Genomic DNA, 144179 nt, shown 5'->3' on the forward strand with positions numbered 1-144179 from the left:
TAGCTGGGCTCTAGTGGATACATTATCCTCACTGTTATTAACTGTGTTCTTATGCTGGAGTCTAGGCATCTGAGTTTGTGGTGATTACAGATCTAGGTCAGCAGTTCTCAACTCTGAGTTCTGACCACTTTGGGGGTCACATAACAGAAAACATGCGTATTAGATATTTACATTGTGATCCATTTCATAGCAAAATTAGAGTTAAGAAATATGAATGAAATAATGTTATGGCTGGGGATCACCAAAGCAACAGCATAAGGAACTACTAAAGCATTGCATTATTAGGATGGTTTTGAGAACTACTGCTCTCTGGGAACAGATAGAGCAGAGAAGGTCTGCAGGCAGGCTGTTTGGTCTTCTGGCAGGCATTGCTTGTGGTTGAGCAAGGGATATATGCCTTATCTTGGGGCTTGGAAACTGTGGCTGAAGGGAGGCTGCAGTTGGTGTTCTGTTACAGTAGTAGGAATGAACTTGAGTAATGAGATCTGTTGGGGTAACAGAGGGGTCAAAATATTCTGTGGACAGGCTCACCTTTTAAAAATTCAGTTACTTTATGTCCAAATATACATACAGTTGTACTTCCAATTTAAAAAATTCAGTTACTTTTAGTTTCTTCAAGTTATTTATATATTTTTGTATACTAGTCCTCTATTGGATGTGGAATTGATAAAAATCTTTTGCCATTCTGTAGGTTGCTTTGTCTGAATGATAGTGTCCTTTGCTATGCAGAAACATCACAGTTTCATGAGAACCACTTGTTTATTTTTGATTATAGTGCCTGTGGAAATAGTGTTATGTTAAGAAATTTTTTTCCTGTGCCAATGAGTTAAAGACTATTACCCTCCATCTCTTCTAACAGCTTCAGTGTATCTGGCTTATATTGAGGTCTTTGATTGATTTAGATATGGGTTTTATGCAGGGTGATTATTATTGGTCTATTTGGATTTTTCTACATTCAGCCCTCAGGTTTGACCAGCAACGTTTATTGAAGATGCTTTCTTTTGTTCAGTGTGTGTTTCTGGCTTCTTTATGAAAAATTAGGTGTCCATAAGTGTGTGAATTTATGTCAAGGTCTTCAATTCAATTCAATAGATCAATATGTCTGCTGTGTCAATACTATCCAGTTTTTATTACTACAGCTCTGCAAAGCAGCTTGAAAACAGAAATGGTCATAGATCCAGAGATCAGCAAAGATCTTTCACTTGCTTGGTTAGAGATTCCCCAAGATATTATATATTGTTTTAGTTATTATGAAGAATGTGTTTCCCTGAGTTCTTTCTCAGTTTGTTTGTTCCACTGTATATAGGAGGGCTACTGATTTCTGTGATTTAATTTTGCATACTGCTACAATATTGAAAATGTTGATCAGTTGTAGGAGTATCCCAGTAGAATTTTTGGGTCACTTATGTTTGTTAACATATTATCTGTAAATAAAGATATTTGATTTCTTCCTTACTCATTTGTATAATTCTGATCTCCAGTTGTCTTATTGCTCTAGCTAAGACTTCATGTACACTCTTAAACAGGTACAGAAAGACTGAACATCCTTGTCTTGTTCCTTGTTTTAGTAATATTACTTTGAGTCTGTCTGTATTTATGGTGATATTGGGTATTGGCTTGCTTTAATCTGTCTTATTATATTGAGATGTGTTCCTTGTATCCCTAACCTCTCAGGATTTTATCATGAAGGGGTGTTGATTTTTGTTAAAAATCTTTTCTGCATCTAAATCATGTAAAGTGACATTTGTTTTTCAGTTTGTTTATATGATGGTTTTAAAACTCTGAAGTTATGTATACTAAGCTATCTCTCTACTTCTGGGATGAAGCCTGCTTGATCATGGTAGTTGATTTTTTTTTGATGTGTTCTTCAATTGTGTTTAAAAGTATTGTATTAAGAATTTTGCACCTATGTTCATAAGGGAAATTGGTCTGTAATTCTCTTTCTGTATGTAGTCTTTATCTGGTTTGGGTGTCAGGATAAGTGTGGCCTTATAAAATGAAATTGGGCAATATTTCTATACTTTGTTTTTGTGAATAATTTGAAGAGTATTAGAATTAATTCTTTTTTAAATGTCTTGTAGCTTTCTGTGTTAAAATTGTCTTGACCTGGAGTTTGGGATAAGCTAACAATGAGTGTGGGAAGAGAATTTTGTAGGTGAAAATCTGTGTGATCCACTCTAGGGCTGGTGGGAAGGAAGTGAGTGTGATTGGTGGTCTGTTACATATCTGGTAATAAGACTAGGGACTTTGCTTTGGAAGAGCTGAGGTAAAGGTGAAGATCTGAAGTTAGCCTACCTATTTCCATGTCTTAAGTGTCTTGTGGGGTCCCAGGGAGTGCTTGCTGAATTTGGGGGCTGCACAGAGCAATGAGTTTATAGAAGGAGTTGGGAGGGTAAGATCTGTGTAATCCACTTGAGATGGGTTCAGTATGAGACAGGAGGCCTCTCCAGTTGATCTGCTGCAGAAATTTGGATGAAACTGGGGGTTGACTTTGGAGGCAAGGAGGGATAGTTTAAGATCTACAGTCAGGTTAACTGTTTCAGTAGTCAGAGTGATTTGTGGGTTCCCATGGAGTGTCTGCTAGAGTTGGGGGATGGGATAAAGTACCTGAAAAAGGAGAGAGAAGTTAGGAACAGAAGATCTGTGTGACCAACTTGAAGTGGGGTGCAGGGAAAAATGGAAGCCTCAGTAGATGATCTGCTGTAGTTTGGGAATAAGATTGAGGAATTGGCCTTGGAGAAACTGAGGGAGAGTTGTCTTTTCCTCAATTTCTTTAAGAGAATTTTCTATTTCCTCCTTAAAGGACTCTGTCATCTTCATAAAGTTATTTTTAAAGTCTGTTTCTTTTGTTTCTTCTACATTGTGATGTTCAGGTCTTGCTGTTGTAGAACCACTAGGTTCTAGTAGTACCATAGTGCTCTTTATGTTGTTGTGTGTATTTTTTGCATTTATACCTACCCATCTCTTCATCTACTCAGTGCAAGAGGTGTCTGAGTCTGAAGGAGCTCCTCTTGGTCTTCTCTGTTCTGGCTATGTCTGTGTCTCAGGGGTCCACTCTTGGACCAGTTGGCACTCTTAGTCCAACCAGAGTTCTTGGTTCAATTGGAGCTGGTGCATTCTGTGTCTCAGAGGTCAAAAGATAATGGGTGAGTTTGGGGAGGGATTGGGTCTTGTAGATTGCAGGGTCTGATGGGGAATGCTGGTGGGGAGGCATGCCCACAGGATTCTTCCCTGCTGGCCTACAAATGGGATAGCAATGGGTGGTGGTGGTGGAGCACAGGTTGTTCCCCAGGGCCTATGTCCTACAGACAAGACTAATTGGCTGGGAGAAGAGTCACTCATCTATTGGTCCAGTCAAAGCTGGTGGATTCTGTGTCTCAGAGAGCTGCTGAGGTTCTGGGATGATGGGTGTGTTTTGGGGGAGTGAGTGGATTTTGTAGATTGTAGGGTCCAATGAGGAGTGTTGGTGGGAGTCCTGCAACAGGGGCAGTCCTTAATGTTCTTTATTAAACTTTTGAGGGTGATTGATGATTAAACCACTGTATATCACATAATAAAATATTGTTGACACACTTAAAATAAAATTGAGAAATTTTTATTTTTTTTATCCAGACCAAATTAAGCCTGGATACAATGGAGTAATGATTCATAATAACAAAGGGTCCAAAACAGGGAAAACACAGAGAAGTGAGGCGAGTGATGTTCACCAGCCACCAACTGTGATTATAGGAAAGAGCAATGCAGCCTCTTAAGATGGAAGAAAGAGTATAAAAAGCCAGAAAGTTAGACACCAGGATCAGGATGTTCCTGGTGGCTCTGGACTCAGGGCAGGTTCTGCTGGAACCATGAGTGCTGCGGATGTGTTGAATCCTCTGCTTGTGTCTGTACAGAATAACAATCATGCAGCTGCTGGACCAGGCTAAGAGCACAGAAAAGAAGATTTCAGGATACACCACCAATGCAGCATAGAGTGAGCCACTGATTTCACTACGCCCCACAATGGAGCAGTATCCAAAATCTCGATTTCTTGTCACATTTTTGCTATTATTTCCAATATATGTGTACACAAAGAAAATGAAATTTATCAACATGTACAAGACCCAGATGAGGGAAATGTAGCAGCCAATGAATTTTACAAGTTTGACTTTTTGATCCTTCCAACAGGATTCCTTGGGACTGATGGTGATGGCCTGAAAGACACTCAAGAGGCAGGTGGTTCCAATGGACACACTTCTGCTGAATCCATGCATATATATTAGGAGCCTGCATCCAAAATCATTCAAAAACTGCTTGAGCCCAAAAGCTGCCATTGTGTTGGGCACTCCTTCAGAGAGAACAAACAAGGTATTGGCTGCCATTAAGTTCATAAGAATAAAATCTGTGGCCTTTAATGTGCATTCTTTGTAGTAAAGGACTAGATAGTAGAACATGAAAGACATATTTCCCAGAATTCCAATTGTAGTTTGTAATAAGAAAATGATTCTGAAGGGCATAATCTAGAAGTCCAGTCTGTGATTCAGTACCATATACTTTAGATTATAACCATGTGATTTCTCTGATCAAAAAGAACAAAAAAACAAATGATTGTTTCTTAGAGTGGAGGAGCACACATTTAATCCTGAGAGGATGGAACAACTGAGAGGTTGAAACAGAGAGTCCTGGAAGCTCAGGAGTTCAAGACCAGTCTAGACCACATAAAAAGACCTCACCCCCCAAATTTTGGCAGGAGTAGTTATCTTCAATTTATCTTAGTGTGAGATTGCTGAATACCTCAGAATGTGCATATTGATGCAAGGACAGTCATCAAGTTTCATAGCACTCAGGATGATGTGATGTTGGCATATGATAAAGAATGAAAATTGAGAGCCTGAATATACAAATACAATTCCAGAAAAATAATGGTAATTTTTAGTAATGGAATAAATGAAGACAACTTCAAAAAAAGAGCACAAACCTTAAATATATCAATTCTTAAGGTATGTCTTATCTAAATTTTGCAGATAGGTAATGAGAAATTTATAACACCATTTAGAATATATTTATGATCTTTGATATAGCAAAGTTTCCTCCATTTTGTCATAGCTGGAGCTACCTCTGGTTTTACCTGAAACTCACTCTTTCCTTTTCTAACCCTTTCTGCAAAAGTCCTGTGGTAAAATATCAACCCCATTCTAGAAACTAGGGGTCAAAATGTCCCTGATAACAACATGTTTTTGGCTTCTATTAAACTGCTTCTTTGCTTTACTTTCCCCTGCCAATTACCAACAAGGATGGAGGTTTTCTGGGATCTTTGCCTTTAAAAGCTCCACAAAAAAAAATGTACTTCAGACTGCTAGGTGAGAAGTGATTCTCTTCAGGAAGTTGCTTAATACAGACTAAAAATTAGGACTTTGATAGTGCTCAATGGCCTTTTGGTCACTACCTCATGACTGTCTTAGGTAAGAAAAATTTATTAAGAACACAAAACATTTTTCAATGATGGCAAGTGACAACTTTCATCATATTAAGTTAAGACCTAGATCTTATGAAAAGTGACAGTACATAGACATACATGCTTGTGTGTAGACTTGGATCAGGGTTATTACAGAGGTGTGGGTATCCAATGTGATGAAATCTTACATACTACACAGCAAAAAAAGGCAAAATATGCCAGGAGAAATGTGAAGGGAAAAGACAATATCTGATGAATGGATACTGGGAAAATGTTCAGTGTCTCAATTGAAACTGTGTCTGGGATAATCATGAACCAGTCATTAGTCTAGTGTGGAAATGGTAGGAAAGAAGGCAGTGTGTTACACAGCCCATCAGTGTAGCAGCATGGCAGAAAACTCTCAGTACGTCATATCTGTGAATCAGCATCATGCTAACTCATGCAGCCCCAAGGAGGACAACATTGCCCCTCACATTTAGGAGTAAGGCAGGGACAGTCAGCTGTCAATCAAGAACTGAGGGACAGTCACATATCAGTCAAGAACTGGGGCAGAATTGGCAGTGAAGTCTAAGATTTGAAGAAGTTTAAACAGAGTAGGGAGATGAGCTGAGACCTTAGGAGCTACCAGACACTCAGACTCTCCTCTTTCCCATGCACTGGCACTGTAGATCAGCCTACTAAATGTTTAGAGAAGACAATAGAAACTACCCTATTAATTGATTTACTCCATGTTCATGGAGGCAGGTAGCACTGTTCCAAATACAATTTCATAGTTTCTAATATTTTAGAAATGTGTTTATGTGGGAGTGAGCATGTGTAGAGTCCAGTCCAGGAAACTTGAAAAGGGCATATATTTGCTAATATTTTCATGTCGTTGCTATTTTAAAGTCAGGATGTGACTATGTAGCTCTGACTGTCCTGTAACTCACTATGTATATCATGTTGGCATTGAACTCACAGAACCCTGCCCAACCCTGCTTCTCAATTGCGGAGAGCAAAGGAATATACTACCACCCCTAGCTTATTTCTTAATTTGTATATTGCTGAATCTATCACAATAAATTTTTTGATGCATTCAAATAGAGGTGATGCATGTGAGTAATAAAGAACAGTAAGATAATGTGAAACTTAAAACATTTTGCAATGGATATAGCACTAGTATGGATAAAAATGTAGTAGAGTGGTAGAGCCCTGGCCTGCCAACCACAAGGCCCTATGTTCTATTACCAACAACAATAAACAGTGAGTAAAGGCATGGCATTAGGTTCTGCTTAGTGGATATGTTTAATCCAGGAGATACAATCATTACATGTTGGGTCCTGGTTGTCATTGCCCAAGACTTATATTTTAACTTCCTTTCCATATTGCCCTCCCTAGTTCAAAAAGGAGATGCTTCAAACCAATTATTATGGCCATTTGATACAGACTCAGTTTATTGCCTCTATAATGAGATGACATATTCAGTGTTACATATGCATACTTTTTACTTCACACAGATATTCACATTTTATACTTTCACAGATTTGTGTGCTTCTTATATTTCCATTTTAGTGTCCACCATGGGCAGGAAACCACAATAAGTTCACCTATAATACAAATGCCTCAAAGATAGTCAACACATCATGGAGTGTAAAGGAAACCACAATAAGTTCACCTATAATAAAAATGCCTCAAAGATAGTCAACACATCATGGAGTGTAAAGGAAACCACAATAAGTTCACCTATAATAAAAATGCCTCAAAGATAGTCAACACATCATGGAGTGTAAAGTGAATTATCACACTGACTAATTACAATAGTCCTTCAGCACCATAACAGATGGCCTGCATTATCCTGATGTACCCACAGTCACCTTCAGTGCAGGACTTATAATAAGAACCAACAGGGACTGCCACAGGTTAGGAACACTTCTACTTTTCTCACTCACCTCTTGGGCATGGAATTATTCTTGTGATTTCATTCTCTGTTCCACAGATCTGTTTCTACCCCAGATTCCCATTATCAGACATGGGCACTTACCTAAGTCTCTTTCTCCTTTGCTGGCTCTTCCACCACAGCTGAAATACAAAGTACACACGACACTTCAAGTGTCTGTAGGGTGGTGGGTTCATTGGGCCGATTCTGACTCTTAATAAGCAGTTCTTTAATAAAGTCAGCTCAAACTTGAGGTAGACCTCTGTGACTCTGACCTCACCTCCCTACAGAACTGCAATTTTCATTTCACCTCCAGTGCCAATGACAGCACTTGCTGTGGGAGACAAGAACATTTATGAAACTTTTTCTGTTACTAATTAACAAAGACTCTTAAGTATTTCTTGTGAATATCTCCAAAGAGACAATGTGTTTTTAGGCAGCATTGAGGTGTCACGATCTCTGAAGGCTAAGCAGGTCTGCTGCAGAAGGTGCTAGAAACTTTGAGGTCAGATTTGTGAGAAAGTAAGTGGAGTATCTCTCTTCATTGAATCCACACTTCACTTACTTCTTGAACAGAAATCAATTTAGGACTTTTTAAAAAGCTTAATAACATTTATTACTTAAAATGTTTCTTTGAGCATTATACATGCTCATGAGTTTTAGTCAAGTGCACACCCCATTATCTCCTTTCCAATTTCTTTTTTATATCTTCCCACCACTATTCCCAAATAAATTTAATGTGTTGCAAAACAACAACAACAACAACAACAACAACAACAACAACAACAACACTGTGAGTATGTACTGATCCTACTATGTGTCTACTTCAGGGGTATCTATGGAAGGATGGGTAGCTTCTTAAAAGTTTATTACTTAAAGAAATTTGACACTTCCTCTCCTAGAAGCCATCTGTACCCAACAGTGTTTTATCTATAACTGGTGGGCCTTCCTGACACTCTCCACTCTGCTGGGATTTGTCTAGCTTGATCTGGTGCAAGTTTTGTGAATACTGTCCTAAAAAGTGAATTCACATGTTCAAGTGCTCGTTTTTTCTTGACAAAAACTGTTGCCTTGGAATCATCTACCACTTTTGGTTTTTACACTCTTTCTGGCTCTACTTCTCTGATGCTATCTGAGCCTTGGGAAGGAGATGTGTGATACAGATGCCCCATTTTAAGGTGAACCTTCCAGAGTCTCTGATTCTCAACACCTTGAACAATTGTATCCCTGTGTGTTAATCATGAGAGACCGCAAAAAGAAGCTTTTCTGATGAAAGTTGCAAGATATGCTAATCTCTTGGTATGAAGAAAGGAGTGTAGGAAACAATTTATATATATATATATATATATATATATATATATATATATATATATATATATCCAACATAATAATAGTATTATTCTCTTCCCCAGGGTCTAAGTACTCCATAGCCAGATATTCTTGTATCTGATAATGGTACCAGCCTTAGGTTCCATCTTGTGAACTGGATCTTCAATTCAATGTTTAAGTGGTTGGTTACTCCCATGATGTTCATGACACTACTGCACCAGGCTTCTTGTTGTTATAGCTCTCAGAGTTCACAAGGTGGTAAGATTTATGGTAACTTCCAACACTGTATAAATTATTCAGTAGTGATGAAGCTTCATGATGACTAAGATTCAAGTATAATGTATCTTCAGCAACAGTGCCTTACCATCTAAGGACCTTAGACACAAATATTATACAGTTTTGACATCATTTTTCATTGTCATCAATTTATTTCTTAACTTTCAAATATCAAATCTGCCCCATTTTAGAGTATTCAGCATAGTCAAATATGAGAAGAATATCTAAAAATTAGTAGTAAAAGGAAAAGTATAATGTTGTACTTAACAAGGAGGTCATTTAGGAGAATACTTAGTAGAATGTATGCAAACTAATTTTATAACAATGGTAAGAAAATATTCTGTGAAAAGTGAAAAAATGTAGACCTTCTGGTGAAACAAACATCTTAAATTTAAATTTTGTTCACTTTTGAAATTTAACCATTATTACATTATTTTCTCTTTCTATTGATTTTCTCCAACCCTCCCCATGTTTATACCATAATTTTTCTCAAATTAATAGTCTCATTGTTATCACACACACATATTCCTAAATATATAAGTACAACCTGTTTAGTCCAGACAGTGTTACTTGTATGTATAACATTTCAGTGCTGACCAGTTAGTATTGATGACCAACTGGGAGTCATCCCTGGGGAAGACTATTTCTCCCAATCTCATCATTTATTGGTTAACTCTACTTCTTTCTCCATGATTGAAGATTCATAAGATTCAACCCTTCCATGTTAGCACATCTATTAATATCATCCTTGCTCAAGTGTTGTTTATGAAGCTACATTGTTGAGACTTTAGGGGTATATCATCTCTGAGATTTCTAGTAGATACAATCTCACAGCAAAATTCCTGTTACCCTAGCTCTTGCAGTCTTTTCATCCACTCTTCTACTATGATCCCCAAGCATTAGCTATAGATTTTGTGTATAGATGTATCAGGTCATGCTGGCACCACACTGTGCCTTGTTCATGGTGTTATCTTGTTATTCTCTGTAATGGTCTCTACCTGTTGTAAGCCAAATTTCTTAGATGAGTTGTGGGAACTATACTTCTCTGTAGGTATAAGGATAAACATTATATTGTATTTAGGAATCTGCTAGGTTAGTAAAGTGTAGAAAGAAGATTCTCCTCTTAGAACCATGATGTCACCAGTTCTGGTTCCAGCACCAGGCATGATTTTCTTCCATAAAGCAGAAATATTTCTGAATTCTCTTTACACAACCATTGTTTAGCTTGAAACCAAAACCAGGCAAGCATCCACAAAAATGTGATATATATTTGCTCTATACCTATTTTGTTCTACCACTAGCTTGTACAAACTTATGCTGCTAATAGGAAAATGGAAGCAAACCAAGAATTATATTAAGTGAATAAAGCCAGTCATGGATAAACAACTTTTAGAACTGGTATAGTGGCATATGTCTTTAATCTAAGCATTCAGGAGGGAAAGCAGTCAGTTCTGTTAGTTCAAGGACACCCTGGTCTGTACAGCAATTGCTAGGACACTTAGAGCTATGCACTGATACCCTTTCTCAAAACTAACAAATTAAAGAAAAAGAAAAAAAGAAGAAAAGCAATGAAAAGAATAGTCAGGCACACAGATTCTTTTCCTCTTTGTGGTTTATAAAGGTTATATATAAAATCATGGGTTTATATACATAGCATAAAAACACAAACAAAATTGTCCAAGGGAACAATGCAGAAAAAACAGAAGAGGCAAGAAGAGGGCAGCGGAAGAGTATGAGGGAAATATGCTCAGTGAAGTATATTATTTTATGGAAAGCCCTGCTGTGGCACTGTTTCATGTACAATGAACACTTACAAGGATAATAACAAAATGAAATAAATGATGTTTGTTCTATATCCTAGTAATACTGCAGTTACCAAGAGTTTTCCTGGGCTTGACTCATTTTGCTGCTGTGACAAGTTTTGTCTTCTGCAGGGAGTCATGGAATTGGCCTGGTCTAGCTGCCTTGAGAGGTATGCATCATAGTTTTTTCCTAGTTAGAGTCCATGGTTCCTGGGGCACTGTGTGACTTTCACTTCCTGAGAAACCAAGGTAATCCCTCAGCCATTGATGCACTCATGACACCTGAGTGTCTCTGAGTTCCCTAGAAGTCAGTGAAGAAGGTAGAATTTTGGCTGAAATTAATCTTGTGTTCTCACACTATCATTTTAGTACACAATTGGATACCTTGCATATATCTTTGCATCCTGTTAACTATATTGTATTCTGTTTTATAAGTGTATAAAAAGTGGATGGCTTGGAATAAACTTGTCTGATCCTCAGGCTTGCTGAGACCACTCCAACCAAGCCTGGTTTTCATTTCAAATGACCATATCAGGAGACCTTGGTTCAGTAAATAAGCACTGGAGATTACATGTGTCTAACAAGGACATGAAATATGGGAATTTTTGAAAAAGAAAAAGTATAAGTTGAGGAACTTCTGGTTGTGGTGTGCACACAAGTATATAAGGAATGAGACAATGGTTGGAGACAAAATGGGACAGGCAGGGTTGAAGGAGAAATATTTCTTTGCAGAAGTTCTACAAACTTGGAGGCTGGCAGAAGGAGTTAGGTCAAGAAACCATCAGTTGATAAAATTTCTAGAGTTCATTAGTGTACTTCAGCCTTCTTTCCTGAAAGAGAAATCTCTGGATCCCAGAACTTGGTCCTGTTAGGAAAGGCAATTCAGGGTGAGTTAGGGAGCAGAAGAGATGAGAGGAGAAGGGGAGAGAAAATGGAAAAATAGAGGAGAGAAAACAGAAGATGAGAGGGAAAGGTGTGAAAGAACTGGAGAGAGAAGTAGATGAAAGGGAAGAGGGAAGTAAATCAATGATTTCAGTAAAATTAAGCTCCTCATGTAGGAAAAACTATGGCTTTTACTTTTAACCAGATTTTGTCAGTGTACTGCTATTTTTTAAGATTTAAGCAAAATTTTATTTTATTATTATTTTTTATTTTTTAATTCATTTTACATACCAACCACAGTTGCCCCTCCCTCCCTTTCCCCCACTTGTCCCCACCTTCCTCAACTCACCTCCATCAACTCTTCAGAACTATTCCTATCCACTCCTCAGAAAGGGTAAGGCCTCCCTTGGGGAGTCAACAATGCCTGGTACATTCAGTTGAGAGAGGGCCAAGCCCTTCTCCCCCTGCATCAAGGCTGAGCAAGGCACCCCAACATATGGAATGGGCTTCAAAAAGCCAATTCACACACTAGGAATAGATTATGGTCCCACTGCCAGGGGTCTGATAAATAAACCAATCAACCAAACTGTCACCCACATGCATAGGTTCTTGCTCAACTATGTTCATAGCAGTACTATTCATAATAGCTAGAACCTGAAAACAATTTAGATGACTCTCAAATAAAGAATGGATAAAGAAAATGTGGCACATATACACAATGGAGTACTACTCAGCACAGAAAAACAAAGACATCATGAAGTTTGCAGGCAAAGGGATTGGGCTAGAAAAAGTCATCCTGAGTGAGGTAACCCAGACCCAGAAAGACAAACATGGTATGTATTCACTAATAAGTGGATACTAGATGTAACACAAAAGATAATCAAACTACAACTCACAGCTCCAAAGAAGCTAAGTAACAAGTAAGACCCTAGGAGGGATGCATGGATCGCCCTGGGAAAGGGCAAGAGATGAGATCTTCTGGGCAAACAGAGAGTTTGGGTGGAGGAAAAGGAGATGGTGAATAAGAACATGAGGGAATGGGATGGTCAAGAAGGGGAAGGGATGGAGTAGGAGAGCAATGAAAGTGATATCTTGATAGAGGGAGCCATTACCAGGCTAGGAAGAAACCTGATGCTAGGAAAATTCCCAGGGTTCCACAATGATGAGCCCATCTAACACCCATAGCAATATTGGAGTAAGTGCTTGAACTGGCATTCCTTAGTAATCAGATTGGTGAACACCTTAACTATCATCATAGAACCTTCATCCAGTAACTGATGGAAGCAGAAACAGAAGCCCACATCCATGCACTAGACCAAGTTCTGGTAGTCCAGTCCAAGAGAGGGAAGAAGGATTATATGAGAAAGTGGGTTGATGATCATGATTGGGAAACCCACAGAGACATATGGCCTGAACTTGTGGGAGCACACAGACACTAGACAGATAGCTGGGGAGCCTGCATTGGACTGAACTTGGATTTCTTCACGTGGGAGTTTTGTTATCTTTATTATACTATTCTGCTGTTACGTTCAGTATCTCTTAGATTCTTCTAAGAAATAAAAATGTTAAATTAAGTCTTTTTGTATGGGCAGTTTCACACTCTCCTTCTGTACTTCTGGCATATATTTATTTATATGCTGGACCTGAATAGCTGTAGAAAGTATAAGCTCTCCATACTCTCTGAGTGATTTATGTATACACCCAAAAGAAGAAAACTCCTCCTTTCCCTTCTGATCCACCTACTTTGGTGAAAATTTATTTCAGGTTTGTATTCCACATGATTCCCATTCTTTTCCTTCATCTGTCTTGAGTTTATTTCACCAGTGTGGCTTGACACTTCATCCCACCAGATCTTAAAGTTGTATGATCCTATAGATCCACTAACTCCACAGTGTTGCACATAGCAACCATTCCCTTTAAGTATAGAGTAAGAGAAAGGGTATGTTTGTTCTCTGACCATTCCTATTCATCTAATATTAGCACTTTTTGGGTGATCAGATCCTTTCCATTTCTTGATTTTTTTTTCTTAAACGAATCAAATGCATTTGGATAATCTTGCATTTTTATTCAAGAATCTGTATTGGCAATATGTAGAATTATTACAAATGATTTTCCTGAATGTATTTGTATCATTATTATAAGCACTGATATTTAGATAGTACACTCTGGTTATTGATCAGTGCTGTGTTTTCAAAGTTTAGTGTATATCTAAAGAGAAACAGAAAATACAATTTAAATTTATTTACTACATGTAAATTGATTCATTCATAATTTAATTAGTTGACTTAATGAAGTCTATTTACATGCACTAATGTATATTATGCTGAAACGTTGGCTTGTCAATTTTATTGGAAGACTTCTTATACATTACATATTATTGATGAGTATGAAATATATGAGGATGAGGATGGACAATTTTGCAACTTTTTCTTAGGAGATAAGAACAAATACATATTCACCCCATATTAAGCACTGATGACAGATCAAAGAAATGTTTTCACTCATGTTTTTTTCTGGTGTCCAAATGAATTTATCTGGCAATAATTAGAATTGTATGGTTAAGAGGTTATGTTGCAACATTTTACTTGGTAATATTGACAAAATTATATTTATCTAGAAGAGGGGACATCATTGTTAGAGGAAAGCAATATTTCCACCAAAATCTAGTCTTAAACCAATGTATTTTTAGGGATATGAACAAAAGGTTACTTTTGGAATATGAATGATTGAAGGCAACTGCAAGATATAACATGCATCCCAGAATGGGTGCTGACTCCTGACATATGACTTCTTTATCTATCCTCCTACTTGGAGGGAGCTCCACTGAGTTAGTCATCTATCTCCTAGAAACTGCCTGTTGCTTTTGAAGCTTAGGAAGGGTCCTTGGGAATCCTGTATGTTCTTACTTTCCTAAGTCTTCCAAATTGTGTGAGTTTCCTGTGTCTTATGGGTTCCATTCATCCACAGAGAAAGAAATGTTTCAGTGCATAAGAAACAGCTACTCAAATGTCAGCAATAGAGTCTTGATAACTAAAGTTGTGTGCCCCTTCCCAAGAAATCATCAACTACTTACATATTCTAGCATATTGAGGATCCTTCTTTTCCACCTTATACACTCTTCCCATTTACAAGGAGGGAATGTTTCGCATCCAGTTTTTTAGGGATTGATTTGAATAATAACAGATGCTCTGATAACATAACAGTAGCTTCCATGTCATACTCAGGTCCTTAGATGATCATAGGAATACTGAGTCCAAGCTTAATGTCTTGGTCATGATTAAATAGACAGAGAATTAGAACAAAGAGAACACTAGAAATTAGAAAACAAGATTGAATCAGCTTCATCTCCATATGAATTCTGTTTCACTATGCCTGGATAGAGAATGTGTTAAGACAAAGAAAGCCAATCACTCACTATGCTGCCCTTCATGCCTGTGGTTCTCCACTAATGTGCATATGAGCAAAGGAATGGTGATGCTGTAAAGATTCTAGCATTAACATATGTGAGGAGTTAAGTGTACAATATAAGTTTTAAAAACTCATTTCAAAATAGACAGTAATGCAAATGATTTTCCATCACAGTGAGTACAGAGTAAGCTACAGAATGAGTCTTTGGCTAGCATCAACTATACAGCAAAACCTGGTTTCAAAATACACACACACACACACACACACACACACACACACACACACACACACACGAAAAATGTATCAGGAAGTACAAGGACAATGTCACTGAAATGAGAACTAGCTGAGGCTGCTTCCTCAGAGCTTGCAATTGACAGGAAGTCACTGCTATAAAACCATGTGTGCAGACCCTCACAGACAGAAGAGGGAGTTGTAGATCCTCAGTATGACAACAGGGGAGCTGTGGTCTCTGTGATTCATAGTTAACATATTTATGGAAATTGGTTTAGTTCCATTACATTTAATGTTTTAATTGCTATGTTTAAGATGTACATATAAAACAAAGATGACTGTATATTCTTAAATTATACATGCTGTACCCTACCAGACCACTTACATTTTTTCCCAAAAATTGAAAACTATTTGTAAAATGGCTGATCTTGTAAAATTTGCTGTTCTTGTAAGACAGTAAGTCATAAGACTAACTACTATTTCTGCTTTTGTAATCAAACTTTACTCTGCTCAGAAAGATAGGACAACTGCAATTTAGGCCCACAGACATGAATGTCAAACACCTGGCTGGGGCTAACTTCATGGTTTTTCTCTGTAAAGGAATCCCTCTGACAGTGATTGCTTTAGGTCAGACATCTTTTGTAGATAACATTGCATGTAAACTTGTTTTATATTTTTAATAGAATTCCCAGAGGATTACCTTTTTCTTCTAGGGTATCATGATCATGCCCAAAAAATAGAAAGTACATACAGTTAGAAACCAGAGCCACCATGATCATTGAAACTTCTGTCAGCCTGTGCTGGGCCCTGCAACTAAGTTAATATCTTCCTTCCTGTGCTCATGACAGACATGTGAGATGGAAGAAACTGCTTTGAGATTAGAGATTTTTCTATACTGTGCTGTAGCCAAACTCAAAATCTAATTCACACACATTATATTTAATCTTACTGGGCTTCTCTGATGTCATGCATTTGAGAATCATGACGTGGGGCAGTAGTTCCGTGGTGCTTATCCTGATGAAGCACAAGCAGAGAATCCAACACATTGCAGAGTTTTGTGTCCTAAGTCATCTCCTGAAACCAGAGCCACGTAAACTATCCTTGTTCTGGTGAGCAATTCTGTGCTCTTTTATGCAACATCTGGGGTCTTAAACATGTGTTTAACTTTTGTTAAAGAAACCACTAGATGCCTGGCTGGTCAATGTTAGTGACATCAAACAAATGTTATTATTCAGAGAGTTCTAATATTTGCAATGCCTACCCCTTTTATAGTCTTTTATTCTCTTACGTTATATCATTTCACCATACCTGTAAGCTATGACATACTGAAATCATCATTCATCAGGACAGTACCTAAAGATAGATGAAAATATTAAAACTTATCAATTCTTTTCAGTGAGACCATTACCCATAGAGATATGTCAACATTGGGAGTGTATGCATGATAATGATTAAGAGATTCTATGAGAGTGCATCTTAATCAATGATACATTGTGTGTGTGTTTGTGTGTGAAATTTATTCAGCTATAAAAAATAATTAAAATATGGAATATGTAGCAAAATATACGGAGCTGAAAAAATAACATGTTTCCCCTCATATGCACATCATGGCATCTGTCTATCATATATGGATATAAATGTGGGCAGAAGAAAAGGAGGAGATATGCAGGAAGGTAGAGAGGAGCCTTTTGTACTGCTTCCTTTTTATATGTGGAGGACCTAATCTCTCAGCAGATAGACACATCCTCTGGATTTTATAGCATTTCTACTCTTTCTTTGATATTGCTCTCTGAGTCTTGGTTGTAGGGCTTGTAGATGCATCAATTTGGGTTACGCAATCTATAGTCAGTTGTTCTCTGCATTTTAAGCAGAAGTGGACTTCTGTAGTGGTCTCTATCTGATGCAAAAAGAAGCTTCTTTGTTGATAAGGTCTGAGACCTACTCATACATGTGGGTATCAAAGTAAGTATATAGAAGGCAGTTTTAAGTTACATTGGTTTAAGAAAGTGGAAATAGTAAGTTCACTTCTGGTTAATGTCCTCATCAGTCATGGATAGTATGTAAGGTTTATAATACCATGCATGGATTCTCTCCTATTGAGCCATACTTAAGTTCATTAATGAAATTTCAAGAATATGATTTTTTAAAGCAAGACATAAACAGTGGCACCAACTCTGATATACCTCTCCATGCTTACTTTCAAATTATAGCCTATTTTTCATTAATTATTATTACATAATTTATGTGTGTTCTACTACCTGTGATCCTAACATTAATCATACTTGAAAGAGGAAATTAGTGATTACAATTACCATGATACATTGTAAGTGAACTTGTATAGACCCTCATGGGGAAATGCAAAAGAAATAATTAACATGTTATTGTCACCTATTGTGGTTCAAAATTAAACATCACCCACGGGTGCCTATTTTGAATGTTTGAACCAAAATAAATATCTCATCAAGTTGTTCTTTCAGGTATTTTTGTCACAAGCATAGACAATTAACTAAAATAGGAGCTGGGCAAGATGGCTCAGTACCTGGGAGCACTGGCTGCTCTCCCAGATGTTGTAGGTTTGATTCCAAACACCCTCATGGTAGCTAACAGCCATGTATAACTCCAGTTCCAGGGACTCTGATGCCTTCCCTGGCTTCTATGAGCACTGAGCATGCCTGTGGTGCACAGACTTACATGCAGGTAGAACATCCAAAGATATAAAAAGTAATTAATTAATAAAAAAATAACTAATACGAATTAGTTATTTTTATAATTAATATATAAACAACATTGAGATGTGTAGTGCAGCAAACTTAAAGTATATTAGGTAAATTTAAGAAAATTTTGTCTTATGCTATGCAGCGAATCTCCATCAATAAACTTCAATTGATAAGTGAATAGCAGAATGATAAGACTATGATAAAGAACTATGTATATCCATGCCCAACCCCTCACTGATGAGCAATAGGGAGTGGATAACTGCTGGAGGAGTGGTAAACATTCTCTTTGGAGTTTATAGCCACTGTAGGTGCTCAGGCACCAGTAAATGATCCTGCATTCATGACTGTATGTACAAAGGAGATGCAGGGGGTTAATAAAAAGAAAAGAAAGCCGGGCGGTGGTGGCGCACGCCTTTAATCCCAGCACTCGGGAGGCAGAGCCAGGCGGATCTCTGTGAGTTCGAGGCCAGCCTGGGCTACCAAGTGAGTTCCAGGAGAGGCGCAAAGCTACACAGAGAAACCCTGTCTTGAAAAACCAAAAAAAAAAAAAAAAAAAAAAAAAAGAAAAGAAAAACGTAGGCAGTTAGGGAGGAAGATGTTAAGGTAGATGCAAGAAGGAATTAGATTAAGCAAATGAGGGAGTATACCTATGATTCTATTTCATTGTATACATGAATGAAATTCCCAAGATTAAAAAAAAATTACAAGACAACTATGCATGATATAATTATTACACATAGTAATTTAAAAGACAATGGAAAGCATGCCTCCTCTTTCTTGTGTGTATTTGTTTTTGTGTATGTGTGCATTCTCCTGTGTTCCTCTGTGACCTGAAGAAGTAGGTCAATTTTCAGTGTAAGGATCTTGAGATAGAGGACTAGAAGATCAGAAGATAAGGAGGAAGGAGACAGATTAGAATTTGGGATCTGAAGGTTTTGCACCATCTATATCCTATGACAAGCAAGTTTATTAAGAAGTACAGCAGCTTATATACAGTTTTCCTTAAAGGCGAAATGGCCAAATATCAGGGGGAAATACAGTAAGTCAAAGTCAGTGGGATACCTAGAAAAACAATGTTGCACAAGGGAAACACAGAATATCCCAAGGACAACAGAGAAGCATACAGTGGCCTTGGGACTGATAACCATAGACTCTTACATTGGGAAGAGATGTGTTCTCAGGAAAGTGCTGTGGGATGGTCTGTATGTCAAGTGTGTTGCTGATTGATCAATAAATAAATCACTGATTGGCCAGTGGCCAGGCAGGAAGTATACGTGGGACAAGGAGGAGAATAAAGCTGGGAAGTAGAAGGCTAAGTCAGAGAGACACTGCCAGCTACCACCAGGACAAACAGCATGTGAAGATGCAGGTAAGCCACGAGCTATGAGGCAAGGTATAGATTAATGGAAATGGATTAATTTAAGCTGTAAGAACAGTTAGCAAGAAGCCTGCCACGGCCATACAGTTTGTAACCAATATAAGTCTCTGTGTTTACTTGGTCGGGTCTGAGCTGCTGTGGGACTGGCAGGTGAGAGAGATTTGTCCTGACTGTGGGCCAGGCAGGAAAACTCTAGCTACAAATGGTGCCCAATGTGTTGGCAAGAGTTTCCACCTAAAACCTGAGAAAAGATTCTAAAACGGAGCTAAAAACAGCTTCCTAATTGTCTCTCTCAAATGAGCAGCAGCTGCTGGTTTGAGCTACTTGTGGGTTCCTAGCGTGTGCGCTCGACCTGCCACCATATGGCGGGAATGAGGCCTCTGCAAGTGGCACATTAAGCTGCTTGGTGGATTTAGCCTTTGCTAGTACAAAACAAAAAAAGAGGTTTCTGGGCTACACACTGCTTGGATAAATGCATAGACCCACAATAGCTCCCAGAGCTGGAGGAAAACTACCACCGCCATGTTGGGAAGCTGAGGTAGGTGGAGCCAGCAGCCACAGCTGCTGCAGTTTAAAGCAATAGATTCACAATGAGACAGATTCAGATGTAATAGTTTACAATGTGTGTAAAATATACATAGGCTTGAAAGAGACAAAAAAGGTGATATATACAGTTATATAAACAAATACATAGTTTTAAAAAATAAAGTCTTTAAAGAGACAGTAAAACTAATATAAAAAATAAGCCATGTGAAAATGAATATTACACAGAGATACTGGATTGTGTTGTCTTTGGGATTTTTAACTGCAGAAAAAAATTTGATTGTAAAAGATGTTGAGTTAAACCAATATGTATATTTTAAAGATACCTTGACTTCAAAATTTGGATGTAAGGTTGTGTTGCTTTAGAAAGGAGACTCTGCTTTTGTTCTGACAGAAAGCCAAAGGCTATGGATTTGTTCCAGATTATGATACATCAGGTTTGACCAGCCAAGACCCCCTGAAAGGTCTCCAATGACACCATGGCCCAGATGATCCAACATCCAGAATGGTTTGAAGGCTACTGGCTCAGACGATACAGCCTCATGGACTATTTCACAGTCCTAAAATTTTCTTTGTGTCCCCATAAGATACAGCACCCCCCCTCCAGCAGGAAGTAGTAAGAGAAGCTACACTCAAATTCCCAAATTATATGTAATTTTACTTTGTTAAGGTTAAAATCTTCCTTTTTGAAAAAAAATAGAATGAAAAGGGGAAGTGCTATGGGATGGTCTGTATGTCAAGTGTGTTGCTGATTGGTCAATAAATAAATCACTAATTGGCCAGTGGCCAGGCAGGAAGTATAGGCAGGACAAGGAGGAGAATAAAGCTGGGAAGTGGAAGACTGAGTCAGAGAGACACTGCCAGCCACCACCAGGACAAACAGCATGTGAAGATGCGGGTAAGCCACGAGCTATGAGGCAAGGTATAGATTAATGGAAATGGATTAATTTAAGCTGTAAGAACAGTTAGCAAGAAGCCTGCCACGGCCATACAGTTTGTAACCAATATAAGTCTCTGTGTTTACTTGGTCGGGTCTGAGCTGCTGTGGGACTGGCAGGTGAGAGAGATTTGTCCTGACTGTGGGCCAGGCAGGAAAACTCTAGCTACAGGAAAGGAAGCTGCATCATCTTCAAGGACCTGTCTGAATCCACTATTGGCTCTGCCAAGCATATCCCTAGTTGTAGAGAAGAAGCTGTGTATCCTCTCTATATATTAGGCTCTCATGGTAAGCCTCTGTCAATAGGGCTTTCCACACTTGTGCTTTATGTCTAAATGGTATACATGCAAAATCATCACTGTGATTAAATCTCAAAGAGCTTTGATGATTAGTCTTGATCATCAATTTGATGGTCCCAAGAATATATATATATATATATATATATATATATATATATATATATATATATATATATATCAGCTATGATTTATTAGATTATTTTACACAATATGGGCCATACCCATCAAACTGGACAAAATAGGAAACAAGTCATTCTCTGAGGAAGGATACCCCGAAGTCCAAGAATGGAAATAAAACCCTAAAGGATTCTTGCTGAGGTGCTTGTCTCCAAATGATTTAAACTGAAAGTCCATTGGTTGATGAAGACCTTTTTGGTTTATGAAAATATCAGAATAACAACAGGGTGAAGAGTAAACAGAATATACACATCTTTTGTGGGGTTTTTTGCATTTGCACATATGAAATTATCAAAGAAAATTTTTAACCAATAAAATGAAAAATATTGTTGTCTTTAATTCTTCAGCAAATAGCATCCTATTCAAAAAGTAGTTTTCTATACATATATCATGTTGGGTCCTGCCCATGTTTCTTCTAGAAGTTTCAGAGTTTCAGGTTTCAAGTTTAGGTCTTTGTTCCATTTGAAGTTAGTTTTTGTGAAAAGCAATAAATACAGTTCTCATTTCATTCTTCTGCATGTGGAAATTCATTTTTCCCAGCACTATTTGTTGAAGATGTTTTTTCCCATGGTATGTTTTGGCATACTGTTAAATATTTAATGCCTAAAATTATGTGTCCTCATGATTTGAGTCTTGAATTTGGTCTAATTGGTCTACATTGGAGTATTTATGCCAACACCATATTATTTTTATTGAATGTAATATTTCTTAAGATCTGGAATGGTAATTTCTCCACCATTGTTCTTTTTGGTCAGAATTGTTTTTGCTATCTAAAGACTGTTGTGGTTATACATGAATTTCGAATTTTCTTTCTATTTCTGTGAAGGATGAGAAGGAAGTTTTCAATGGGATTGTATTGAATCTGTAAATAGCTTTTGGTAAAATGGACATATCACAGTAAAGAGCATACAGTTCCTCTCCATTGGAATACTCATCCACTGTGCCTGAAGGGTAGAATTGAGCACACCATGGCACACCTCTGATGCTATATATTCTTTCATATATTATTACACAAAATACTGAGTCTCATCATATACAGTCATTTCCAAGGACAGGCTCAGATATTATTATACAAATTCTAAATCTAAGATCTGGAAGCCCTCTAGGCAGGTTGCCAGCTTTTACTGTTTCTAAAACAGGCATTAAAAAATAAATCCATGGTAGTGTGTTTTACATATGTTGGATGTGTTCCATAGGTGACTACCTCTTCCTTAATATTTTTTAAATCTCATATGAGTAGGTTTCCAGAGATATTTTATATATTCTTCAGGATGTATATCATCTGCTGGATTCTCAGGATTGGAAACTGGACATACCATTTTATAAGAGCCATCTGGCAATGTTATTACTTGTATAGCTCTACCCTTCTGCTTATTAGTTCCTTTTTATCCTTACTGAGAGACTCTTCCAGAGCTTGAAATTGGTTAAGTACCACCTGTCTCAGTGTTTGAACCTCCTCTGTTGTAAAGGTTTCTAGAGATTTCATGGAATCATACCTTTTTTTATATTGATATAAAAATATATATGAATACAAACATATACCACATACTTTATTCTATCAATTAGTGATGATCTTTCTTCCTTAGAAATTATCTGAATGACATTACAATTGCTCTGAAGAGTTATTGTTTTATCCATTAAGTATTCATATTTATTATCATAGAAATCAATATAATTAAATCTGGCTGTCCAGTTATTATTAATGGACTGAAGTTCTTGTGGTAAATTAGTGGATTCCAAAGAAAGAATCCTTCTATTTAAGTCCTGTATCAGTCTCATCAAGGTCTCATTTTTCCTCATAATTTTACATTAGTTATTATTAAGCTAATTTAATGAGATGAATCAGTGTGCTAATTGCTATTATGGTGAACATTATATACATCCCAGGAAGGTTGTATATGTCCTGTAATATTTCATAGTACAAAAAATGGTTATTAAATTCCTGAGTGGTGAAACTGTCTGCCAATTTTTGAGAAATATTCAAAATTTGCAAAGAAAAATTTTATTAATTTGTTTATTTATTAATCAGTTTAAAGTATAAAATTATGAAGTAGTTTACCACAGATAAAATCCTTGAAAGAGTGTCTTATGTGTCCAGATGTTAGTCAAATGGCTGGTTCATTTGATGATTTTTGGAGGTGGTATTGTAGCTTGCCAGTAGGTGTAGGAAGTACAGCACCAAAACAGATCTGGTGCAAGCTGACTCAGCTTCCCTGAATGGGTGCTTGTGAATTAAGCTCTCACACAGGCAAACCCTACCTGTTACCCATGAGCACTAGGCAGAGCTGCCAGAATCACAAGAGATGAGGCAATACACCAAATGAACAATTAGAAGTGCTGCCTGGGACACCTGCAGGCACTCTGAGGCACTGGCTGTGTGTGTGCACTTCACAGTGGCTGTACACAAAATGGTGGCAGCAGTGGCAGCATGAGTTTAAAAAAACTGGAGTTGGCAGCAGCCACAATGAACAATTTTAAAAGTGAAGGGACAGTCTGCTGGTTGTCTCTAACCAGGCGGGGGTCTGTTACCCAATTCAGCTGCTACAAGCACTGAACTAGAAAGTTGCTTAGTGTGGCCACCTTTCTCTCTGACACACTGCTATCTGAGCAGAATGTGCATGCTTCTGGCTGTGGTTATGAGAATCGATCCCATGTTAACTACCTGGCCTACAATCTCCCAACACAGCTGCTGTATTCAGGTTGTCACCAAGCAAATCCACCTCGCAGTCAGAAACATGGAGAAGAGACATGTGTCCCTTCTCTCTTTCCTTTTAAGAGGTCATGTACAATGACAGGAAAGCACTGCTTCCTTCAAGCCCTATAGCCCAAGACCATGAGCAGAGCAAATGTCACTAAAGGACATGGGTGGGACCTGGATTCAGAGCAATTGGTATTTATGTCATGTTCTCTCTGAGGCATGGTGAGTACTTTGTACACTAGGCCAATATCAGAAAAAAGGGTTTCAGAGGCTTCACAGGGTCATCATGAAAGCACTGTCTATATGCACCATGTTTCCACCACTTTCGGATGTCCCCTATACCTCATCATAACTCACTTATGTATATTGAATCTCTTTTCCACCCTACAAACTCTTTGGGTGAAACAGTGTTTTCATTAGTTCAAGCTCCTTAGTGGTGACCTTCCTAGCCTTCTGACCAATGTCACTCATCTGTGTCCTACATGCTCTTGTTCTGTGCCTCCTTCTAACTCAAATATCTTCTATGATCCCCTATGTACTCTGTATTCTACTGCAAATGTTTTGCCCCTCAATTTTTAAGCAATTTCAACTCTGCTGTTATCCTAATACATACTCCCAACAGAAAGAGTATTTGTCACTTTTGGAGCATTTTTAATCCAACTCATACACACCATTATCCACCCTTCCCCAGTTCCCTTCAATTTTCTTGTTCATTTTCTTTCCTTCTGATGTGTTTATCCTTTCCCTTCCCCCAACCTCTTCCCTTTATTGATATGGCTCAAACAGAAAACACCTTCCAAAGACTTATGTTTTGCAGGCTATACCTCAACTATGGTACTATTAAAAAATGTGGACACTCTTGGAGGTTAAAAATAACTGGTGGTGGTCAGTAATTGTGGGATCCTGACATATAAGAATCTTAGATTCTGTCTTTTGACTGTATATTGTAGTATGTGTCCTTCATTATGCTGAGGTATGATCCCTGTAACCCTTGTCATCCTGCTGACAAAACTCTCAGACTCATCACCATTTTGGTTCATAGTCAAATGACAAGGTACTACCTTTTTATATTTCTGTATTGACTTTTTGGGTGTGATGCGTGAATAACAACTGGAAACCATGCAAAACCTATCATTTCCATACTTAAAATAAGATTAATCATTTTTTTCTAATACAGACCAAATTGAGTCTAGACACAATGGAATGAATTCATAAGAAAAAAGGCTCCAAAAAAGGGAGAGAACAAAGAAGTGAGGTGAGTGATATCCACCAGCCATCAATGGTGATTATACAAAAGAACAATAATTCAGCCTTGTAATATGGAGGAGAGAGTGAGTATAAAAAGCCAGAAAAGATAATGTGCACTTATGAGTGAGTTAGTGGATTGAGCCTGGGAAATCCTGTTGAAGAGAGGGAGGAAGGATTGTATAAACCAGGAGTATCAGAGTCAGCAATCTGAACCCACAGAAGCAACTAGCCTGCTCGTAGGAGCTCACAGAGTGATAGACTGATGGCTATAGAGCCTGTATAGGACCAGCCTAGACCCCTGCATATGTGAAACAGTTTTGTGGCTTGGTCTACTTGTAGAACTGCTGGAAATGGGAGTTGCTGTGGATATTGTTCTGTATAAATAAAACACTGATTGGCCAGGGGCCAGGCAGAAAGTATAGGCGGGACAAAGAGAGAGAATTCTGGGAAGTGGAAGGCTGAGTAAGAGAGACACTGCCAGCCGCTGCCATGACAAGAAGAATGTGAAGATGCCAGTTAGCCACGAACCACATAGCAGGGTATAGATTTATAGAAATGGGTTAATTTAAGATATAAGAACAGTTAGCAAGACGCCTTCCATGGCCATAAAGTTTGTAAATAATATAAGTGTCTGTGTGTTTATTTTATAAGTGGGCTGTTGGACTGCTGGGGCTTGGCAGGACCCAGAGAGAAAACTCCAGCTACAGTGAGTAGGACCTTTCCTTACCACTTTGGCTGGCTTTTGTGAGCCTGTTCCTAATGCTGTCTTGCCTTTCCCAGAATCAATACAAGAAGAGGAGCTCAGTCCTCTTACAATTTGATATGCCATGCTATGTTGGCACACATGGGAGGCCTGCCCTATTTTGAAGAGAGACGAAGGAGGGGTGGATTGAGGCAGGGACAGAGGGGAGGTGGTTGACAAAATGGGAGGAGTGGAGGAGAGAAAACTGCTGGCAGGATATAAAATTTAAAAACTACTTCAACCCAAAAGCTACAGAAACTTTTTGATTTCATCCATTAATATCTGGAGTCAGTTCATGTTTCTGTGTTACTGATGTTCTGTTCAGAAAGTTCTTGTCTACCACAAAATCTTAGAGAATATTCCCTATATTTTTGTTTAGTTGCTTCAGTTTTTTTTCTTTTAATGATTTATTTTATTTTACTTTATTTATTGAGACAGGGCCTCACCATGTAGCCCTGGCTCTCTTGTAACTCACTATCAGACAAAGTTGGCCTGGAACTTGCAGAAATTCCCCTGCTTCTGCCTCCAATGTTTTGGTATTAATAATATGTGCTACCATATCTAGCTGTGTTTCAGTTTTTAAATTAAGGTGTTTGATCCATTTTAAAGAGAAAGCATAGTATAGAATTAAAACGGGAAAGACACAAAATTGTTAAAAGAAGCAAAAAAAGTTTAACTATCCTTATGTGTGGATTGCATGATTCTATATGTAATAGACTTTATACAATCTACTATAAAATTCTTAGCTATAATTAACACAGTAAAATTGCCAGAAAATATGTATTTATATGTATATTATATTATATATCTACATATCTGATGGGAATGGCAAAAGTCATACAGCCAGCAGAGCTTCCTGACAAGGATCCAGCAAAGCTGAGCTGCATGATAGCCACTGTTCCACTTTTAGTTTTTATCTCAAACTTTTGCATACTTAAAGGGCTTTTAATATTTGTACAACTTGGGGATATTGGATTGATGGGGAATTTCATATGAATCAATTATGCCTTCACCCTGGAGTATTGCTTCTAAGCTTCCCCAGGAAAGTCCTGAACATACTATCCCTCCTGTTTTTAGAGAGATATCATTATCTACTTGAAGGTCTTCCTAATACCTTGGAGGTTGTGACATACATTATGAAGCCAGAAGTGTCTTTATGAGGCTATGAGACATTCTTGAAACATCTGTCCCTATTCATATGCAGGAACATGATATTCAAAACAAAGTAAAATCAGAAAGGTCAACAAGATTAGGTTGGCTAGAGGAGTTGGCCACAGATCAGATTCCAAGCCTCTTCCCACTATACACTCAGGCAATTATGTGGCATATCCAGCAACAAAGTTAGATTAGCTGAAGATACCTCTACTCTATACAGAGGCATATATTGATGAGCAAAGAATAGAATGGAAAGATAATAAAAGGATGAGATGTCAGGACCTCCCATTCTTAAAAAAGTTAACACATACAGAGCCAGTGTGGTACAATATCATCAAGCAACAATAGAATTCCAGGATTAGACATGTAAACAAATTCTATAAAAATACAAAAGGTAAACATTGTATTATACCATAATTTGAATAATAACTGCAGCAGCTTTGTCCTGAGGATTTTTCTTTGGCACTCTGACCATTAATAGATAATAACAAACTGCTTGAAACATGGCATTATGCTCAGACTGTCTTGAAGATTTTGTTTTGGTCTAATGTCCTTGTAGTCAAAAAATCTACCAGCCTGAGAACAGGCTGTCATTTGTCTTTAGATTCTTAAAAATTGGGTTATAGGGTTAATGAGTAAGAATGATAATGCTATTTACTAATAATATCAAAACTCAAGGGAAAACGGTGGGAATGATAACTCTGTTCTGTCATAGTTTATTAGTAATGACTAAAAGATCAGCAAAAAGAAGTGAAACACATGTCCTAAACCAAAAATGATATGATTTATGTTTTAGAACATCATAATGTATCCCTGCTTATTAAATTCTATACAAATAAAGAAGAACTATGGCTGCTAGTCAATCATGCTGCAGGATTTTCAGCACCACTTGGCCTGGCTCACCTCCTTCTCCTGCCAATTTTCTCTCAATTCATGCAACTTAGCAAAGTTAAATCAAGATGAGATAGCAATTTAAACAGACATCTAAATAATAATGAAATCATAGTTTTTATAATAAAACTGGAATGGCTGAGAAACACTTAAAGAAATATCCAACATCATTAGCATTCTAAAATCTGCAAATAACAAAAAAAATCTTTGAGATTCCATCAGCATGAAATGTTAAAACCTGTCAGAACTACTAAGACCAATAAAACAAGTAATAGCTCATGCGGATGAGAACTTGAATAAGGGGAACACTCCTCCATTGCTGGTAGAAGTGAAAATAGTACAGCCACTATTGAAATCAATACGGTAGTTCCTCAGAAAACTGGGAATTAATCTACTTAAAGACGCAGCTATACCACTCTTTGTCATATACCCTTCATCCTACCACTGAGGACTTGTTGAAACATGTTTATTGCTGTTCTATTCATAATAATGAGAGATTAAAAACAACCTAATTGTCCCTCAACATAACAATAGATGGGGAAAATATGGAGTAACACTCATCTCTTAAAACAATGAGATCATGAAATTTGCAAGCAAATGGGTGGAACTAAAAAAAAAATAACCTTTAGTGAGGTAACCCACACATAGTAAGATGAATATGGTATGCATTCACTTATACCTGGTAATGAGATTTTAAATAAATGATGACCAAGCTATAGTCCATAGACTCAGAGAGGTTAGGCATAGAGGAATGTTCTATGGGGATCTATGGTTCTCCCTGGCATGGGGTAATATAATAGATTGTATCCATACAATCTATTATATTACCCAGGGGAAAGGGAGGAGCAAGAGTAGGAGGATCTGGTGGGAAGAGGATAGGGAGATGGCATTGAGGGAGGAAATTAGGGGAGAGACAGTTAGAATTGAGGATGTTTGATGGGCAGAATGTAAACCTAGTTCAGTATAAACATCCTATAATATATGAATGAGATCCTAATGAAATCTTCAAATAATGAGGGAGAATGAACCCCAAATGGCCATCTCATATGCCCAAATAAAGCTTTCAGTTTATGGCACTGAGTTTCATCTAATTGAAGTGTTGGCCAAAAGAGTCCCATGATGTTTTATTTAGGTTTTCTATTGCTGTGACAAAACATCATGTACAAAGAGCAAGCTTAGGAGGAAAGGATTTATTTGGCTTACACATCCATATTGCTACTCATCACTGAAGGAAATCAGGACAGAAACTCTATAGTGATATTTTATTTGTGATGAAATGTGATTTTATTTGTATGTTAATAAATAAAGTTTGCCTGGAGATCAGAGGTCATAGTGAGACATAAGCAGAGTCAGGTGGTAGTGGCACACACCCTTAATCTGATTGCATGGCAGGCAGAGTCTCTGTGTGGTCAAGGGCACAGCCAAGAGTGGTGACACAAACCTTTAATCCCAGTACCAACCATAGAGACCTGGAGGCCTGAAGAGACAGGCAGTGATGAGGAAGTTATCTGGTTGGGTTTAGAGGCAATGAAAAGGCAAAACAGAAAGGCAATAAAAAGACAAGTCAGACAGGAAGAAACTCTCTCACTCTGGGGAAGCTATTTCTGGTGATAAGCTATTAGTCATGGTGATTGCTCTGATCTCTTTGGCTATTTCCTCTATATTTGGCTCTGTGTTTACTATTTACTAAGACTATTTAGAATTTCTTCTACAATTGGCACCCAATGTGGCAAGAATTCATAAAAAACAAACAAACAAACAAACAAACAAACAAAAGTTAGTGGCCTCACAGGCCAGGGGTTACAGGCCCCAGCTCAGCTAGAGTTTATAGGCCCCAGGCCCAGCTGGAGCTACCGGTCTGGCTGCTGCTGCCAGAGCTGCATTGGACTGTAGCTACAAGTGATTAAACATAGCTGGAGCTACTTTCAGCCAGATCATCAATTCAAGTGGCTCAGGTTTAAAGGGGACAGTACTACTGGCAGCTCAGGTCCAAATTGGCTCAAGCTGGAGCACATAGCTGGATTTTAGCTTTTAGCCAGAATGTGTGGCTGCGCTTTCTTTCTTTCTTCTTTCTTTCTTTCTTTCTTTCTTTCTTTCTTTCTTTCTTTCTTTCTTTCTTTCTTTCTTCTCTCTCTCTCTCTCTCTCTCTCTCTCTCTCTCTCTCTCTCTCTCTGGATTCCCATCTCAGATGCTAGGTAGCTGTTTTAAAATTCCCTCAGAATTCTAGTGTTCTATACAGACTTGGTAAATCAATTAAGATATCAGATATCTTAAAGGGAGAAACTACTTAAAAGAGAAAATTTTTTCCATGTTAAAAAAGGGAACTTTCTTTACAATAGAAGAAAATTGGTCTTTATTTGATAAAACATTAGGCAGTCTGAAAATGGAACAATTACATGAGAGGATTAATTTTGATGGGATGTATGTAACATCAATTATACATATTTGTTTACTTATACTTATTTTACAATTGAAAAAGATAGTCAATTTAAGTGCCAAGATGAAAGCTTTAGAAAAACCTGTTAAAATACATTATAGAGAAATTCAGACTCAGACAGAAGAATTTAAGGGTTATTTTTTTCAGGATTGGATTATGAGGTTACAAAAAGACAGCCTGTTTTCAAACAATTAAACTTAATTTATCTGGTAACCATAGAGCAACTACCTAACCAAGGGCATGTACAAACTAATTGGACTCCAGTTGAAATGTTAGATTTAAGAAGGTTTAAGGAGGCAATAGTATCCTATGGCATGTGTTCCTCATTTGTAAAGCAAATGTTAAACTCCTGGTCAACTTGTAATAGGATTATTCCTCAAAACTGGAAAGAATTAATAATCACTCTCCTGGAACCTGGAGCACAGCTGCAGTGGCATATATGGTACAGAGATGAGGATAAGACCATAGAAAGTCAATGGAGGGCTAGAGGTGTGGAAATCTCCCAGGATCAGCTTCTTGGAGAAGGCAAATATGCTAAAATACAAAGACAATGTTTATATGATAACCAAACCTTAATTTTATGCCACATGGCAGCCATGAATGCATGGGACAGAATTGAGGAAACAGGAAAGAAAATTGAGTCATTCACAAAAGTTATACAGGGCCCAAAAGAATCCTTCATGGATTTCTTACAAAGACTGTCTTCAGTCAATAGAATGGTTCCAAATTCAGAAGCTAGCCAGATAATAATCGAATCTTTGGCTTTTGAGAATGCAAATGAAGCATGCAAGGGAATAATCATGCCATTAAAGACAAGATCTGCATCCTTGGAGGACTGAATCAGGGACACAATTAATGTTGAGTCTCATGGTCATGATGATATGTGGTAGGAAAAGCAATTTCAAAAGTTTTGAGGAGTGTCAGATGTTTTGGAATTGGAAAGTAAGGTCATTTGAAAAGGGACTGTAACAGGGCATTCTTAGAAGCAATGGTTCTTCAAGGAGCAATGGCAACAGAATGTCCCTCCCTTCTGGAGTATACAGAAGGTGTGGTAAGTGTAATCACTGGACCAAAGAATATAGATTAACAAGGGACAGACAAGGTAATCCTTTGCCTCAGGCTTTGGGAAACTCCCAGAGAGGTCTCAAGCAGGCCCCCACAGCAAATCCAATTCAGACCTTTCCTGCAGTCGTAGTAGAAACCCCTACTCAGAGCAATTAAATAACCAAATGCCTATTGGAAAACACCAGGCTGCTTGGGGTGATAGAACAGCTGAGGCAGAGAGAATAGAAAATTCAGGAGAAACCATAAAGCAAATTTTTTGGCAAACTTCTATAAATGAAGAAAGACCAAAATTAACAATATGAATAAATGATGATTTGTTATCTGGCTTAGTAGACACAGACGCAGACATGACAATAATTGCACCAGAATTTTGGCATCCAACTTGGCCTCTTCAGAAGGTAAATGTTCAGCTGTTAGGGATTCAAACATAATCTGAAGTGAACCAGAGTACAAGATGTAGCTGGAGTTTTCCTGCCTGGCCCACAGTCAGGATAAATCTCTCTCACCTGCCAGTCCCACAGATGCTCAGACCTGACCAAGTAAACACAGAGACTTACACTGGTTACAAACTGTATGGCCATGGCAGGCTTCTTGCTAACTGTTCTTACATCTTAAATTAATCCATTTCCATTAATCTATACCTTGCCACAAGGCTCATGGCTTACCGGCATCTTCACATGCTGTTTCTCATCGTGGCGGTTGGCAGTGTCTCTCTGACTCAGCCTTCCACTTCCCAGCTTTATTCTCCTCCTTGTCCCGCCTACACTTCCTGCCTAGCCAATGGCCAATCAGTGTTTTATTTATTGACTAATTAGCAACACATTTGCCAAACAGACCATCCCACAGCAGCAAGATGTCTTGAATGTATAGGTCCAGAAGGACAGAGAGGGAAATTAAAACCATATGTGGCTAACATAACTATGAATTTATGGGACTAAGATGAAATACAACAATGGAATACTCAGATTAATATCCCTCCAACCTCAGAAACAAATCATAAACTAGCACATATTTCTGAGAGAAATATTAGAGGGTATTATTCTAATGAGTGGTCACCAGCTATCCAGATTGCACAAGAATAGTACACAATAACTGATGATCTTCCAAAGACACCAACAGCTCTACCTTTAAAATGGTTAACAGACAAGCCTGTATGGGTTCAGCAGTAGCCTATAACAACAAAGAAACTCCAGGCTTTAGAAGAACTTGTAAAAGAGCAGTTAAATGCTCAGCATATTGAAGAATCAACCAGCCTTTGGAATTCTCCTGTATTTGTTATTAAAAAGAAATCTGGTAAATGGAGAATGGTATCAGACCTTAGAGAAATTAACAAAGTAATTCAGCCAATGGACTCTCTACATTCCAGAATTTCTTTGCCTACTCTGTTGCCTAAAGGATGGGCTCTTATAGTTATTGATTTAAAAGACTATTTCCTTACAATACCCTTACAAGAAAAAGACACAGAAAGATGGGCCTTCACGATGCCTATTTACAATAATTCTCAACTGATTAAGAGATATTAATAGAGGGTTCATTCACAGGGAATGTTGAATAATCCAACTCTGTGCAAATATTGTGTAAAATAGCCATTGGAAGTGATACGTAAAAATTTCCTAAATCTATAATTTATCATTATAGACATAATATTTTACTAGCTGACTCAAATGCAGATATTTTAGAAAGAATGTTTGAAGAAATAAAGAAAATTTTGCCTTGTTTGTGATTACAAATTGCTCCTGAAAAGATACAAAGAGGAGATTCTATTAATTATTTAGGATATAAAATCGGTCTTCAAACAATTAGGCCCCAAAAGGTACAGATTAGTTGAGACTGATTACAGACTCTTAATGACTTTCAAAGATCCTTCTGAGACATTTCTCATCTACGAACTATTGTTGGGGTAAAAAATGATGAAGTGAGTAATTTGTTCAAAACCATAGAAGGTGACAAGGACTTAAATATTCCAAGAGAATTATCACCTAAAGCAGAGAAATAATTGGCCTTGGTAGAAAAGAAAGTACAGGAAGAATACGTGGATTGTGTCAATCCAAAGCTGGATTGCATTTTGGTTATTTTACCCTCTAGACATTTTCCTACAGGAATTTTAATGCAGAGGGAAGATATTATATTATCATGATTATTTCTAACAAATAAACAGAGTGAAATATTAAAAATTTATGTGGAAAAAATCTGACTTGATTTTGAAAGGAAAATTGTGACTTCATCAATTAGTAGGAATAGACCCAGCAGAAATTGTCATACCTTTAACTAAGGAGGACATTGAAAAAACATGAGGAGAAAGTGAACCTTGGCAAAGAGATTGCAGTAATTTTTGGGGAGAGATTAACAGCAAATATCCCAAAAGCAATAGAATTGATCTTATAAAGAGAGCTGATTGGATTTTGCTTCACATTGCACAGGAAACACCCATATCTGGAGCTCATACATTTTATACAGATGCAAACAAACAAGGAAAGGCAGGTTACAAATCAGAAAATTTAAGTAAAGTGGTTCAAAGTCCTTATAATTCAATTCAAAAATCAGAATTGTATGCTATTCTGTTGGTATTAATGGATTTTTCTGAACTTTTCAACACAGTTACTGACTCTCAATATGCTGAAAGAGTGGTATTAAATATTGAGACTGCAGAATTTATTCCTGATGAGTCAGAATTAACTTCACTATTTATTCAGTTGCAAGATATAATCAGGAATAGGAAGCATCTCTTATATATACCATATATACCTCACATCCTATCTCATATGTGTCTGCCAGGCCCTCAGAGGAATAAAATGGGGCAGATGGACATGTTTCACTTTGCAGAATTTGGAAAACTGAAATATGTACACCATACCATTGATACTTATTGAGGATTTCAATGGGCAACTGCTTTGAGTTCTGAAAAAGCTGATTCTGTAATCACTCATTTGCTAGAAGTTACAGCCATCATGGGTATACCTGCACAAACTAAAACTGACAATGCTCCAGCATTTGTCTCTGGTAAAACGAAACAGTTTTTTGCTTATTACAATATAAATTATATTACAGGTATACCACATAATCCTACAGGCCAAACAGTTATAGAAAGATCAAATAGAACTCTAAAGGATATGCTAAATAATCAGAAGAGGGTAACAAACTCCCAAGAAATAGACTTAATAATGCTCTATTAACTTTGAATTTTCTCAATGCTAATGAGAAAGGAACAACAGCTGCAGAGAGACATTGGATTTAATAGAAAAAAAACTACAAAATTAAATCAGCCAATATAGATGTACTGACCTCAAAATGGAAACCAAGATACATATTACATTGGGGATAAAGTTTTGCTTTTGTTTCTACAAGAGAAGATAAGCTGTGGATACCATGAAAACTGATAAAGGTTCAATTTGAACAAGAGAGACCTCTTAATTAGAAGAGGTGATAGTTCATCAACCAGCATGACCATTCAATTTTAACTAACTTATACCATTAACACATGTCTTTTCATTTAATCAGATATAACTTGCCAAAAGGGAACCTCCCCAAATTTAGTCTTGAGAAAATATTTTTGTTTTTGATTTTAGGGAGAATGAAAGCTAAGGAATCTGAAGAACACTAGACAAATGAGACAACTGAAGAAAAAGGACAAATCATCTAGGAAAAAATGTCCCAAGAAAAAGAGTAAATTGGCCTATTGGTATATCACATTTAAGTCTTCCTAAATGTTTTTTTCTGCTCTTCTCTAAAGACATTTAACACAAATGGTCTTCTTGTAGTCTCAATTCAATTAAAAATTAAAGCTGGCTTTGGAATTGGAGAATGTCTCTCTCCTTCTTAAACCCAAGCATGTTGTTAAGAGGAAAATGCAAACTCTCTATATCATGCCAGAACAAAGCCATCTTCTGGTATGGGACAGGAGAAAACAACAAAAAATTAAGGGACTGTTCCATTGCTACTAATCTCAATTCTTTGATTCTATTATGATTCTTTAAACCTTTATTAAGATATGAATTTTATATCAAAATTTATAAGATTTATATATATATTAAACTTTGTTGAGATATTCATGGTCATATAGAGTACTAATTCCAGAAAAAGGCTTCAATTAGCTGCTTATACACGTTTTTGTGCTCTAGTCTCTATCAGTTGTCTGCAGGGAATCACAACCAGGCCTAACATCAAATTTGAAGTCTCCAGAAAGATGATGTGGCCCCACAACAATAATTGCACATGGACAATAATAACACCATTAAGCTGACAAACATTATCAACAGATCAGCTTTGGACTACAAACTTCTCAGAGCAATTTTGAGATGGCTAACTGAGATGATCCAGTTTCACAAACAACTTGAACAAGGACTTGAGATAAGCCCTGAACTTTGCCATTATGCAGAGACTAAACAACAAATGATATAGCTACCTTTCCTAGAATTTGACAATTAATCTAAAATTTTTCTTTTCAGAATAAAGATGTCTTTGCCCACAACCAGCAGGAAGCAACTTTAAGAACAGGATGCCCACATTCCCAAAGAGGTGGTGTAGGGCTGGTGGTTTTTGGTCTTTCTATGGGTTTTGGGTCAGGGATAATTTTCATTGTTTAAGAAGGTTGGTTACAAGTTGCTGTTAATGGCTAGGAAAAGTGCTAAACAAAGGAGATTAGAGTTAAGTTTCTTGTTAAAAAAGATATATAGAAGTGATAGAATAAAGGGTAGATTACTGAATCTACTCTGAAAACAAAAAAGAGAGAATATAGATATGATATAGATAAAAGTTAGATTATTGAATCTACTTTTTAAAGACAATTACTAGTTTTAAATACTTTATATAGGATTGGGTGTTTGTATATTGTATACAAATTATATAGATTGAGATTGAGATTGTTAGAAAATGCTGTACATATATTTCTAATCTTGTCCAAGATACTTTTACAGTTCATTTAACAATGTAATGCAATTTGTTAATCCTTGAATGTTATTATTACCAAATATTAGGCTATAAAAAATGAAAGTTAGTAGTTAGACATTACAATCGATAAAACCTAAGATAAAACCAAACACTACTGATATACAAAAATTAAATATAATAAAATGACTCCTAATGATATTCTACTATATTCATAGATAAGTGCCTTATTCAACCAACATTACAAAGCCTTTTTTTTTACAGAAGATGGGAACAAATCCTGAGACCCACAACCAGATATTACACACACACACACACACACACACACACACACACACACAGAGAGAGAGAGAGAGAGAGAGAGAGAGAGAGAGAGAGAGAGAGAGAAAGAGAGAGAGAGAGAGAGAGAGAGAGAGAGAGAGAGAGAGAGAGAGAGAGAGAGAGAGAGAGACCTTGGAATACATACTTTTTAATGGGATGTCTCTACCTCTCCACTCACAGTTTAGGCAACCACACAGGAGAGGAGACGAAGAGTGGGAGAGGTAAAAGAAACAGAAGACATTGGGAGGACCAGGCCCTCTACTGAGCAATGCTCATAGGAACTTACAGAGACTTAAGTAGCAATCACAGGGCCTACATGTTCTGCTGCATATCCTCCCTGCATATGTACAATAACTTTTAGTTCAGGACTTTTGTGGGACTCTTGAAGGTGAAAACACGTGAATCTCTGATTTTTGACCTTCTCTTTAGGGCTCTTTGTTTTTCTGCTGGTTTATATTGTCTAACTTTGATATTATGTTTTTTGTTTTATCTTATTATATTTTATCTTGTTGTGTTTTGCAGTTATCTCCTAGAAGCCTGTTCTTTTCTAATGAGAAACAGGAAGGAAGTTGATCTATATGGAGAGGAGGTGGGTGGAACTGGGAGGTATAAAGCAACAGAAATCTGTATTTAAATTATATAGCATGAGAAAAATCTATCTTTAATAATAGTGAACAAAAGAAAAGAATATTATCTAACAAAATTAAATATTGCCTCAAAAACATCATTAATTTTGAATTGACTTTGGTATGAGGTGAAAAGTATCCATGACAATTTTTCTTATGTGACTAGGGGAGATGCACAACTCCACAGATTTTGTTGAGGACTGTTGCTACAAGGTCAAGAACAGCCAAGCAGTATTTTTTTCTAGAACAGCTGAAATAAAAGTATTTGGGAAATAATCAACAAAGATAATTTCTGGTCCTGGAGCATGCTAGAGCAGCTGTCATAGGACAAGCACCACCTGAGGCACACATTTATGGCCAGCGATGGTTTCAGTTTGCTTTGTAGTTAGAATAGCAGTATCCACAAGGTTTCTGTGCAGCAGTCAAGCAGCCAAGATTCCCTGACAGGAAGAAAGACACAAGAAAGGCACCCCTATTGGAAGTAAGTTCAATGGCTTCTTTGCAAATCTTTTGACTGAAGGAAAAATTTTGCTAGATGAAAGTTGAAGTGCAATGTGCATAGCACAGTATAATCAGCCCATGCAGACTGCAAATTCAAACAGCTGCCAAACTCCCATACTCATTTTAGATAATCTTAGAAAGATAAGGTGATAACTTAACATTCTTTATTGATTTCTTAGGATGAACATGTGTATATAATTGGATAATATGTAACACTTAGGTTTTACATAGTTGCAATAAAATTAGGAGGTCAACTTTTTTCTTACCTGAGCCAAAACTTAATCTGGACACAATGGAGTAATGATTCATAAAAACAAAAGGTCCAAAACAGGGAAAACACAGGGAAGTGAGGCGAGTGATATTCACCAACCACCAACTTTGATTATACAAAAGAGCAATGCAGCCTCGCAAGATGGTGGAGAGAGTGTAAAAAGCAAGAAATGTAGATACCAGGACCAGGATGTTCTGGGTTGCCCTGGACTCATGGGAGTTTCTACAAGAAATATGAAAGCTGCGGATGTGTTGAATCCTCTGCTTGTGTCTATACAGAAATACAATCATTGTATCACTTGACCAGGCAATGAGCCCAGAAAAGAAGACTTCTGGGCACATCACAAATGCTGCATAGAGTGAATCACTGATTTCATCCCACTCTTCCATGTAGCAGTATCCAAAATCTCGTTTTCTTGTCACATTTTCATTATTTATTTTGATGAATGGATAGACAAAGAAAATCAAATTTATCAACATATAAAAGACCCAGAGGAGTGAAATGAAGGAGCCAACGTACTTTGCATCTTTGACTTTATGATCTTTCCAACATGATTTTCTTAGACTGATGGTCATGGCCTGGAAGACACTCAAGAAGCAGATGGTGCAAATGGACACACTCCTGCTAAATCCATGAATGTACAACAAGAGCTTGCATCCAAAATCATCCAAGAAATGCTTCAGTCCCCAAACTGCCATTGTTTGGGGTACTCCTGCAGAGAGAATGACCAAGGCATTGGCAGCCATCAGGTGCATGAGAATTGACTCTGTGGGCTTTAATGCATGTTCTCTGTAGTAAAGGAATAGATAGTAGAAAATAAGAGAGAAATTTCCCAGAATTCCAATGTTAGTTTGTGAAAAGAAAATTATTCTGATTACCACTTTCCTGAAGTCCATTCTGTGATTCAGCACAATTTCCTTAATATATAGCTGTACTATTTCTCTAGTCAATGAATAATGGCAAATGATTACAGCCTCAGGTAGAGAAGATGCTATTTCAGAGGGGCTGAAATGGAGGGTCCTTTAAACTTAGGAGTACAAAATCAGCCTAGACTACAAAAAATTTTGACAGGAGTAGTTAGGAGTTGTTACTGTGGGATTTCTCAATGCCTCAGAATGCACATGTTTATGAAAGGAGAGCCGTCAAGTTTCTTAGAAAATGCAGCACTCAAGATGATGTCATGTTGGCCCCTGAGAAACAAGGAAAAGTAACAGCAAAATAAACAAACATAATATAAGACTTTCAGTATATACTGATATTTGCTACTCATGTTGTAAAAGAAATCAACTTCGACAAACACCACAAAATTTAAACTAAGCAATTCTATTTTTTCCAACATAATCTTTTAATGATTATTTTGGATTTTCACATAATGCACCCTGATCACATTCACTTCTCTGTTTTCCCATGTATGTCCCCTGTCCATTGTGACCTCCCTCAAAGAAAAGAAGAAGAAGAAAGATAAAAATTCCATTTTGTGTTGCTCATATACTTCCTGGAGTATGGTCAGTTTTCTTAAAGTAATTCTTAATGTATACATTATTTAAATTCAAAAGATAAGTAATGAAAATGTATACTACTGCTCAAATTATACCATTATCTTGTGACAGCATAAAAGTTCCTATATTTTTTCTCAACTGTAGCTGTCTTTGGTTTAACTTGAAACTGACTCTCCCTTTTGTAGCCCTGCCATGAAAACTCCCATGTGAAAATACTTAACTCTGTTCTAGACAATAAGGTTTGGAGTGCCCCAGCTAAGTGTGTGTTTGGGGATTCTGTAAAATTGCTTGCTTGCTTTGCCTCCCCTGGTCAACTGCCAACCAGGATTTACTTTTTCTAGATCATTTGTCTTTAAAAGATCTGTGTAAAATGCATTCCAGGATGCTCTATGAGAAGTGATTTCCTTTGAACTGTCACCAGTCTTGCTAAATACAGACTCAGAGCACAGACTCTGGTTGAGCTCTTTGGGTCTTTATCCCACAAGAGCTTCAGATAAGAAACTTTATTAAAAGCATAAAATGTATTAGAATGATAGTTCAAGTGACAACATTCATTACATTGAGATTTAGATCTTAAGAAAAAGTCACACCACACAGATACACTAGTTTGTGTGCACACTCAGGTCAGGATTATTAGAGAGGGGTATATCTGGTTTAATGAAATCTCTCAAAATACACAATAGAATAAAAAACAGGCAAAATATGCCAGCAGCAATGGCAAGTAGAAGGTCACTATCTGATGAATGATATGGGGAAATGTTCAGTGTCTCTATTGAAACTCTGTCTGGGATAATCATGCAGATCACATAGACTCAGAAGTCTAGAGTAGAAATGGTAGGAAAGAAGGCAGTGGGTTAGACAGCCCATCAGTGCAGTGCAACAGCAGGACAACATTCTTATTTCTGTGAGAGAAGATGTCTGCAAACCATGCTTAAACTGGACGAGATCCCCTTGCAGAAGCAGACAGTAGCAGCTGTGAATCAGAAACAGGTTGGACTATGCTGCCCCAAAGAAGACACTGTTGCTCCACTCACTCATCAGTCATAGAGATACTGTCAGCTGTCCATCAAGAACTGGGGTAGAATTAGCACTGAAGTAGGTTAGCCAGAGTAGGGAGATGAGAGGGGACCTTAGGAACTACCAACTATTCCAAAGTTTGTAGTGACATTCAAAGAGATTACCAGGGCATGAGATTCCTGGTTATCTATAAGCATGCCCAAATTTAGCATTTTCAATGTTTTCTTCCTTCCCTTTATATTGATTTTCATTTTGTTTGGTCTTATTTTTATTTTATATATTTTATTAGCTTACAAAGTTAGCAAACTTCCTTAATGCATTTTTATGCTTAGTGTTTTAATTGATCCAACTCTTCCACTTCTGTCAATTCTCTACCCTCACCTCAGGTTATACTGTCCCATGTCCATTATTCCTTCTTGAATTTCAAAACACATGTATTATTTTATTCTCTGTACCCCATTCTAAGTGGACCCCTTTCAAATCTCCTTGACTCTACCCATACTCACTCCCACATTAACATATACTTCTAAATGAGAAGCTATGAAATTGCATTGTCTTTCTGGCTCTGTATTATATCATTTAATGGAGTAGTTTCTATTTTTGGTTTCAGCCATTCCCTAGGTTGTGCTACAGTGTCTGTGTTTGGTGAATGGAAGACTGCAAATATCTGGTAGTTGGTAGTTCCATCTTAAGCAGAGCCAAAAAGGCTATGCACCAATAATCACACTACCTTCTGTTTTTCCAACATTCTATTCAGTATTAATCCAAGAAGAAGCAATTTATGTAATTATAGTTCAGATTGTTTTACAGAAGGCACATATTTTTTTATAAGCCTTAGTTCCATCTCTTCAATTTTTGAAATTAAAATATAATTGTATCATTTTGTCTTTCTTCCCTCCAACCCCTTCTAAGAACCCCCCACATACTCCTTCACAATTAATAACCTCTGTCCTCTTTCATTTTAATTGTTGTTTCATATATATATATATATTTGCTTACTCTGTCTAATGTCACTTGTATGCACACAATTTTGTTGTTCACAATTTAGTGCTGGATAACCAATGAGAGGACTCTTCCCTGTGGAAGTTTATTTTCTCCTACTCTCAGCAATCCTTCATTGTTTGTAACGCTAACTCCTAAAGAGAAACTTCCATTGCAGAAGAAGGAGACCATTACAAAAAATACCACAACTGATCAAATGGCAGAAAACAGAAAGGGTATAATAGATCAAAATGCAGAAAACTGATTGTGTTGTATGAAGCCCTAGTTGTGCCACCCACAATACAACTCTTTCACTCAAGGTTCAGTGAACATTGTGATAGAGGAGGCAGAAACCTTGTAGGAGCCAGAGGAACATATATCTGACGTGAGACTGCATCTCCTACAAATGTTGGGGGACTTCACCCATGAAGTCTTAACATGGCTGCCTAAACAAATCTTAATAATGACACCAATAGACATGCTAATGTGGAAGAGGAAAATCCCACTGGGCCCTAGTAATCCCAGTTTTAAGTATAATTACACAAATAAATTTAATTTTTACATCAGCCAGTGACAATCATGGGAGCTTTCACCTGCAGACCACCCACACATGCTAAGTGGCAGCCTGTAATCAATTAACTGATATGCACAAAATAGAATTGGACATGTCATTTCTGGTCTCAGGAGATTTTATGTCACCTCAGCTATGGGGTGAATAAGTGTCTGCTGATGGTCAGAAGGATAGGCATATACCAATGTGAACACTGATGTTTCTGCTGCATGAAGGAAGTATTTGGAGATTTTGCTGTTCTTGAGGTTCAAACAGTGACTCATAGCATGAGCCAGATTGTAAGAAACATCTTCCTTCTTGTTATGACGACTCCCCAATTTAGGCAGTTCAGATACAGAGTGAATATATACTAATTTTAATAGTATCCTCTACTGAGCCATGATAAAGAACTCATGTCCATACTCTGTCTTAGATCTTTCCAATTCCATGGATTACAGCTTAGACATTAACATTGTTTCTACTGCTTCAGCTGTACTTTCTTCCTTTTGCATGCCGAATATTATAAGAAATGACAGGTACAGTTTTTTTTTTTTTTAGTAATTAAGTGTATAAATAGCCAACAGTGGTAACAATTTAAAAGTAACTGACATCTTGTCATTTTGACACCTTCTTCAATTTTCATACCTGTCTGATGTGGATGGTATCTTTATTTCCATTCTTGAGACTAGAACTTACAAACACAAGGGGTAAGTGACTCTTTAAATCAAAAAGCTATTTGTGTCAGACTGGAAACTGGAAGGACTTTAACATTGCTAGTGTGGTACAAACACAGCCGTTGCAATCTGTGCTCATGAAGACATAAGAGATGTTTTTAAACATATTTCAATCTTATGTGCAATTTGGGTTCCCTACACGATATTTTAATCACTTTGAGGGTATTTTATTGTATGCTTTTGGCTATAGGAAGTTTTAATTTGAGATGAACAGAGACATGACTCATCAGTAAAGAACACTTGCTGCAAATGACCTGGGTTTGGTTCCCAGGCCCCACTTGCTGGCTCACAACTGCCTATAAATCCAGTTCTGAGGCATTTACACATCCCATCTGTCCTCTGCATGCACCACATTCTCATAGCACACATATGTGCATGCAGGCAAAACCATTCATGCACTCAAAATCAAAATATATAATAAATAAATCTTTAAAAAGTAGGTTTTCATTTTGACATAAAGGCTTACTTCACAGGCAAATTACAAGTGCAAATAAGGCTTTCAATATATTACCAAAATATAGTGTTCTAATTGTTCTCTGATGTGACAGAAAGCTGTCCCATATCCCAATTTCTTTTCACAATTACAAGATGGACCTGATGTTTTTGATGCCGAAGAAATGTACATTGTTATCATTGAATGGTAAAGGCTCTAAAGTTAACTACAGATGAATTACTAACACTGTTAATTTGTAACAATGTACAACATGAAATACTAACATGTGATGAAATAACATGAGAGAAAATTAAGTTACTAATATATATCATTTAATATTCTATATATACCAGTACTTCTTATATTGATGAACCTATTAAAATTTATAATGCACTCAAATACAGGAAATGCATGTGAGATACATAAAGTGGAATCTGAAAAAAGTGAAAACTTAAATATTGTCCAAATTGAAACAAAGAACCAAATGTTAATACAAATGAGGTGAGGGGTATGTCCCTGAACCTCTATGCCAGGCCCTGTGTTCCATTAGCATCAAGGATAAACCGTGAGGGGAAGACAGGACATCAAGTTATGCTTAGCATCTAAGTATGACCAAACCAGAGGAGATAGCTCAAGATGCTTTTGGATCTGGCTGTCATTGCCTGATACTCATACTATAACTTCGCTTCAATGTTACCTTCCCAAGTTCAAAATGGAACTTTTTTTCAAAGTTTCAAACCACCATTGTACCAGGGATGACTCAATGCAGATGCAGTTAGTGCTTCTGTAGCTCATAAATGTACTGTCACAGGAGAACACATTTTACTCCAGAATCAGATTCACTTCCTGAACCTTCCCATGGTTGTGTGCTTCTTATACTTCCATTCTAGTGTTTAGTGTGGGTGTGAACCAGGTACGTTCACACAGAGTAGTATCTACAAAGTTAGTCTCCATACCGTGTAAGGTAAGATTCATTAGCATATTGACTTATTACCACAATCCATCAGCACCTGCACAGATAGGCTGTCTTATCCTGGTGTTACCCACATTCACCCTCAGTGGTGGACTTATATTACAGTAATAACCAACAGGGACTGGCACAATGCAAGGAACACTTTGGTCTTTCTAGCTCACCTCTTAGTTGTGGGACATCTTGTTCCTTCTCTCTCTGTTCCATGGATCTCTTTCCACATAGATTCCCATTACCCAAACATGAGTACTCACACAGGGCTCTTTTCTTTACTGGCTCTGCAGTGCACTCTAAAATATAAAGTGCTCACCTGGCTTTTTGCCTCTGTAGTGTGGTGGTGGGCTCAATGTAAAGATCTTGACTTCATTAAACTAGCACTGTGGAGAGGGAGGCAGCTCACATCTGAGATAAAGGTCTGTGTCTTTGTGACCTCACCTCCCTCCAGAATAAAAATTTTCCTGTCACCTGCTGTAGCAATGACAGTACTGCCATTGGGATGCAAAATAATTTATGAAACTTTTTTCCAGTTGCTAATTAAAAAAATCACTTAGGAGTTTCTCATGAATATCTCCCAAGAAAAGAGAAGTTTTGAAGAGGTGTTAAGTTTTCATGTTCCCGAAAGCTGACTGTGTCTCCAGTGGAAGGTGATGGAAACTTTGAGATCAGACTGATGACAAATTTACAGAAGTGTCTATGTCTCATTGGATCTGGGCTTCTCTCACTTCTTTCATTTACTACTTCATATTTCTTTGGGTGTATCATTGATGCACATGCCTTTCATTTAAATCTACCCTGCATTATCTCCTGGCCCACTTCTTTCTTTTTTTTTTAAATTTTTTTAATTTTTATTTTGCAATACAATTCAGTTCTACATATCAGCCACGGATTCCCTTGTTCTTCCCCCTCCCGCCCCCCTCACCTTCTGGACCTACCAACTTCTTTTTTTTGCTCCCCCCACTACTCCCACATAATTTCATATGTTTCTAAAACAAAACAAAACACAATAAAAAATGCCATTGAGTCTAGTTACTGATGCTTTCCTGTGCCTAGTGTGGGGGCATCTGTGGAAGCATGGATAGCCTTTCAAAGTTTGATTTCTTAAATAAATCTGACACAGCCTCTCCTAGCAGTCTGTGGCCAATAGCTCTTTAGATAGGAGTAGAACATCCTGACTTCCTCCAATGTGTTGGGATTATGTGTATCTTGATCATTTTCAGGTTTAGAGAATTCTCCCAGAACGAGTGAATTTAAATGTGCAAGTGTCCTGTTCTGTCTGTATAAAACATGTTTCCTTGGGATCCTCTATCATTTCTGGTTCTTACATTCTTTCTGCCTCCTCATCCATTATGATTCCTGAGTCTTGGGAGGAAGAAGTGTGATATACTAGTCCCATTTTTAGCTGGTCCCTTCAGAGTCTCTTATTCTCAGCACCTTGAATGATTGTTGACCTCTGCATTAATTTTCATAGACTCCAAAAAAGAAGCTTCTCTGATGATGCTTGAGGGATAGACTAATCCCCCAGAATAAACATAAGAGAGTAGGGAACATTTTATTGCTATGCTCATTTAGCAGAATAACAGTATTAAGTTCCTCACCATGGTCTGTATTTTCTCCAGCCACATATTCTTGTACCTAACATTGGTTCCTGGTTTGGGTTCCATCTTGGGAAGTGGGCCTTCATTTTAACCTTAAAGTGGTTGGTTACTCCCATGATGTTTGTAATGCAATTTCACCTTGCTTGATATTGTTATAATTTTCAGAGTTCACACCTGGATATAGTTTATAGTTCCTTCTTGCACTGTGAAAACAATCCAGTAGGGATGAAGCTTCACAAAGACCACCAGCCAATTTCTCTATGCTCTATGACTCAAGTATATGGAATTTTCAACAATAGGGTCTTACTTTCTAGAGAGCCTTGACTCTAAATATTGAAGGCTATTGACATTGCTCTTGATTGTCTTCAATTTGTTTCTTAACTTTAAAATATCTAACTTGTTCCATTATAGAGTATCAGCGGAAGAAATAGTCAGTCAAATCCGAAAAGAATATCTAGTGAACAAGGAGTAAAATAAGAAAAATGCTATCACAGTTTGTATAGAAGATCATTGGAACATTTTATATAATGTAATGCAAATTAGTTTTGTGATTATTGCATTAAAAATTCTGGGGAAAATGAAAAACATAAGGACCTTGCCATGAATCAGTAAGCTCCTCAGCAGGCATTCATGTATTCACTAAAACAAATCTCCTGTCAAACTATTCTTTTGTGTATTTTGTTCATGGATATTGCAAAGTGACTAGTACAGATTTAATATACCAATATTATTTAGATGCATAATTTAGAAAAAAGATAATATGTTAGATATTTAAGAAAATTAGCCTTGTACCATACATTGAATATCTATTAATAAACTTATATTGATTGATACATAGTATAGTAATAAGTTTCATTTTAAAACTGTGCATAGAAGCAGGGATAAGGGGAGTATGGAACAGATATCGCATTCAGGGCTGAGCACTCATGGTGTGTTACTCCCAGCACTCTCAGTGGTTATGCATTTCTTCATTGCCTGTTGTCCCAGGCAAAAAGAGAGTTTTCTTTGACCAAAGCTGAATGCAACACAGGTCTATGGGTACAAACATAGTAGCTAGAAGGCAATTTGACAGCATGACAATTTAGCAAAATAACAACAGCAGATGCAAATATGAAGCTATGACTCCCCAAGACATGGACATTTACCCAAGACTGTGGTGCCAGGCATGAAATTCACTCCAGTGGAATAGGTGTAAAATCTGTTTTAAAAAAAGCATTTATCTACCTCATAGCAGTCAAGCCACCATTGCACCAGTGGGCATATCTTGCTTGGCAAGTTAGGATTGAAGGATGCAGGATCCAGCAATGGGTAGGACCACTGACAACTTTTCTCCTCACAAAGCCTACTTAGCTTTCTCTAGTACTATGAAAGTTAGCCAGTGCAGATGCTTCCAGGTCAGAGTTCAGGAGGTCCTGAGAATCTTTGCTTTAGAATATTTGATGAGAGAATAAGGTCATAATAAGCATCTTGAGATATCTGTACTGACAGAGTCCCTAAAACTAACTAATGCAAAGTATTTGAGTACCTGTTGCATCAGCCTGAGCATGGCTAGCTCTGGATGATGTGATCCATAAGAGACTGAGATGACAATGATAGATCTACAGTTTCTGCCCATCTGTATAGTCCTACATTGTTGCACAAAAGGAGAGATTTGATCATAGCATAGCACATCTTTCCTGTTACATCCTCTATATTACAATACATTAATTATACAAAATAATTGGTCTTGTGACATGGTATCTTCCAAGGAAGGCTGTGACATATCACAAGGTTCTAAATCTAACATCCATATGCCTCAAAAGACCCCTGGCCTAGTGACAACTTATCGCCTTGTCTACAACTTAGCATGGACTGGACTTGGGTTCAAAGCAGTCAGAATTTATGAAATACACTTTCTAAATCTTGGTGAGTGCTTTGTAATATAGACCAGTATCTAGGGTCACAAAAACTTTCAGATGTCTTATGTGGTCATTGTCAAACCAATATCTATATCCTCTACTTTTCTCCATTTATAACATACAGAAATTCACCATACATTCTTCTTCTCTTAACATCTATAATCCTTATCAGCTCTGTTTCTCCATCCTCTGAGATCGTTGGGTAAATCTGTATTTAATACAACCATATCAGCAATGATCTTCCTAAACTTCAGCCCATTCATTATTCATCATTTCTGTCTTCCATTCGCTTGTTCTGAGCCTCTTCCAAAATCAAATACTTTACCCTACTCTCTACACCCTCTGTATCCCACACCTCAAATGTTATGGTACTCAACCTTTAGGCAACTTCAACTCTCCCATGACCCTAATGTAGACTCTTGACCCTTGATCCATGACCCTAGAGCCCTTATAATTTTATTTATATTAGTTTTAATCAAATCATGTCCACTGCACCTCAAAGAATTTTCTTGTGTTGACATTTCCTCTATCATCATATCTACCATACACTCTCAGAACCATTTTTTTACTTGCATTGCTCAAATATAACATGTCTGTTTAAAAATAAACTTGTGGTTTGAGGTGATAACCCAGGTATGGCAATATTGAGATAGACTATGCAAACATTAGGGAGTTAAACACAATTGGAGGCAGTCAGTGAATAAGGTCACTCTTGTTTGCTAGAGTTTTAGTTCCTTACCACAGGATACCCTTTGGAACTATTTCTGTAACTGTAATTGCAGACTTCGTCCTTGTAATCTCTGATGTCCAATGATATCTGCTCTATCTGATCACAACTGTTCTCTGAAACTTTTCAGCTGACTCCTCGTTTTGGCTTGTGTTGTCATTGCTGGTTTTGTCTGAGGCAAGAATATCCCTGCCTGCTCCTGATCTACCATTGACGAAGATCATGATCTGCAATTCAGAGTCAGTCTTGCTACATAGCTAGGTGGAAAAAAGCATAGAACACATTAGGTGATGTCTCTCACTCTTTCTCTCTCTGATCTCTATCTCCTCCCTCTCTTTCCTCTCTTCCTCTCTCTCTCTCTCTCTCTCTCTCTCTCTCTCTCTCTCTCTCTCTCTCCCCACTCATACACACACACACACTATATATATATATATATATATATATATATATATATATATATATATATATATGCTACTGATATGCTTGTTTCTATTTTGTAAATATTTTACTGTAAGTTTATCATCACTGTGAAGTTTTCGGTGGAGTCTTTTTGGTCTCTAAAGTATAGAAACACATTAATCATATTATAAACAAATAGAGACACTAGGACTTTTTTTCCATTTATATTCGCTTTATTTCATTCTCTTGTCTTGTTTCCTTTCATTAGGTTCAGTTTAAGCATTGTATTGGTTTGTTTTGGTTTTATTTATATGTCTTTCTATCTTTTTATTTATTTGTTTATTTGTCTTTCTATCTTTTTATTCATTTGTTTGTTTTTTGTTTTTGTTTTTGTCTGCATTTGAGTGACTATAATTTGAGTACTATAATTTTTAAGTATACCACGTGAGTGACTTTACTTAGTACTATACATTCTAAGTGTACCACATTCCTGCAGATTTTGTGATTTCATTTTAATTAAAGCTGAATAACTTTCCATTTCATGTATGGGCCCAATTTTAGTTATTGATTCATCTGTTTATGGATTTCTATGTAGGTTCCATTCCTTGGGATTGTCAACACAGCAGCAGTAAACACAGATATACAAATGTGCAAATATCACTATTGTAGGATAAGGGGTTCTCTAAGTATACCCAGTAATAGAATAGATGAATGATATGATAGTTCCATTTTTAATTTTGTGAGGAACCTCAACAGCATTTTTGACGATGGGTGCTCTAATTTGGATCCTCACCAACAGTGAATTAGAGTTCCTCTTTCCTCATATCTTCCCCAACATTTTTTTGCCAAATATCTCAATAATAACATTCTGATAGGTGTAAAGGAGTATCCTTAAATAATTTAATTTTCATGTTCTTGAAAAAGAAGGTGTTGAACACTTTTTAAAAGTCACTGCCTGGTGACAGATAAGGAACTATTTGCATTCTTCTACATGTTGACATACAGTTATGCCAGCACCATTCGTTGAAGATGCTTTCTCTTTTCCATTGTGCACTTTTGGCTTCTTTGTCAAAAATTAGGTGTTCATACATGTGTAGGTTAATGTCAGGGTCTTCATTTTGATTCCATTGGTCCACATGTCAGTTTTTATGACAGTACCAAGCAGTTTTTTATTACCGTAGCTCTATAGTAGAGCTTGAGGTCAGGGATCCTGATGCCTTCAGAGGTTGCTTTATTGTACAAGATTCTTTTTGCTATCCTGGGCTTTTTGTTTTACCATAGGAAGGGGAGTATTGTTCTTTCCAGGTCTGTGAAGAATTGTGTTGGGATTTTAATGGGGATTGCTTTGAATCTATAGATTGCTTTTGGTAAGATTGTCATTTTTACTATGTTAATCCTACTTATCCATGAGCATAGGAGATCTTTCCATTTCCTATTATCTTCTTCAATTTCTTTATTCAGAGACTTAAAGATTTTGTCATACAGGTTCTTCACTTGCTTAGTTAGAGTTACCCCAAGGTATTTTATATTATTTGTGGCTATTGTAAGGGTGAGGTTTCCCTGATTTCCTTCTCAGCCCTTTTATCATTTGTATGTATGAGGGCTACTGTAAATGTAGTTACTCTGAACCTGATAGAAGAGATAGTAGGAAGTAGCCTTGATAGCATTGGCACTGGAGATCACTTTCTAAATATAACACCAGTAGCACAGACACTGAGAACAACAATTAATGAAAGAGACCTCTTGAAACTGAGAAGCTAGTGTAGGGCAAAGGACACGGTCAATAAGACAAAAGGACAGCCTACAGAATGGGAAAAGATCGTCACCAACCTTACATCTGACAGAGGTCTGATCTCCAGAATATATAAAGAACTCAATAAACTAGACATCAAAGTACCTAACAGTCCAATTAAAAATGGGCTACAGAGTTAAACAGAGAATTCTCAAATGGCTGAAAGGCATTTAAGGAATTGCTCAACATCTTTAGTTATCAGGGAAATGCAAATCAAAACGACTCTGAGATATCTGTCAGAATGGCTAAGATCAAAAACACTGAAGGCAACTTATGTTGCAAGAGAATGTGGAGCAAGGAGAACACTCCTCCACTGTTGGTGGGAATGCAAACTTGTACAGCCACTTTGGAAATCAGTATGGTGGTTTCTCAGAAAATTGGAAATCAATCTTCCTCAAGACCTAGCTATACCACTCTTGGGCATATACCCAAGGAATGTTCAATCATACCACAAGGACTCATGCTCAACTATGTTCATAGCAGTATTATTGTAATAGTCAGAACCTGGAAACAACCTAGATGCCCCTCAACTGAAGAATGAATGTATAAATTGTGGTACATATACACAATGGAGTACTACTCAGCAGAGAAAAACAATTACATCATGAGGTTTCCAAATGGATGGAACTAAAAAATATCCTAAGTGAGGTAACCCAGACTCAGAAGAACAAACATGGTATGTACTCACTCATAAGTGGATACTATATATAAAGCAAAGGATAATCAGACTGCAATTCACATCTCCAGGGAGGCTAGCAAGTAAGGAGGACCCTAGGAAAGATGCATAGATTTCCCAGTGATGGAGAAATGGATGAGAACTACATGAGCAAACTGGAGGTGAAGGGAGAGTATTGGAGAGCAAGGGATGGGTGATGAGAACTTAGGGGAGCAGGAGGTTCAGGCTGGAATGGGAACAGAGTGGGAGAGCAAGGAAAGAGATACCATGATAAATGAAGACACCATAGGAATAGTGAGAAACAGAGTTTTGCAGGGGGGTTCCCATGAATCCGCAGGGATGATACCACTATAGACTACTGGCAATGGTCAAGAGAATGCCTGAGCTGTCCTACTTTGGTGATTGGATGGCTGAATACCTTGTCATCATAGAACCCCCATCCAGTTACTGATGGAGAAAGATGCAGAGATCCACGGCTGGGTCCCAGACAGAGCTCCAGGAGTCTGGTTGATGGGGGAGAGGAGGGATTCTGTGAGCAAAGGTTTTCAAGACCATGACTGGAAAAAGCACAGAGACAACTATCTAAACTGTGGCATGAAAGGCATGAACTCTGGAACAATAACTGAGGAGCTCCCATGGTACAGGACTGGGCCCTCTGGATAGTCGAGACAGTTGTTTAGCTTGAACTGTATAGGGGGCCCCCAGGCAGTGGGATCAGAATCTGTACCTAGTGCATGAGCTGGCTTTTTGGAACTTAGTGCCTATGGTGGGACACTTTGCACAGCCTTGGTTCAGGAACGAGGGGCTTGGACCTGACTCAACTAAATATACCAGGCTTTCCTGACTCCCCATGGGAGACCTTATCTTGAAGGAGGTGAGAATGGGGAGTGGTTTGAGGAGGAAGGCTGGCAGGTGGGAAAAGGGAGGACAGGGGAATCTGTGGTTGGTATGTAAAATGAATAAAAAATCTCTTAATAAAAATTCTTTTAAAAAAGAAATGTTTTCACATTAACTGAAACAATATTCTAAGTTATCTAAGCTAGTAATGAAAAATAAAAATGATGAAGTAAGCGAAAACTTCTTTAAAGACTATTTTGTTTGAATTTGGGTTGTAATTATGGAATTAAATGTTCTTAAGAATTTTGCTTATGCTAAAAAAATTAAAGTCACTGCCATTTGTATTTCTTCTTTGAAAAGCTATTCAATTCATTGACTTTTTGGGTAGTAACCTTGAATTCACTGGCATAGGAAAAGACTTTCGGAACAGAACACCATTACCACAGGCATTAAAATAAGAAATTAATAATTGGGCCTAATGAAACTGAGAAGTTTCTTCACAGTAAAGGACACTGTTATTCAGACAAAGCAGCAACCTACAGAATGGAAAAAGACTTTTACCAATTCCACATCCAATAGAGGACTAATATTCAAAATTTATAAAGAACTAAAGAAACCATATTTAAAAAAAGACTGAATTTTTAAAGGTGAGCCTGTCTGCAGACTTTCCCTGCTCTCTCTCTTACCCCAGCAGAACCAGTCCCTCAGGTTCATGCCTAGAACTGTAATAGAATACCAGCCACAGCCTCTGTTCTCCACTCTTGAAGACTCCTGTGGATCCCACCGGCCATCCCCTCTTGGTTGCCTTTCCCCACTACTCCATTTCCCAACCCCCATCCCAGGCATACATCCCCTTGCTCAACCACAAGCTACACCTGCTAGAAGAACAGGTAGCTTGCCTGCAGACCTTCTCTGATCTTTCTGTTCCATCCACACAGTGATTCTTAATCTAATGCTGCAACACTTTAATACAGTTCTTCATGTTGTGGTAACCCCCAACCATAAAATTATTCCATTGCTATTTCATAACTGCAATTTTGCTACTATAATGAATTGTAATCTAAATATCTAATATGCAGGTTATCTATTATTTGACCATAAAAGTCAGGACCCACAGGTTGAAAACCACTCACCTAAATCTATAATTACCCCAAAGCCAGATGCCTAGAGGCCAGCATAGTAATAGGGAGAACAGTATGTCTCCACTGGAGCCAGGATATCCTACCGCAGCAGACACTGAATATTCCAACACAAATGAAGCAAAAGAAAAGGACCTTTATACCAACTATATGAAGATGATAGAGTTCCTTAAAAGAAAATGAATAAATTTCTTAAAGAAATCCAGTAAAACACCAAAATATAATTGAATGAAGTGAACAAATTCCTAAAAGAAAGCCAGGGAAAACACAAACAACTGGAGGAAATTAATAAATCATTTAAAGAAAGCTAAGACACCAACCAACCAACAAACAAATGTAGAAAACAAATAAAATTGTTCAAGACCTGAAATTAGAAATAGAGGCAATAAAAAATACAAACAGGGAATTCTAGAAGTTATAATTTTAAAAAATCCAACACAAGCCAGCCAGTCATCCTAGCCTCTAGGCCCTAGGCTCAGGGGCACAACCCATATCTCCATACCCCTACCCATTGCAGCCCCATTGCAGGCCATCTTACAGACCATCTTACAGGCAGGCCTGACGACCACCCCCATTAGACCCTGTAATCTACAAGCCCCCTCCACCCCCCCAAACCCATCCATCCTCCAAGACCATTGCTCCTCCCTGAAACACAGACTCTGACAGCTCTGATTGGACCAATAGCTGAGTCAATGTTCTCCTAGCCAGTGGCCCCAGCCTCTAAGCCATAGACTCAGGGGCACAAGCAGTCCCCCATACCCCCACCCATTACAGTCCCATTTGCAGGTCACCAGGCAAGACTCCTGAAGGCAGGCCTGATTACTACCCCTCATGCTATCCTATAATCTACAAGCCCCACTTTGTCACCCAAACTCACCCATTCCCCCAAATCAAAGCTGCTCACTGAGACACAGACTCTGCTAGCTCTGATTGGATGAAAAGGTGAGTCAATGTTCACCCATCCCATCTTCCAAGAATCTAGGGATGTGCTCCTATACCCCCACCCAATGCAGCCTCATTTAAAAGCTAGCAGCCAAGACTCCTGTGGGAAGGCCTTTCCACCACCACCCCTCATTGGACAAGACAATCTTCACATAACACTGTCTCCCAACCCCCTGAGAACCTAGGAGCTCCCTAAGACACAGACACTTGTTTGCTCTGACTGGAGGAAGAGATGGGTAGACACCAGTGAAAGAATACATTCAACAATGTGAAGAGCAATATGGCAGCACCAGAACCTAGTGGGTCTACTACAGCATGACCTAAACATCTCAACATAGAAGAAGCAGAAGAAAATGACCTTAAAAATTACTTTATAAAAATTATAGAGGCCTTTAAAGAGGAAATAAAAAATCCCTTAAAGAAATTAAGGAAAAGTCAAACAAAAAATTGAAAGCAATCAGTAAGTCCCTTAAACAAAGTCAAGAAAACCAAGAAAAAACAAACAAAGAGGTGAAAGGAACAGGTTAAGACATGAAAATTGAAATAGAGGCAAGAAAAAAGACAAAAATGGAGGGAATGCTGGAAATGGAAAATCTGAGTAAATAAATTACAGAGGAAAGCATAACCAAGACAATGCACAATATGGAGGAGAGACTCTCTGGTGTTGAAGGTATAGTAGAGGAAATAGATTCATTGGTCAAAGAAAACATTAGAGCCAACAGAGACATAATATAAAATTTTCAGGAAATCTGGGACATCATGAAAAGGCCAAACCAAAGAATAATAGGGATAGAAGAAGAAGAAGAAGAAGAAGAAGAAGAAGAAGAAGAAGAAGAAGAAGAAGAAGACCAACTCAAAGACACAGAAAATATATTCAACAAAATCACAGAAGAAAACTTTCCCAACCTAAAGAAGGAAATACCTATGAAGATACAAGAAGTTTACAGAACACAAAATAGACTGGACACCAAAAAAAAAAAAAAAAAAAACCAAAACCCTTGCCACATAATAATCGAACCAGTAAATATATAAAATAAAGAAAGAATACTAAGAGCTGCAAAGGAGCTGGGTGGTGGTGGCACACACCTTTAATCCCAGCACTCAGGAGGCAGAGCCAGAAGGATCTCTGTGAGTTTGAGGCCAGCTTGGTATACAGAGCAAGATCCAGGAGAGGCACAAATATTACACAGAGAAGCCCTATCTCAGAAAAAAAACCTTCAAACAAAAAGGCCAATTAGCATATAAAAGCAGACTCATCAGAATAGCACCCAAGGTCTCAATGGCAGAAAGTTCTCTGAAAGGCAGAAAGTCCTGGACAGACAGCTTGTAAACACTAAGAGACCATAGATGCCAACCCAGACTACTATACCCAGCAAAACTCTCAATCATCATAGATGGAGTAAACACGATATTCCATAACAAAGCCAGATTTAAATAATACTTATACACAAATCTAGCTCTACAGAAAGTACTAGAAGTAAAAACCCAACCTAAGGAAGTTACATGCACCCATGAAAATACAGGCAATAGATAGTTCCACACCAACAATTCCCAAAGAAGTGAAATACAAAAAAAGCTACCACCAAAAATAACAGGAATTAACAATTAATGGTCATTAATATCCCTTAATATCAATGGACTTGATCCATCTATAAAAAGACACAGGCTAAGAGAATGGATATGAAAACAGAAAACAAGATCCATCCTTCTGTTGCATATAAGAAACAGACCTCATTTTCTTTTCTTTCTTTCTTTCTTTCTTTCTTTCTTTCTTTCTTTCTTTCTTTCTTTCTTTCTTTCTTTCTTCTTCCTTCCTTCCTTCCTTCCTTCCTTCCTTCCTTCCTTCTTTCTTTCTTTCTTTCTTTCTTTCTTTCTTTCTTTCTTTCTTTCTTTCTTTTTGGTTTTTTGAGGCAGTGTTTCTCTATGTTGCTTTGTGCCTTTCCTGGAACTCACTCTGTAGTCCAGGCTGGCCTTGAACTCAGAGAAATCTGCCTGCTCTGCCTCCCAAGTGTTGGGATTAAATGTGTGTGCCACCATCACCTGGCTCAGACCTCACTTTCAAAGACAGACACTACCTCAGAGTAAATGGTTGGGAAAAAGTTTTACCAATCAAATGGACTTAAGAAGCAGGGCAGTGTAGCTATCCTGATGTTTAACAAAATAGACTTCAAAGTGTAGCTTGAGTTTTCCTGCCTGGCCCACAGTCAGGGCAAATCTCTCTCTCCTGCCAGTCCCACAGCCGCTCAGACCCGACCAAGTAAACACAGAGATTATATTGGTTACAAACTGTATGGCCATGGCAGGATTCTTGCTAACTTTTCTTACAGCTTAAATTAATCCATTTCTATAAATCTATACTTTGCCACATGGCTCGTGGCTTACCGGCATCTTCACATGCTGTTTCTCATCGTGGCAGCTGCCAGTGTCTCTCTGACTCAGCCTTCCACTTCCCAGTTTTATTCTCCTCCTTGTCCCGCCTATACTTCCTCCCTAGCCACTAGCCAATCAGTACTTTATTTATTGATCAATCAGCAACACATTTGCCATACAGAACATCCCACAGCAACAAAGTAAACTTAATCAAAAGAGATCAAGAAGTACATTACACATTCAACACAGGAATAATGCATCAAAAATGAAGTCTTAATTCCGAATATATATGCCCCAAATACAAGGGAACTCACATATGTATAATAAATATTACTAAAGCTTTAATTGCATATCAAACCCCACACACTAATAGTGGGAGACTTCAAAAACTACACTCTCACCAATGGGCAGATAAATAAGGGAAGTAACAGGTGTTTCGACTCAAATGGACTTAATAGAAATCAATAGAATATTCTACCCAAACACAAAAGAATGTATCATCTTCTCAGCACACCATGGAACCTTCTCTAAAAATGAATATATATTCAGTCACAAAACAAATCTCAACAGATTAAAAAAATGGAATAACCTTCTGTATTTTATTGGACCACCATGGCTTAAAGTTAGATTTCAACAACAACACAAATTACAGAAAATCTACAAACTCACGAAAACTGAATAATGCTCAACAGAATCACTACTGGATCAAGGAAGAAATAAGAAAGAAGTTAAAGAATTCCCAGAATTCAATGAAAATGAATGTACAATATACCCTAACTTATGGAACACTATGAAAGTAGTGGTAAGAGGAAAATTCATAGCACTAAATGCCCATATAAAGAATTTGGAGAAATCTCACACTAGTGACTTAACAGCACATCAGAAAGCTCTAGAATAAAATAGAAAAAACTCACCCAGGAGGAGTAGATGACAGAAAGTAATCAAATTGATGGCTGAAATCAATAAAATAGAAACAAAGAGAACAATATAAATAATCAATGAAACCAAGACGTGGTTCTTTGAGAAAATCAACAAGATAGACAAGCCCTTATCCATAATAACCAAAAGGCAGAGAGAGAGAGAGAGAGAGAGAGAGAGAGAGAGAGAGAGAGAGAGAGAGAATCCAAATTAACAAAATCAGAAATGAAAAGGGAGACATAGCAGACAATGAGAGGAACCAGAGAATCATAAGGTTATACTTCAAAAACTTGTACTCTCACAAAATTGGAAAATCTAAAAGAAATATATAATTTTCTGGATAGGTACCACTTAGTCAAATTAAATCATGACCAGATAAACAATTTAAGAAGACCTATAACCCCTATGGAAATAGAAGCAGTCATTAAAAGTCTCCTAACCAAAAAACCCAGGGCCAGATGGTTTCAGTGCAGAATTCTACAAGAATTTCAAAGCTAACACCAATACTCCTCAAATTGTTTCACACAATAGAAAAGAAGGAACATTACCAAACTCTTTCTATGATGCTGTGGTTACCATGATACCCAAACCATATGAAGATGTAAAAGAAAGATAATTACAGATCAATCTCCCTCATGAATGTTGATGCAAAAATAATCAAAAAATACTGGCAAACCAAATCCAAGAATGCATCAGAAAATTATCCACCATAATTAAGTAGACTTTATCCCAGAGATACAGGGATGGTTCAACATATGAAAATCTTTCAATATAATCCAACATGTAAAGAAACTGAAAAAAAAAAACCACATTATCATTTCATTAGATGCTGAAAAAGCCTTTGGCAAAATCTAACACCCCTTCATGATGAAGGTCTTAGAGAGATCAGGAGTACAAAGAACACACCTAAACAAAATTTACAGCAAGCCAGCAGCCAACATCAAATGAAATGGAGAGAAATACAAAGTGATTCTACTAATATCAGGAATAAGACAAGGCTGTCCACTCTCCCTGTATCTATTTAATATAGTACTTGAAGTTCTAGCTAGAGCAATAAGACAACAAAAGGAGATCAAGGAGATAGAAATTGGAAAGAAAGAAGTCAAACTTTTACTATTTGCAGATGATATGATAGTATACACAAGTTATCTCAAAAATTGTACCAGGGAACTCCTACACCTGATAAACACCTTCAGTAATGTGTTGAGATACAAGATTAACTAAAAAAATCACTAGCCCTCATATACACAAATGATAAATGGGCCAAGAATGAAATAAGAGAACCATCACCATTTACAATAGCCACAAATAATATAAAATACCTTAAGGTAATACTAACCAAACAAATGAAAGACCTGTATGACAAGACATTTAAGTTCTTGAAGAGAGACATTTAAAAAGATATCAGAAAATGGAATGATCTCCCATCCTCAGGCATAGGTAGAACCAAGATTATAAAAATGGCAAACTTACCAAAAGCAATCTGCAGATTCAATGCAATCCCCATGAAAATCCCAATTCAATTTTTCAGAGACCTCAAAGTAAAAATACTCTGCTTCATATGATAAAGCAAAAAACCCAGGATAGCTAAAACAATCCTTCACAACAAAGCAACTGTAGCTGGAGATTTCTCCAGTCCTTCTGGGCCCACAGACACTCAGACCCAAGTAGACACACAGAGACTTATATTACTTATAAACTGTATGGCCATGGTAGGCTTCTCGATATCTAGTTCTTATATCTTAAGTTAACCCATTTCTATAAATCTATACCTTGCCATGTGGCTCATGGCTTATTGGTACTTTACATCTTCTCATGGTGGCAGTGGCTGGCAGGATCTCCTGACTCAGCCTTCCTGTTCCCAGAATTCTCCTCTCTGCTTGTCCCACCTATACTATACTTCCTTCCTGGCTACTGGCCAATCAGCATTTTATTTTTCAACCAAATCAGAGCAACATATTCACAGCATACCAAGTGGTTGATATCCACAGTAAGGAACTTCTTGAGGCATTAGCATCCCTGACTTCAAGCTCTACTATAGAGCTATAGTAATAAAAACAGCTTGATATTGGAATAAAAACAGACATGTGGACCAGTAGAATCTGTTTATAGACCCTGATGTTAATTCATACACCTATGAATATCTGATTTTTGACAAAGAATCCAAAACTATACAAGAGAAAAAATAAAGTATCTTCAACATTTGGTTCTGTCATAACTGGTTGTCAATATGTAGAATATTCCAAACAGATACATATCTATCACCATGCACAAAACTCAAATCCAAGTGGATCAAAAGTCTCAACATAAATAGAGTTACAATGAACCTGATGGAAGAGAAATTAGGAAGTAGAACATGTTGGCTCAGGAGACCACTTACTAAATACAACACAAGTAGCAAAAACACTGAGATCAACATTTAATAAATGGGACCTCCTGAAACAGAGAAGCTTCTCTAAATCAAAGGACTAGGTAAATAAAACAGTATGACAGCCTACAGAATGAGAAAATATCTCCAACCCCACATCTGACAGAGGGCTGATATCCACAATATATAAAAAAACTCAATAAACAAGACATCAAAATACCTAACAATATGATTAAGAAATAGGATACAGGTCTAAACAGAGAATTCTCAACAGAAGAATCTCAAATGTCCAAAAGACATTTAAGGAATTGCTCAACATCCTTAGTCATCAGGGAAACGCAAATAAAAATGACTCTGAGATACCATCTTACACCTGTCAGAGTGGCTAAGATCAAAAACACTGATGACAGCTTATGTTGGAGAGGATGTGGAACAAGGGGAACACTCCTCCAATGTTATTGGGAGTGCAAACTTGTACTGTCAATTTGGAAATCAGTATTTTGATTTTTCAAAAAATTGGGAATCAATCTATCTCAAGACCCAATGATACCACTCTTGGGCATATATACAAGGGATGGATGCTCATTCATACCACAAGGTCATTTGCTCAACTAGCACGTTATTTTTCATAGCCAGAACCTGGAAACAACCTAGATGCCCCTCGCTGAAGAATGGGTAAAGAAAATGTGGTACATATACACAATAGAGTATTACTCAGCTGTAAAAAAAACAATGGCATCATGCATTTTGCAGGTAAATGGATAGAACTAGAAAATATCATCCTGTGTGAAGTAAGCCAGACTCAAAAAGACAAACATGGCATGTACTGAGTCACAAGTGGATACTAGATATAAAGCAAAGGATGATAAGACTACAACCCACTGATCCAGAAAAGCTAGAATACAAACAAAACCCTAAGAGGGATTCATATATCACCTTGGGAAGGGGAAATAGAGGCGATCTTTCTAAGTTTAAACTTTATTATATTGATATATATCTGTATAATACATAATATCTTTAAGACCTATGTCATGAAGGAATGTTGGATTTTGTCAAAGGCCATGTCTGCATCTAAAAAGATGATCATGTTTTTTTTTTTAACTTCAGTTTGTTTCTATGGCAGATTACATTTATTGATTTATATATGTTAAAACTGTCCCTGTACTCCCAGAATGAACAGGATGGATGACTGTTTGATGTGTTATGAGATTCTGTTTGCAAATATTGAATTGAGAATTTTTACATCTATGCTAACAAGGGAAATTGGCCTGTAAATCTCTGCCTTGTTGGGTCTCTCTGTCGTCCTGTTAACAAAGTAATTGTGGCCTTATAAAATGAATTGGCACTGTCCCCTCTGTTTCTGTTTTGTGGAATAATTTGAGGATTACTGGGTTTAACTCTTCTTTGAAAGCCCAGTAGAATTCTGTGCTAAAACCTTCGTGTCCCGGACTTGGAGACTGGGTTTAAACAATGGTTTGAGGCAAGGATGTTAGGAGGGGAAGACTATGTGGTCCACATGAGGTGGGGTCATGAGGAGAAATTTGAATTTCATGCAGATAGACCATAAAGAAGCAGAGAGTATTGGTTTTAAATGCATTACTAGTAGCCTCAAAGTACTCAATATGTGTCAGGGTCACATTAAGTAAAGGAAATTAAGAAGCTCTTTCCCTGAGGATTTAACTAAGAAAAAGCCCAGATTTAAATTCTTTACTTTTTTTTCCTATTGTCTTCTACCATTCTCTGTCTGTCTGAATCAACTGAATGATGACTTGTGGATCTATTGCCCTGTGCCTCACAAAAGACTTTGCTCTGTATTTATTGAACAGCATGGAAGCTTCACATGGAGTAAGGAATGAGGGATACTTTACAGAAATATTTAAAAGAATTTTTACAAGGGATTAAGACACTGACACCAACTACTCTCAACCGACTCAGATAAGAAACAGTGCTGTAACATCACTGGATATAGATACATCAACCTATATCTGTGTCACTTCCCACATTTTTTGTATGTATTTATTTCATAAGGTTGAGTTCAAACTAGCTGTTTTAATCATTTATAACTACAACATACATACACACCAGCATTACTCTTGTGTCAGGGCATAGAAGATTATACATTTTAGGAGTAAAGCTATGCATTAGCTTAGGTTGTAAAAACCGATTACATGGGAAATCCAAAACAAGTAAGATTGGTTATTACATTGTTCTTTTAAATGCAGGTTAATCACACAGGCTAAGCATACAGCTGGATAGCAGTATTAAATCTTAAATGAACTAAAAATGTATTAGCTGTGCCTGTGAGGTCCAGCAAAAACTTCCAGTCTCTTCAAATGTAAGAGATGTAAGAGGTGTTTTTATAATAATACATCCCAATATTATAGTCCACTTATAACTTCACACTTTGTTCTTGGTCCCTGCTCCCAAGATTATAATCACTGTCTGGTTCTGCTACTGGGACTCTTAGCATCTGACACCCCAGGGAAGAAGAGTGACTTTACTTTTCTAGCCTGCCCTTCTGTGATGATCACTACTGAGTTAAAAGTTTCTGTTGCTTATTGGTGATAACAAGTGTTTTTCAGAGGTGATGTAAAATCCCTTGGCATAACTGTCACTGTTCCTTCTTGTGACATCATCCTGTCATCCTCTTAGCGTATGAGTGCTGAAAACATTCAGCCTTTATCTTGAGAGATGCTGTAAACTTCATGGCTATACACCCAGCATCACAGATGCATCTTATCTGCAGAGGTGAGTTACTTTTCTTCAGGCACCCAGTCTTCAAAGGACAAGGCAGTCTCTGGAAGATGGGTAAATTCAGACTTTGTAAATTATCTTACTCTTTCAGGGAAGGGCTCCTGCACAGGTTGAATGTTCATAGTGGGAAGAATCAGCCAGAGATCTGAGCCAAACGTGATATGATGGAGGCTGCAGGTGAGAGACTCTCCTGGTTTCCTACTTTGGTGAACTTTTTCAAGACAATGACCGTGTGTCTGCTCCTAGAAAGGTGGGAAATGACTAAAATCTTTTATCACTCTCACACAGATTCATCTGCCCTACGTTTAATTTAATAATCCCCAACTTTGTGCAGTGGGTTGGTAAAACTCTCCCAGAATTTAATAAGTTACAAGAGCAATTTGAGAGCTGTTTGATATCTTCTGCATATTTATACCCCAGATTCCGCTTTCCACTGGGGCTTTATATGCATGCAGATTTTTTTTCTTTGTTGGAAATGCCTGTGCAGAGTGGAATAGTGAAACCTTAATATCCTTCTTAGAGGGCTTTATGTTCTGACTTGTGAAAAGAGAAGCACGTGGTAAATTAATGTTTCAATATTCAAATTTCAAGTGCATGGACATTTGACTAACTGAATGAATGCAACCTCATGTCACTCATGCCTGAGGTCTCTGATACGTCCACTTCCCCCAGACATGAATTTCCATGTGCCCCTGAGGTTGCTGTTTGTTTGGTTTTTGAGACAGGGTCTTGCTGAGCAAAGAACTGCCTTTGCCTTGACTTCTGACAGTATGCATACTGTTTATTCCAGACAAGCAGGACACAAGGAAAAGAAACTACTGAACCTTGACAAGACAGGATAAGACAATCTTTCAAAATTCCTGCTCCTGAAAATGGTCTGTCAGATATTCTAGTTCTATAGCCAAAATGGATAACCCAATAGTGCTGAGAATCTTTAGGTGACTGTCCAACCTGCTAGCTGTCTCTGTCTATTTTCAAAATTTTTTGAAAATTGCTTGCTTGCACTTCCTGTTTACTCAGGTAATATTATTTTCCTTACCAGGTTTTTTATGAATTTGAAGAGTAGATTGTTACAGTTATAGTCCTCTTATATCTTAGCTAAGAACATTTTAGATACTAAAGTTAGAATCTTCAGGATAGGATAGCTATGGGAGTAATCTCAGCAATTTATCATTTACCTATGATCTCAACATTTCTGGACATTGAGCATGTGTTTTTTTGTTTGATGTTGTTCTTGTTGGTTGTAGTCCCATTTTTGTTTATGTTGTTACCCTTTGTTTTTCCTGGAGAATATTTGATAATCATTCTTATTGTATATAGTTTGCATTAGGTTTAGAACCTTCTTATTTAGACAAAAAGGGGAAATGTAGTGGTATTTGCTCTGCCCATGACCTTGGGCTATGTGGTCTGAAGGAGGCAGTGCTTCTTGTGTTGTATATGACCTCTTAAAAGGACAGGGGGAGAGATCATGAGGTCCCTTCTCCCTGCTTCCTGCTTCCTGTGTTATTTTACTCCCAGCTGGATTTGCTACCTGTCGGATCAGAGGACGACTTCAGCTGTCTATCGGTTCTGTGTGAGTGGATTTCCTCAATTTATATCCTAGTAAACTTCTCTAATACTCCTTGAGAAGACTCTCATGCGTTTCTTAGGCTATCTAGAGCTTGAGAATCTTAATCTCAGGGTTGTGGGCTTGTTCCCCACATTGAGCACCAGATAGTGTGAGAAATCCATGGGAATCTGCTTATTGGGTATTAGGGAAATTTATTAGTTTATAAATTGAGGAAATATACTCACAAATACAGAACTGAGTAGACAGCTGAAGTCATCCTCTGATATGAATGGGAGAGTTCAATCACACCAGTTCAATCACACCAGGAAGCATGAAGCAGGGAGAAGGGACCCTGTGACCCCTCTATCTTTTCTTTTAAGAGGTCATATACAATGGCAAGAAGCACCACTTCCTTCAGGCCATATAGCCCAAGGTCATGGGTGGAGGAAATACCACTACAGAGAAAATTTATGTACTTCTTGCTGTCCTGTAACTTGTTGTATAGACCAGGCTAGCCTCAAACTCATAGAGGTCCTTTGATCTCTTCCTACTTGGAGCTGGAATTAAAGGCATGTGTCACTATTCCCAGGCCAGATATTCCTTTGAATAAAAAAAGATATGTCAATTATTATTGTGATATGTGTTAAAAACCTGTTGTATCATTGACTGACATATGTATATACTAGTATACTAGTATCTGGTAATTTCTGTAACACTTATAGCTATATTAGTTAAACTTTATGCCCCCAAATTTAGAAGGGATGCTTCTATTGTTCAATAGCTCCATACAGTGTCTATTGTGCTTTAAGTTCATTAGAAAAAGATGACGAATCTCACTAGTCATCCTCCCATTGAATAAATGCCTTCACTGCATCTTATTTTAAGTATATTGATAGTTGTTTTGCTATTTCCATGTATATAGACATGTTTAAGTGTGATAGTTATATTTTAAGTAACACATGCCAAATTAAAAGTTTAAAACCTAATGTTGAGATCATTTAAAAGCAAACATAAGCAAATATACGTGCATGCAGACATACGTAAATGCAATTACATGTATGTGTTTAAAAAAGGAGAGTTCAAATGTTATCTTTCCTGATAGCTAATGGTCACTGTTTACTTTTATTTTTTATAACTCTCTGTTTTTTATTCTCAATTTGTATTGCTTTTATCATTATCTATTATTTATTCTCACTTTTTATCTTTGAGAAATTTACATGCATTTTGATAATTTTTATGTCTCCCTCACTCCTCACAGTTCCACATTGTTAATATACCCATCCATGTTTGTGCCTTTTTAAATTCTTAACACATAAAACTTACTTTGTGGTGTCTGTATGCTCTTGCATGTATGACCATCTACTATGTCATTGTCAACCTATTAGGGGACACATTTTTAAAGGAAGTTGACTCCACCTTTCCTAGTAGCTATCAATTGTCAATAGCATCTTAGTTAGGGGTTACTATCTTCTCTGGAGTCAGACAGTCTCCTTTCTGATAAGTCCCTGCCTTTTACTAGTTGCTAGGACCATGTTAAACTGTAGAGTGTCTGTAACCAGGACACTCATCTGAATGTAGTTTTATCATTAACTATCTCACAAGTGTAGCTGGAGTTTTCCTGCCTGGCCCACAGTCAGGGCAAATCTCTTTCACCTGCCAGTCCCACAGCCTCTCAGACCCGACCAAGTAAACACAGAGACTTATGTTGCTTTCAAACTGTATGGCCGTGGCAGGCTTCTTGCTAACTACAGCTCAAATTAATCCATTTCCATTAATCTATACCTTGCCACATGGCTCGTGGCTTACCAGTATCTTCCCATGCTGTTTGTCATCGTGGCAGCTGGCAGTGTCTCTCTGACTCAGCCTTCCACTTCCCAGCTTTATTCTCCTCCTTGCCCCGCCTATACTTCCTGCCTAGCCAACGGCCAATCAGTGTTTTATTGATTAATAAGCAACACATTTGCCATACATCCCACAGCACTTCCCCCCCCTTTTTTTTTTCAAAAAGGAAGGTTTTAACCTTAACAAAGTAAAATTACATATAATTTGGGAATTTGGACGTAGCTTCTCTTACTACTTACTGCTGGAAGGGGGCGCTGTATCTTATGGGGAAACAAAGAAAATTTTAGAATTATGGAATAGTCCATGAGGCTGTATCGTCTGAGCCAGATGCCTTCAAACCATTCTGGATGTTGGATCATCTGGGCCATGGTGTCATTGGAGACCTTCAGGGGGTCTTGGCTGGTCAAACCTGATGTATCTTAATCTGGAACAAATCCATAGCCTTTGGCTTTCTGTGGGAACAAAAGCAGAGACTCCTTTCCAAAGTAACATATCCTTACATCGAAATTTTGAAGTCAAGATATCTTTAAAATATGCATATTGGTTTAACTCAGCTTCCTTTACAATCAAATCTCTCTCTGCAGTTAAAAGTCCCAAAGACAACACAATCCAGATTCTCTGTGTAATATCCATTTTTATGTGGCTTTTTTTTATACTACCTTTACTGTCTCTTTAAAGACTTTATTTTTTAAAACTATGTATTTGTTTCTATAACTCTATATATCACCTTTTTTGTCTCTTTCAAGCCTACGTATATTTTACACACATTGTAAACTATTACACCTGAATCTGTCTTATTGTGAATCTATTGCTTTAAACTGCAGCAGCTGTGACTGCTGGCTCCGCCCACCTCAGCTTCCCAACATGGCTACGTTTACCGCCAGCTCTGGGAGCTATCGTGGGTCTATGCTTTTATCCAAGCAGCGTGTAGCCCAAAAACCTCTTTGTTTTGTTTTGTACCTACAAAGGCTAAATCCACCACGCAGCTTAATGTGCCACTTGTAGAGGCCTGATTCCCGCCATACTGCAGGTTGAGCACGCACACCAGGAACCCACCAGTAGCTGAAACCAGCAGCTGCCGCTCATTTGAGAGAGACAATTAGGAAGCTGTTTTTAGCTCCGTTTTAGAATCTTTTTTCTCAGTTTTTAGGTGGAAACTCTTGCCACCACGTTGGACGCCATTTGTAGCTGGAGTTTTCCTGCCTGGCCCACAGTCAGGGCAAATCTCTTTCACCTGCCAGTCCCACAGTCTCTCAGACCCGACCAAGTAAACACAGAGACTTATGTTGCTTTCAAACTGTATGGCCGTGGCAGGCTTCTTGCTAACTACAGCTCAAATTAATCCATTTCCATTAATCTATACCTTGCCACATGGCTTGTGGCTTACCGGTATCTTCCCATGCTGTTTGTCATCGTGGCAGCTGGCAGTGTCTCTCTGACTCAGCCTTCCACTTCCCAGCTTTATTCTCCTCCTTGCCCCGCCTATACTTCCTGCCTAGCCAACGGCCAATCAGTGTTTTATTGATTAATAAGCAACACATTTGCCATACATCCCACAGCACACAAGTGCACTGTGGATTATAAACCAGCAATTAATTGTAAAGCATTTGGAAGATGCTAACACCTATTAATGACATTATAAAGTTAAAATTTTGTCACAATGTCACAGTTAACTGTCTGCAATTCAAACAATAGCAATTCACGGAGACCTAGCTAACTACTTACTAGAAAGACATTTATTAACATTAGTTGTGTATGTAATGTAGTAGTGTCTATGTAGCACATGGCTTGGCATGCCAAGAAAAATAAAATCCGACTTGTTTAACAAGTGTCCTCTGGGCATACTTTGTATTGAACCAGGACCATGACAGAATGGCTTCCAGAGACTTGGCTTTGGGGATCTTCTTCCTGTCCCAGACTGCACTGGGAATGCTGGGGAATTCAGTCTTGCTTTGTTGCTTTATTATTGCTGACTTGTCTGGAATCAGGGCAAAGCCCACAGATGCGATTGTCAAACACTTGACCTGGGCCAACTTCATAGTTCTCTGCAGAGGAATCCCACAGACCATTGCTGCTTTTACTCAGACTTACTATCTACATAATGTTTCATGTAAACTTGTCTTATATTTTCATAGAGTTGGCAGAGGAGTATCCCTTGGTTCCACATCCCTATTGAGTGTCTTTCAGGCTATCACCATCAGCCCCAGTAATTCCAAGTGGTCACAGCTCAAGGTCAGAACCCCCAGGATCATTGGTCCTTCCCTGGGTCTGTGCTGGGCCCTCCAGCTGTTGTTATATGTCTTTGTTCCTGTATATGCAACTGACACATGGAATGGAGGAAATGTTACTGGTATAAAAGATTTTGGATATTGTGTTTTTAAAAAATCTGGGAGATTGTTCAACACATTTATTGTAATCATATTGGCATCCAATGATGTCATCTTTTTGGGACTCATGATGTTGGCCAGTGTCTACATGGTGTTTATCCTGCTGAAACATAAGCAGAGGGCACAACACATCCACAGATCCCAGTCTCCTAGGTCATCCCCTGAGACCAGAGCCACCCAAAGCATCCTCACCCTAGTGAGCAGCTTTGTGCTCTTCTATGCAACATCAATTGTCTTTTCATCTTATCTGTCTGTCCTTGAAGGAACCATTAAGTGGCTGTCTAACACTGGTATGGCCATGTCTGCATGCTTTCCAGCATTCTGCCCCTTTCTGCTCATCAGACACTATGCTTCCTTCTTCAGGCTCTTTTGTACTTGTTTTTACCAGACAGCACACTGTGCTTGTGTAGTCAGAGAACTCTAAAAGCTGTGCTGTCTGCATCCCTCTATCCATGTCTTCTACCCAGTTTTGTCCTGTAACACACTGTCAATATCAACCTTTGCAGCAGACACTGATTGTCTACAAAGTTTCTTCCCAATGCAGTTTGTAACCCATTCTGGGACACAGGCAATGCACGATGTATGATATGAGTGCTGAAACTATCACCACTCACTGTTTAAATGGAGAACATCACAGTAGCTGAGATAATTAAGGTGTAGGAGAATGCAGAGTTTTGTCCTCCTGTGAGCATCTATGAGGATGGGATTTTTTAATCAACATTGTCATCTTCAGTCCAAAAGTTAATCATTGTTGGTCTGCACCTAGTTTGTCATCCTAAATTGCAGAATCAAGGGTTGCTGGCAGTCAGGAAATAAGAATAAGTGAATAGAATGAAAAAGGTCAGAACAGTTCAGTGATGGTCATGAAACATGCAAGTGTTGGGTATTGGAGGGAAAGTAGACACTGTGTTTCTTAAATCTAAAGTACAATTCACAACTCTGGAAAAATGTTTAGAAATACATTTTTAAAATTCAGCTGTAGATAAATTTTCAAATGAAAAGGTTTAGAGTTGAACTGCAGAAACTGCATCCAAAGTAAATACTGGAAATGCTTACATATGTAAGCATCAGGTTGTTAGTTTAAATTAATATGAATGACAGATGGGAGAATACAAGTGGGTAGCACAGATTTTGTTGTCCCTGTTCTTGGGAGGAAGAAGTGGGAAGACTGTGTATTTGAGTTCACCTTAGGTGACATAAAGAAACTGTCAAAAAGAAAAAAACAACAACAAGAAAAAACAAAGTTGGAATATTCTGGTGTATGATCAGAGGTAAATCCACGATATATTATTTAAAAGAACATTTAAGTCAACCATGGAGGTAAATAGTCTCTCTGGGAGACTAACTTCACTTGTTTTATTTTAAAATTTTTGTTAGTATTGTCTATTAATTTCCAAAGCTAACTGAAATAAAACAATGACATACTCAGAAGAGAAGGGAATTTTGGCACCACATGACATGAGGACACAGAATGTACCATTGGTGCTTCCAAGGCCTGTATGCTACTAGCACATTCCACAGATGTTGTACTTCCAACCATAGTTATATGGTTCAACTCCTTAATTGGCCTCTTCTCTCACCCACGTTGATATAAAGCAGTATATAATATTCACAGTAAAAGTTTGATTCATCTACCCACAATCCATTTTTATGTAAATTTATATCTGACTTCATGAATGTCTGTGTTTTGTATGGAGAATGATCCACAATTGCCATGCTTTCAGTTTTAAAAAGTGAGTCTATTAAAGATGCAATCAACAGCTATGAAAGAACAAAGCAGCAAATAGCTGGAAGACAGTACATTTCCAGATCAGATGGATGCTCAGAGCATCCAACATACACTGATGTTAACTGCCCATGCAACCTAGGAATCAGTAGGAGGAGACATATGGTGGGGGAAGAAAACATGGAAGAGTAAAAAGAGAAAAAGTGCCCTCAGAATGTAATATATGAGAGAAGAATTTTAAAAAAATTGCTTTTGTTAAATAAACCAGAAATTCACACTGGAATTAGAGAAAAGCATTTTCAATGAATGGTCCTGGTCTAACTGGATGTGTGCATCTAGAAGAACACAAGCAGATTCATATTCATTACTCTGCTCAAAACTCAAGCCTAGTGGATCAAAGAACTCAACATAAAACCAGACATTGAATCTGATAGAAGATAAAGAATAGAATAGCCTTAAATGCATCAGCAGTGGAGACAATTTCCTAAACAGAACATAGATATCACAGGCACTAAGACTGACAATTAATAAATGGGACCTCATTAACTTGAAAATTATCTCTAAGGCAAAAGTCATGGTCAATAGAACAAAACAGCAGCCTACAGGATGGAAAAAGATTTTCATCAGTTCCACATTACATAGAGGGCTGATACCCAAAATATATAAAGAACTCAAGAAACTAGACATCAACAAACCTAATAATCCAATTAAAAATAGTTTATAGTTATAAAGAGAATTCACAATAGAGGAATCACAGAAGTAAAAAAAAAAAAACCCTAAAGAGAGGTTCAAAATCCTTAGCCATGAAGAAAATGTGAAACAAAACTACTTTGAGATTCCATCTTACACCTGTTAAAATGGCTAAGATCAATAACAAATATCATGGCTCATACTGGCAAGGATGTGGAGCCAGGGGAACAATCCTCTATTGCTCCATCTGTAACTCCTCACAGATCCACTGCTATTCCTTATCTCCAACTGTGTGTCCTTAAAGAATAAATCAGCTGTGATTTGTGCAGCACATATACACCTGGGTTTAGGCCATCCAATAGAGTATGGTGAACTTCTCTGGGGCTACAACCTTGATGAAAATTGACTCTCCTCCAGAAGCTATCAAATAAGTAATCATTGGTCCTCAGTCAGGCATGGAGATGAGAAAATGCACTTAAAGAGCATAGCTTGAGTGACTGGGATGATAAATACTCAAGACAGTGTTGTTATACATGGATGTTTTTAGTGAAGCATGAAAGAGTACATACATTTGTTTCAGAACTGCTGATAATTATAAATAGATTTGAAATTAGGCAACTTTCATTAAATCTGTTTGGTGTTTATTGACAAAAGCCTAAGTTTCCAGTAAAAAAATGAATTTGATTATCTATATGAAATATTGACAATATCTTAAAATGGGTATTTTATCCATATATACACTATGAAGATGTAATATAGTAATACAAATAAAATATGCACACACATGCACATATATGTAAATTTAGTAAAAATGTAAGCCTCAACTTCAAAGAAACCATATAACACTGCATGACTGAAGTTTCAATATGTTGGTACATTGATGAAAGAAGTTCAGTTAAGCCCAAGAATTCAAGAATATTCTGAAAAACACAAAAGACACATTATTCATATTAAAAATACAGTTAAATTTAAATTTAACATAAAATTACTTTAATGTATTGACTAAGATCTTATTTTTCAGTAAGTATTACGTACTGTTTTTGAATTTTGTCCTTGAATTTGGATTTGGATGAAATGTTGGTAATTATGTATATGTTATATTGTATAATGTGACACAAATATGGAAGTGCTATGTAAAATATTTCTACAAATGTAGTGTAAACTATGTTAATCCATACATCAAAACTTTAAAAGAAATACAAAAATGTCTGCTTCTTGTCATCTACATTGTTTGGTCTTCATAAATGCCTCTATAGTTTGTGAACTTCAGTGGTTGAGTCTGAGATTTGTATAAAGAAAATGAATACATTCACAAAACATTTAATCCAGGGAACCTCACTGGGAGCATACCTATTCTTTCTGCCTTAGAAAAGAGCCCCAAGAAGGGATTGTCAGGCCTTGAAGTGCTTTTCACCTGCAGCCTTCCTCTATCTATGTTGGACTCAAGCCTCAAGGTTGATTCTTTCCATTGTGGGGATTGAATCTGTTCAGGAGTAATCCCATGAAAGAAAGATGTTAATTCAGGGAACAGCAATTATATATTCTGCCTGAGAATGTCTGGTCCTCTGCAGACTGGAGATTTGAAAGAAAGTACTCACCTGTGTAGGTATAATATATCTGTGATGCTTGCTTGTGGATGGAGACTAAGTGAGCAAAGGCACAGGCAGACTACCTACAGGCAGTAGATTGGCAGCAACACTTAAGATGTATATTGTATATGCTCCAAGAACTTCTTCCCAAGGGCTTATGGGGTTGTGTTGAGAAGACAACAATGACAGCATTTGCTGAGGGAGTTGACATCACCACTGGACAACACTGTTCACATCAAGGAATAGTTGACATTAACTGAACAGTTGGCATCCTATAGGTACAGGCTGGTAGTATGATATTATTCTCTTCTAGGATGTCAAGAGAGGGTGTCCAGGAAGGGGGAATGGACAGGAGTTGGATTCTGGGAACCAAAGACTAATAACAAAGGGTGTAACTGAGTGAACCCTGATATCTTGTCATTTGTGTCCCTCAATTTTTAACTGACATCTCCTTGTATCTTCTTTACAAGACTCACCTGTCAGTGGTGGATATTTAGCGGGCAAAGTGCTTGTTGTGTAAACAATATGAATTTAGCTGAGATCCCCAACAGCCATGTAAATAGGCATATATCAAAGGCAAACACTTGATGTACCAACATGCAACTACAGACTCTGACTACAACATCATGGCTTCTTCTATCATTTTAAAGTCTTTAGTTGTGTTGGTCACACATTCCTAAGACCTGAGTTTTTACATTTGCTTCAGAATGATCCCAACTTCATTGTTTTTCCAATACTATGTATGAAATGACTGTAGACAACCTTCAGCAATGAAATTTTTGTTTGTTGCTTTTTCTTTCATGTGGGTTTTTAAAATGGTATAAATTGGACCTAAGTCTTCATATGCAATAGGTATCCTAAAGCTAGGGTCACTGACTGGTACTTCCATACAGATGAGATCAACATCCCCTCATCTAACACCATTTTGAGATAAGTTCTGGCTTCCACCATGCTTCATACCCACCTCTGTGTAAGCAGAGGTCTCATTGCTTTCAGAATCTTCATAGGGAAATATGGCTCCAATCTGGATCTCTAGAGCCTGTTATTAGACAAATTCAACCAGAGAAAACTAGTTAACACTCTGAGGAGGATTCCTGAAGTCTTGCACAGATGACATGTAGATATGGGTAAAAGTTTCTGTGATAAATTGAATGGGAACAGCTCACATAGGGTCATATGTGAGCACTTGGTCCACAGCTGGTAGACCTGTTTGGGCAAGATTCAGAGGTGTGGATTTGTTGGAAATGTGTCACTGGGGAGAGGCTTGGCTTTGAGATTTCAAAACACTAGTGCCATTTCCATTATTCTCTCTGTCTCCTGCTTGCAGTTCCAGCTGTGATCTCCCAGCTGTTGCTCTAGCCCTCTACTGCTTACTACCTACACTCCTCCATCACAGACCCTAACCTTCTGGAACACTAAGCCCAAAATAAACTATTTAATTTTTTTTATTCATTTTACCTGCCAACCATAGATCCCCTTCTCATCCCTTCTTCTGCTCTCCCTGCCTCCCCCTGACCCACCCTTCATCACCTCCTCCAAAGGGGTAAGTTCTTCCATGGGGGCACAGCTAAGTCTGGTTCATTTAATTGAGGCAGGACCAAGCCCCTCCCTACTGCATCAAGGGTGAGCAAAGTTTCCATCCATAGCTAGTGGAATCCAGAAAGCCAGCTCATGTACCAGAGATAGATACTGATTATACTGCCAGGGGCCCCTCAAACAGACCCAGGTACACATCTCTCTCCCATATGCAGAGGGTCTAGTCTGGTTCCATGCAAGTTTCACAGCTGTAGTTCTAAAATTTGTTAGTTCTTAGGATCTTGGTTCAGTTTCTCTGTAGATTTTCCCGTCATGATCTTGACCCTCCCTTGTTCATATCATCATTCTTCTCTCTCTTTGGACTTCCAGAGTTTGGCCTGGTGCTTAGTTGTGGATCTCTGCACCTGCTTCAATCAGATACTGGAAAGGCGCTATGATGACATATAGGATATTGACCAATCTGCTTACCAGAGTAGGCCAGTTCAGCACTGTTGCTAGTAGTCTATTCTGGGGTTATTCTTGTAGATTCCTGGGAATTTCCCTCGCACCAGGTTTCTTCCTTACCCCATAATCTCTGCCTTGATCAAGGCATCTCTTTCATTGCAATCCCCCTCTATCCTTCCTCTAGCTCGACCATCCTGTTACCTCATGTTCTCATCCCCCATCCCCTCCCCTCTATTGCCTACCCTCATTCCTAGTTTATTCATGGAGATATCCTTCTGTTTCCCTTTCCCAAGATGATCCATATGTCACTCTTAGGGTCCTCTTTGTTTCCTAGCTTCTCTGGAGCTGTGGGTTATAGTCTAATTATTTTTTGCTTTACATCTAGTATCCAGTTATGAGTGAGTATATACCATGTTTGTGGGCTACCAATCTAAACAGAGGATTCCTAACAGACAAATACCAAATGGCAGAAAGACATTTAAGGAATTGCTCAACATCCCTAGTCATCAAAACGACTCTGAGATACCATCTTACACCTGTCAGAATGGCTAAGATAAAAAACACTGGTGATGGCTTACGTTGGAGAGGATGTGGAGCTAGGGGAACACTCCTCCACTGCTGGTGGGAGTGCAAACTTGTACAGTCACTTTGGAAATAAGTATGACTGTTTCTCAGAAACCTGAGAATCAGTGTACCTCCAGACCCAATGATATCACTCTTTGGCATATACCCAAGGGATGCTCAATCATACCACAAGGACACTTGCTCAACTATGTTCATAGCAGCATTATTTGTAACAGCTAGAACCTAGAAGCAGCCTAGATGCCCCTGACTGAAGAATGAATAAAGAAAAATGTGGTATATATTCACAATGGAGTATTACTCAGCTGTAAAAAAGCCAGTGACATCATGAAATTTGTAGGCAATGGATAGAACTAGAAAATATCATCCTGAGTGATGTAACCCAGACTCAGAAAGACAAACATGATATAAACTGTTTATTCTTAAGTTGCCTTGGGCACAGTGTTTTATCACAGCAATAGACACGTACCTAAGACAATTCCTTTTCTGGGCCTTTATTAGCTGAATCCTGCAGCATTTTGGCTTAGAATATTATGAGATATGAAGTGTCTGCTGCTCCCCAGTGGGGCCATCAAATCTTCCCAAATACAGAGTATAGAAGAGGTCTGGAAATGATATTTTCTGTTTGTGCAGTAGGGATGTAACCTGGTCCACCTTCAGCACCATCAATTGCTTTCTAAATGCAGTCTGCAATGATCTTCAAGATGATTAGAAATGTTGGTTTTAAACTTTGTATTGCCTAGCATGTAACAGAAGCTACTGAAATTATTTCAGCAGCTACATATTTGTGGTCCAAATGGACCACTTCCTCAGAATCACTCCAATTGCATCCATTCCAGATAAAGAATATGGCTTGTCATCTAACATTCTACTAGACAAATGTAGATGTTATGAACCAATATTTTAGGAAGCTCTACACCTAAAACTTTGTAAACCAAAATCAACAGAATGTTATTCTTGCAGGGTGAGGACGACTACTATTTCCTTGTGACTATATGTATAAATGGAGATAAATATTTTTAGTACCTATCAATACCAGTTTCACAACACAGACTCTAAAAAGAAGGTATTTTTGATTGAAAAAATTTTCTTTTTTTACATACCAACCCTTGTTCTGCCTCCCTCCCCTTCTCCCACTCCCACCCCTACCCACATCTCCTCCTCATAGAGGGTAAGGACTCCCTTAGGTAGTCAACACAGGCTGGCATACCAAGTTAAAGGTATTCTAATAGACTCATAAGAAATAGAATCTGATGATTCACTTTCCAAAGTTCCCTAAACAAGCTTAGGTCCAGATAAAAATCAACAAAAACACTAGACCTTGCTAAGCTGGTTAGTGCAAGCTCGTCTTGTTTTTTCCACCTCCACTCAAACTCAGCAAATTAACCATCCACCCATGCTAGGTGTTTCGAGTAGGAAACTTCTAATATCCCAACTTAAAAGGAAGATCCACAGGATATGAAATGTAGAGATAATCACACACTTGTCAAAATAATTTTCTTTGTATTTAAATTATGTGTGTGTGTGTGTGTGTGTGTGTGTGTGTGTGTGTGTGTGTGTGTACAAGAGGTCAGAAAGGTATCAAATCACCTGGACTTACAGGCCATTATGCCTAAAGCAGACACTGGGAATTTAAGCTGGTTCCTCTCAAAGAGTAGTGTGTATTCTTAACCACTGATTTATGTTTCCAGATCCTCCAACAAGTGGTATTTATTGAACATCCTGATCATGGAATTTAAAAAAAAAAATGCCAACCCTGAATGACTCAAGAAAAGATAAGAGGTAGAAACTTATAAGACTGTACCATCCTGGTTACTCAGAAAGGGAGGAGGAGTCATATGTTGAGGTTTTTAATTTACTATCAGCACTCAGTAAGCATGCTTACAATTATAGACGTATGCTAGAGCTTGCACAATCAACAGTTAAACAATCTAGCATTTGCTACCTTAGGACTCTAATGATCTTATTATGAAATGGAAATCATTGTTCTTCATACCCTGAGTCCATGCTCCTCATAGAAAATTACCCATAATGCTATTTTTCAGAGGGAGCAGCAACCCACACACATGTCTATAGACACTTCCTTAAGATCAGATGTTTTGAAAGATCTGCATAATCATATTAATACAAGTATATTTTATATTTTAAAATTGACAAGAGTGGCTATAACACTTAAAAATACTTTTTTTTAATTCATTGTCTTAAAAAAACTTTTATTATACAGATCTTATAGATAAAAAGTCACAAGAGTATTGGGAGAGACATTTGAATTGGTGGGCATTTCAGGGGCAATGTGGAAGCCTTGTGCCATGGAAACTCCATGGAATCTGCCAGGATGACACTAGCAGACTCCTAGCAATGAGGGATATGGAGCCTGAACCAGCCATCTTCTGTAACCAGGCAAGGCTTCCAGTAGAGGAATTGGGACACCAAACAAGCCACACAACCTTTGAACTGCAATTTGTCCTGCCTACAAGATGTGCTGGGGAAAGGTGGCACATAGCTTCATGATGTGGCCAATCAATGACTAGTCCAAATTAAGATCCATGTCATTAGAGGGAGACTATGATTGACACTGTATGGACAGCCAGTAACCAGAGTCTGGATAGCCCAGAGACCTAGAATAGAACCACACAGCACACAGGAGTGGGAAAAAAAGAAGTCTGTGAAATAATTCCTGAAGATTCTCTACTATAATTTTTGACTGGAGACTAGTACAATCACCATCAGAGTGGCTTAATGCAGCAACTGGTGAGAGCTGATGCAGAGTCCCACAGCCCAACATTCAGCAGAGCTCAAGGAATCCTATGGAAGAGGTGAAAGAAGGAGTGTACGAAGCAGAGGGGTCAAGGACACCATGAGAATGTGGCTTATGGAATCAACTAGGGCTCACATGGGCTCCCAAATTGAACAGACAACCAGGAAGTTTGTATGGATTTGACCTTGGTCCTCTGCATATATGTGACAGTTGTACAGTTTGAGGGTTCAGTGAGACTCTGAAGAGTGGGATTGAGGGCTGTCTCTGTCTCATTTGCCTGCTTTTGGTACCCCTTTCCTCCTACTTTGTTGCCTTTTTCAGATTTATTATGAATGGATGTACCTATTCTTATTGTCACTTGATAGGCAGTGCTGGGTTGATATCCTTGAGAGGCCTGCACGTTTCTGAATGGAAAGAGAGGAGGAGTGGATCTTGGGGAGAGGGAACATGATGAGAGGAACTGGGAGGAGAGGAGGCAGGGAAACTGCTCTCAGGATGTAATATATAAGAGAAGAATAAATAAAAAAGAAAAGGAAAAAATCAGAGAGCAAAACTAACTGGATTCCCACTCAATACACCTCAGTTAACATCTATGCAGTGAGAAGAGCTATTCTGAAGTTGTGGAGCTTCATAATTAATATTACACTTTCACTATCAAACATTTTTATTCAGTTATCCATCACCAAAGCTGAAAAATTCATGACAGAATTAAAAGAGAAAAACTATTAGCTTTATGTTGCCATCACCAAAGTGTTGATTATCTGCATCTAGTCCTTCTTCATCACTTAATATACACCTTTTCTATTTTCCTTTGTACATGTATATACTACACACATATATAAGTATATAACACACACATATATATAATATATTCCTAGATGTATATAAAGCAATTTGATTTTGTTCGCCTCTGTCACCATCATCTTATTCCTGTCTCCCTTCCTGTGAATCCCTTCCCAATACATTCTTCTCATATATATGTATATATATGTATATATATATGTATATATATATAATAATAAAAAGAACTCACTGATTTTAGTTATGATTGCTTGCATGTGCATGGATGCAAGCTTATTTATTGGATTATGGCTGATATACCAGTGGTAACACACCTGTATTTAGTGTCTCAAAAGTTGACATATAATCATAATGAGAACAACAGAACATTTGACCAAGTCACTCAGCAGCTAGTGAACAGCTCTGTCCTTCAGGCATCTTGTTTTCCAGAATTCAGCTCCTTTGTGCTCATTCTCACTGACACCTGGATCTCAGGGGTTTGTTTTGTCTGCAATGCATGGAACAATACATTTTCCTGATTATCTTTCAGTAGTCTACTCTATTTAAAGTTCTTGAATATTGTTATCATGATAGGTACATATTTTTGCACCCATAATGTGGATGTCATGGGAAACAAACATATATATTTATCTAGTGTGGCTCATGTGATAAAGGAGTCTATAAAATGTCTGTAATAAAAATTCGGATCATTTTAACACTTTATCATATGAAATGTTTGACTTCAAAGTTCAGGACTGTATTCATTAGGAGTCTTGTGGTATTCTTGAAAAGATATTTGCTGTTTTGCTTTTGTTTTCTCTTTAAATATCTACAACCTCCTGATGAATTCATTTCTTCCATTTTTAGTCAGTTATAAATTGAATGGGAAAAATCTCAGTGTAAAAAGTAATACTAGACAATGCTAGCTACATATGCCTCAGTATGTACTCTCCTATATTTTTCACCTGACATAATGAGTTTGATTTCCATTATTTGAGCCAGAATATTGGTGGTCTTTGTACTTCACAGACACAAGCAGAGAGTCTAGCATACTCATAGCTACAGCCTCTCCTCTAGTTGTTCCCAGAGAACAGAGCCACATGTAGAATTCTGATCCTGGTGAGCTTCTTTGCTACCTTTTGTTCAGTGATCATTGTTTTGACAAATTGGATGACTCGTGCAAAGAAGAAGCAAAAATAACTTTAAAACACAGAAGTGTTCATGAGTTTAAAAGAAATCCACACTGATACTTGAAAAAATACAATAATATAATATTATAAACTGGTAATACTTTAAAGTTCTGAACATCAAATTGGTAGGCAAATCATTTATAGTCATCGAAGAGAAAAATATAGGCATATAAGTCTCAGTAGTTTAAAAATTAATGTATGCAGAATAAAATTTTTAAACAAACCTTCCAATAAGGAAGAATTCTCCAGGACTTATGTTAAGAAGCAAGACAGTGACATCTAGAAGTCAATACTCATCCTCATAATGGAAAGTATCTAGAAGAAAAGTGATGTGGTGCATGTCCAAGCTGCTGTTAAAACTTCTCTAAGGAAATTCAGAAATATGCAGATATCATACACAGCTTTGAAGAGGAAAAGTCACTCACAATGCAAGAGACGTGCAGGGAATTCACAAAGAGCCATTGAACAGGTTGATAGGTTCAGATGCATATTCACATTCCTCTGTTCTCATTTAAAATGTTTAGAATGAGGAATGTGCTGTTTTCCACTCTAAAGGATGATATTGAAAAAAAAATAGAGAGTTACCTAAAAAAACAATGGAGGGGAACTGCAAGACAAACTGAAATGAACAGACACAAAAGTAACTAGTCTAGGAGAGGAATTTAGAATTGTAACATTTGCTTTAAAACCCATTCCTGGAACAGGAACATGGAATCAGTGATATTCTGGTAGATATCAACTATATTGGCTCATAATAGGTGCAGATGTGTACAATGTGTCAAAGGCTCAGGATTTCTTTGGATCATGTGCATCTGGGGAGAGTAGAGAGGATGAACAATATCAAGACTATAACCTCACAGATATGAGGACCTGCTCACCCAGTGGGGTCTTTGATTTATTTTTTTCCCTGAAAAACTTAAGAATGTGCTAAAAGCAACAAACTCATAGTGGAGCAAAAATAGCAATATTGTCCTGTCAAAATATGATTATAATACAACATAGTTAAACCCACTTTGATACTCTAAAGTCCAGGATTGTCTTTCCCCATCTATTTCCCAATAGTAATTAACTACGTATTTCTTTGTATTAGCCAATTTCATTATTACCACTAGAAATGAATGAGCTTTCTTATTATCTACATAAATGTTATCCTGCTTCTTTAAATAACATACATTTTAGACATACTCCTGTAGACTCCCTTGAGCCCACACACTCTCACTAGAGGATACGACAAAAGAAAGTAGAAGCCACAACAAGATCCATCTCCTGGCATTTGGGCATCCTGAAAATACTTGGAATGTAAGAGCCTGTCTTCTGCCTTATTTCTCAGCCCTCATCTGTGCTGTCAACAATTAGTAAGGTGGAGTGATGATGGCACTGTAGTCTGGGATGAATGAGGATAAGTTTCAGACAGCATGATAATAGGAAAGACAAGAGAGATGTTGTTCTAACCCTATGCAGTGTTCCTGGTGGGAATATGACAGGTATTTTCTAAAAGATGTCTGTCCTGCATGTGTAAACTGGTATGTGTGCTTACATTCATAATACTATGTTCTAAGTCAGAATCACAGACCTACATGTTCCCTTGTTTGTTCAGATTTTTTTTGCACCAACCTGAACAAAGTGAAATCTTCCCTAAGACAGAACAGCATGACCAGGTGGTCAAGGAGGAGATGGACCCAGTAGCCAGCATCCCTTCAAGGCTCTGAATACAAAATTGCAGAATGAGCCATTCCATTTGCTTTGTACTGGGGTCAACATGATGACTCCAGCCATCCTTACTCTTGTATTTTTTATATTCACAAAACTAATCAACTTGAACAGTTTTCAATGACTTGCATAGCTCACAAACATGTTTTAAAACAGGAGCTTTCCTTTGAGAGGTACACTTGGCATACAATAGCAGAGAACACAAGTCCACACAACTGTCACAGTGGATCTACTTATGGGTGCCACAGAGCATCAGGAGAAGCTGGACATGGTGGTTTTACCATCTTAAGCACACACTTGAAAAGACTTGAACACAGCTCCTAACGTCAACTCTGAAAATTCCAAGTGTTCAGTGATCAAAAACCCTAGACCTGAATGTAAAAACATAAAATAAACTTTGCAATATAGCATAAACTGGTTATATAAAAATGTTAGCATTATCAGAGTAAGAAACACATTACACTGCCACCCCACAAATGTCCAACTTTGATGATTGCTGTCCAGGCTGTGAGTACTTGGGTTGCTATATGCAGATGTGAAACAGGGCTTGTGATAAAGCTTTGGAATCCCTGATCTCTCATCCTCAGAAAGAATTAATTATCATGTCCTCAGGACGTTTAGTGGCAGCCTTTGTTGGGACTGTAGATTATCTGGAGAAGAGTCTGTATACTGTTAACTACAGTACTGACATGTTAAAATCCCTCCTTCAATATTCTTTTTCTCATTATGCCTCCTTCTCCACCAAATAACCATTAACTGCCTGAGTCTTTATATAAAACTTTTTCTTCCTTAACATGTGGATATGAATAAGCTTCTTTGACCTATACACAGATATTATTTTTCTTTTAAAAGCTACATATATTTTAGAAATATATTTTCAGTCTTCTTTGGACCCACACATTCTTTCTAAAACTTAAGAGGAAAGAAAAGAAAAGCAAATCCTAAACACATGCCAGCCCCTCCCATTCAGGCACAGGTAACTGCTACCATCTAAGAGCTTATTTCTGGTCTCATGGCTCCATCCAAGTCCTAGCTATGATCCTTTTGACTGGGTTGAGTGATGATGGTGTCTTTATTCTTGGATAAATAAGGACAATTTCAGGGAGGACTGTAACAAGGAAGGTGATGGAAATACTGTTTTGACCCTGTGCAGGGAGCAAGCTGGTAACATGACATGGATTTTGTAAAAGACATGTATCATGCATTTCCCTCTCTCTTTACCACCACAGTCTGTTCATCTGTCAATACCTCCCTCCCTGCTCTTTGTGTGTGTGTTCATGCCCATGGTACTATAGTCTAAGTCACAAACAAAGACATATGTTACTACATGCTAAGATACACAGGCTTCTAGTTTTGTTTATGTGATTAGAGATTCTTGCACTCACTTGAATCAAATAAAAACTTCTTTTATGAATAGGATGGCCATGGAGGCTAAGTACTCAGTGCAAGTATTTTTTCTGTGGCCAGGATAATTCAAAGAATCTATGTCACAGTCCTATATAGTTATTACATATTTTTGACATTTGTGTCATGCCCGTGTTTCTGCCTGTCTTGATTCTTATCTTTATGAATCAATTTGAACATCAGTCAGAAACATGAATAGTCTATGATTTTTTTTGCAATCAGAGATATGGTTTTGTTCATAGTCAGCAGAGACACAATATCAGATTTCACAAAAGCCATAAAACCCCTGCAGTCAGTGGTTCAGAGCACCAGTGGAGATACTGAGGGACATTTTTAAAGCTTAAGTAGACCTGTGAAAATCAGACTTCACACATACACACTTCACACACAATCACAGCAAGCAAGAGAGAGAGAGAGAGAGAGAGAGAGAGAGAGAGAGAGAGAGAGACTTGATCACATTCTTTCACTTCATCTCTGAAGATTACAAATCTTCAGTTACCCGAACACCCAGATCTGAATGAATACTACAAAGTAAATTTCATAATTTCCATTAATCACTTATATAAGATATTAGAAATACAAAATAACATATATCACACTGCCACCCACACCAAATACCTGCCTTTGAGGGCTTGTTATCCAGGCAGTGCATTCTGGGTGGCTGTATGCTGTAATATAGATTTAGGACTGTGATCTCAACGCTTCAAGTGGAATTCATCATCATTTCCTCTACAAGTCAACTGACAGCCTCTATATGGGGACCAGAGATTATCTGCAGAGGAATCTGTGCAGTGTCAAAGTCACAAAGTGCTACTAGAAATGGTCAATAATGATGTCAGTCAGGAGCTGTGAAATTGGTTTCCTAAAACATAATCTCAAAGTGAACAATAATTCAACATAATTCATGAATCATTGAGGGTCTCATGGGCTACAAAAGTTGAGCTCAGGGCTGTGCCTGAATTTTAATTGCATTTTTATTTGGGCTTCCAGCTAATTTTGAGAGTGTTGAGACCATGGTGTCTCTCTTAAGCTTCTTAGTGTATCACAGTATATCTGTGATTCCTCCTGGATTTTAGTAGCTACTGAACCTTATGTAGTCAGAGAAAATTCCAAGGTGTCTGTATGACATGGAGATGGCAGGATATGATTTCAGAATGATGCCATTATGACATCATGGGCATCCATACTTAGAGAAAGGTGCATTGTGAAATGGATTATGGAGGACCTTGAGGCTGTGGGTTGTGAAGTGCTTTTTTTCTAATGTGAAACAGAGACTAATAAATCTGTGGTTACCTTAGATGTGATTGTTGAATAGCATCTTGGCTAGAATCATGTTGAAGAACATTAATGTCATTGAATCATTTTAGAACTCAGTTTGAGTGGAGGCAGAGAAGTAGTTGATTAGGACATAAGATGAAGAGAAGGAGAAGGAGAAGAAGGAGGAGGAGAAGGAGGAAGAGAAGAAGAAGAAGAAGAAGAAGAAGAAGAAGAAGAAGGAGGAGGAGGAGGAGGAGGAGGAGGAGGAGGAGGAGAAGAAGAAGAAGAGGAGGAGGAGGAGGAGGAGGAGGAGGAAGAAGAAGAGAAAGAGGAGGAGAAAAGGAGGAAAAGGGGAAAGAGAAGGAGGAGAAGGGGAAAGAGAAGGAGGAAGAAAAAGAAGAAGGAGGAGGAGAAGGAGGAGGGAATCAGAGTTCTCGATGACAAACCACAGGTCCTCCTATACCAATTTCACTAGTTCCTTCATTTGGTGCCTCACACCTCAAAAGATTGTTAGTGCAAGTATTACAGCCTGGATAGAAATGTATCCTGAAAGCTGGGAGTCAAGGTATACCACAAAGTCACACCACAAAACAAACCTCACACAGAATTATTGAGAGAGAAAGAACCAGGAGGGTGGCTGCCTCTGCTTGAGTGAGAAAGAGCAGAGCACTGAGCAGAGGGCAGGGCTTATATGGAGTTACTTGGGGAGGGTGTGGAACTTTTCATGTGAAGCTTTTCAGGGTAAAGATTGGTACAATTTCATATCTAGAGATTGGGCTTTTTACTCTGTATGGTGGGGACAGGGTACAGCTATTAGGGAAGTTAGAGTGGCCTATGGGTGGAACTTGGCTAGTGGAGATCTTCAGGGGAGGGTTATGGCTACTCACGTGGCTTGAGATGCTTATATTATACCCTTTTTTGTTTATTGTTAATAAAAAATCAGATCACAAGAAGGGATGATGTGATCATCAGACTACTTCCTGCTTAATCAGGGCATCGATGCCTTTGGGTGAGCTTGATCTTCATCAGGGTCTACCCAGGGGTCACCAGCCTCTCTGGCTTTTGGTAATCCTGTAATGCCAACTGATTGAACATCTGGCTAGAAACCGTTTGAAACTGCTGTTGAAGAAATCTAGAGAAGAATTTTATAAGACAGCTCATGACTAGTAGGATTAAGAAAAGGAAGTAAAAGGGGATTTGTAAGGGTAGTATACAGTTTCATATTGGGATGTTATGAGCCACTGGCCAGAGGCATTGATCTGTTTCTTATGCCTTCAGAGAACCATCTGGAGTTGTCAGATTTTGTCTTTTACTATACCTGACTGATTGATATGGAAGCAACATTCATCCCTGAGGAAGAGACAAAGACTATCTCTTTCTGTTGTTAGTGAATTTAATCTTCTACAGTTTTGTAGCACATATGGGGGCCATTGAGTCTATTTGGTCCTAGAGGGTCAGGATGTTCTGAGCCACCCGTTGGAGATCCTGGATGAACTAAGAGGAAAACCAATGGTAAATAGCTATGAAAGTAGTCAGTCATGCTTCTTGAGTGCTAATGGCAGCAATAATACCCAGTAAAACTACAGAAGGTTTGACCTGAACTGCTCCTCTGTCAGGCCATGGTGGCATAAACTCAGTGCTGGAAACTGTCAAGACCTCTTTAGCAGGTACCACCCCACAGTTTTAGAAAAAAGGAAACCAGGACACAATTCCGAAACCACCCATCAGGTAGGCAGTAATGAACTTGAGTGAATCAGAGAACCAAGCATTGTGAATGTTTGGGCATAGGGCCTGGGTACTAAGAGTGAAGGTATTGTTGCATTCTGTGGGATTCAGTGTGCCCACAAAGAATTCCCTGAGGAGTTAAGGCAGTCTGTGATATTGAAGAGAGAGATATGGGAGAGACAAAGGATGGTAGTAATATTTAGCTTAGAGCAATTATTGAGACATAAGGTGAGAGAGTGTAATAAGACAATGGGTGAGGCCACAAATGGTGATAATGAGTTTGACCCAGGAGTAACACACAGCCAATATTCTCCAAAGCAGTCAGGCAGAGCATTATTTAGCAGCTGTTATGAAGAAACTAAGGTCTGAAACAGAGGATGGTATGACAGGGAGGTGGGATCAATATAATCTAAAAGGCCTGATACTAAGGATGTAACAACCATTGTGAAGCTTCTACAGTGCCTATATCTAGAGTTTTAAAGACTGGAATGTGTACTCTCTGTATTTTGATTGTACCTGATGGGCAGTTGTGATAAATGCAATAGTGAAGTTTACCATTGACCTCCATCTCCCATCTGGGGTGCCATGGATCATTAATTCGAATACACTAGATTGATCATTTTTCATAAAATAGAATGCTTTTCTGAATATGCATCCTGTCTCCTAGAAGACAATAAGGGCAGCTGCCATAAGTATCTGACCAATGTCTACAGCAATCTCTTGTTTGATTATAGAGGAAGCAAGCATAGGAGACAGTTGATTTAGAAGTCCATTTAGGTGTTACAGGGATAAGTAGCTCCTTTTGACAACCTGCTGGTGAGCAGGCTTCAGACCCACCACACTGGTGGTCTGGTTGAACCATTAAGTATAGGTTTCCCCAACCTTTGAAACCTTAATATAACCATAAGATAGAGGGTAAAATAAAACCTGAAACATTTTTTATTAACTTAAATCACTATTTTATACCTTCAGAAAGTTCATTTACATGTCTTAAAATACTTTCTTATGCTTTCAGAACTTTCTTAAGCTTTCAAAAATCTCAGATCTTTATACACTTTCTTAGACTCTCAGAAGTTACTAAAGCTTTTATGAATAGCCTCTCCTGGGCTCCCTTTAAGAACCTCAGTTCTGCCATACAATGCCAAGTCTCAGTTTCTTTCCATTACTGCTTCATGTCTTTTTAAATCTGATACCACCTAGATGACTTTTATATTGCAAAGTTTGGTTAACAGTATGAGGTACATTCTTTTTTTCTTATTTTTATTTTGCAATACAATTCAGTTCTACATATCAGTCACGGATTCCCTTGTTCTCCCCCCTCCTACCCCCTCACCTTCCCCCCAGCCCAGCCTCCATTCCCACCTCCTCCAGGGCAAAGCCTACCCCACGGACTGAGATCAACCTGGTAGATTCAGTCCAGGTAGGTCCAGTCCCCTCCTCCGAGGCCGAGCCAAGCGATCCTGCATAGGCCCCAGGTTTCAAATAGCCGACTCATGCAATGAGCACAGAACCCGGTCCCACTGCCTGGATGGCTCCCAAACAGATCAGGCCAATCAACTGTCTCACCTATTCAGAGGGCCTGATCCAGTTGGTGACCCCTCAGCCATCGGTTCATAGTTCATGTGTTTCCATTCGATTGGCTATTTGTCCCTGTGCTTTATCCAACCTTGGTCTCAACAATTCTCGCTCATATAAACCCTCCTCAGTCTCACTAATTGGACTCCCAGAGATCCACCCGGGGTCTAGCCATGGATCTCTGCATCCAGATCCCTCAGTAGTTGGATGAGGTTTCTAGCACAACAGTTAGGGTGTTTGGCCATCCCATCACCAGAGTAGGTCAGTTCGGGCTATACCTAGACCATTGCCAGCAGTCTGTTGTGGGGGTATCCTTGTGGATTTCTGTGGGCCTCTCTAGCACTTTGCTTCTTCCTATTCTCATGTGGTCTTCATTTGCCATGGTCTCCTATTTCTTGTTCTTCCTCTCTGTTATTGATCCAGCTGGGATCTTCCACTCCCCCAAGCTCTCCCTCGGCCCTCGCCCTTCACTACCCCCACTCATGTCTAGTCTGTTCATGTAGATCTCTTCCATTTCTCTGTCATTGGGCAATCCCTGTGTCTTTCTTGGGTCCTGTTTTCCAAGTAGCCTCCCTGGTGATGTGAGTAGCAGTCCAGTCATCCTTGTTCCACATCTAGTTTCCTCCTATGAGTGAGTACATAGCATGTTTGTCTTTCTGAGTCTGGGTTACCTCACTCAGGATGATTTTTTCTAGATCCATCCATTTGTCTGCAAACCTCATGATGTCATTGTTTTTCTCTGCTGAGTAGTATTCCATTGTGTATATGTACCACATTTTGTTTATTCGTTCTTCAGTTGAAGGGCATCTAGGTTGTTTCCATGCTCTGGCTATTACAAACAATGCTGATATGAACATAGCTGAACAAGTGCTCTTGTGGTGTGGTTGAGCATTCCTTGGGTATATGCCCAAGAGTGGTATAGCTGGGTCTTGGGGGAGATGGATTCCCAATTTTCTAAGAAAGAGCCATATTGATTTCCAAAGTGGTTGTGCAAGCTTGCATTCCCACCAGCAGTGGAGGAGAGTTCCCCTAGCTCCACATCCTCTCCAGCATAAGGTGTCTTCAGTGTTTTTGATCTTAGCCATTCTGAGAGGTGTAAGGTGGTATCTCAGAATTGTTTTGATTTGCTGTCACCCTACTCTGACAATAGTGTAATATAATGCAGGTCCCTAAAACTCCCTCCAGACTAAATTCGTGGCCCAGTGTCCTAAAAAAGAGAGATAGATTGCCCTGATACTGTGATGTCTACTAAGGCTCATGGTCAGAGATGGCAGTGGTGAGGCCAAGAGAACCTGAGCCCCCTCAGTCATCCATGGCCAGATCTAGGAGGTGAGCTGGCCATCTGGGCTTTATATCCCCATGCCACAAGGGACAAGGGGGCAGTCAACAACCCAATTCCCTTCTTGATGACACCTTGGACATGGTCTAGATAGTGTTCAAGGGTTCAGACAGGCCTGGACTCAGTGACTCTCCTGAGTGCATTTGAAACAGGGAACCTGAGGTTCTCAGGCTTTGGGAGTCTAGGGATCCTGGAAGTTGCTACAGCCAGTCAAAATCCCTTCACTAACATCAAGTATTTCTGTTTTTGAGCTTTTCCATCTTTCCCACTGTGCATCTTAAAAGTCACCACTAAGACATCTGCCTGTGGAGTCAGGGGTCCTCTCTCTAGATGTTTAAATTGGGCCCTAATATCAGCAAACCTCTGGGAGAGGCAACATTTCCTAAGGAGTTGTTTTATGTCTGGGGTCTTGGGATCAGATTGGTATATTATGAAAGGGCCTTTGTGAGGCAGTCTAGGAGCTGAGATGTGTTTTTATGTTTGTCCTGAATGACCTCTTGGATTTTTCCATAATTTACCCCTCTAAGGGTGGTCTTGTGAAGACCAGCCAGGAGGCAAGTTACAAATTCATCCTGAGCCAGGATGCTCCCTGGAATATTGTGGTTCCATTCAGGGTTCTGGTTTGGGACTACCTCAGCCCTGGCTGCTTGGATGGCCTATTACTGAGAAGGGAGACAGGGAACCAAGAGAAGCTGGAGAAGAAGAGAAAGGACTGTGGGTTGAGGTGGATAAGGGGAGGCTAGTTAGTGTGATTAAAAATAGTGTGAGAATCATCTGATTTGTGCCACACTGCTAGAAGGACTTGTTTTTTACTTTGTTGGTACATGTCATGTGGTCATTTTAATCAAGATGAAAGTGAGGCCACATGGCAAAATCCATCCTTTTCAATCTTAGTAAAGATGATTGCCAGCCACATGGTTGCCTCCATCCCAATGGGAGGACAGCAGCTAAGGTGGCAGCAAGGCACATGATTCCTTTGAGATTACCTACATATGGATTCTTAACTATCAACCCCGGAGTTATGAGTTTTAAATTAACCCTTTTGCTACAGATTTTGCAGGGTTTTAGTCGTACCCCAATATGCTTACAAATTTGAGGTACAGAAAATTTGCACAATAATTTTACAAATCTTGAGATAAGATTCATAGCTTAGCCAAAGTTTTCAGATTAATTCAAAATCAAAAAGTATGAGTAAAGAAGACTTAGAGATAAGAAATTTTTGAGTCTGGTCTGTAGACAGAGGATGCTTCAGGAAGGAGCAGAGAGATGTACCAGCTAGTGAAGAATATGTGTGAAGGATGTGTACTGTGTAAACCTTGGAGCTGGCTTGCTGCTTTGCTTTTCCCTCTCCTGTTAGGTCTGGTTCCCAGGTCCCAATTTTCAGTAAACTAACAGATCCATCAATAGTGCCTTAAAAGACAGGACATTTACACAGTGTTGGGTGGAGAGATAGGGTATGGGGAAACTCTTTCCATTTCCCCAATCACTCACAGTATTTGTAAAGGTCCCAAATATTATTAGGACCTAAGGTGCCATTAGGAAGCCCTTTGGCATGATTATTGAAGGGGTATTGAGACAAAATTTGATTGTAAAATACATAAACTTAGGGCCCTTCAGGTTGGGTGTCAGTAGGAGATGCTGGACGGTTTTTTTTTTAAGGCATCCGAAGAGGGAATGAGAGGATATTTGATGACACGTTTCCATGGATGAGAGAGAAGGAAAATGTAACTGGATTCTGTAGTAGTGGATATCCCCAGGACTCAGAGGACCGAACAAGGACCATTCAGTATGTCATCACCACATTCAGTGGGGGTCAGTGGCTCATCAACTGGTAAGATTCAGTACCTGGTATGAAGGCTTTCATAGAGGCCAGATGGCAAAGAGAAGAACTGAGCTCTAGGAGGAGGGACTCATCCAGAGGAAAGGTTTGAGAATGAGGTCTGAAAAACCACAGAGGCCTAGATGAGCTGTAGGGTTACAAGGAGTTTGAGGGGAAGGTGGAAGAAGAGAAAAGGAAGGGGCACAATAACTGGTTTGCCCTGAAGAAACTGCAGGATAGCAGCTCTAAATGTGGGGGATGGGGTCAGGAAAAGAGGGCTAGCTCTTGCCTCAAAGACCATGACTAGGGTATCTCCACATCCAAGAATGCCAAATGGGTGCTGGAAACTCAACTGCATGTTCCTCAAACTCAGAGAAATGTTGACACAGACCAAAGGAGAAATTTATTAATTGCTGTTACTGGGTGGGGTGCTGAGTGATTGATGTGCAAGGAGGTGAATCTGTTGCAGATGGACTGAAGGTTAGGGATAGGGTCCAGTGAAGCTTAGGCGCCCTAGGGGAAATGCAGGTACTAGAGGTGACTTTCCCAAGTTTCAGAATGAAGTGAATGCATTATACTTCAGATGTAAAGGTATTCGGGCAGTTGGGAGCCAAGAAGTACCACAAAGTTACACATACAACAAACGTCACTCAAGATATTTATTGGGAAGGAAAACACCAGGAGGGTGGCTTCCTCTGCCTAGGTGAGAAACAGCAGAGAACTGAGCAGAAGTCAAGGTTAAATATAGTTTCTTGTCATGTGGCACGGGAGTGGGACTTTTCAGGGTGAAAATTCTAGGGTAAAGATTGGTGGGATTTCAAGTCCAGAAATGAAGCTTTTTACTCTGTAAGGTAGGGCAGGGTATAGATAATAGGGCAGTTAAAGTGTTCTGTGGGCAGAACCTGGCAGTTGGAGGCTCAGGGAAAAGGCCTGGCCACTGGTGTGGCTGGAAGTACTTACAGTAAGGATTTGGTGTCCGTTAAGAGAAAGAATACAGTGGTGAAAAAACAGTTCCACTTAAAGTTCTGCAGCCCACAGCCTTCTGGATTCCAGCATCTGGACATTGGAGTCATTCATAGAAGATCTTGTTGATGAATAACACTGTCGGAACTGGATAGTCAAGGTTACTGAATGCATCCCGACATAGTTTCTCTTTTAACTACCATAGCAATTTTGTCCCTGGAGGCCACAGCCAGGCCACCCCTTCTCTCTGATCATTGATATTAGCAGTGTTTACTCCAAGACCAGATATTATCTGGCATGCACTCACTAAAACTCTCCTGGAAGCACTATTAGATATGTGCTGCAGAACATCTGGGCTACTGAGGTCATGAATTGTGAAAGAGAATCTACTCCCAATGTTGTATAGCTGTGTCCTCTGTGCTTGAAAACTCATATGTAGCAGGGAATCTCATCAAGCAGTCCCTTAGTTTGGGCTTCTCTTGCTGTGAAGATAGCCATGCCCACAGCAACTGTGAAAAGGAAACAGATTAGTTGGGGCTGGCTTTACATTCTCAGTGATTCAGTACACTCTCATTATGGTTGGAAGCATGGAGGCACGTAAATAAACATGGTACTGGAGATGGATCTAGGAATTCTCCATCCAGATTGACAGACAGCAGGAAGGGAGAGATATATAGGGTTCGGCTGGATCATCTGAAACCTCAAAGCCCACCCCAATGGCACACGTCTGCTAACAAGGCTACACCCCTCCAACAAGGCCATTCCTCCCAGTACTTCCACTCCTTAGGAGCCTATGATGCTGATTTTTACTCAAACCACCACAAGCAGGAAGCTAAAAGACTCAATATAACTTCAGGGAGTCCCTGATACTAATGTGATTCACAAGATCCCTTTTTTTCTAGAGTAAACAGTAAAGCTTGGAGTCTTTCTCAGACCAGCCCATCTTCAGGGAGACCCTGGGACAAGACAAGGTGCTTGGAAGAAACACAAACAGCAGAACTGAATAGATGAGGATTAGACCAGCTGATTCACTCAGAAAGGATACTCTCTAACCCACTAAGCTGTCTTATGGCTGTGAAGAGAACTCCAGATTTTAAGCTTTTGTGAGTGTCTCACATGCTGAGGTGAACTCCTATGATAAATGTGATTTTGAATCATTTCTTCTCTTGTAATTAATCCCTCAGTCATATTCCTAAAAGTAAACAAAATAAACCTTAAAGTTCGCCAAGGTGGACTACAGTGATATCGATACTTTGATCTATTCTGGGATCCCTATCTGGGATAAGCAGTCATGTGTATTGTGTGTAGCTAAGGAACGTTTTGCCATACAACCGTCACTTTGCTAGGCTAGCATAGTGCCTTACTGTGTCATATCCTTAGAACTACACATAAATGTAGCTAATATCCCTCACCAAAGAAGTTTCTCTTTACATCAAATGGGACCATCACACAAAAACAACAACAAAAACAAAAATCACAAAAATTGGACACCATATGAAGATCAAGAGATTGTAGGGAGCTCAGCTACATTGTATACACCTACATCACAAGTCCTGCATCTCTGGCTCAGGGAACATCACAGAACATCTCAGGGCTGAGAGACTGTAAGTTACAGATGACAGAATATCTGCGGTGATGCTGGCCTGTTTGAACCATTTTGGAACATTTGAAAATATGTGACATGTTTCAAAATCAAGTAATGAGATAGAATTCTATATCTTAGTCCTGAAATTATGAACAATTTAGCAGGACAAGATATTTGTTAATTAACCCCTAAGTTCCATCTTTCATAAGTCATGCTATTAATATACTTCATCAACTGAATGTATAGAGAAATTAATTGTGTATAGTACTATATAAACAACTGGATATAATAGGGATGGTACCATATTATTTACTATATTTTATTATGAATTTATTTATTTATTTTGTGTGTTTGGGGAAGAAAAATTACATGGTGTTTATGTGGAGGTCATAAGACAACTGGCAGAAGCTGATTCTCTACTTCTACCATGTGGGTCTTAGTAGTCAAACCAAATTTTCAGGCTTGGCAGCAAGTGCTTTTATCTCTAGTTCATCATTATTATATATTTAATACGTAAAATGTTATATGTTACCCTCATGTGTTTCTAAATCAGTCATCTTTCGAACACTCTAGTGCTGTAAACTTATAAGAAAGAGAATTCAAATTATGGAAAGAAGCCAAATTCTTGCTAAGCTAATTTTAAACAGTCCATGTTGAAAATCTATATGATCAGAAATAAAGTAGTTACCATTATACCATGGTGTAACATATGTATTACAATTTTCAATGGATAGGAATTTGCTCCCATTGATTTCTGGACCTATGTTGAGACAGTACACGATGAAGGAAGAGAAAATCTATGCACCCCATGTATTATAGGAAACAAAGAGAAGAGAGAAGGAATGGCCGTGTTCCTAATGTCCTCTTCAAATATACATCCTAAATGACCCATCTAGTACTAGATTACTAGACTGTACTTGTGAACTTTCCACTGTCTCCAAATAGCAATTCAGGCTGGTTGCCAACCCTGCACATAGGGATTTGAATCATTTAAAAAATAATCCAAGTTGAGTCCTAGAGTTCTTGCTGAGTGTGCACAAGATTCTAGCATCAATTTCCAATACTTCAAAATGAAATGAGGAAAAGTCTGGCATTTCTTTGGTTGCACAAGACAGTAACCAATGCTGAAGGGGATGTGCAAGGAAATTAAGAGATCAAGGACATCCAGATCTACATCTGTTCCTTTTGATTCTGAAAGCCTGGGAGAGACATGAGGCTATCATTGGCTACTATGTATGGGGAAAATATGAAGGGTCTTGGATAAAAACTGCAGGGTAATAAACAAATATCTACTTTAATAGCAATGAAAAATAGGAAATATTACAACTAAGAACCAGGAAAAATTCAGAGTTTAAAATGAAATTTGTGACAAACCTTGCAGTGAAAGGAAATAGTAAGACCCATACTTAAAAAAGAGCTTCAAAAATAGGCAATATACTCTCAAAAATAGACTTTCCTTTTTCTTTTTCTTTTCTTCCTTCCTTTCTTTTCTTATCCCTTTTTTGACAGAGTCTCATGTAGTCCAGGTTGACCTGAAGTTTGATATATAGCAGCAGATGACCCTGGATATCTTGCCTCTATCTTCTGACTGTTATAGGACTACAAGAATGTGCTAAACCAGTTTATGACATGTGAGAATTCAAATGCAGTGCTTTATGTATGATAGGGTAGCAGTCTCCCAACTGAGCCACAACTCTAGACTAAGCAGTAGACATTTTAAACATAAAAGAAAAGTGATGGAGGATAAAAGACAAAAGTTGTCACAGCAAGAAAATTAGTCAAGACAAGGACAGCCCTCAGGACAGGACAATTGCTGGGATGAGGGATCAACCATCCTTTTATCTTGTCCCTGAAGACAGAAACTGAAAAAAATGTCAGAAAATGGAAAGATCTCCCATGCTCATGGATAGGTAGGATTAACATAGTAAAAATGGCAATCTTACAAAAAACAATCTACAGATTCAATGCAATCCCCATCAAAATCCCAACACAATTCTTCACAGACCTGGAAAGAACAATACTCAATTTTATATGGAAAAACAAAAAACTAGGATAACCAAAAGAATCCTATACAATAAAGCAACTTCTGGAGGCATCACAATCCCTGACTTCAAGCTCTACTGTAGAGCTACAGTAATAAAAACAGCTTGGTACTGGCATAAAAACTGACATGTGGACCAATGGAACTGAACTGAAGACCCTGACATTAATCCACACACTTTTGAACATATGATTTTTGACAAAGAAGCCAGAACTGTACCATGGATAAAGGAAGCATCTTCAACAAATGGTGCTGGCATAACTAGATGTCAACTTGTAGAAGACTGCAAATAGATCCATATCTGTCACCATGCACAAAACTTAAGTCCTAGTGGATCAAAGAATTCAACATTGATCCAGTTACTGTGAATCTGATAGCAGAGAAAGTAGGAAGTAGTCTTGAACACATTGGCACCAGAGATCACTTCCTAAATAACATCAGTAGCACAGACACTGAGAGAAACAATTAATAAATGTGACCTCTTGAAACTGAGAAGCTTTTTTAGGGCAAATGACACACTCAATAAGACAAAAAGACAGCCTTCAGAATGGGAAAAGATCTTCCCCAACCCCACATCTGACAGAGGGCTGATATCCAGAATATATAAAGAACACAATAAACTAGACATCAAAATACCCAACAGTCCAATTAAAAAAAATAGGCTATAGAGCTAAACAGAGAATTCTCAAGAGAAGAAGCTCAAATGTCCTAAGGATATTTAAGGAATTGCTCAACATCCTTAATCATCAGGGAAATGCAAATCAAAATGATTCTGAGATACCATCTTACACCCATCAGAATGGGTAAGATCAAAAACACTGAAGACAGCTTATGTTGGAGAGGATGTGGAGCAAGTGCAACTCTCTCTACTCTTGGTGGGAATCCAAGATTGTACAGCCACTTTGGAAATCAATATGGCACTTTCTTAGAAAATTGGGAATCAACCTCCCTCAAGACCAAGATATAACACTCTTGGGCATATACCCAAAGAATGCTCAATCATATCACAAGGGTACATGCTGAACTATGTTCATAGCAGCATTATTTGTAATAGCCGGAACCTGGAAACAAGCTAGATGCCCTTCACCTGAAGAATGGATGAACAAAATTTGGTACATATACACAATGGAGTACTACTCAGCTGAGAAAAACAATGACATCATGAGGTTTGTGGGCAAATGGATGGAACTAGAAAAAGTCATCCTGAGTGAAGTAACCCAGACTCAGAAAGACCAACATGTATGTACTCACTCATAAGTGGATACTAGATGTAAAGCAAAGGATAACCAGACTGCAACTCACAACTCCAGAGAGGCTACCTAGTAAAGAGGACCCTAAGAAAGACACACAGATCACCTAACAACAGAGAAATAGATGATGAGATCTACATGAGCAAACTGGGGGTCTGGGGGTAATGGACGGCAAGGGTCAGGGCAAAGAGAGCTTATCAGAGAGGGAGGTACCAGTTGGATCAGGAACAGAATGGGAGAATGGAGGGGGAGAAACCATGATTAATGAAGACCCCAGGGGAATAGGAAGAAGCAGAATGCTAGAGAGGTCCCCAGAATTCCACATAGATACTTCCACTGTAGACTATTGGCAATGGTTGAGAGAGGGACAAATAGACAAACTAGCAGAAATACATAAACTGTGAACCAATAGCTGAGGAGTCCCCATGGAACCTAACCAGGCCCTCTGGATAAGTGAGACAGTTGATTAGCTTGAACTGTTTGGGAGCCCCCAGGCAGTGGAGTCAGGACCTGTCCTTGGTGTATGGGCTGACTTTTTGGAGACTGGTCCTATGCTGAGACACAGCCTTGGGGTAAGGAGAAAGGGACTTGCCTTGGTAGGAGTGAGGGTGGACTGGGGGAGAGGGCTGGGGGTGGGAGGAGGGAGGATGGGGAAATCAGTGGCTGATATGTGAAATTAAGTTAATTATAAAATAAAATACTATAAAATTTTTTCCTTTTATTTTTATTAATACTTTGTGTGTGCTTCTGTGTGTGTGTGTGTGTGTGTGTGTGTGTGTGTGTGTGTGTGTATGTGTACACAGGAGGTCATATGGCTATTAGATCACCTGGAAATACAGGCAGTTATGCCTAGAGTAGGTCCTGGGAATTTAAACTTTTTCCTCTCCAAGACTAGTGTCTGCTCTTAACCAGTAAGCTATGTCTCCAGGTCCTCCAACCAATGGTACTTATTGAATATCCTGAGCATGCTATTTGTTGTAAAAACAATAACCCTGAATGACTCAGGGAAAGATAAGAGCTAGAAAATTGTAAGACTGTATCATCCTTGTTACTCCGAGGGGCAGAAGGCTCATATATTGGGGTTTATAATTTATTATCAGCACTCAACCGGCATGCCTACCATTACAGATGTATGCTGGGCCTTGCACAATTAACACTTTAACAATCTAGTATTTGTACCCTAAGACTCCAGTGATCTTGTTATGAAGTAAAGACCATTGTTCTTCACACTCTGAGTCCATAGCTCTCATAGAAAATTACCCATAATGTTATTTTTCAAAGAGAATAACAACCCTCACACATGTCCATTGAAACCTGATTAAGATCAGATGTTCTGAAAGAGCAGTATAATCATATTTAATATAAGTATGTTTTATATTTGAATATTGACAAAAGAATGGTTTTGACACTCATTTTTTCATTAATTGTCTTAAAAAAACCCTTTATTATAAAGAACTTGGAGATAAAAAAATAATCACAGGAGTACTGGGAGAAACATTTGGATTGGTGAGCATTTCAGGGGCAAAGTGGAAACCTAGTACAATTGAAACTCCCTGGAATCTACCAGGCAGATGCTAGAAGACTCCTAGTAATAGAGGATATGGAGCATGAACCAGCCATCTTCTGTAACCAGGTAAGGCTTCCAGTGGAGGGACTGGGACACCAAACAAGCTACACAATCTTTGACCTGCAATTTGTCCTGCCTGCAAGATGTGCTGGGGTTGTGGTGGAGCATAACTTGATGAAGTGGCCCATCAATGACTGGTCCAACTTGAGACCCATTTCATGAGAGGGCAACTATGCCTGATATTGTCTGGATAGCCAGGAACCAGAGTCTGGATAGCCCAGAGACCTAGAATAGAACTAAACACCAAACACGAGTGGAAAAAAATCCTGTGAAATGATCCCTAAAGATCCTGTACTATAATTTTAGACTGGAGCCTAGCATAGTCCCCATCAGAGAGGCTTCATTCAGCAATTGTTGGGAGCTGATTCGGAGAACCACAGTCAAACATTCATCAGAGCTGAGGGAATCCTGGGAAGAGGGGGAAGAAAAATTGTAGGAGGCAGAGGGGTTGAGGACACCAGGATAATATGGCTTACAGAATCATCTAGGGCACGTAGGGGCTGACAGAGATTGAATGGACAATCAGGGAGCTTGTATGGGTCTGACCCAGGTCCTCTGCATATATGTGACAGTTGTGTAGCTTAATATTTTTGTGAGACTTCAAAGAGTGTGAGTGAGGGCTGTCTTTAACTGATTTGCCTGCTTTGGGAATGGCCATGAGGGCTAAGTATTCAGTACAAGTATTTGTCTGCAACCAGGATACTTCAAAGAATCTATGTCATAGTCATATATACTTATTATATATTTTGGATATCTGTGTCATGCCTGTGTTTCTGTCTGTCCTGATTCTTCTCTTTAGGAATCAATTTGAACATCAGTCAGAAACATGAACAACCTATTAAATTTGATTTTGTCATCAGGGATGTGGTTTTGTCCATAGACAACAGAGAGAAATATCAGATTCCACAAATCTACACAAAAGCATGAAGCACATGTAGTCGGTGGTTCAGAGCACCACTGGGAGCTGCTGAGGGACATTTTTGTTCAAATTAAAAAAATGTTTTATTCATTTTACATACCAGCCACAGATCCCCCTCCTATCCTTCCTCTCTCTCTCCCCTGTCTTCCCCTTCAACTCACCCCCATCCCATCCTCCCAAAGGCTAAGTCCTCCCGTGGGGGTACAGAAAAACCTGATACATTCAGTTGAGGTAGGACCAAGTACCTACCTCCTGCACCAAGGGTGAGCAAGGTATTCAACCATAGGTAATGGGCTCCCAGAAAGCCAGCTCATGCAGCAGGTATAGATCTTGATCCCAATGCCAGGGTCCCCTGAAACAGATAAAACTACACCACTGTTTCCTGTATGCAGAGGGTCTAGTCTGGCCCAATGCAGGTTCCACTGCTGCTGGTCTAAAGTTCATGAGTTCCTATGAGCTTGGTTCAGTTGTCTCTGAAGATTTCCCCATCATGACCTGGACTTCCCTTGCTCATATAATCCCTCTCACTCTCTTCCACTGAACTCCCGGGCCTCAGACTGGTGCTTGGTTGTGGATCTCTGCATCTGCTTCTATCAGTTACTGCATGAAGGCTCTACGATGACAGTTATTCCCAGGGTAGGCCAGTTCAGGCACCCTCTCCAGTATTGCTAGTAGTCTAATCTGGGGCCATCCTTGTAGGTTCCTGGGAATTTCCTCAGCACGAGGTTTCTCCCTTGTCACATAAGGTCTCACTGGGGGGCATTTTTAAAGCTTAGTCAGATGTGTGAAAAGCAGATTTCACACCTACACACTTCATACACAATCAGAGAGAGAGAGAGAGAGAGAGAGAGAGAGAGAGAGAGAGAGAGAGAGAGAGAGAGAGAGACTTGATCACACTTCATTTCAACTCTGAAGATTCCAAATCTACAGTTATCCAAACACTGAGATCTGAATGAATACTAAAAAGTAAATTTTATAATTTCCATGAATCAATTATATAAGATATTAGAAATACAGAATAACATATATCACACTTTCACCCTCATCAAATACCTGCTTTTGAGTACATACTGTCCAGACAGTGATGCTGGATTGATGTATGCTGTAATACATGTTTGGGATTAAATGATTTCAACTCTTCAAGGGGAAGTGATCACCATTCCCCTACAAGTCAACTGACAGCCTCTATCTGGGGACCAGAGATTATGTGCAGAGGAGTCTGTGCACTTTAAAAGTCTTGAAGTGCTACTAGAAATGATCAATAATGATGTCAGTCAGGAGTTGCCCAGTTGGTTTCCTAAAACATAATCTCAAAAAACAATAATCTGAAGGAATTCATGGATGGACAGTCTTATGGAATATAAGAAGTTGAGCTCAGGGCTCTGCCTGAGTTTTAATTACCTTGGTATTTTGGCTTCCAGCTAATTTTGAGTGTTGAGAACATGGTGTCTCTCTTAAGCTTCCTAGTGAATCACACTATATCTATGATTCCTCCTGGATTTTGGTGGCTAATGAAGCCTCATGTAGTCAGGGAGAATTCTAAGGTGTCTGTGTGCCATGGAGACAGTAGAACATGGTTTCAGAATGATGCTATTATGACATCATGGGAACCCTTACTGGGAGAAGGGAGCATTGTGAAGTTGATTATGGAGGACCTTGAAGCTGTGGGTTGTGAAGTTGCTTTTTGTTTGAAACAGAGATTGATAAATCCATGGTTACCTAAGATGTGATTGTTGAATAACATCTTGGCTAGAATCATGTTGAAGAAGGATATTAATGTAAATGGATCAGTTTAGAACTCAGTTTGAGGGGAAGCAGAGGAGGAGTTGTTTAAGGCATAGGGGGAAGTGGGGGAGGAGAAGAAGAAAGGGAAAAGAAGAAGGAGGAGGAGGAAGAGGAGGAGGAGGAGGAGGAGGAGGAGGAGGAGGAGGAGGAGGAAGGGAGTAAGAGTTCTCAATGATAAGATACAGGTTGTACTCAAGTTCCACTAGATTTGGTGCCTAATGCTTCACAAGATTGTGAGTATAAGTATTAAATCCTTGATAAAAATGTATTCTGAAAGTCAGTAGCCAAGGAATACCACATAGTCACACCACACAACACACCTCACAGAAAAGATATATTGAGACAGAAAAAAAACAAGGGGGTAGCCTCTGCTCAACAAGAAACAGCAGATAACTGATCAGAAGGCAGGGCTTAAGTAGAGTTAATTGGGGAGAGGTTCGAACTTTTCACATGAAGTTTTTTAGGTTGGAGATTGGTAGAAATTCATGTCCAGAGATTGGTTTTTTATTCTCTACAGTAGGGACAGTAGTTAGGGCAGTTAAGAGTGTTCTGTGTGTGGAATCTGGCAGTTGGAGGTACTCAGGGGAGGGGTCTGGCCACTCATGTGGCTTGAGAGGCTTACATTCCCCTTTTTTGTTTGTTTATTGATATAAAATCAGGTCACAAAAAAGGGGTCAATGTTATCATTAGACCACATCCTGCTTAAACAGGACATCGATGCCTTTGGGTGAACTTGATCTTCCCCATCAGGATAGACCCGGGGTCACTGGCTTCTGGCTCTGTAGCTAAGGTCTGGTAATCCTGTAATACCAACTGATTGAAATCCTGGCTAGAAATCTTTTGAATCTGTTGTTGACAAAATCTAGACAAGAAGTTTGTAAGTCAGGGTGCAACTAGTAGGATTAAGAAAATTAATTCTTAATTTTTAAAAAATTAAGAAATCCTAGCAAAGAGAGTTGTTATCCGTGTGGTTACCTCCATCCCAATGTGGGGGTGTGGGGGCAGGACAGCAGGTATGGTGGCAGCAAGCCACATGTTTCCTTTAAGATTACCTATACATGGATTCTTAACTATCAACCCTGGTGTTATGAGTTTTAAATTAACCCTTTTGTTACAGGAAATTTACACAATATTTTTACAAATCTTGAGATAAGATTTACGCCTTGGCAAAAGTTTTAGGATTAAATCAAAATCAAAAGAGTATGAGATGAGTAGCAATAGTCCATATTGGGAATAGTCTGTCCCTTTTTTTGTTGTTTTTCGCTCCTGCTTGATATGGGAAAGAGATTTTGGAAGAAACCTTCAAACAAGCATGCTTGTTTAGAGGAGTGAGAACCATACACAAACTCCAGAGTCAGATTTTAATTCAAGTGAGGCAGCATAAAAGAACAGTGTACTGTCACTCATATAAAAAACATACTTCAACCCTGGTAACACTGAATATAGTAGGCTGAGAACAGAGAAGGCTTAGAGATAAGAAATTTTGAGTCAGGGCTGCAGACAGAGGATGCTTCAGGAGGGAGCAGAGAGATGCACCAGCAAGTAAAGAGTGTGTGTGAAGGTTATGTGCTCTGTGCACCTTGGCATTAGCCTACTGCTTTGCTTTACCCCCTCCTGTTAGGTCTGGTTCCTGGCTCCCAATTTGCAATAAACTCACAGATCCATCAATAGTGCCTTAAAAGACAGGACATTTACACAGTGTTGGGAGAGAGACTAGACAAAAACAAACAGGGCTTGGAGCAGAGAAAAGATAGATAGGGTATGGGGAATGTCTTTCCATTTCCCTGATCACTCACAATATTTGTAAAGGTTCCAAATATTACTAGGACATAAAGTGACATTAGGCGGCTCCTTGGAATGATTATCGAAGAAGTTTTAAGACAATATTTGATTGCAAAATGCATAAACTTAGTGCCCTTCAGACTGGGTGTCAGTAGGAGAAGCTGCAGGTTTTCTTAAAAGGCATCCCAAGAGGGAATGAGAGGATATTGATGACATGTTTCCATGGATGAGAGAGAAGGAAAACGTTACTGGAGTCTATAGTAGTGGACATCCCCAGGACTCAGAGGACCGAACAAGGACCATTCAGTATGTCATCACCACACCCAATGGGGTTCAGCGGCTAATCCACTGGTAAGATTCAGCACCTGGTACCAGGGCTTTCATAGAGGCCAGATGACAAAGACAAAAACTCAGCTCTGGGAGGAGGGACTCATCCACAGGAAAGGGTTGGGAATGAGGTCTCAAAAGCCACAGGGGCCTAGATGAACTGTGGGATTACAAGCAGATTTGAAGGGGAGGTAGAAGAAGGGAAAAGGGAGGGGCACAATAGCCTGGTTTGGCCTAAAGAAACTGCAGGATAGCAGCTCCAAGTGTGGGGGATAGGTCAGGAAAAGAGAGTTAGCTGTTGCCTCAAAAACCATGGCTAGGGGTACCCCCCCACCTCCAAGAATACCAGAGGGGTTCTGGAGACTCAACTGCATGTTCCTGAAACTCAAGTAAATGTTTACACTGACCAAAGGAGACACTTACCTAATTGCTGCTATTGGATGAGCCAGGATGTGAATCTGTTGCTGGTGGACTGGAGATGAGGGATAGTATCCAGTGCAGCTTAGGCACCCTAGGCACTAGGAGAGACTTTCCCAGGTTTCAGAACCAAATAACTTCGTTACAACTCAGATGCAAAGGTATTCTGGCAGTTGAGAGCCAAGAAGTACCACAAAGTTACACACACAACAAAACACACAGAGATTTATTGGGAAGGAAAATACCAGGAGAGTGGATTCAGGCCTCTGCCTGAGTGAGAGACAACAGAGAACTGAGCAGAAGTTGGGGTTTATATGGTTTCTTGGGGTGTGGCATGGGAGTGGGACTTTTCAGAGAAGCTTTCCAGGGTAGAGACTGGTGGGATTTCAAGTCCAGAAGTGCAGCATTTTACTCAGAAGGGTGGGGGCAAGGTACAACTAATAAGGCAGTTAAAGTGTTCTGAGGGCGGAGCCTGGCAGTTGGAGGCTGAGGGGAGGGGCCTGGCAAGTAGTGTGGCTGGAGGGGCTTAGATTAAGGATATGAGTCTGTTAAGAAAGAGAGTACAGTGGTGACAAAACAGTTCCACTTAAAGTTCTGCAGCCCACAGCCTTCTGCATTCCAGCATCTGGACTTTGAGAGTCATTCACAGATCATGATGACGAATAACACTGTATGAACTGGATAACCCAGGTTACTGAATGCATCCCAACACAGTTTCTCTTTTAACTGCCATAACAATTTTGTCCCTAGAGGCCACAGCCAGGCCACCTTTCCTCTCTGCCATTGATATTAGCAGTGTTGACTTTAGGACTAGATATTATTTGGCATGCACTCACTGAAACTCTCCTGGAAGCATTATTAGATATTGCTGCAGAACATCTGGGCTACTGAGGTCATGAACTGTGAAAGAGAATCTACTCATGATGTTGTATAATGGTTTCCTCTGTGCTTGAAAACTTATATCTAGCAGGGAATCTCCTCAAGCAGTGCCTTAGTTTGAGTTTTCTTGCTGTGAAGATAACCATGACCACAGAGACTCAAAAAAGAACCAAATTTGGTGGGGCTGGATTACAGTCTCAGTGATTCAGTACACTCTCATTATAGTGGGAAGCATGGAGGCATGTAAATAAACATGGTACTGGAGAAGGAGCCAAGAATTCTCCATCCAAATTGACAGGCAGCAGGATGAGAGAGATACACAGGGTCTGGCTGGATCATCTGAAACCCCAAAGCCCACCCCCAATGACACACTTCCTCTAACAAGGTCACACCACTCCAACAAGGCCATGCCTCCTAATACTACCGCTCCTTATGAGCCTATGATGCTGAATTTTATTCAAATCACCACAAGCAGGAAGCTAAATGACTCAATATAACTTCAAGGAGTCCCTGATACTAATGTGATTCACAAGATTCCCTTCTTCCAGGTAAACAATAAAAGCTAGCAGTCTTTCTCAGACAAGCCCATCTTTAAAAGAGACCCTTGAGACAAGACAAGCTGCTTGGAAGAAACACAAACAACAGAACTGAAGAGATGAGGATTAGACCATCTGATTCACTCAGAAAGGACACTCTTTAACCCATTGAGTTGTCTGAAGGCTGTGAAGTGAATTCCAGATTTCTAGCTTTTGTGAGTTGTCTCACATGCTGAGGTGGACTCCTATGATAAATGTGATTTTGAATCGTTTCTTCTCTTGTAAATACCCCCTCATCGATATTCCTGTAAGTAACCACAATAAACCTCAAAGTTCACCAAACTGGACTATAGTGATATTCATACTTTGATCTGTTCTGGGATCCCTATCTGTGGTTAGCAGTCATGTGTGTTGCGTGTAGCCAGGGAATATTTTGCCATACAACAGCAGCCACTTTGTTCAGCCAGCATAGTCCCTTAATAGGTCATATCCTTAGAATCACACATAAATGTAGCTCATATCCCTCACCAAAAAGCTTCTCTTTACATCAAATGAGACCATCACACACAAAAAAACTATAACAAAAAAAACCCAAATTGGACAAAATGTGGAGATCAACATATTATGGGGAGCCCAGCTACAATGTATACATTTACATCACAGGTCCTGCATCTCTGGCTCAGGGAACATCACAGAAGAGAGGGCAGAGAGACTGTAAGTTCCAGATGACAGAACATCTGCTGTGATGCTGGCCTGTTTGAACCATTTTGGAACATTTGAAAATATGTGACATGTTTCAAAATCAAATAATGAGATAGGATTCTATGTATTAGTCTTGAAATAATAAACAAATTAGCAGGACTAGATATTTGTTAATTCACCCCTAAGCTTTGTCTTTCATAAGTCATGCTCTTGATATACTTCATCAACTGAATATATAGAGAAATTTATTGTGTACAGTACTATAAATACAATTGCATATAACAGGGATGTTACAATATTATTTAATATGTTTTATTTTGAATTAATTTATTTTGTGTTCTTGGGGAAGAAAAATTACATGGTGTTTATGTGGAGGTCATAAGACAACTGGCAGAAGTTGATTCTCTACTTCTACCATGTGGGTCTTGGTGGTCAAACCAAGTTTTCAGGCTTAGCAGCAAGTGCTTTTATCTCTAGTTCATCATTATTAAATATTTAATATGTAAAATGTTATATGTTACCTTCATGTGTTTCTAAATCAGTCTTCTTTTCAACACTCTAGTGCTGTAAACTTATAAGAAAGAGAATTCAAATTATGGAAAGAGGTCAAATTCTTGTTAAGCTAATTTTAAAAAGTCAATGTTGAAAATCTATACGATCAGAAATAAAGTAGTTACTATTATACCACTGTGTAACATATGTATTACAATTTTTAATGGACAGAAGTTTGCTCCCATTGATTTCTGGGCCTGTGGTGAGACAGTACATGGTGAGGGAAGAGAAAACCTATGCACCCCATATATTATAGGAAACAAAGAGAAGAGAGAGGGAGTGGCTGTGTTCCTAATGTCCTCTTGAAATACACATCCTAAATGACCCATCTAGTACTAGATTACTAGACTGTACTTGTGAACTTTCCACTGTCTCCAAATAGCAATTCAGGCTGGTTGCCAACCCTGCACATAGGGATTTGAATCATTTAAAAAATAATCCAAGTTGAGTCCTAGAGTTCTTGCTGAGTGTGCACAAGATTCTAGCATCAATTTCCAATACTTCAAAATGAAATGAGGAAAAGTCTGGCATTTCCTTGGTTGCACAAGACAGTAACCAATGCTGAAGGGGATGTGCAAGGAAAATTAAGAGATCAAGGACATCCAGATCTACATCTGTTCCTTTTGATTCTGAAAGCCTGGGGCATAAGGCTACCATTCGCTACTATATATGGGGGAAAAGATGAAGGGACTCGGATAAAAACTTCAGGGTGATATCCAAATTTCTACTTTAATGGCAATGAAAAATAGGAAATATTACAACTAAGAACCAGGAAAAATTCAGATTTCAATATAAAATTTGTGACCAACTTTGCAGTGAGAGGAAATAGTAGGACCCATAATTAAAAAAGAGCTTCAAAATAGGCAATATACTCTCAAAAATAGACTTTTCTTTTTCTTCCTTCCTTTCTTTTCTTATCCTTTTTTTTTTGATAGAGACTCATGTAGTCCAGGTTGACCTGAAGTTTGATATATAGCAGCAGATGACCCTGGATATCTTGCCTCTATCTTCTGACTGCTATAGGACTACAAGAATGTGCCACCACACCCGTTTATAACATGTGAGAATTCAAATGCAGGGCTTCATGTGTGCTAAGGTAGCAGTCTCTCAACTGAGCCATATCTCCAGACTAAGCAGCAGACATTTTAAACATAAAGAAAAGTGATGGAGGATAAAAGACAAAAGTTGTCACAGGAAGAAAACTAGTCAAGGAAAGGACAGCCCTCATGGCAGGACAATTGCTGGGATAAGGGATCAACGATCATTTTATCTTGTATTGATTTTCACTGTGGATGTTCATTGGCTATGAAACATTGATATAGTGGGGATTTTCATACAACAATATATCTCAGTGAGCATATTTACCTCATGCTTTTCAGCTTCCATTCTCTTGTTCATTCTGTTTGTCCCCTTTGTTGCCCTTACAGGTTTTCTCATGTCTTTATTCAATGTATTTGCATCCATAATTTTGTGTAAGTATATAAGATCTATGATCCATAAACAAGAGAATTTGTAACTGCTTTTTCTTCTTGTTCTTTTTTCTTTTCTTTACTATTTCTTTCCTTCTTATTTTTTTTATTTGTTTGTTTACTTATTTCGGGAGGAACAAAGTCTCTCTTCATAGCACTGGCTGTCCTGGGACACACTACAGAGAACAAACTGATCCAGAACTCAAAGATCTACCTGCCTTGCTCCTTAGTGCTTGGAAAGAAGTGTGAGACACAATAACAGGCCTAAAACTTTTCTGTATGACTCTGTTCACTTAATATAATTCTCTATTTTTTTTTTAATGACTGGCTTCATTCTTTTAACATAATTACCTCTTTGTATACATTTTCCTAAAAGCAACATAACTTTCTCAAAGTCATTGATAGGAAATTTTATTACATATGTATATATGTGTCTACACACACACACACACACACACACACACACATATATATATATATTCCTATAATGGCTACATAAAAAGAATTGGGAAATGTTTCCCCTTAGGCAAGGAAAAATGACTAGGGCTAGAAAACCAAGCTAACTGCAGAAGTAGTGAAGTTATGAATCTTAGAGAAGAATCTGCTACTGTCACTTTGCTTAACCAGCAGGATATCTAAACACATTGCAAATATTTATCCTTAAACCAGAGATAAGTACTGGTCTCATCCCCTGCCAAAGAAATGTGGCTTGCAACAGATGGCAACCATTACAGAGAGCTACAGCAGACCAACTTGCTGAGAACAAATGACCTCATCTGATATATCTAAACACAAATGCACTAAAGGCTCAGGTATCACAGTGAAAGAGAGGTTGAACAGATTGCAAGAGCCAGAGGAACAGGAAGTTTGCCATGAGAATTCATGTCCTACAAATGGCAGAGAGGCTAAAGCCATGAAGTCTCATCAATGTGGCTTCCTAAACAAGACCTGAACGATAACAAGATATTGACAGACATGCTAACATGGAAGGGTTGAATCTCATGAGGCCTTACCTATAGACAGAGAGCTACAGACATCCAAGGAATGTTAAAATTGGGAGAAATAGTCTAACCCAGGGAAAAGCCTCCCAATTGGTCATCAAATACCAATTAACATTGAAATTGTATACATATGAGTAACACTATGGACTAAGCAGGTTGTATTTACATAAGGAGGACATTTATGTATGTGTGCTTGAGTATGACTGGGGTAAGTGACTATATTTAAAGAATGTAATCTGCCAGGCGGTGGTGGCGCATGTCTTTAATCCCAGCACTCGGGAGGCAGAGCCAGGCAGATCTCTGTGAGTTTGAGGCCAGCCTGGGCTACCAAGTGAGTTCCAGGAAAGGCACAAAGCTCCACAGAGAAACCCTGTCTCGAAAAACCAAAACAAAAAACAACTCCATTTATACTGGATGGTTTTCACACTTCTAGAGGTAATAAAATAATTATGTAAATATGAACCATGAGAGCAATACCAACAACAAGTCCTGTGTAATACTGTCATTAACATCATTGTGTAATAAACTGATTCATGACTGAATTGAAGGCCTAGTTCACAAGATGGCACACTTGTCTGTCACCATCATTATGCACAAGAATGTGAGTCTAGAGAGTATAGAGATCTTTGGGAAGAACATAATAGTAATATTCAGCTAAGTTGACAGAACAATAAAATGCTCTCTAAACTCTTATTTGTGGTGATATATTGTATACCTCAATAAAGCTTACCTGGGGATCAAAGGACAGAGCCAGCCACTAGATTAGTTTTAGAGGTCAGCCAGTGGTGGCCCATACCCTTAATTCTATCACTTGGGAGGCAGAGATGCTTCTGGATCTCTGTGAGTTCAAGGCCACACTAGAAACAGAGCCAGGCAGTGCTGGCATACACCTTTAATCCTAGGACTGGGAAGCACACACACCTTTAATCCCAGGAAGTGATTTCTGGGCAGAGAAAGGTTTATAATTCATGAGGTAATAGGAACACACGCTTGAGGCTTAGGATTTCATAGAAGTAAGCTAATGGCTGGCTCTTTTGCTTCTCTGATCTTTCACCATTCTCCTCAATATCTAGCTCTGGGGTTTTTATTATGAGAACTTTTAGATACATATTACATCTATTTTTATTTTGGGGGGTAGGTCTATCCCTCAACTCTCATCAGAGAAGCTTTGTTTTGCACTCTATGGTGATTAACAGAGAACCCCACCATCATTCTAGGTGCTGAGAATAAGAGTCTCTGGACGGTCCACCTAAAAATGGGACATCAGTATGACAGCTCTTCCTCCCAAGATTAGGAGATCATAATGGAAGAAGAGGCAGAAAGAATATATGAATATGAGGTGGTAGATGATTTCAAGGAAATAGGTCCTGTCTTGACTAAACCAAGGTACTTACACATGTGAAATTACTCTCTAGAACAGTACACACGAAAAGTACACAAAATTTAGAAGACAAAATCCAAGCAGAGTGGATGTGGTAGGAAGTCCAATTTCTAGCTAAAACCTGATGGGAATTTCTGGCTTCAGAAAGAGGAAGTGCTAGATAACTTACGTCTTTCAGAGAGAGAGGTTAACGTTGCTTTCACATATTCCCCTGCTCTAGCATATAGACATGAATAAGTGTAGACTCTGCTTTCCTTACTTTCTTCTTTCCTTTTTTTCTTTTCCTTCTTTATTTCCTCTTTTCTTAAAGAAGCTCATGTAGTTTGGATAGAATAATGATATGAGATAAGAAAGGAATTGGAAAGGAGATAATAGTGTGTAGTTTTGACATAACCACATTAGCATGAATAAAATACTCAAACACTTAAGTATTAAATGTTATAATCTAAATAAAGAAAACTAAGTTGATTTATGTTGGAAGAAGTTAGAAAAGCCTGGATCCAATGGGACATAGAGACTTCTCTAATGTTCACACAAATTTTACCTCAGAGTTCTTATCACCTTCCATGGGACCCTGGTCAGCCTTCAGGCATCACAAAAATTCAATGCATCTTCAAAACACCCTGTCTCTTTGGAGATATTCACAGGAAACTCTCAAGCATCTTTGTTAATTAGAAACTGGAAAAAGTTTCATGAATTATTTTGTCCCCCAAAGCCAACACTGTCATTGCTACTGCAGATGAAATGAAAATTGCACTTCTAGAAGGAGGTCAGGTCACAGAGTCACAGAGCTCTACCTCAGGCCTGAGCTGACTCTCACACTGCACTACTTATTAATAAGTCTAGATCTACCCAATGAACTCATCATCCTTCTGAGTCAAGAAGCCAGGTGAGTACTTCATGTTTCAGTCTGAGCAACAGAACCAGCGAAGAAGAGAGGCCTGTGTAATTGCTCATGTCTAGTAATGGGAATCTGATGTAGGAAAAGATCCTTGGAATTGAGAATATAAGAGTAATTCTATAACTAAGAATAGAGTGAGAAAGACAGAAGTGTTCATAAAGTTTTGCAAGTCACTGTTGGTTTTGACTATAAATGCCCACCTTAGGGTAACAGTGAGTAACACCAGGATAATGCAGTTTGTCTGTGAAGGTACTGAAGTATTGTGTTAAAAATTCAATGTGATAATTCACTTTATCTTACATGATGTGTAAAATAGTTTTGCAGTGTGATTGCTAGAGTTGAACTTACCAAAGTTTATAATTGTATTTTTTTCATCCTCCTAGATGTGGCAGTGTATGTCCACTGGCATCATCTTACTGGGAAAATTCATGGCCTCTTGGTAAGTACAACATGGAAGTAGAGCTTTAAACATCTTACAGCGATATTGAGTTTTCACATGAGCCTGTTGGACAGTGGATATCCTAAATGATGTCCTATTTCCTATGATCAACAGTTAGAGTAGTGATGTCAAAACTGAAGAATGTGTTTATGGTATTGTTCTGACAACATGTTAGTGAAATCACACTCAAGTAAGCATCACAGTTTGCAAATATAAAATAATGTTGGTTTTTGGGGATCAAGGTCTTAATCTGTGATTCCATGAGGGTTGTTAAAGTCACCAGCTGCCATTTACCCAACAACCTAAACCCAAACTCAATTCCTTCCTCCTTCCTTCCTTGCTTCCTTCCTTCTTTCCTACACTCTTACTTCTTTCTTTCCTCCACATTCACTTGTTTCTCTCTCTCCCTTTCATTCTTTATTTTGTATGACAAAGTTTTTCCACAAAAGAAACAAAAATCATAACCATATATTTCATGGGAATTGCACAAGTAAAATACATCTTGCAACACAGTGGGTATATTAAACACAATACTATAAGAATCTCAAAAGTTCCCTTGAATTAATTAACCCAGACCAGATGTCTGCTCCACTGACTCAGTGATCAGACATCAGAGGTTAGAACATTTTACTTGTGTTAGGCTGTCATAAATGGATTACTATATCAGTTACTCTTGCATATTTTGAGGATTTTATTGGTCTATATATTTTTGTGTATTTATATTTTCTTCCTCAGCACTGGGATCTGGAATTCTCTTATTAGAAATGACATAAAATTATTTGGTTATGAAAAATCTTGACAGTAACTCACAGAAATCTAGATAGAAGGAACATATCCTATGGTGGTATTTTATTTGTGTTAAAATGTTATTTTATTTGTATGTTATGAAATAAATTTTCCTGGGGGACAGAGCTAAAAACAAGCCATTTAGCAGAAGTCTGGTGGTGGTGACTCATGCCCTTAATCTGATCACATGACAGGCAGAGTCTCTATGTGTTCAAGGACACAGCCAAGAGGTGACCTGAACCGTTAATCTCAGTACAAATTGTAGAGACTTGGAGGTCTGTATAGACAGACAATGATGAGGAAATCATGTGGTTGGGTTTAAAGCCAATGAGAAGCTAGATCAAAAAGACAATAAAAAGATGGATCACACAGAAAAAGGTATCTCTCTCGGGAAGGAGAGCAGCAACTGGTAAGCTAAAGGCTTCGCTAATTCTCTGATCTTTTGGGCTTTTAACTCTGCATTTAACTCTATGTTTCTTATTTAATAAGACCGTTTAAAATTTCATCTACAACATCCATTGTAGAATTAATTTTGTATCATCCAGTAATATTTGGTTCAGCAAGACTATTTACAGGGCTGATATTTTTTTTTATTTCAACTTATTATGGATATCTTTTTAAGAACTCTAATTTTGAGAAATGAGGAGTGGTATTATGCTCATTTGTAAAAATGGGTGTGGCCGGGCGGTGGTGGCTCACGCCTTTAATCCCAGCACTCGAGAGGCAGAGCCAGGCGGATCTCTGTGAGTTCGAGGCCAGCCAGGTCTACCAAGTGAGTTCTAGGAAAGGCGCAAAACTACACAGAGAAACCCTGTCTTTGAAAAACAAAAAAACAAAACAAAACAAAAATGGGTGTGATTCATACCCTCATTGTCCGCTGTTGTAGGTGGTGGTCTTTGGGATGGCCATTCAACTATAAAATATTTTATTCACTGTCTTTTGACTTTGAATGTATTAATTTAGCTGCATTTTCTTGCACTTAGGATCATGTATTTCCTTATCCAATAATGACTTCTCTCTTCCTTTGGTTTTGTTGGAAGCCTTCTTCAGTTATCAGAAAGTGATCAATTTCCACAAGTTTCTCTTGCAATTTATGGTCAATTTCACACTCCTATCATTCCTGATCCCTGGGGGTCACTCATGCTGTAGTAGAGACAGCTTATCTGATCACTCTTGGTTCCAATCTTCCATCTTCTCCATAGTTAACTGTTGCCTCCAGAGAACTCTAGGATGTAAGTCTTCCTTTTCCTCTTCCCATAAACCTCACTTTGTGAAACAGACTCACTAATTCCTTTTTTTCTCTCTTCTGAATACCTCATGTAAGCCTCAGTTGCCTGCTTCTCCTGATTTCCTGAGCATTTTCTCAATCTGTACTTTAAGATCTTTGTAGCACTTCTGGCACTGAGTTTGGGTTTTTATAGCTTCTTTCTGCAGTTGCTTACACACTTGCAGATATTTGTCCAAATAGTTCTGCTGAATATCTGATGCCAAATATTGCCCAACTTCCTATTTCTGTAGGATGTGAGCCATGGTATGGTCCTCCAGGACACCACTTTGCTCATACTGTGAACCCACAAAGGCAACTTTAGGTCACTGTGGCTGTTTGGCCTCTGCTACATGTTGACCAATGTGCACACCTATCAGAAACAGCTATTTATGTTGACCAGGCAGTGATGACAGAAAATCTACCAAGCCTGGAATTGGTATGTACAATTTTATTTTACACATATCAATTAATTAATCATGGGCTGTCACAGGGTATGTGATGCAGGTTTGCATGTCAAAGCTTCGGTGACTGTTACTGTATGATATATAATGCTAATTTCCTTTATATTTATTCTTAAAACTGGGATTAATGGAACCTAGGGATAATTCACCCTTCCATGTTAGCATTCTGTTGGTGTGATATTTAGGTCTTGTTTAGCCAGTCATGTTGAGACTTCAAGGGTGTTGCTTCCCTGACATTTTTAGGAGATGCAATCTCACAGCCAATATGTCTTCCACTGATGCTTATCGTCTTCCTGCTTCTTCAACGACAGTGTTCCCTGAGGCCTGAGTGCAGACATTGTAGATGGATCAATTCAGGCTTGGCACCACAAAACCACTTGCTCTTGGATTTCGATCAGTTGTGTTTTTTTGTAATGGTCTCCTCTTTTTGTTAAAGATTTTTCTGCATCCGTTTCCCTCAGTCATTGGATGAGATTTCTAGCTTAAATTAAATTATAAAACAAAAAAAGATTTTTCTTCTCTGATACATAAGAGTTACAGGTAACGAAGGATTGCTGAGGGCAGGAGGAAAAAGTCTTCCTCAAGGTAAATACCCATATCCAGTAGGAAATGGTGAAGACTAAAATCATGTACATACAAATAACAAATACAGATTGAGAAGAATATATATATATATATATATATATATATGTGTGTGTGTGTGTGTGTGAGAGAGAGAGAGAGAGAGAGAGTTTGTGTGTGTGTGTGAATATGTTTATATGCATTTGTATGTGTATAGACATGTATAAGTATAGACAGATACACATATATATGTAACAACATCTAAAGAAAATAGGTCAATTTCAAATAATTTGAGAGGAAGTATGTGGGGGTACTTGGAAGTGGTTTGGGGGAAGAAAGGGACAAAGATGTAATTATATTTTAATTAAAAATAAAAAAAGATGGAAAAACACCTTATAAAAAGCTTACCTTCTGTTGCACAAATTAAACTGTAAATATATAATGTGCTTATTCTAAGAATAAATGAATACTGAATAGAATGTTGGAAAATAAAATAAAGTTTGATTATTGTTATGTAAGTTTTCTGTTTTCAGCATTTGCTACCTTCACTTTACATGAATTTTTATCTGTTTGTTTTTCTTTATTTTCTCTTTTTTATTAGCTTACACATTAACAAGTTTCCTTCAAGCATTTTAATACTTAGTGTTTTGATTGTCACAAACCCTCTGCTTTCCCCATTTCTCTGGGCTCTTTCTAGCTAACACTGTCCTCCTTTCCCTCACGAATCAATATTTTGTCATTATTCATTATAACCAGACCAATAGCCTGACCATCATCTGAAGAAAATTGTGCCAAATCACAGAATGGTCTTCTAGAGTCTGGCATAAGACTAATTATCTTTTCACAAAGTATAACAAGGGTTCTAGGAAATTTCTCTTATTTTCTACTGTCTAGTCATTTAATATAGAGAATGCTCATAACATCCACAGGTTTGATTATAATGTACCTAATGGATGCCAACACTTTGATCATTCTCTCTTTAGGAGTGACCTACAAAATGTTATCTTTGGGTTTGAAGCAGTTCCAGAATGAATATATATGCAGGCTCCTTTTCTACACTCAAATTATTGGCACCACCTGCCTCTTGAATATCTTCCAGGTAATTATCAGCAGTACCAGGATATGCTGGTGGAAGAATCATAAAGTCAACCTTGCACCATATGTTGGCTACTCCATTTACTTCCTCTAGGTCTTGTTCTATAGCATGGAGTTTTCCTGTGTCTCACCCAGTCCCACAGCCACTTGGACCCAAATAAACAAACAGAGGGGCAAATTATATTAGCTAGCACTTTCAACTTAATTTAATCCATTCCTATTACGTATATGTTGACACATAGCTGTGACATTACCAGTCTGCTGTCATCTTGTTGCTCGTTTGGTGGTGGCTCACAGCATCTTCCCCACTCTCCTTCCTTCTCCTCTCCAGGAAAGGCCCAAAGCTGCACAGAGAAATCCTGTCTCAAAAAAAAGGGGAAGGGAAGAGTCTTCAATCTATCTCTCCTGAGTTTTACCTTCTGGGGTCTAATTTTTTTGTGCAGCTATCTTATCCTAAATAATTGGTAGAATTTCCTCTTTGTAGTTTTTCAGGAGCAATTTATCCCCAGTTAGGTAAACATTTTTTTTTTTTTACTTCTTCAAACATGTTTACCAAGGTACCTAACTTTGGATTAGCTAATAAATTTCCACATAATGGTAGATTTTAGATTGTGGAAATTTTGCATGAACTATTTCCAACGTTTTTTTTTGTACAAAATATTGGCATAGGTAGGGCTATTTAACATTCCCTGTGAGATGACTTTCCACTGATATCTCCTGACTGTCTGGGAATTATTCTAAGTAGGTAGTGTAAGGGAAAATTTTTCCCTATTCTTTTATTGTAGCAGTATGGTGATAAAACCATCTTTTAATTCAATAAGTAAAATAAGCCATTTTTACGGTAACAGAGAGGGCAAGGAATTCCATTCTGTATGAGGCCATAGGCTGAATTACTTTATTTATGGCTCTCAGATTTGTCAGCATTCTCCATTTACCAGATTTCTTTTTAATAACAAATACAGGAGAATTCCAATGGCTGGACGATTCTTCAATGTGTTGAACATTTAACTGTTCCTGATCCAGCTATTCTAAAGCTTGTAATTTCTCTTCTATTATAGGCTATTTTCCAACACAGATAATTTTATCAGTAAGCCATATTTAAGGTAGGGCCATTGGTACTTCTGAGAGTTCAATGGCAGTTGTGATATTTATGTACAGCCTGAATGGTTGGTGGTTGTTTTTTATAGTATCTTATCATTATTCCCCTAAACGTTAATTGGTCTATATCTCACTTTGGAGACTGGAAGAATTTTCATCTGGGTATTCCACTATTGCAACAGATCTCAGCCACAAGATTCATTGCTACATTTGCCAGATACAACTTCAGCCTTCCTCTCTGTCTTTCTGGCCCTATGCATTCAACCCATCTCAAAATTTGGTTTACAAGAGATAGGGTGGTAATCCCTAGAAATTAGACATTTACCTCTTGAAGAGGCCAATTTCAAGCTGCTGTATGGCATAGAAAACATGTATGCTTACCCAAGGTAGTTTGTACATTTAAATCAGTGAAATGGTCCTCATCAAGCATTTGCTCTTGGGAGATCACAAAACCTCTGATCTCACCTTGCTGTTCAAGGTTATTAGTTTCTTCTTTCAACCAAATTTTTCATTGTATCTGCTGGCTATATTCTAACACAGCTGAGATAAACTGATTCCAGTTATCTGGTTTAATGCTATTTCTAGAAAACCATGTATTTAACATGTATTTTACATATGTTGAATGTATTCCATAGGTGACTACCACTTCCTTAATATTTTTTAAATCTCTAATGAATAGGTTGCCAGTTATATTGTATATGTTCTTCAGGATGAATATCATCTGCTGGCTCTTAGGGTTGATGATAGAATAAGCCATTTTATACGAGATACCTGGTGATGTTAATTTTTGTATGGCTTTGCCCTTCCACTTAAAAGTTTCTTTATTATCCCTACTGAGAAACTCCTCCAGAGTTGGAAATCGATGACCTACCTATCACATTGTTTGAACACCCTCTGTTGTAAAGGATTGTAGAGATTTCATGAACTCATATATTTTTTATGTTCTTCAGAAACATATGATTCCACATACATTATTCTATTAGCAATGATCTTTCCTCCTTATAAATTATCTGAATGTCATTAAGATGAATTTGAAGAGCTTAGTTTTATCCATTAAGTATTAATATTTATTATCAGTCATTTGAGCTTCTTCTGTTGAGAATTCTCTGTTAAGCTCTGTAGTCCATTTTTTAATTGCATTGTTCAGTATTTTAAAGTCTACCTGTTTGAATTCTTTAAATATTCTGGATATCAGCCCTTTGTCAGAGGGCTGATGGTGGTTGGTGAAGATCTTTTCCCATTTTGTAGGCTGTCCTTTTGTATTGTTGACCATGTACTTTGCCCTGCAAAAGCTTCTCAGTTTCAAGAGGTCCCATTTCTTAATTGTTGCTCTCAGTGTCTGTGCTACTGGTGTTATATTTAGGAAGTAGACACCTGTGCTAATGTGTTCAAGACTCTTTCCTACTTTCTCTTCTATCAAGTTCAGTGTAACTGAATTTATGTTCAGTTTTTTGATCAACTTGGACTTATGTTTTGTGCATGGTGACTGATATGGCTCTATTTGCATTCTTCTGCATGTTGACATCCAGTTATGCCAGCACCATTTGTTGAAGATGTTTTATTCCCCATGGTGCAGTTTTGGCTTCTTTGTCAAAATTCCTTAGTTCATAGGTTTGTGGATTAATGTCAGGGTTTTCAATTTGATTCCATTGGTCCATGTGTTGGTTTTTATTCCTGTTCCAAGGTGTTTTTATTACTATAGCTCTATAGTACAGCTTGAGGTCAGGGATCATTATGCCAGCAGAGGTTGCTTAATTAAACAGGATTCTTTTAGCTATCCTAGGTTTTTTTTTATTTTTCCATATAAAGTTAAGTATTGTTCTTTCCAAATCTGTGAAAAATTGTGATGGAATTTTTATGGGGATTTCATTGATTGTGTATATATTTTGGTAAGATTGCCATTTTTACTATGTTAATTCTACCTATCCATGAGCATGGGAGATCTTTTCATTTTCTGATATCTTCTTTGACTTCTTTCTTCAGAGACTTCAACTTTTTATCATATAGGTCTTTCACTTGCTTAGTTAGAGTGACCCCAAGGTATTTTATATTATTTGTGGCTATTGTAAAGGGTGATGTTTCTCTGATTTCTTTCTCAGCCCATTTATCATTTGTATATAGAAGGGCTACTGATTTTTTGAGTTAATCTTGTATCCTGCCACTGTACTGAAGGAGTTGATCCACTGTAAGTGGCACAGCCATATCTGAATGGAATGGCAGAAGTCATCTTTTTAAAACAAAATAGGGGGTGATGTCTCCCGGTTTCCGTCATGTAAGAGTTCCCGGTCAAATTTATGTGGTCATTTATGTATATTATCATGTCATTGAAAATAGTGAAAGTTTAACTTTTTCGTATTGCTCTAGTTAGACCTTCAAGTATTATGTTGAATAAGTATGGGGATACTGGACAGCCTTATCTTGTTCCTGATTTTAGTGGAATCACCGAGTTTCTGTATGTTTAATTTGATAGTGGCTCTTGGCTTGCTTTAAATTACCTTTATTATGTATAGGTATGTTCCTTGTATTCCTGATCTCTCTAGAATCTTTATCATGAATGGGTTTTGGATTTTGTCAAAAGATTTTTCAGCAGATAATGAGATGATCTTATGGTTTTTTTTCTTTCAGTTTGTTTATATGACAGATTTTTGTATGTTGAACCATCCTTGCATCCCTGGGATGAAGCCTAGTTGGTCATGGTATATAATATTTTTGATGTGTTCCTGGATTCGGTTAGCCAGTATTTTATTGACCATTTTTGCATCAATGTTCATGGGGGATATTGGTCTGTAATTCTCTTTCTTTGCTGCATCTTTGTGTGGTTTGGGTAGCAGAGTAACTGTAGCCTCATGAAACGAATTTGGTTATGTTCCTTCTGTTTCTATTGTATGGAACACTTTGAAGAGTATTGGTATTAGCTCTTCTTTGAAAATCTGGTGAATTCTGCACTGAAACAATCTAGTCCTGTGCTTTTTTTGGTTCGGAGACTTTCTAACAATTTTAACAATGACAATTTCTGTTTCATTAGGGGTTATTGGTCTATTTAAATAATATATCTTGTCTTAATTTTACTTTGGTATGGAGTACCTATTCAAGAAATTTGTCCAATACTTTCAGATTTTACAAATTTGTGGCGTATACGTGTTTGAAGTATTATCTGATGATTCTCTGGATTTTCTGTTGTCTGTTGTTATGTCTCCCATTTCATTTCTAATGTTTTTAATTGGGATGCTCTCTCTCTGCTTTTTGGTTAATTTCAATAAGGGTTGTTTATCTTGTTGATTTTCTCAAAGAAGCAACTCTTTGTTTCATTGATTCTTTGTCTTGTTCTCTTTGTTTCTATTTTATTGATTTTGGCTCTCAATTTGATTATATCCTGGCATCTATTTCTCCTAGGTGAGTTTGCTTCTTGTTCTAGAGCGTGTCATTGTGCTGTTAATTCACTAGTGTGAGATTTCTCCAACTTCTTTATGTGACCATTTAGTGCCATGAGGTTTCTTCTTACCACTGATTTCATAGTGTCTCATAAGTTTGGGTATGTTGTACATACATTTCCATTGAATTCTAGGAAACCTTTCATTTCTTTCTTTATTTCTTCTTAAACACATTGGCCATTATTCAGTTTCCATGAGATTGTAGGCTTTCTGTAAATTTGTTGTTGTTGAAATCTAATTTAAGCCATGGTGGTCTGATAAGGTACAGGAGTTTATATCAACTTTTTTGTAACTGATGAGATTTTCTTTGTGGTCGGTTTTGGGGAAGGTTCCATGGCGTGATGAGAAGAAGGTATATTCTGTGTTAGAGTGGGATATTCTGTAGATATTTATTAAGTCCATTTGAGTCATAATGTCTATTAGTTTTCTTATTTCTCTGTTAAATTTCTGTCTGGCGAACATATCCATTGGTGAGAGTAGGGTGTTGAATTCTCCCACTACTAGTGTATGGGTTTGGATGTGTGATTTAGGCTTTAGTAATGTTTCTTTTATGAATGTAGGCGGCATTACATTTGGGGCATAAATATTCAAAATTGAGAAATCTTGTTGGATTTTCCCTGTGATAAATATGTAATGTCCTTCCTGATCTCTTTCGATTGATTTTAGTTTGAAGTCTATTTTAATAGATGTTAGAATAGCTACACCAGTTTACTTCTTAAGTCCATTTGATTGGAAATTCTTTTCCTAGCTTTTTATTCTGAGGCAATGTCTGTCTTTGAAGTTAAGGTGTGTTTTTTGTTTTTAAGCAAATGAATGGATCTTGTTTTTGGTATCCATTTTGTTAACCTGTGTCTTTTTATAGGTGAATTGAGACCATTGATGTTAATGGATATTAATGACCAGTTGTTAGTTCCTGTTATTTTTTTTGGTGGTAGTGTTGTATGTTTCCCCTCTTTGGTATTTGTTGGTGTGGGACTATCTATTTCCTGTGTTTTCATGGGTGTATCTAACTTCCTTAGGTTGGATTTTTCCTTCAGTTGCTTTCTGTAGGGCTTGATTTAAAGAGAGATATCGTTTAAATCTGGTTTTATCATGGAACATTTTGTTTACTCCATCTATGTTGACTGAGAATTTTGCTGGGTGTAATAGTGTAGGTTGGCATCCATTGTCTCCTAGTGTCTGCATATGTCTGTCCAGGACCTTCTGGCTTTTAGAGTGTCCATTGAGAAGTCAGGTGTTATTGTTATGAGTCTGCCTTTATATGATACTTGGCCATTTTCCTTTGCAGCTCTTAATATTTTTTCTTTATTCTCTATGTTTAGTGGTTTGATAATTATGTGGCGAGGGTACTTTTTTTTGGATCCAGTCTATTTGGTGTTCTATAACCTTCTTGTATCTTTATAGGCATTTCCTTCTTTAGGCTGGGAAAATTTTCTTCTATGACTTTGTTGAATGTATTTTCTGTGCCTTTGAGTTGTTATTCTTCTCTTTCTTCTATCCCTATTCTTCTTAGGTTTGGTCTTTTCATGGTGTTCCAAATTTCCTGGACATTTTGAGTCATGACCTTGTTGGCTTTTGTGTTTTCTTTGACTGATGAATCTATTTTTTCTATTGTATCTTCTATGCCAGGGATCTGCTCCTACATCTCTTGCATTCTGTTGATTATGCTTGCATCTGTAGTTCCTGTTTTTTACTCAGATTTTCCACTTCCAGCATTCCTCCAATTTGTATCTTCTTTATTGTCTCAATTTCAGTTTTGAAATCTTGAGCTGTTTCCCTCATTTTCCTCGACTTCTTTAAGGGATTTTTCATTTCCTCTTTAAAAATCTCTCTCATCTTCTTAAGGTCATTGCTAAGGTCTATTTCTACTGTTTCTTCTGTGTTGGGATGTTCAGGTCTTGCTGATGCAGGATCTGATGGAACCATACTGTTTTTATTGTTGTTGTTGCTGACTGTATTTTTGCACTGGTATCTACCCATCACTTTCTCCACTGGGTGCAAGTGTTGTCTGTGCCTGAGTGAGGTTTTCTTGGTCTGATTGACACTCTTGGTCCAGTGGGAGCTCTTGCTCTACTAGGTGCTGATGGACTCTTTGTCTCAGGGAGTAGCTTTTAGTCCAATTGGCACTCATGGGCTCTGTCTCAGGGAGTAGTTGTAATCTTTTTAAGTCTGAGGTTGGGAGGGGTTGGGGATTGTGGGTTACAGGGTCTGGTGTGGGATGGTGGTAGTCTGATTTATCTGCAGTTAGTGTGACCTGTCTGTAGTAGGTCTGCCTGCCTAATGACCTGGGTGATTGTATAAGAATGTGCCCCTGGCCTCCACCTGGACAAGTTATCACCTCTTAGTTCAATCAGGTGCTGGCAGGCTCTGTCTCAGGGAACAGCTGCAGTCTTGGTGGGCAGGTGGAATTTGGGGGAGGTGGGTCTTGAGTTACAGGGTCTGATGGGGGATGGTGGTAGTCTGACCTGTCTGCAGGAGGTCTTCCTGCAGACTGGCCTGAAACTCGGACTGCAATTGGTGGTGGTGTAGAGGTGCAGGGTTTTGCCCCTGGGCCCAAAGCCTAGGGGCTAAGTTGTTTGGGTATGAGGATAAAGACTCGCCTCTCAATCCAATCTGTTGCTCTTTGTTTTGTATTTATTGAACAGCATAGAATCTTCACATGAGTGAGGAATGAGTGATACTTTACTGAAATATTTAAAAGAACTTTTACAAGGGATTGAGGCACTGATAACAACTGCTATCAACTGACTCAAATAAGAAACAGTACTGTACTATCACTGGATATAGATATATCAATCTATATTTGTACCACTTCCAACATTCATTTAATATATTTGTTTTATAAGGTTGATTTCAAACTAGCTGTTTTAATCACTTATTGCTATAACATACATATGCACCAATATTACGCTTGTTTCAGCGCATAGAAGATTACACATTTAAGGAGTAATGTTATGCATTAGCTTAGGTTGTAAAAACTGATTACATTCAAAGCAAATAAGGTTGATTGTTACATTGTAGCAAGAATCTTAAAAGTTCTTATTAATAAAAACAAACCTGGAGCCAGATATTGGGGTGAATGCTGGAAGATCAGAGAAACAGAGGGACTTTACACTTCTAACCTGCCCTTTTGTGATGCTCACTACTCAGTTAAAAGTTTCTCTTGCTTATTTTTTTCAAAGGTGATGTAAAGACCCTCGGCATCACTGTCATGATTCCTTCCTGTGACATCATCCTGTTATCCTCTTAGGGTATGAGAGCTTTGAACATTCAGCCTTCATCTTGGGATTGCTGTCAATTATGTAGCTATATGACAGTTGTACATCCTATTGGCAACTATGTACCCATCCAGCAGCCAGCTTCACAGATGCATCCTATCTGCATAGGTGAGTTGCTTTTCTCCATGTACCCAGTCTTCAAAGGACAGGGCAGTCTCTGGAAGGTGAGTGAGTTCAGACTTCCAAAATTATCTTTCTCTTTCAGAAAAAGGCTCCTGCACAGGTTGAATTTTCATAGTAGGAAGAATCAGCCAGAGACCGGATACCAACATGATTTGATGGAGGCTGCAGGTTTTTATAGCCTATGCATATTTACACCACAGATTTTGCTTTCCACTGGGGCTTTAAATGCATGCAGATTTTTTCTTTATTGGAAATGTTTGTGTACAGTGGCATAGTAAGAACTTAATATCCTTCTTAGAGGGCTTTGTTATCTGAGTTGTGAAAAAAGGAGTAACTGGTAAATTGGTGTGTCTCTGTATCCAAATTTCAAGTCCATGGGCATTTGACTAAGTGAATAACTGCAACCTAATGTCCCTCATGTCTGAGGCCTCTGATATGTCCACTTCCCCCACACATGGATGTTCATGTCCCCCTGAATTTGCCTTCTGTTTGTTTGATTTTTGTGTCAGGGTTTATTTATGTAGTCCTTCCTGTCCTGAAACTTGATCTATTGACCTGACTAGCCTCAAACTCATGGATGTTCTCTGGCCTCGGCTTAGTAAATAAGGACTGGGATTAAAGATAGGTGTCACTATTCCCAGCCCAGATATTGCTTTTGTATCAAATAGATATGTCAATTATTATTGTGCTATGTGTTAGATACCCATTGCATCATTGGCTGAGAGTATATTAGTATCTGTCAATTTTGGTAACACTTTTAGTTATATTAGATACATTTTATGGCCCATAATTCAGAAGGCATGCTCCTATTGTTCAACAGTTCCATAAGTCTCTATTGTGATTTAAATATAATACTAGTAGTTAAAGAATCTCACTAGTGATTGTTCTATTGAGTAAATACCTTCATTTCATACTATTGTAAATATATTGATAATTTTTTGCTATTTCCATGTCTTTAGAATTGTTTAAGTGTGATATTTATATTTAAAATAATACATGCCAAATTAAAAGGTTAAAAATTAATGTTGAAAACACTTAAAAGCCAACATAAGCACATATATGTACATGAAGACATATGCAAATGTAATTACATGTGTGTGTTTGAAAAGAACTCAAATGTTTTCATTCCTGACAGCTGATGTTCACTATTTTCTTTGATTTTTTTATTACTCTCTATTTTTTATTCTCAAGTTGTATTGTTTTTCTTATTCACTATTATTCATTCTAATTTTTTTTTTTTTTTGGTTTTTCGAGACAGGGTTTCTCTGTGTAGCTTTGCGCCTTTCCTGGAACTCACTTGGTAGCCCAGGCTGGCCTCGAACTCACAGAGATCCGCCTGGCTCACAGAGATCCGCCTGGCTCTGCCTACCGAGTGCTGGGATTAAAGGCGTGCGCCACCACCACCCGGCCTAATTTTTTTTAACTTGTAGAAATTTATATGTATTTTGACCATTTTCATACTTACCCCACTCCACCCAGTTACACCATGTTTCTTTACCCACCCATGTTTGTGCCTTTTAAATTTTTTAATTCATAAAGCATAGCTTTTGGTGCCTACATGGTATTGGGTTTGTGACCATCTACTATTTCATTGTCAAGCTATTAGGGGGTCACATTTTTACAGGAAACTGAAGCCACCTAGTAGGTATCAGTTGTCCATAGCATCTTAGTTTGGGGTTACTATTTTCTCTGGAGTCAGACAGTCTCGTTTCTTCAGCCTTTTACTAGTTGTTGGGAGCATGGTAACCTGGAGTGTTTCTGCAACCAGGACATTCGTCAGAATGCAGTTTGGTCATTAGATCATCTCACCAGTGCACTGTGGATATTAAACCTGCAATTAACTGCAAGATGTGTGGAAAATGCTAAGACATATTAATGGCATAATAAAGTTTAATTTTTACTACAATGCCCCAGTTAATTATCTGGAATTCACACAGTAGCAATTCACTGAGACCTAGCAAACTATTTACTAGGAAGACACACATTAGCATTAATTATGAATGTAAGGTAATATTGTGTATGCAGTACATTGTTTGGCATGCCAAGAGAATAGAAGTCAAACTTGTTTAACAAGTGTGCTGTGGACATGTTTTACATTGACCCAGGGCCATGACAGAATGGCCTCCAGAGACATGGTTGAAGGAATTTTCTTCCTGTTCCAGACTTTACTGGGAATGCTTGGGAACTCAGCCTTGCTTTGCTGTTTTATCATTGCTGACTTCTCTGGAATAAGGGTGAAGCCCACTGATCTGATTGTCAAACACTTGGCCTGGGCCAGCTTCATAGTTCTCTGCAGAGGAATCCCACAGACCATTGCTGCTTTTCATCAGACTTACTATCTAGATTATGTTTCCTGTAAACTTGTCTTATATTTTTATAGAGTTGCCAGAGGAGTATCCCTTAGCTCCACATCCCTGCTGAGTGTCTCTCAGGCCATCACCATCAGTCCCAGTAATTCCAGGTGGGCACAGTTCAAGCCCAGAGTCCCCAGGATTATAGGTCCATTCCTGGGCCTATGCTGGGTACTCCAGCTTTTGTTATATATTTTCATTTTTGTATATACAACTGACATAAAGGGTGGAAGAAATGTTACTGGGATACAAGATTATGGATATTGTACTGTTATCAATTCTGGGAGACTGATCAGCACTCTTATTGTAATCCTAATATCATCCAATGATGTCATCTTTTTGGGACTCATGATGTTGGCCAGTGGCTACATGGTGTTTATCCTGTTGAAACATAAGCAGACAGTGCAACACATCCACAGATCCCTGTCTCCTAGGTCATCCCCTGAGACCAGAGCAACCTAAAGCATCCTCACCTTAGTGAGCAGCTTTGTGCTCTTTTATGCAACCTCTGTTGGCTTTGCATCTTATCTGTCTGTCGGTGAAGGAACTAGGTGGTTGTTTAACATTGATGGGGCCATGGCTGCAGGCTTTCCAGCATTCTGCCCCTTTATGCTCATCAGACACTATGCTTCCCTTTTCAGGCTCTGCTGCACTAGTTTTTACCAGACAACACACTGTGCTTGTGTAGTCAGAGAACTCTAAAAGCTGTGCTGTCTGCATCTCTCTATCCATGTCTTTTACTCAGTTTTTATTCTGTGAACACACTGTCAATACCAACCTTTGCAGAAGACACTGATTGTCTACAAAGTTTCTTCCCAATGCAGTTTGTCTTGTAGTCTGGGACACAGGTAAACCAAGCTGTATGATATGAGTGCTGAAACAATCAGCACTCACTGTTTTAATTGAGAATATCACAGTAGCAGAGAGAATTAACCTGTGGGGTTTATTTGGAGTGTAGTCCTTCAGGTGAGCTTCTCTGAGAATGTGACTTTTTAAATCAAGATTGCCACCTTCAGTAAAAAAGTTATCCATTGCAGATTGTACCTGGACCATCGAATCAAGTGTTGGTGGCTGTCAGAACGTAAGAACAAATGAAGAGGATGGAAAAGGTCACCATGGCTCAGGGATGGTTATGAAACATGCTAGTGTTGGCTACTGAAGGGAATGTATATTTAATAGACAACATGTTTCTTAAATCTAAAGTATAATTCCCAGCCCTGGAAAGTGTTTAGAAATACATTTTTGGGTTTTTTTTTGGTTTTTTGAGACAGGGTTTCTCAGTGTTGCTTTGAGCCTCTCCTGGAACTCACTTGGTAGCCCAGGCTGGCCTCAAACTCACAGAGATCCACCTGGCTCTGCCTCCCGAGTGCTGGGATTAAAGGCTTGCGCCACCACCGCCTGGCTAGAAATACATTTTTAAAAGCCAGGTTTAGGTAAACTTTCAAATAAAATTGTTTAGAGTTGAACTGTAGAAATTGCATACACAATAATAAGTACTGGAGACACTTACATATGTAAGCATTAGGTTGATCTTTTCAATTAAGACAATTGAGAGATGGCAGACTACAAGTGGTTTAGCAGGTAGCACAGACTTTGCTGTCCCTGTTCTGAGGAGGAAGAAGTGGGAAGATTGTGTATTTGAGTTCAGCATAGGTGGTATTGTGAAACTGTCGCAAAATCCAAAATTACAAGAAAAGACAAAGTTGCAACGTTGGAAAGTTCTGGAGTATGATCAGAGGTAAATCTAGGCTCTATAACTTAAAGAGAACTTTTAAGCAAACTATGGTGCTAGAAAGTGTCTCTGAGGAACATAGGTAAATGGGAGGGTCAAATTGGAACAGGGACGGAGTGGGAGGACAGGGAAGGAGATATCATGATAGGTGAGGACATCATGGAATAGGAAGAGGCAGGGTGCTGGGGAGGCTCTTTGGAATCCACAAGGATGACCCACCTTGGAATGCTGGCAGTTTTCTAGATGGGACCTGGAGTGGTCTACTCTGGTGACCAGTCTAGAGAATACCCTAATCTTCATCATAGAGCCTTTGTCCAGTGACTGATGGAGGCAGATGCAGAGAACCACGGACAGGCTCCATGCTTTGCTCTGGGAATCTAATTGATTGAGAGAGAGGAGGGATTCTGCAGGCAGGGGACTGCAAGACCATGATGGAAAGAAGTCCAGATATGACTGTCAGTACAAGTGGAAACCCATGACCTGTAGACTAGTGGCTGTGGAGGCCCCATGAGACTGGGTTAGGCCATCTGGATATGGAAGACTCTTGTTCAGCTCAAACTGCTTGGGGGGCACTCAGGCAGGTGGATCGAGATCCATCCCTGGTACATGGTGAGGCTTTTAGGAGCCAGGTGCCTGAGATGTGATGCCTTGTGCAGGCTTGGTGTAGTCCGGAGGTGCTTGGATCTGCCTAGGCTCTGATGACGCCCCTTGGGAAACCTTGATTTGGGAGATGTGGGGATGTGAATTGGTTTGGGAGGGAGGGCTGGAGGGTGGGAGGAAGCAGGAGGTGGGATCTGTGGGTGGTATGTAGAGTGAGTAAAAAATTTCTTAATAAAATTAAATGAAAAAAGTCTCTCTGGGGGAGTAACTTTCCTGTTCTATTTTAAAATTGTTAGTATTGATCATTAATTTCCAAAACTAACTGATGTAAAACACTAATCTGCTCTGAAGAGAAGGGAATTCTGCCTGCACTTCCCATGATGGCCAAGGATGCAGCATTGGTACTTCATGTTCCTCAGGCTACAAGCTCATTTCACAGGGATTGTACTTCCACCCTCATTCATGTGGTTCATCTCCTCAATTGAGCTCTCCTTTCACTGATGATGATTTAGAGTAGTACATAACATTTACTGGACAAATTTTACTCATCTATCCACAACCCTTTTTAAATGTAAATTTATATTTGACTTCATGGATGTCCATGTCTTGTATGGGAAATGATCCACAATTGCCATGTTTTCAGTTTTGCAAAGGAAGATCATTAAGTGTACAGTCAGCAGCAGTGAAAGAAGAAAACAGCAAATACCTTGATGACAGTAAATTTTCAGATCAGACAGATGCTCAGAACATCCAGTATATACTGATCTAGACAGCCCATGAAACCTAAGAGCTTTAGTAGGATACAAATGGTGGGGGAGGAGAACATGGAGGAGTAGAGAGTAGAAAATTGCACTCAAGATGTAATGTATGAAAGAAGAATTTTTAAAATATTGTTTTTGATAAATAAACCTGAAGTACACACTTGAAATAAAGAAAAACATTATCATTGAATGGTTCTGGTCAACTTCTCAGGGACCACAAACTTGGGGGAAACTGACTCTCCCCAGAAGCTGTCAAATAACAATTCATAGGTCCTCACTCAGGTATGGAGGTGAGAAATTGCATGTTAAGGGCATAGCTTGCGTGACTGAGATGATAATTAGTCAAGACAGGGTTGTTATACATAAATGTTTTTAGTGAAACACACCATGTTCAGAACTCCTGATTCTTATAAGTAAATTTGAAAAGAGGCAATCTTAATTAATTTTGATTGTTTCTTATTGATAAATGTTATGTTTGAAGTTATGCAATGAATTTGCTTCTCATTGTAGACTATTAACAACAATAGCTTTTCATGGGTATTTTATCTATAAACACACTATAAAGAATTAATATAGTGAAACAAATATAATATGTACACACACAAATGTATATATACATATATAAAATATATGCCTCAACTTTAAAGAAATCTCATAACAGTACATGACTGAAGTTAGAGCATATTGGTACATTGAGGAAAGAATTTCACTTAAGCCCAAATATTCAAGAATATTCTGAACAGAAAAGATGACCCATTCTCCATATTATATATACAATTAAGTTTAACATAATATTTCTTTAATGGCTTGACTAAAATAGTATTATTCAGTAAAACTTATGTCTATTTTTGAATATTGTCCCTGAATTTGGATTCTGATAAAATGTTGGTAATTATGTATATGTTATATTGTATAAAGTGACTCACATATGAAAATGCTATGTAAAATATTTCTACAAATGTAATGTATGTTAATGTGAACATTAAAACAATAAAAGGAATGCAAAACTGTTTGCTGCTTTCCTTCTAAATTGTTTGGTCTATATTTCTCTATGCTACTAATTTTGTAGTTCTGAATATTTTTATCAAAACTATGAACTCACAAATATTCATTTGCAGCTTAATGTGTTTTGGGGCATCCTTTCATATTTATTTATATTCTTATCTATTTATTATCATAGGAATCATACCATACCATGTTTTTTGTTTTTTGTAACCTTATTCATTTAAGGTTTATCTTCAGGTTAAATTTGTTATTGGGAGAGATGAACATTTTCATTTAATTTTGTATCTATGGTGACTTACATTGTCAAAGAGACCCTAAAGTTATTACTAAAGTAGAGTCCACTCTCAGATCTTATATAAGTGCATGGGGGTGGGGCACGTGCCCAGCATGGCTGCGGACAAATGCGTGTTCTGCAGCAGAGCACAAGATGGCCTGGAGCGGCAGGCAGACAGTTACATGCTGTCCAGAGGAGGAGCTGTGATGCCAGACAAGGGGAACAGATTTGCTTGCCAGCAAGGAGAGGGATAGGAGCTAAAAGTTTAAAGGGCCCAACTTGTGGTGAAAAATGGTTTCGGTCAGGACATGGAATGCTAAGTCAATGCTGTTTAAATAAAGGATGTTTCGTTCTTTTGATTGTCTTAATAAATGTTAGGATTTTCATGGTAGATAAACTAAAGGAACAGGATTCATAATTTTGAACTACTTATTAGGTGTACCCTTGTCTGTTGATCATTACTGGAAATTTGGCTCTGCTCTTTAAGTTGCTTTCTAGAAATTCTTGGAAATTCTATAGAAATATAACACCTGAAACGCATTGAGTTGTTAGCTTATTAAATAATGTTGTTGCTAAGATAAACCCATAAAAAATAAATAGTCTCTTACTGATAAAGAGATTACAAACTTACTTTTTCCAGTAAATAAAATGCAGGTAAATTATTTGGTCCACATTGTTAATAATTGGCTATTTGCATTAATGTTACTTGGGATCAACAAAAGAGGATCCTCTTTTTAAGATTTTATAAAAATACTCAAAAGTATTACCTAAAGTTACCTCTTCAAACCCTATAGAGATTGTATTTAATGCTTTTATTTATTTATTTATTTATTTATTTATTTATTTATTCATTCATTCATTCATTCTTCTTTTTTTTTGTTTTTTTTGAGACAGGGTTTCTCTGTGTAGCTTTGTGCCTTTCCTGGCACTCGCTTTGTAGACCACGCTGGCCTTGAACTCACAGAAATCCACCTGCCTCTGCCTCCAGAGTGCTGGGGCTAAAGGCGTTTGCCACCATCGCCCAGCTATTTAATACTTTTATAATTGGCATATGTAAAAAGGACCATGGAAATAGAAGCTGGTGATAGAATTGATCAATTATTATTTCTTTCATATTTTAAGTGCAAATTGGCACTGATATATAGAACTAGAGGCTTTGAAAATACAGGAAAATTGTGTTTTGACAAACAGTTATCAATGATAAACAGCCTAAATTAAAAATAAAATTATGTGGGATTGAGATTAAAAGATTATTGTATTCTGATGCTAAATATATCTATAATTTCACAAGATTCCTGAGATCCCAACTGGCCTCTACTAGAAGACAGGAAAATGGAGACTATTACAAGATCTTACAGCTCCAAATAAAACCATGCTTCACATGGGAGCAATGCAGCCTGGCTTGCCTGCCCCTGTGGAAATTCCTAAACATTGACATTTAATTGTGATTGACTTATGGTTGATATATGATTGGCTGCTAAAAATAAAATACTTGTTTTTGATGCCTTTTCTAAATTACAAGAGGTTCTTAGCCTGGCTAATTTACAAATAGTCCAGAAATAGTACAGATATCTTTTCACTATCTTTATTTAGGTCTTGAATATTTTGTTTTACTCATTCATCTACTGGGGTGTTTTGGCAAACAGGTCCTATTCTATGGGTACATTCCCCAGCTTCTCCAGCAAAAACCATTACTCCTTATCCTCAGGCTGTTGCTCAGATTGCATTTAAGGGAATCAAGATCAGTGTTCAAACTTTTGGTAAGGAGCCAGATATTGTGGTGACCCCATACACCCAGTCTCAAATAGCATGGTTGCAAGCTAATGATAATGATTGGACCATATTGACATGCTCCATGCAGGGTCGGTTTGATACTCACTACCCCTCCAATGATGGGTGTCAATTTTTTAAATTGCATCCTTTTATATTTCCCAAGATAGTACAGATGACTCCTGTTCCTCAGGCCCATGTGGTATTTACTGATGGCACTTCACATGGTTTTGCTGTGGTGGTTTCTGGTAACATAGTGAAGAGAATAAAAGTCCAGGGCACTTCTGCCCAGATGGCAGAGGCACAGGCACTGTTGCTTGCCTTACAGATGTTTTCTGATGAGAGTGTAAATATTTATACTGATAGCCAATATGTGGCACATGCCATTACGCCTTTGGAGACAACAACCTACATTCTTCACATTCATAAATATTTATTGCACGTGCAAAGACTCACATGGTCCCGCTCACATAAACTTTATGTGGGCCATATTAGAGCTCATACCCAATTGCCTGGACCTCTAAGCAAATGTAACCAGATGGCTGATGCTATTACTCGTATGGCTGTCATATTGCTTTGTTCTGCCTTTGAAAAGGCTACTCAGTTGCATCAATGTTATCATCTTAACACTGTATCTCTCTGTCATCATAAGTGCATAACCCAGGAACAAGCCATCCAAATAGTTAAATCATGTCCTATTTGTGCTGAATTTTTACCTGTTCCTCATTTTGGAGTTAATTACCGAGGACTATTATCTAATCATGTGTGGCTGATGGATGTTACACACGTGCCTTCCTTTGGAAAAATACAGTATTTCCTTGTGTCTATTAATACATATTCTTCCCTAATTTTTGTTTCTGCCCATTCAGGGGAAAAGGTTAGGGATGTAAAGAATCATTGTCTTCATGCTTTTGCTTGTATGGGAGTGCCAAAATGCATAAAGACTGATAATGGTCCTGCCTGCAGCAGTACAGGATTTTCAAAATTTTGCCAATATTTTTCTATTGTTAATAAGACTGGTATTCCTTATAATCCTCAAGGACGGGCTATAGTAGAATGCTGCCATCATATCTCAAAAAACATATTTTGCTGAAGTAAAAAGGGGAAGCTAGGTGCTCACCTCTACTCTCCACAATCTATTCTTTCCCTTATTTTATATATTTTAAATTTTTATCAGTGGATTCTGCTGGAGTATCCACTGCAGATTAGCATTGGAGGTCTCCTGTTGCAAATCATCCTCTGTTGTCATGGAAGGATCTTTCTACTGGCACTTGGAAGGGACCTGATCTGGTGTTGGTGTGGGCCCAGGGATCTGTTTGTGTCTTTCCACAGGACAATGAGGTGCCTCTTTGGGTTCCTGAGTGCTGTGTGCACCCAGTGGCTACTGCTGAATCCCAACATGGCAAAGACCTATTGGGCTTTAATGAAAAACTCTCCCCTTTTGATGTCAATGGGGACTGAGAACACAATATGGCCAGCCTTGGCAAGCATTAATGTAAGCCTAGAAACTGTAGCCATTCAGTTGGATTCTTCAGAAGGTAATATATGGTAACTTTTTTCAAAAATGTTGAGAACATGTCACCCAGATACCTTGAAGATTAAGGATAACTCTGAAGGTCACTGACCTTCATTTGTTAACAATAACATCCCAGCTAAGCCTTTTTCATTTTCGCAATCCTTTTCGAGCTGGTGTAGTACCTACTTTTCAGGAGTGGCTCTGTGCAACTTTTATTGGCCTCCTGAAATTCATCTAGACTCCTTTGAAGATACCTTAAAATTTGTGAGCCTGAATGTAGCCATTATGAGACCATTAGTTCTGCTCCTTGTTTGCTGTCTGTTTTTTGTTTGTTTGTTTGTTTTTTGTTTGTTTTTTGTTCCACTTCTAAAGTCATGAGTTCCCATGAGCTTGGTTCAGTTGTTTCTGAAGATTTCCCTTTCATGATCTGGACTTCCCGTGCTTATAGTGTCCCTCTTCACTCTCTTCCAGTGGACTCCCGAGCCTCAGCCTGGTGCTTGGTTGTGGGTCTGTGCAATGGCTTTCATCAGTTCCTGGATGAAGGCTCTATGATGACAGTTAGGGTAGTCACCAATATGATCACCAGGGTAGGCCAGCTCAGGCACCCTCTCCAGTATTGCTTGTAGTCTAAGCTGGAGTCATCCTTGTAGGTATCTGGGAATTTCCTCAGCACCATGTTTCTCCCTTTTCCCAAAAGTTCTCCCTGAGGGGCATTTTTTAAAGCTTAATCAGTTGTGTGAAGAGCAGACTTCACATCTACACCCTTCATATACAATCATAGTGAGGAGAGAGAGAGAGAGAGAGAGAGAGAGAGAGAGAGAGAGAGAGAGAGAGAGAGATTAAATGATCTCAACTCTTCAAGGGGAAGTGATCATCATTTCCCCTACAAGTCAACTGACAGCCTCTATCTGGGGACCAGAGATTATGTGTAGAGGAGTCTGTGTACTTAAAATGTCCTGAGGGGCTACTAGAAATGATCACTAATGATGTCAGTCAGGAGTTGCCCAGTTGGTCTCCTAAGACATAATCTCAAAAATCAATAATGTGAAGGAATTCATGGATAGACTTATGAGCTATAAGAAGCTGAGCACAGGGTTCTGCATAAGTTTTAATTACCTTGGTATTTTGGCTTCCTGCTATTTTGAGAGTGTTGAGAACATGGTGTCTCTCTTAAGCTTCCTAGTGTATCACATTATATCGGTGATTCCTCCTGGATTTTGGTAGCTAGCGAAGCCTTCTGTAGTCAGGGTGAATTACAAGGTGTCTGTGTGCCATGGAGACAGTAGGATATAATTTCAGAATGTTGCCATTATGACATCTTGGGAGCCATACTGAGAGAAGTGAGCATCATGCAATTGAATATGGAGGACTTTGAAGCTGTGGGCGGTGAAGTTGCTTTTTGTTTTAAACAGAGACTGATAAGTCCATGGTTACCTAAGATGTGATTGTTGAATAGCCTCTTGGCTAGAATCATGTTGAAGAAGGATATTAAGGTAAGTGGATGATAAGATACAGGTCATATACAAGTTTCACTAGATTTGGTGCCTAATGCCACACAAGATTGTGAGTATAAGCATTAAACCGTGGATAGAAATGTATTCTGATAGTCAGTAGCTAAGGAATACCACAAAGTCACAACACACAACACACCTCACAGAGGAGATATATTGAGAGGGAAAAAGTCAAGAGGGTAGCCTCTGCTCAACAAGAAACATCAAATAACTGATCAGACGGCTGGGCTTATATAGAGTTTTTGAGGAGAGGTTGGAACTTTTCACATGAAGTTTTCTAACTTGGAGATTGGTGGAAAATCATGTCCAGAGATTGCGCTTTTTACTCTCTAGAGTAGGGACAGTAGTTAGGGCAGTTAAGAGTGTTCTGTGGGTGGAACCTGGCATTTGGAGGCCCACAGGGGAGGGGTCTGGCCACTTGTGTCTTGAGGGGCTTACATTCCCCTTTTTTTGTTTGTTATTGATATAAAATCAGGTCACAAGAAAGGGGTCGATGTGATCATTAGACCACATCCTGCTGAATCAAGGCATTGATGCCTTTGGGTGAACTTGATCTTCATCAGGGTAGACCCAGGAGTCATCGGCCTCTGGTTCTGCAGCTAAGGACTGGTAATTCCGTAATGCCAACTGATTGAACAGCTGGCTAGAACACTTGTAAATCTGTTGTTGAAGAAATTTAGACAAGATGTTTGTAGGTCAGGGTGCAACTAGTAGGATTAAGCAAAGGAGGAGAAAGGGGGTTAAAAGGTTGGTACACAATTTCATATTGGGTTTTCAATGAGCCACTGGTCATAGGCATTGAGCTGTTTCTTATGCTTTTGGAGATCCATCTGGAATTGTCAGATCTTGTTTTTTACTATACTTAACTGGTTGGCATAGAAGCAACATTCCTCCTGGAGGAAGAGAAAAAGCACACCTTTCTGCTGTCAGTGAAACTAATATTCACCAGTTTTATAGCTCTTATGGGAGTCATTGAGTCTATTTGACCCTATAGGTTCAGGATGGTCTGAGCCACCCATTTGAGATCACAGATGAACTAAGAGGAAAATGAATGGTACAGAGCTAATGAAGTAGTCAGTCCCACTCCTCTAGTGGCAATGTCAGTGATTTTACACAGCTCTGCTAGAGAGGGCAAGACCTGAACTTCTCCTCTGTCATGTCATGCTGCTATAAACCCAGTGATGGGAACTGGAAAGGGCTCTTTAGCAAGTACCACCCCCTAGTTTTGGAAAAAGAAATGCCAAGAAAAATTCCCAAACCCCCCAGCAGATAGACAGAAAAAAATTTGAAGGCTGCAGAGAATCAAAGAATTGTTAATGTCTGGACTTAGGGGCTTAGTGGTAGTACTAAGGGTTAAGGTACTATTGCAGTCTCTGAAATCCAGCATGCCAACAAAGAAAATTCCTGAGGAGTTAAAACATTTTGTGATATCAAAGAGAGAGATGTAGGAGAGATAAAGGATGGTAGTGATATTTGGCTTAAACCAGTTGATGAAAGGTGAGGTAAAAGAGTCCAATAAGATCACCTGTGATGCCACAAATGGTGGCAGTGAGTTTGACCCAGAAAGGCCACACAACCAATATTCTCCAAAGCATTCAGGCAGAGTATTATTTAGTTACAGATATTCAGAAGTTAAGGTCTGAAATAAGAGATGCTATGACAGGGAGGTGACATCAACATCACATAAAAGTGGGGGTATTAAAGATGTAAGGACCATTGAGGAGCTTCTACCATGAATATACCTAGATTTTGAGGGAGTCAGATGTATATCTTCTGCACTCTGATTGTACCTGATGGGCAGCTGTGATAAATGCTATAGTAAAGTTTACCAGTGACGTTCATTTCTTCTCTGGAGTGCCATTGAATATTAATTAGAATATACAAGATTAGTCATTTTGCATAAAAGGTAGAAACCCTTTCTGAATATGCATTATTTCTCCTACAGCACCAATAAGGGAAGCCTCCATAAGTCTCCTGCCAAAGTCTGCAGTAATCTCTAGCTTGAATATAGAGAAAGCAAACTTAGTAAGACTTGTGTTGTATGGATAAGTATCTCCTTTTGGCAACCTGTGGATGAGCAGTCTTCATACCTCACCACACTAATGGTCTAGTAGAATCATTAAGTAAAGTTTTCCTCAACATTTGAAAACTTAGTATAGCAATAGCATAGAAGGGAAAAGAAATCTGATACATTTTTCATTGCCTTACATCACTTTTTTTTCATACCTTCAGAAATTTCATTTGCATGCCTTAAAGCAAGTAATTATATCTTCAGAACTTTCTTAAGCTTTTGTATCCTCAGACTTTCACAACCTTTCTTAGACTCAGAAGTTACTGTAGCTTTCACCAAGTTACACACACAACAAACCTCACTCAAGACATTTATTGGGAAGGGAAACACCAGGAGGGTGACTTCTTCTGCCTGAGTAAGAGACAGCAGAGAACTGAGCAGAAGTCAGGGTTTATATAGTCTTGGGGTGTGGCATGGGAGTGGGACTTTTCATGGTGAAGCTCTCCAGGGTAGAGACTGGTGGGATTTTAAGTGCAGAAGTGTGGCATTTTACTCAGTAGGGTGAGGGCAAGGTACAGCTAATAAGGCAGTTAAAGTGTTTTGTGGGCAGAACCTGGCATTTGGAGTCTCAGGGAAGGGGCCTGGCAAGTAGTGTGGCTGGAGGGGCTTAGATTAAGGATATGAGTCTGTTAAGAAAGAGAGTACAGTGGTGGCAACATAGTTCCACTTAAAGTTCTGCAGCCCACAGCCTTCTGGATTCTAGCATCTGAACTTTGGGATCATTCACAGAAGATCATGAAGAGGGATAACACTGTATGAACTGGATAACTCAGGCTACTGAATGCATCTCAACACAGTTTCTCTTTTAGTTGCCATAGCATTTTTGTCCCTAGAGGCCACATCCAGGCCACCTTTTCCCTCCAATCATTGGTATTAGCAGTGTTGACCTCAGGAATAGATATTATTTGTCATGCACTCTGAAACTCCTGGAAGCCTTATGAGATATGTGCTGCAGAACATCTGGACTACTGAGGTCATGAACTGTGAAAGAGAATCTACACATGATGTTGTATAATGGTTTCCTCTGTGCTTGAAAATTTATATATAGCAGGGAGTCTCCTCAAGCAGTCTCTTAGGTTGAGTTTTCTTGCTGTGAAGATAACCATGACCACAGTGACTCTGAAAAGGAAAAAAATTTGTAGGGGTTGGCTTATAGTCTCAGAGATTCAGTACTCTGTCATTATAGTGGGAAGTATTGAGGCATGTAAGTAGACATAGTACTGGAGAAGGAGCCAAGAATTCTCCATCCAGATTTACAGGCAGCAGGATGAGAGAGATACACGGGGTCTGTCTGGATCATCTGAAACATCAAAGCCCACCCCCAATGACACACTTCCTCCAACAAGGCCATGCCTCCTCCTCCTACCACTCCTTATGAGACTATGATGCTGATTTTTATTCAAACTACCACAATTAGGAAGCTAAAAGACTCAATATAATTTCAGGGAGTCCCTGATACTAATGTGATTCACAAGATCCCCTTTTTCTAGAGTAAACAATAAAAGCTTGGAGTTTTTCTCAGATAAGCCCATCTTCAAAGGAGACCTTTAAGACAAGACAAGCTAATTGGAAAGAAACACAAACAGCAGAGCTGAAGGGATGAGGATTAGACCAGCTGATTCACTCAGAAAGAACACTCTCTAACCCATTGAACTGTCTAAAGGCTGTGAAGTGAACTCCAGATTCCAAGCTTTTTTGAATTGTCTCACATGCTGATGTGGACTCCTTTGACAAATGTGATTTTGAATCATTTGTGTTCTTCTAAATAACCCCTCATCCATATTCTTGTAAGGAACCACAATAAACCTCAAAGTTCACCAATCTGGACTATAGTGATATCCATACTTGAGTCTGTTCTGGGATCCCTATCTGGGTAAGTAGTCATGTGTGATGCATGTAGCCAGGGAAAGTTTTGCCATACAAAAACAACCACTTTGTTCAGCCAGCATAGTCCCTTACTAGGTCATATCCTTAGAGCCATACACAAATGTAGCTAATATCCATCACCAAAAAAAGCAGCTCTTCTTTACCTCAAATGGGATCATTACACAAAAACCCAATGACAACAACAACAACAAAAAACCAAAATTGGACACAATGTGGAGATCAAAAGTTTGTGTGGAGCCCAGCTATAGTGTATAGATCTACATCACAGGTCCTGCATCTCTGGCTCAGGGAACATCACAGAAAAAGGGCAGAGAGACTCTAAGTTCCAGATGACAGAATATCTACTGTGATGCTGGCCTATTTGATCCATTTTGGAACATTTGAAAATATGTAACATGTTTCAAATTTAAATAATGAGATAGTATTCTATGTATTATTCTTGAAATTATATACAAGTTAGCCGGGCTAGATATCTATTAATTTACCCCAAAGCTCTGTCTTTGATAAGTCTTGCTCTTGATATACTTCATCAACTGAATATATAGAGAAATTTATTGTGTACAGCACTATAAAACAATTGCACATAATAGAGATGGTGCAATATCATTTACTATGTTTTATTATGTATTTATTTATTTATTTTGTATTCTTGGGGCAGAAAAATTACATGGTGTTTATGTGGGGGTCACAACACAACTGGCAGAAGCTGATTCTCTCCTCCCTTTTGGTTCTTGGTGGTGTTTGTGATGGTCTGTCAACCATAAAGCTTTGTATTCATCTCTGTCTTTCGATTTTGAATGTGGTGACTTAGCTATTTTTGCTTACACTCAGGTTCATGTTTTCCTCTGTCCAAAGATGACTTTTTTCTTCATTTGGTTTTCTTGTAAGCTTTCTTTTCTTCCATCATTAGAAATAAAAAAATTTACAAAAATTTTCCTGCAATTTCTGGTCAGTTTAAGCATCATGACATTCCTGATCCCTGTGGATCACTGGAGTAGAGGCAGCTTCTTCATCACTCTTGGTTCCATTCCTCTATCTTCTCCATAGTACCTGCGGAATCTAGACAACACTGGAATTTGTTTCTTCCTTTTCCTCTTCCTGTAAACCTTCCTTTTTTGTAAGAGACTCACTAGGCCTCCATTTGTCTCTCTCCTGAATGCCTCAATTAGCCTGAATTGCCTGCTTCTTTTGATTTCCTGAACAGTTTCTCAATCTTTTACTGCAAGATCATTGTGGCACTTCTGGCACTGAGTCTGTGTATTTAGAGCTTCTTCTTGTAGTTGCTTACCCACCTGCAGATGATTCTGGTCCAAATAGTTCTGCTGAAGGTCTGATGCCAAATGCTGCTCAACCTCTTATTCCTGTAGAATGTAAGCCATGGTGTGGTCCTCCAGGACAGCACTTTGTTCATACTGTGAACCCACACCAAGACATGGTGGGTCATAGTGGCTGCTGGGCCTCTGTTACATGTTAGCTAATGTGCACATCTATCATGCTGGCCAGAAATAGCTATCTATGTTCACCAGGCAGTAATGAAAGGGAATTTCCCAAGCTTAGAATAGTATGTACAATTTTATTGTGCACATATCAATTGATCAGTCATGGCCTTTCACAGGGTATGTGATGCAGGTCTGCATGTAAAAGATTCTGTGATTGTTACAGGATGATATAAAAAGTTAACTACCTTCTTTATTTATTCTTAAAAGTGGGGTTAATGGGGCCCAGGGAGATTTCTCCCTTCATTGTTAGCATTCTGTTGTTGTCATATTTAGTCCTTGTTTAGGCTGTCATGGAGAATCTTAAAGGCTGTAGCTTCTCTGACATTTCTAGGAGATGCAATTTCACAGCCAATATCTGTTCTTCTGACTCTTACAATCTTCCTCCTTCCTCTATGACAACATTCCCTGAGTTTTGAGGACAGGCATTGTACTTTAGTTGGGTCAGTTCAGGCTTGATACCACAAAACCACTTGCTCTTGGACTTTGATCAGTTATAGTTTTTTTGTAACAGTCTCCTCATTTTGTAAAAGATTTTTCTTCTCTGATGCATAGGAGCTACAGGTAATGAAGGATTGCTGAGAGCAGGAGAGAAAGTCTTCCCCAGGGAAAACCTCCAAATCCAGTAGGAATTGTTGAACATTGAAATCATGTAATACAAGTAACTTTATGCAGATTGAGAACAATGTGTGCATGTATATGTATATGTATGTATTTATGTGTGTGTCTGCATGTTTATATGCCTATATACATACATATGTCTATATGTATGTCTATATAAATATAGACAGTCATACACATATGTATGTAACAAGAACTAAAGAAAATAGGCCAATGCCAAATAATTTGAGAGGGAGTGTGTGTGTGTAGGGACTTGGAAATGTTTTGGGGGAAGAAAGAGACAATGATATAATGTATATTGTATTTTAATTTTAAAGATAATGATGGAACAGGAGCTTATTAAAAAAACTTACCTTCTGTAGAACATATAAAATTGTAATTATATGATGTGCTTATTCTCAGAATAAATGAATACTGAATAGAATGTTAGAAAATATTTTTAAAAAGTTTGGTTATTTTCATGTAGAGTTTCTGTTTTCAGCATTAGCTACCTTCACTTTGTATGAATTTGTATTTGTTTGGTTTGTTTTTATTTTCTCTTTTTTATAATAACAGATTTTCTTATGGCATTTTAATACTTAGTATTTTGGTTGTCACAAACCCTCTGCTTCCCACATTTCTCTGGTCTCATTCTAGCTAACACTGTCATCCTTTCCCTCAGGATACAATATTTTGTCATTATTCATTATAACCAGATCAATAGGCTCATCATATTCTAAAGAAAATTGTGCCAAATCACAGAATGGACTTCTGGAGTCTGGCAATAAGAATAATTATCTTTTCACAAAGTATAACAAGAATTCTGGGAAATTTCTCTTATTTTCTACTATCTAACCACTTAATATAAAGAATGCTCATAAAGTCACCAGGTTTGATTCTAATGCATCTAATGGATGCCAACATCTTAACCATTCTGTCTTCAGGAGTGACCCACAAAATGGTAGTGCTGGGGTTGAAACAGTTCTTGAATGATTTTATATGAAGTCTCCTTTTGTACACTCAAAGATTTGCAAGGAGTCTGTTCTTTGGCACCATTTGCCTCTTGAATGTCTTCCAGGCCATGATCAGCAGTCCCAGGGACTGTAGGAATAATCATAAAGTCAAGCCTGCAACATATGTTGGCTGCTCCATTTACCTCCTCTAGGTCTTATAGGTGTTGATAAATTTCATATTACTTGTGCAACCTTTTATCACAATCAGTAGAAGGAAAGTGACAAGAAAGTCAGATTTGGGATACTGTTGCAACATAAGGAGTGATGAAATTAAGGACTCTATACAGACATTCCATTCCAGAGCAGGGACTGAGGGCAAAGGGTGACCTTAGAGGCACCCTCTACTGTATTTATTGCCTTGTCAAGCTGCTCTACTAGACCCTTTCACCAGTGAACTTGTGTATTTTAAAAGAGCCATTCATTGAAAAACATTGAAAAAAGCTAACACTTATTAATGACAATATAAAATTTGATTTATACCACAATGTGCCAATTAATTATCCATAATTCAAACAATAGGAATTCATTGAGACCTAGCAAACTTCTTACTTGAAAGACACATTTTAACATTATTTATAAATGTAAGGTGATAGTGTATATGCAGTATATTAAGAGACAAGCTAAGAAGAACATGGTCCAACTTGTATAACACATGTCCTCTGGATTTGCTGTGCAGTGATCCAGGGCATTTCCAGAATGGACACCAGAGACTTGGCTTTGGGGATCTTCTTCCTGTCCCAGACTGTGCTGAGATTGTTGGGTAACTCAGCCTTAATTTCTTGTTTTATCATTGCTGACTTCTCTGGAATCAAGGTGAAACCAACACACCTGATTGTCAAACACATGACCTGGGCCAAGTTCATAGTTGTCTGCAGAGGAATCCCACAGACCATTGCTGCTTTTAGTCAGACTTACTATCTAGATTATGTTTCATGTAAACTTGCCTTATATTTTCATAGAGTTGCTAGAGGAATGACCCTGGGCTGCACATCTCTGCTGAGTGTCCTTCAGGCCATCACCATCAGTCCCAGTAATTCCAAGTGGGCATAGCTCAAGGTCAGAGTCCCCAGGTTCATTGGTCCTTTCCTGGGCCTGTGTGGGGCCCTCCAGCTGTTGGTATATGTCTGCATTCCTGTGTATACAACTGACATAAAGCATGGGAGAATTGTTACTGGCCTAAAATATTTTGGATACTGTTCTATTATAAATTCTGAAAACATAATCCGTACACATATTGCAATCCTATTGGCATCCAATGATATCATATTTTGTGGACTAATGGTGTGGGCCAGTGGCTACATGGTATTTTTCTTGCTCAAACACAAGCAGAGGGTACAACACATCCACAGATCCCTTTATCCTAGGTCATTCCCTGAGACCAGAGCCACCCAAAGCATCCTCATTTTAGTGAGCAGATTCCTGCTCTTCTATGTAACCTCTGTTGTCCTTACATCTTATCTGTCTTTCTTTGAAGGAACCACTAGCTGGCTACCCAATGCCTGTGTAGCCATGGCTGCTTGCTTCCCAGCATTCTGCCTCTTTCAGCTCATCAGACACTACACCTCCATTTTCAGGCTCTGGTATACTTGTTCATGTCAGACAACACATTGTGCTTGTGTAGTCAGAGAGCTCTAAAAGCTGAGCAGGCTGCAACCCTCTTTCCATTTCTTCTACCAATTTCTGTCCTGTGAGCTCACTGTCAATATGAAACTTCAGAGTTGATGCAGATAATCTCCAAAGTTTCTTCCTAATACAGTTTATCTTTTGTATTAGGAATCATAACTCATTGTTTCCATGAAGAACATGACAGTAGCAGGGCTAATTAAGGGGCTCTGTGGATTATAGTGATTTAGGTGAGATTCTATGAGACTGAATTTTTAGTCAACATTGTCACTTTTGGTTCAAAAGTTAACCAGTGTAGGTCTCTACCTAGATCAGCATCCTAAATTGTAGAATCAAGTATGATTGAGTGTCAGCATTAGCGAACAAATGAAAGGGATGAAAAAAGTCAGAATGTCCTGGAGATGGTAAGGAAGATATGCACTGAAGTGAATGTAGACTTAGTAGACAATGTGTTTCTTAAATCTGAAGTATAATTCAAAATCCTGGAAATCTTATAAATGGGATCTAAATATATTTTTAAAGATAAGATTCACATAGAATTTCAAATGAAAATGTTTAGAGTTGAAATTTAGAAAGTGCACACAAATAATAAGTCCTGGATGCAGTGCACACAAATAATAAGTCCTGGATGCATTTACATAAAACATT

The 144179-nt window shown here is 38.4% G+C and overlaps 2 protein-coding genes, 3 long non-coding RNA genes and 1 pseudogene across 5 annotated transcripts; 4 read left to right on the top strand and 2 right to left on the bottom strand.

The window, feature by feature from the left end:
* Positions 1 to 3506: 3506 nt before the first annotated feature.
* On the bottom strand, positions 3507 to 4526 carry LOC131901560 (vomeronasal type-1 receptor 4-like; annotated as a pseudogene).
* Positions 4527 to 7630: 3104 nt separating this feature from the next.
* On the bottom strand, positions 7631 to 39069 carry LOC131901649 (vomeronasal type-1 receptor 4-like). The gene is made up of 2 exons (XM_059252785.1): positions 38160 to 39069; positions 7631 to 7680 (listed from the first exon to the last, which is right to left on the bottom strand). The coding sequence occupies exons 1-2, from the start codon at positions 39058 to 39060 to the stop codon at positions 7631 to 7633; spliced, it is 951 nt and encodes a 316-aa protein (XP_059108768.1). The 5' UTR covers positions 39061 to 39069.
* A 28957-nt stretch (positions 39070 to 68026) lies between these two features.
* On the top strand, positions 68027 to 68965 carry LOC131901747 (vomeronasal type-1 receptor 4-like). The gene has a single exon (XM_059252858.1). It carries the CDS (start codon positions 68027 to 68029, stop codon positions 68963 to 68965), a length of 939 nt encoding a protein of 312 aa, XP_059108841.1.
* Positions 68966 to 86239: 17274 nt separating this feature from the next.
* Positions 86240 to 92785, top strand: LOC131926186 (uncharacterized). Its single transcript, XR_009383448.1, has 2 exons — positions 86240 to 86295; positions 92531 to 92785. It is a non-coding gene; the product is annotated as an uncharacterized LOC131926186 (long non-coding RNA).
* An 8207-nt stretch (positions 92786 to 100992) lies between these two features.
* On the top strand, positions 100993 to 105118 carry LOC131926182 (uncharacterized). Its single transcript, XR_009383446.1, has 2 exons — positions 100993 to 101068; positions 104789 to 105118. It is a non-coding gene; the product is annotated as an uncharacterized LOC131926182 (long non-coding RNA).
* A 29541-nt stretch (positions 105119 to 134659) lies between these two features.
* LOC131902578 (uncharacterized) lies at positions 134660 to 138739 on the top strand. Its single transcript, XR_009377093.1, has 2 exons — positions 134660 to 134823; positions 138172 to 138739. It is a non-coding gene; the product is annotated as an uncharacterized LOC131902578 (long non-coding RNA).
* Positions 138740 to 144179: the final 5440 nt, after the last annotated feature.

Source organism: Peromyscus eremicus, chromosome 1 (assembly GCF_949786415.1).
Source record: "Peromyscus eremicus chromosome 1, PerEre_H2_v1, whole genome shotgun sequence".
NCBI lineage: Eukaryota > Metazoa > Chordata > Mammalia > Rodentia > Cricetidae > Peromyscus > Peromyscus eremicus.

Bases quoted from the DNA above. Each gene is read 5' to 3' on its own strand.
- LOC131901649 (XM_059252785.1), bottom strand. From the start codon at position 39,060: ATGGACTTCAGGAAAGTGGTAATCAGAATAATTTTCTTTTCACAAACT. The intron at 7,681-38,159 runs GTAAGAAAAAAG...TGTCTCCCACAG, and splicing joins CAGATTAAGTTTTGGCTCAG to CAAGTGCTGTCATTGGCACT.
- LOC131901747 (XM_059252858.1), top strand. From the start codon at position 68,027: ATGGCTTCCAGAGACTTGGCTTTGGGGATCTTCTTCCTGTCCCAGACT.